Genomic DNA, 118,181 nt, shown 5'->3' on the forward strand with positions numbered 1-118,181 from the left:
GAGTTAGAGGATATGATTACTTCATATGGGTTTATTCAGAGAATCTGAAACATTTGTGATATTATACAGTATTTAAATATTTTGTTTGGAAGGGGAAGCGGAGTTAGAGAAACACTAATCCGAAATTCAAACATTTCTTTTGAGAAAAATATCTATAGTTCAGCCCCCAATTGTGTCAGGGTTGTTGTTGCAGTGGTGGCATCAAGATGGTGGTGGGTGGAAGAAGAGAAAGAAGACAAGGGAGCAAAGGATGATACGTGAGAATGTGAGACAAAGAACGGAGAGAGAAACTGACTTTTATATTAAAAAAATAATTTAATTAAATTACTATTTTGTCCTTAAAATAAAAGTCTTAAAACTTTTGGTAATGGTTGCTAATCCACTCCGACTAAAACAAGAGTAAATATTAGCAAACTCCATATTTATAATTTGACTAAAAAATGCACATTTAACTAAACTATTCTTTATAATAATTATAATATACTATGAACCCATTAACAAAATATTTAAACGCGGACGGAACATCCAGTAATAAGTTAGGCTTCACTAGCTAGCAGAATCGGGCCGGTATGAAGATAAATAGATCCTGATATTTGTACGCCAATTTTATGGAATGAAATTTATCTTTTTATTGTTCATAGAAATCGTTTCAATTCCTGCAAAGATGTTCACTATGTATAGCATGCAAAAAAAAACAATTTATGTAAAGAAAAGAGTAAAAAAAATTGATACAAGAATTGAGGGCGGGAAATTCCAACAAATCCCCGTGCAAAATATAATCGAATAAATATATATAGACCTTGAAACTGCAACTATGAAAGAAAAAAAATATATATATACATACCTAAAACGAATAACCAGCAACATTAACGTAATCAGAGGAAAAAGGATTTTCTTTGTTGATTACGTATTAAAACTGTCAGTCAAGATTTCTTACAGCGCTTCACTTCTGGCCCAGGATAAAATAGATTCAACCACATGGCCAAACTATGTAATAACAGTAAGCTATCACTATGGAAACTTAAAAAAAAAAAAAAAAAAAAAAAAAAGCCTGTAAGTAATTTTTTTTTCCCCTCAAAAAGACGTAGGCGCAAATGAGTACGGCATTTGCAACTGATAGTTCCACTGGATTATCATTGTAAGGCAAAACTTCACCCAAACCTCTTCTAATATTCGGTAATCCTTTACCCAACATTCAGCTCCAACAGTTCTATCAGCCAAAATGCCAAAGAAATAACTCGAAAAAGAATTAACACCCTATGACCCGAGAGAGAATTCAAGAGTGATTAAACCAGGGTCCAACTCCACCACCACCATTCACATGGCCGTTGCTGTGGATCCCTACCCCATTTGGGATGATTGAGGGAGGCAGTCCCACGGCCATTGGGGGCGATGCAGTTGGATATAATCCATGGCTGTGAGGGAGAGCATGAGGACTCACAAGAGGGCTCCCAGCAGGACTCCCTTTACGCTGTTGAAGGGCATGGATCTGCCTAAGCCCATCTTCATGAATTCGTGATAGTGTTTCCAACTCTTTCAATGATAAAGCCTCCAGACCAGCACCATACAGAGGGGCATGCCTTGACATTTCCTCCTGGAGTGAGGCCTCAAGTGTGTGAATATATTGCTGCAAAAGGAAAACACACCCATTTAACCTACTGTATTACATATCACACAACTAGTTCAAAACAGGAAGAGTTCCACCGCCAAAATAGGTTTAACCTCATCATATAAGTTGAAAACGTAAGCATATAAGGTGATAAAACATAACAAATTATAAAAATAGTAAATCAGAAAAGTACAATCTCTATGTCAAGACAAACCTGGCAAGCTTGCAACTTTGATTCCATGCCATCAATATATGCTTCACACCTAGCAACCTGCTCTTCCTTCTCCCGCTTTTCCCCTTCAGTTTGCCCAACTGTTTGAGTCAATCTACGGACTTCATCTTCGAGTGATTGCCGGATTTCTTCCCGGGTCACATTCTCTGTTGCAAATCTTTTCAGTTCTTCATCAAATCTCTTGCGTGCAGCTTCAGCATTCTTCAATCTTTCAGCAAGAGCATTTTTCTCCTTGACTACTTTCTGTATGTAACAAGATTGACATTAATCTTCAATTAGATCCCATTGTACACAAAATGGTAAACTATGGGTCATTTAATTTGAAAAAACTTTCTGTTCTCATATTCTATTTTTACTTTTAATTCAAAAACTGTCACTCTTTTGACTTTCCTTCCTATTTTCAAAAGTTTGTACAAGAAACATCGAAAACAGAAAATGGAAACAAACAAATAAAAGTTTTCACTCAAACAAAAAACATTTCACCAGCCCCAAAATGAAGACAAGGTGATATTTTTTAAATCAAAAGTGAAAAATAATTTTTTTAAAACAATTTCAAACCAAACAGCCCTACTTATCAATTTAGAACCAAAATGAAGGACAGTCTCCTTTCACTGGCCTTCCCTTTTCAAGACTGCCACATCAGAAAATAGATAAATATCTTTTCTACAGATTATATAACTATTTCAAACACCTGTTTGATGCTTCAGATCCACCAATGAGATTGTTGACGAGAATGGATGAGAATCGACACGCAAGTAAAAGAGAATATAAATAATTTATCATGTTATTTTCTTTCGAGTAATTTGATAAATGAAATAAAGGAAGGCTCGAGAAGAGAACTGTATAGCTCATAAGCTAAAATTCAAGTCAAGGACCAACTCTTTTGAAAAACTTAAGCTGTTAACTGGCAAATTGCATCCTCTGCAGCAGGCCAAAAATAGAGAGGCCAGGAGAGAGAATAGCGAAGTGTGGGGTTGAAGTTAGAGAGAGCGAGAGGAAGGGGGAGAAAGATAGAGACGATGGAGTGAGCTGGAGAGTATCCGGACCCGTTAATTGGAAGCCTGGGAATGACTTATACCACTAACGTGCCCCTGCACACAAAAGAACTTTGGCCTTGAAGGTTGGACAAAGCATAAACCCACTCAAACTTTGTACTGAAACTAATATTGAATTAGAAGAATGGCGATAGGTAGGATCGAACTCCTTCCAAACAGAAGAGCATCCCATCAGCTGAAAAACTAGGTAGAACAAAGAGCTGAAAACTATCTTTCAGGAATTGGCAAAAACAATGCATGAATATTACATTCACCCATATCAGAGGTTAAGTGAAGGATGGAGAAAGGGGGAAGATAGAACACATGCATATATGCCAAGTCTGAGTAAAAATTAGCGGTGGTATTTCCTTCAAGACATAGGCTCGTAAAAAAATGTAAGAATAATCATCGTAAGCATAAAAACATATACTGCACAGCACTTAGCATTGGCATAACTGAATGCCTTTTATTTTCAATTATGTAGAAATTCAAACTTTTTTTTAAAAATAATACCTTTAATTCATCACGTTTCCTGGACTTCAATTGAGAAAGTTGTGTCTCTGCATCATGTAAACGGTCATGAAGAGCTTTCTTCTCTGCTGAGAGCTTTGCAATTTCATCATCCCGTTCTGAACGGATCCATTCAAGCTGACTCTCAACTTCTTGAATTTGTTCTGCTAGTTCCTTCTTTTCCCGAGAAAACCGATCCATCTCAGCCCTCATTTCAGACTGTTGAATAATGAAGTGTGTTAGACCTAAATTCTCCATTAGCAATTAAGATGAGGTAACCACAGTATTTTATCAACTAAGACATGAAATACCTTCAATCGATTGCTTGTGGCCTCAGATTCAGTCAGCTTTTGCGATATCATAGATTTTTCCTTAGCCATATTAGAAATCTCAGTTTTGCTTTCTTCACGAACGCGCATAATTTCATCTTCACTAGCACATAACTGGTGCCATAGAGCAGCCCGATCAACATTAGCAAGTTCAGCAACTTCACGCATCATACTCAAAACAGGCCTGATAAACTCCTGCTCCTCACAGACCAAAGTAACCAAGATATCCAAATCAAAATCGACTTCGCGACCATTGTCAGTATTGCTGGTGGCACAGTCAACAAGCCTCTTCAGCATCCTCCCCCGATAAGATTCATTGGCAAACCATCTAAACATTATCATGTAGAGAAGTTTCACAAATTCTTTCACGCAGGGATCTCTAGAGAGTGCCAAATTTTCAGCAAGACCAAGAACAGAAGTGTAATCATCCCTTTGAACTCCCAGTTGCTCGCAGGCATCTCCCTCTGTAGCATCATCTGAATGTTGGCAATTTTCAGAAACATAGCTGCCATTATTGTTCAATCTTTGGGAAAGACGGCTTTGCAATACCAGGGCTACAGACTGAGCACTTATTACACCTCGAGCTACAGCTCTCTCAAATGTTTGAGAAGCTTCAGCAACAAGGCAAGGAATAGATAACATTTCGAACAGGATATAAATATCTGAAAAATGACGACTAGCATGATAAGCCTGCTCATCAATCACATGCAGTCCACTGGGAGCAGTGTCATGTTCACCAAATAAGAAAATCCCACATGGCAGAGCTGAGCAACTGTCACCATAGTCATCGTCACAATCAATGTCCCTAAGTATGGTTTCAGCAACATCCCCCCAACTATTTATAGTCTTACTCAAAAAGTCAAGGACGCAAGGTGACACCTCAAGACCTAGATTTTTCAGCCTGACACGAACAGATCTAACCTGCATAAAGGGGGGGGGGGAAGTATGTTACAAAGGCTTCATAAAACATTTGAGAAAGATGACATAAGTATGAGTTTAGTTTCAATGCATTGTCTGCTTACAACTTTTTTACACTATCATCCAATTTTGGGTTGACACCTTTAATGATTTTGACTATACTAACAATTACATGAGATGTAAAACTCATTAAATGATGTAGCAAAACATAATTGGATGCAAGTGTAGAACACTTTTGCATTGACAGTGCATCAAAATGAATTCTGAGTAAATAATGTAACATGGTGCAATTCCCAACTATCTATCAAGCTTACTGCTTCAGGGAGGTGTTGACATTGAGATGCCGCTTTGAATATAAAATCTATTGTTGCAGTTAGGGGTTCGTCATTTGAGTCTGTCAAAAGCTCAAATGACTGAAACAGAATGCGTTCCCACACTTCACTACCACACTCCAATTGACTAAGAGCTCCGTAAACCTGAGAAATAAAATTTCATCAATAGGAGAAGAAATGCAAACTATATTCAACATCATATCGGTAATGTTGGAAATGCAGAAAAAGTATGTCTAAATTAAGATTGTGTTCCAGGCTGAATGTTAAATGCATGAGATAAAACAATACAAATAAGGCATTTAGGGGAAAAAATATATTAGTCTCACAGGTATTCGTAAAGCAGGTTCTGCATCTGGCTTCTGAAGTCGCTCAAGAAGTGCATAGGCAGCCAATGGGTGTTCTGACTGCTCAACCAATTTGGGCACCAGAGCAACTAGGTCTGCTTGTAAATGCTTAGGAGCCTTGTCCAATACAAGAGAAATTTTTTGTGCAGACTGAGGTCGCCGTCTTGGTTCTGGACAGCCTTGTGGAACAGCCCCGTCCAAAGCTCTTAGTGAGTTTACAATCAAACCTAAGAGCTCCTCAGACTGCTCGGGCCACTTGGTCTGAAGTTTCAAATTCACACAATCAAAACTATAGATATGTGTAACAATAAAAAAATCACCTCTTATGAATATAAATTTGTACCTTTGAACGAAGGGATGCATTTTCTGAAGCAGTGGCAGATGTCTCTGGTGGACAAATGGGCTGTCCAGGAAGCGCTTTCTCCTGAAGACCATTGCCTTTTAAATCAGAGCTCTGCACAGCAGATGCATTACTGCTTTCTTGAACAACAGAATCCAACCTCTCACAAACGGGAACTCGTGCAGACTCCATTGCTCCATTTTCTCTTTCACACTCAAAGGGACTTGCAGCTCCACTTCCATTTGGAGAAGGTTTAGAGCATGCATCAACAGAATCAGCAACAGGACCCACTTCGGAAGGTTGGCAACACTCAACCATTATATCCAATAGTAAATCAATTATTGCTTGCTGCAAGACTTTAACTCCCATCAGCAAATTCATCAAACTTGGGGAAGATTCATCAGCTTTGGAGGCCTTCTTCCCATCACAACTGCCAGAGAGCTTGGTAGGTAGAAGCAGACGCTTAACTTTTGCAGGATCATCAAGATAAACTCGAAGTCCAGTCAGAAACCCCGCAATCGCACCAGCATCCATTAGAAGTTTCTCCCTTAAAGTAACCTGTGGCTGTGAAGGATTATCTCCATATGTTAAATGGAATCCAGCTCTGAAAAGAAGATTTCTGAAAATGTCTTCCTCGTCTCCACTTATCCCTTCACTGTCTTCAGAGTCAATGAGCTCATCAGGATCAGTAGTCAATGCATCCTGATCATCCTCTGATGCTAAAACCTGTATATTAAAGACAAAATTAGAAGAGGCATGTGCAGCCATACGACAAAAGCAGTCAAAATTTAATACAACCAGTAGGCATTATAAAATTCATAACAAAATCCCCTGACTTCACAACATGTGATAAGCTGAGGGGTAAAACATATAATCATTTTATTTTGTTTCATAGAAGACATAATAATAATTATATCATGTGGCTCAGGTATGGGATAGAAATCTGCTTACAAGTTTTATTGTACATTAAGAAGTTCAAGGGATGCAAAATTATGAACTGAAGCATTAATCAACTTCTGTAACTCGTGACTTATCAGCTTGTTCCATGCATCTTATCAGCTAATAATGAGCAAAAGTTCCAAGGAAGAGGCCATATTTCCTAACTGGATTGTTCCAATCTTAGCATACAGAATGAGTCAGATGATGCAAAACCAGATATTATATGTTAAATTAGTGACATGTGTGTGCCAAGGTCAAATCAATAGGTATGCATAGACAGGATTTACAGGTAGTCTTGTATCTAAAATCCAGAACAGGTCACCCTATAGATGGTAAAAGGAAAATAGAAAAAATCAAAAAATGGGGCAAGAGAGAGAATATTTGGCATCTATCAAGTAATAGTTGTACGTACAAGATAACACAGAGACAAGCAATCCCATAAGGACTTACCTCTAAATCTGAAAACTCAAACCAAGGGCAGCAATCCAGTATTTCACATACAAAAACAACAGTGTCACGTACAAGAAATCCTGCATCCGATTCCAACATATCAGACACCTTCATGAATTGCAAAACTGAATTATTCCATGTCTTAGTGCAGATAGAAGATTCTTTCCACACTGTCTTGGCTGGGTTCTTTTGATTCACAACTGCCATTCTGTATCTGACCCAGAAATTTTTATCCGGGTCACTACCAACAGCCTGGTCACTCTCTAAATAAATACATATGGTGTCAAACGACTCGTATACACCTGGGTCATGGGAACATAAGCTTTCAATCAAAGAATAAAAAAAGTAAATGTTCACAACTACTACTGCCTGTGAATAAAAAATACAGGAGATCAAATTTGTGTGATAGAACACCTACCAATCCGAAGTTCACATCCACCAGCCTGAAAGAATTTACTGAAAATTTTTCGAGTCTCCATTATTTCCTTAAAAGAAAGGAAATTCTCCACTTTCCATGAAAATGAACTTCTTTTCCCATTACCATCAACCTGGGAGCCACTGCTGCTTAACTCGGAATCGTTCTCAGTAATATCCTGCATTGTTGATGTCTCTTTCAATATAAGAACTTCAGCAGAGAATATGACAGTGTCCTGGACAAGAAAACCTGAATCTTGATCAAAGAGACTGGTAAGTGTCACAAATTCACGCCAACCCCAATCCTTCGCAGCTTTAGAGTAGCGGTTCTGAGATTCCTTGGTGACAGATTTATCCTCCATCCTTTGGTTCACAACTGACAAACGATGACTTACAAAACAACTCCAATCACTGGAAGTATTTCTTGAATCTGTAACTTCAAGAAACACTGAAAGGTGGCATGGTGGCTGAGACTGCCCTGATAGCACCAAAATCATATAAAATTCATCAGACTCCATCTTTTATCACAACAAAAACATACTCTCAGTGTATTAAAAATAATCTGAGTGTAAGGCACAGACTACTACATTCACACATCAAGGCCCAAGATCTAGATTATCATTTATACTCATGGTGGTATCATCAGTAGATATGCAACAACACGGATGAAATATCAAATTCAATGAAATTTTCAAAAATAGAGAAAGGCCTGTAAAACACAGCAAGCATGCTCCTTCAATTCCATCAATATAGGCAAGAACCGCACCAAAATACATTCAAAAACACCACATCTTAATGAAGTCATAACTCACTGACAACACAGCAAATATCTGACAGCTAACGATAAGCCTAAGCAAGTGGTGCACAGAAAACGATAAAAGATTTGCCGGGAAAGAACATTGCACACCTCTAGGGTAAACAATAAGTCGACAATCCCTATTGCCAATCTGAAACCTCCTGCTCTTGATGCACAAGCCCGTGATTTTCCTCTTCTTCAGCAAATCCTTCAACCTAGTAAAATTCTCAATCCTCCAAGTGAACTTTCCAATATGCCCATCAGACTTCCTAGCACCACTCGCACTCCTCCCGGCAATCACAGCCCCATTCTTGGAGAAGCTGCTAAACTCCTTGATCACATGAAACGAGGTGCTAAAAACCGCAGTGTCATCGACCAAGAACCCTGAATCCGCGCCGATAAAATCCGACATCTTCATATAATCATTCCACCCCAGGCTGGTATTGTCACCACTCTTGTTATCCGCGGCAAACCTCCCATACGAGTCCCTGTGCATGTGATTGGAACCAGGCTTCTGGTTCAACACAGACATCCTAAATAAACACCAGCAACTTCTATCAGACAACACCACAGTCTTATCCGTATCCTTGCTCTCCAAACACATGGACAAATACTCAACCCCATTAACGGAGCTCTGGTACACACTAATCCTCAAATTACACTCCCCCGCAGGGAAAACGGGGCTCATTATCTTCTGCGTCTTGATCATCTCCTTGAACAGACTGAAATTATGCACTTTCCAAGTGAACTTCCCACTGGAAACATCAGAGACGGGACCCGCAACAACAGAGGAAGTCATGGCATTGGAAGAGGAGGAAGACGAGGACTGCACCTCATTGTTGTCGCGCGTGAAATTGACGGACTCGTTGAGGATGAGTATATCGGCGGTGATCAGAACGGAATCGGTGTTGAAGAGGTAACCCAATTTGGGGTCGAAAACAGTGTTGGAGGGCGTGAAATCGCACCAGCCGTGTGATTTCTTCTTGCTAGAGAATCGGTGCCAGGAATCGCGGTGGATGGTTTTGGAATCGTCGGCGAGGTTGACGATTGCCAAGCGATAGCTGGCGAAACAGTCCCATTTGGAGGAAGAGGTGCCGCGGGGGTCCATGATTTGGAGGTAAATGGAGATGTAACCTGGCAGCGCCTGTGAGTCACCCTTGGGGTATATTAGCAACCGACAATCGTAACCGCCTACCTCAAAGTACTTGCTCCAAAGTGCCCTAGCCTTTATCCGAGGGAAATTGTGCACCGTCCATCGGCACAGCGCTGAGTACTCGCCTCGCCGATCCACCGCCACCGTCTCCTGCGCGCCGCCGCCTCCATCCCTCGACCCCACCGTCAGGTCCTCCGCCGCCGCCGCGGACCAAGACGACGATGTCGCCGTCTCCGTGAACGACGGCGCCGAGGATAGCGACGGTACTGCCTCCGAAGAAGCTTGCTTCATTGCTCCGCTCTCCGTTCTCGCTCCTCTTCTTCTTCTTCGTTCGTGTTAGTTGTTGTTGTCTCGCGAGTATTGAAATCTTGGAAGACGCAGAGAGAGATGTGGTGCGCGAGCGCGAGAGAGAGAGAACACACACAGGGTTGGACCATAAGGGCGCAAGGTACTACCTTGCGCCTTTTTCTTTTATTGCCTCGTTACTCTCTGGCGTACGATAGTAATCTTGCGCCTTTCTTTCTTCATTCTGTTTTTATTGGTCAGGTTCACATGCAGGCGAGAGTAGGTTTGTTTCGTAATGCTGGCTCTCTTGAAGCGTTGGATTAATGAAATTGCAGTGATAAGTGGATATCGGGTTGGGGCCTACTGTGAATGCACGCCTCTATTCCATTCCACTGCGGCCACGTCATTCTTCAGCGTTTTGTTTTGATTTTGGAGTCGTGTATACGAATAGCGTGAATCGCATCGCATTGATTTCACGATATTTACGAGCCGGGATACGCATTTTCCACCGTCTATTGTCCTTGATCGATCATGCGTTGAAATTAGGTTTGACATTTTTGCTGGGTGCGGATGCGTGTGATGTCATGTGAATCATGCCATGAGCCCTAAATTATTCTTGCGGGGCAATAGAACATACTTGTAAAAGAAAAATAAAATCTTAAACATAGCATACAAATTATTATTTTTTGCATCATACCACTGAACTCAGTCCATATAATTGGGTACCAAGTTGCCATTTTTATTTCAACTTAGACCTTTTGTTTATTTTGTGTTATTATGATCAATTAATGGTTTATCACGTTTGATAAAGCTAGGATCTTGTGTTTCAAAATTATTAAATTTGGTTAGAGTTATAATTAACCTCGATGGACATAATTTGATGGAGTACTACAAAGTACTACTTGACGATTAGCACGAAAATACATGCGAAAACCATGAATTTGGATTTTCCATCAAATTGACAAATTCTTTCTTTTTTTTAGTATATTATTTGTCCAACAAAATAAAAAATCTCGAATTTGGAAAGGATGATACGATATTTTTAAAATTAATTAGCACGGCTGCTCTAATTGATATGACTCCAGCTGAATTGTGTTAGAAAAAACAATATAAGATAAAAAATAATAATAAAAAACATTTTAGGTGTGTTTCGTAATTATTTGTTGTTAATTAGAACATCGAATAAATGAGAGAATCAAAATTTAGAATAAATGAAAAAATCAGAACAAGGAACATAGTTAAACACTCTTTAAAATTATATGAAATGTGATTTACAAAGTGGCATACAATTTAGTACTGTAGTTAATTTTAGTAAAATTAAAAATTTAATAATTAATATACATGTGCCAAATCATATACCATTACACGATTCTAGATTGATTGATCCAAGCTTATTAAGAAATACAAATAATTTATGGATCAAGAAATCCATACTGATACAAGAACAAATCCATATTATGAAATCCAAAAATATGTTATAATTTTGGATTATTTGATCAAGTATTATTATTAGATCATTCCTGATTGATTGATCCTGATTTGTATGACAACAAATTTGATCCGGATTTGTCTAATCCAAAATCATGTTATTTTCACATATCATTTAATTTTGGATTTGTTGATCTAAACCTATCCTAAAACTTAATTTTCTAAAAAACATTTATGGATAAGTCAATTCGGTTGTAATAATCTAACACAAAACGTATAAACAAGACAATTAATAACTTACTTGTGCAAGTGAACTTGAGCAATGAAAATGCTTACACAAAATGAACAAGTGAATAAAACAATGTTTCAGGCATGGATAAGTGAGGAAAAAAAGCTATGGACAAGTGAGGAAGACAAGGTTACTATGGCCATTTTGAAAATTTGAGAGGTGCAGGAAGCAAAAGCCTTCGCTTTTTATCTGTTGGTGGGTATGGGTATGTGGACTTGGGGTAGATACCACAGGAGCGTGGCGGAGGTGTCAATTTCCTTCCTGCACATGCATGCAACATTGATAAGAAATAAAACAAATTATTATTATTATTATTATTATTATATTAAAAAAAATGTCACCGTGACTTACCACAGGCCTGGAACAGTGGGATTATTTCTTATTCTTTTCTTAAAAGAATTTGAACAACAGGCCACTGGATATTGGTATACCAAAATTACATCATTAACCTATCTTCATTTTTTCCTGCTGTCCATTTTTAAGGTGTTTTGGTCTTTTCACATACTTAAATATTTTAAAAACCCAAAAATTTGGGGCACCCAAGGTTCGATACAGTGACTTAATAGTCAATTAAATAAATACTAACCACCAAGGTACAAAGTCCTATTAGTTATTAGGTGATAAACAAAAACAAATTAATAGTGAATCACAAAAATGACAAAACATAATAAATAATATTAATAAAATAAAAAAATAAATGCATTTCTTAACTACATGTTTTTCTTTAAAAATATATTTTAACAAAAGAATTCTTACCTATTTAATATTTTTTAAAAATGGAAAATTGATTTAAACTCAACAATGTCTATGTATAGAATACATGGGATTCTTGCTACGTACTTGTAGAAAAAGCATAAGACAAAAAACAAGAAAAACAAAGTTTGATAACAAGGGGCTAATATTTGTCACGAAAAAATCATTTTCCGAAGGGGCATGGGGACCCAAGAGTGTAAGGGTTACCGTCAAGGATGGTGACCTCGTTTCGTTATCCAGTGGCCACACACCTGAGTTGTTACCTGCTAACGTGTAAACTGGCGGCAACGAGGCATGTGCATGTGCTTCTGCTGTTCACATTATGATTATTTTATTGACCATTTCTCCCGTGTTTCTTACTTTTCAGATGATTTAATTTAATTGATGAAATAGTAAATAGTGATTTTTTTTATCATATTAGATCTAATTTATTAAATGGTCCCAATATTTAAAAAAAAAAATTCCACAATTCATTTCGCATAGTTTTCTTTTACATGACATGCATTGATCCATGTTTATGTTTGACTGACAACAAAAAAAATTAAGTTTGTAATGTGATATTTTTAAAAATATTATACGGCATCATATTATTAATAATATTCTAGGCGAAGTATTTAAAATAAAAAGTATGTCGTATTATCGTTATATTTGGGTTACAATGACAGTATGACACACAAAAGTCAAAATTTCAATATTGGTTAAGTAAAAAAAAAGACATCAAAACTCTCTAAAATAGTAAAATTAAGAAGCTTTAACAGCAATCACCTATTTTTTATGAATAGTTATATTTAAATATACCACTATTATAAATAACTTATTAATAACATATATTATTTGTCTTTTTTCCCTTTTTATCACATTATATTACACACCATGTCTATATTTTTCTCAATTAATATTTATTTCTCTATCGAAGTATCTACTACTTTCTCAAAAATAGCTTGCCCTGAATGCTGGTTACTTACATGCTGGCTGTTAACCGGAAATATCCCAGTGAAACTCCTTTTATTTTTCTCTGTTTGGAATTTCGTAAAATTTTCCTTCACGTTCATATCGAAGAGGTTGAAACTAATTTAAACCACTTCTAATAAAATTTGGAGTTTGTATCTTTTTAGGGGCATTAATTGAGATATAAATCTATGTTTGGAAAACTTTTTTTCATCAGCTTATTGCACCGATAATTTTGCTTTTAAAACAATGATAAATTGTCCAAGGTTGTTAAAGGGTTGCAAATTGCAATCAAGTGCCGAAAAGAAAATCCAAATAAAAAATTACTCGGTTCAAATTAAAAAAAATAATTGAGATTTTTTTATACTAACTATGAGATGTGCTCAACAATTTCGTTGCAATGCAACTCATTTTACCAATCATATAGCAAAAAAAACCCATTTTACAAAATTTTCAGAGAATTAAATCAACAAATATGGAGAAAATGTATATTAATTGAAGAACTTTTTTTTTTCTCTCCATGGAGTACGCGGTGCTGTTAGCGAAGATCGTGGCATGCAAATGAGTTGTTTTGAACCTTTGACTGCCGTAGAAAGCTGCCATATTTCACGGAGGAAAATGTTGCATGGACCACTACCTATGGAGAGAAATTAAGAGAGAGAAGAGAAAGAAATATATGTTTGCATGACAAGTAATAAGATGTGATAGGAAAAAGAAATAGAAATGTACGTTTGATAGTGTTTGTAAAATAGTGGTGTCCGTGTGTATCACTATTCTTTGATGTAATTGGTGTGTGCAGGTAGACTGAGGTGTGTAGGAGGAAAGGTGCAGAATGGTAATAAGAGAGATAGAGAAGATTCTCAGGAGAAAGAAGGATTACAATGTGATTATGGTGCATGTGCAACGGCCAAAGAGTACATCGTGTACTCTTTCAATTTTGTTTTCTACTCAAATGTAAAAATTAATGAAGCCATTATTTTCCTTTTTTTTTTTTTTTTTACTTATTCTAGAATGCACACAAGCCAAAGGTGCCCTTGTCAACAATGTGTGAAATTTTCAATTTGTGATTCTGTGGCGTTTCTCATGACCAGCCTTGGAAATGTTATCACTTCCCGCGGAATGAGAACCTGTGGTGTGCAAGAAAAATAAACCTAGTCCACATACAAGTATTTACTCTAGCAAAAAAAACATTCCTCCCTAACTTTTTAAATTTCTCACAATGGGTCAGACTTAAAGAGAGATAACATCTAAGACAGCCATAATGAACCAAAATACTACAACCCACACGTTCACAAGCATACAAAAAGATCCAACTGGAAGCGTTATCACACTCTTCACTCGCTTCCACTCAACCATATTTCAATAACACACCCGTCACATATTGTCTTTAAATAGGTCTACGTCCCTTCTTCACCTTCCCATTCAACATCAATCAAACTACACACATTGCCACTTCTTAATTTTCTTATTTTCTATGGCTTCCAACAAACTCCTTGCCACCATTTTGGTGCTTTCTCTCCTCTTTTACTCAACATTCACTCATGCCAATTGCCCACCACCCACTCCAACTCCATCTCCATCTCCGAAGCCCACACCACCCACACCACCAACTCCAAAACCAACACCTCCCACTCCAAAGCCCACGCCACCAACTCCAAAACCAACACCACCCACTCCAAAGCCCACACCACCCACACCCACACCCACACCACCCACACCCAAGGCTGGTTGTCCTCCACCTTCTCCTCCGAAGCCCACACCACCCACACCACCAACTCCAAAACCAACACCACCCACACCCACACCCACACCCACACCACCCACACCACCCACACCCAAGGCTGGTTGTCCTCCACCTTCTCCTCCTTCGCCACCCAAAGCTTCATGCCCCAAGGACACATTAAAGCTAGGTGTTTGTGCTGACATCTTAGGACTTGTTAACGTTACTGTTGGAACTCCTCCTTCGAGCGAATGCTGTGCATTGGTTAAGGGTTTGGCAGATTTGGAAGCTGCACTTTGCCTATGCACCGCAATTAAGGCCAATGTGCTTGGAATAAACTTGAACGTACCTGTCACGCTCAGCGTGATCCTTAGTGCTTGTCAAAAAACTGTTCCTCCTGGTTTCCAATGTCCCTCCTAAGATATTAATCAAATTAGGTCGAGTTATCTCTCATCGTCTCGATCTGCCGTCAGAGAAATGTTTAGATATGCACTTAACATGAAATTGATTGAGTGCCTACGTAAGCATTTCTTTGACAATATATAGATTAATATTGTTGTGTTTTTCATTTTTTTATTTATAGAGGGAGGTTGTTCATGTGCTACTGTACGTGTCTAAATAATGTTGTATTGATTTTGTATTGTGCACCGTCAAATTATGAATTGGGCAAGCTTGTTTGCCTTACTTTGTCTTCTAGCTTGTATGTACCATGAAACATTGTCTTATTTGATCATTATGTCCATATTCGTGGTGAAAATTTGTTTCTATTTTTTTCTTTGGAAAATACTAGAAATTACGTAAGATGATTTTTTTTTATACAAGATAATTGCCGTAATTTCCACCAAATATCTCGTTCTTTATATTTTTTTTATTATTATAACATCTATCCAATTAATGGATTATATATAAACATGTGGGTTTCCAGTGATTGAGTCGTATAATATAGCACGTTTTTATAAAAAAAATAAAAATTGTCAATTGACTTTACGGGTTTATAGTAAGTGCACTTTATTGGTGAGATATTTATTTACGATGAGAAAGACTGTTAATAAGGCATTCTTTCTAACAATCTTTCTTTTTATTAGTTAAAACTTAAAACTTATCAAAAATTATAAAATCATGAAAGAGATTAATTAAATAGGATGTGAGATTTATAAAAAGTACACTAAATAAAAGTGTGTCTCTAACATTTTTTTTTCCTTTAAGATGATTATATTTGCAAATTTAACTAAAAGTGTTCAACAAATAAATTGAAAAATTATGAAATGAGATATTAATTGATGATTTGACAAAATTAATTTAAATTAAGTAATAAAAATGCGCTGTTATGCTGACAAAAAAATATTAGGCAAAAAAATCTAATAAAGCAAGTTAACAGAAAGCAAGTCAATTTTATTGACATTTCACAAAATCGCCAACATAAAAACGAAAACAGAATACAGGAACTATTGAGGAAGTTTAGGCGCTTTTTTTTTTTTTACCAAAATTTTACTTAGGCTTTCATTTCCTATTATTTTATTACAAAACTATCAACCTTGCTTTCAAAGATTTGTACTGATTTTGTTTTGTTTTGTTTGTTTCATGTATAAATCTTTGATATCGCATATAAATTTTTTTAAATAAGAAAAAGATTGAAAATAAAATGATAATTTTGACATTAAGAAATGAAAAAAAAATACTTGCAAAGAAATATATCGAATGGTGGATAAACGTAAATTAAAAAATTAAATCAAATAAATAATATAGAAATTTTATAAAAATTCTGAGAATTAAACCTATAAATTAGTGAGGAAAAAAAGTAAAGATATTAATTCGATAACAAAACAACAATAAAATTCAATGGGTGAGAACATAATATATGTATATATATATATAGTAATTAGATCAAAGTATATTATATGAATTATTAATTAATCCTTATCCTGCAATTGTTATCCTCTCAAAAAAAAAATCTTGCAATTGTTATGTATTAAAATATTAAGTATTGAATATTCTTTTATATTTCTATGTTCCTATATTAATTTCAACTATGTTATAAATAATTAACAATTAATTACTAGATCCCAACAGTTTATTCCATACTAATTTCGGCTATGTTAGCCTGCTTAGCTAAAAGGTTAAAAGATTCCATTTCAATACCAACTTTTGTTGATTCGTGTGTGTGTGTTTTTTACATGATTAAGATATTTTTTTGGGAGAGTTCAATTTTTTGAATTTTGTGTATTTCTTCTTTCTTTTTTATTATCCGACAATCTTCGTTTTTTTGGTTCTTCTTCTTTTGATCATTTGACTCTTTCTTCTTTGGCAATGCTCTTCTTACACGATTTTTTTTTTTATTATCTTTAATCAATATAACTTGCCTACACAAAATCCTTTTTCCTATTACCCTCGACTCGACAATCACATGCAGTGCCAACTGTTATTGGTTGATGCACCATATATTACATGTATTATAAGAAAGAATGCTCAACATGAATATCGATTTCGTGTATGTTTTGTAATTTATAGTTTTATACCATGCTCTTTAATCTCGAATATTATTACTGCTGTGGGCATGTGATTTGTGTAACCACTAGTCCACTACACTAATAAAGATTGCATATAACGATGAGACTATCTGAACAATTTGTTGCAAGGAGAAATCTTTCTGCAATTTGGGAATACATTTAGCGAGTGTTTGGAATCGCTGTGAACGTTATTTTTCACATCAACATTTAGCGTGTGTTGAAATCGTTGTAAACATTATTGCTTAATCCTTAATAAAAAAAGGCATTATGGATTGAGTAATTCAATCCGTAATATAATTATGGTGGTGTGATGCGACGTTGAATTAGGAGCGGTGTGTGTGGTGGTGGTGGTGGTGGTGGTGCTGTGTGGAGGCGTTGGGTGGTTCTGTTTGGGTGCAGCGACAATGGTGGGTTGATTCGTGGAGGTGTTTGGGGCAGTGGAGGTGCAATACTGTTGTCCAGGAGGTTTGGGAGAGAGGAGGCTAGGGTTTTACTCGGGAGAAGAAGGGTAATAAGGGAATATAAGGAAATTTGGAGGTGCAGCAAGGAAAAAATGGAATGTGTTAAATAATTGGCGAGAAACAGTTGTACCAGCCCAGCCCAGCTAAGCCCGGCCATTTACCAATACGGAGTAGTTATCTAGCGTTCCGTTTCGCTTTCCCTGATGCTGTTTTTACAGACGACGATAGTTAGGTGTGGCTGTTTCTTTCTTTCTTTTACTTTCTCTTTTTTCCCCTCAATTGAGTCCCAAAGCAAACGCACTAGTGCACTCTACAGTATAGAGCACAAGAACAAGGACACAACACGAGAAGAGAATTGTTTTTTCATTGGAGTATACACGTGTACACAATACATAAAACACGCGCACTGCACTCGCGGCTTTTCTTAGCCACGTTGCCGCTTCTACTCTTAACGTGCGCCCCTCCGCCGTACCCACCACGCCACAGATTCCACCTTCTCCGATCCGATCGCGGAAACCCTAGTCCTCGGCGGTTCTGTCACTCTCAAAGTTTCGATTCCTACCACTGAGCTCAGATAATCATATTATGATCTTCGAATTGTAGAAAGAGAGGGAATTCTAGGCTGTGATTGTGACTGTGACGACGACGATGCAGAGACGAAGTCCTCCGAAGCACAGGCACGATGGGACTTCGCCGCTGCCTCTCGGCATGGATTGGAGCCCTGCGCCTCGAAAATTGGTTAGTTTCTTATTCTTCTAACGTAATTGTAGTTTTATTCGCGCGATTGAATGACCTGGTTCCATTTTCTTCGATCAATCTCCTCGTCAATACTATTTTCACTGTACGTGACGATCAAAGAGTTAATTGTTGCTCCCTAGGTATCTATTGTCGTGATTTGATTGATGCGCGTGATCATATGAACTGTGTTTTGCGATCGTTAGTGTGATTTTGATTCAGCGTGTAGAGTGTCATTTTAGGTGTTTAAATGCTAAGGAGACCTAGGTTATAGTTACTTTTAACTCTAAGCTGTGGAGATCATTGCTTCTTGATTACTTGGAGGCCATGTTTCTTATGCTATGTTCCTAAGATTGGCAAGAAAGGGGAAGAAATTATTGTATGATCCGTGACCACCACATGTCAATGATCCGCTTAATTTCCACGTGGAACGTGGCTGAGTTTTATCAGCTCTTTCTCGTAAACTGAAAAAATCGATACATGTCACACAGAGATTGGCCAGGACTATGGACACGTGGTGGTCGGTCTTGGACGATACAATAATTTCTTAGAAAAGGGAGGGAAAATTGTCTCAAACTCGTGTTTGGACAGCTGGAATGTCTCATATGCTTGCCTCACTTCTTGGGATGCGGTTTATATGCCTATTGTGGTTTTAAGATGAAATCTAGCATGATATCAAAGCCTATATAACTCATTTTCATTGCCTCTATGGTTTGTGGAGGAAATCTCTATTGTTTCCACAGTTTCCTTTATATATCGCTTGGTTCAGTATGCATATGTGGAGGGATTTATACACCGTTTTTTGTAGTTTCCTTCCATGGAAAGTCCCACATCGTCTGCTTCAGTTACTAGGGTGCAGTTTATATATACCTGTTGTGAAATTTCACTTGATATTAATTGGTTTTATAATAAAATCTAACATGATTTCAAAGCCTATAGTTCTTTCTGTGATTTGTGGAGGGGATCTTTACTTTGTTCGTTGTTTCCTTCATGTATCACCTGGTTTGGCAGGCGTTGAAATCTGAGAGGGTATCAAAGTCTGTAGCCCATTTCTATTGCTTTTGTGGTTTGTGGAGGGGATCTCAATCATTTCCATAGTTTCCTTCGTGTATCGCGTAGTTCGGTAGACATTTATGGAGGGGAGTGTCGGAAAGTCCCACATCCCTGCCTTAGTGGAGTGTGGTTGATATTCTTATTTCTGTTACTTTTCTGGTTTGTGGAGGTGATCTCTACCATTTCTGTAGTTTCCTTTGTGTATCGCCTAGTCCGGCAAGCATCTATGGAGGGGAGTGTTGGAAAGTCTCACATCCTTGCCTTAATTAATGGAGTGAGGTTGACATTCCTATTGTGTAACTTAATGTCAATTGATTTCAAGATGAAATCTAAGAGAGTATCAAGCCTATAGCCCATTTCCATTGCTTTTGTGGTTTGTGAAGGGGATCTCTATGGTTTTCGTAGTTTCCTTTGTGTATCCCTTAGTCCGGCAGCCATCTATGGGGGTTATTGTAAGAAAGCCCCACATTGCCTGTCTCAATTACTGGGATGCAATTTATACACCTTTTGGACAATTTCACTTAATGCCAATTGGTTTAAGATGAAATCTAACATGAAGTTTCTTAATTAGCTAAAGAGAGGGTAAATCTTCCCTTGGATAATGGTTTACATAGTTTATTAGCATTAAATGCAAATTATGGAGTATTTTCAAAGATGAAAACTTCCTGAGAACCTTTGACATTATTCTTCAAGTGAATTAGAGGTGCATAGAGAAAATTTTGTTATACATTTGTATGTTCTTTATCTCACAAGGACGATGCATATTCAGTTGTTTAAAAATCTAAATAAATGGTGGCTCTTTCTCACAGTTTTTTTCTGGCTTGTAATTTTGTCAAGAATTCTCTTCAATCTTAATTCGCTAGTACAACCATATTTCAAGAATATTTTCTGGTATCCTAAGCTAATATTTCCTCCATTTTCCATTTTCAGGTATTATTTGATAGCTCATATTTTTGTTACTTTTATGCATAAAATAATGGTTTCCTTTGTGCAATTATTATTAATATAATTATTATTTTGTATATGACTTTCTTCTAATTCTGAAGTCCCTATTGTACAGAATGGGCGAGATACAGTGTGGCCACACAATCATCGTACTGGTTGGAGTTATTGTGTCACAATACCTTCTTGGGCCTTTGTTCCAAAATCAAGGAATTCAGATCCTATAGTGGTAAAGTTTATTGATATCCCAATTTTTGTTCATGGTCAGATTTAGGAGTAACTTTGTACCACTTTTCTAGTTTGGATTAGAAGTATTATACTCAGTTTGAAGCAAGTGGAAATTATCATATAAGTTTAAAAGTTTTGTTTAAATTTGCGTGATTTGTAAATTGAGATTATAAATTTACAAGGGTGAGGAGAATAGTGCAGAAATTCATCCCATCTTTTCAGAGAAGCAATGAGAGAAATGTATAAATGTTGAAGGAGTTAATTCACATTAATTCAAAAATTATCACCTAATATAATGTTTGACCATTGTGGGAGTTTCCTTTATAATTTAATATAGTTTACATGGCACTGTATCACTGAATTTGAAAGATGCAACTATAGTGTATTTTTATTCTTTGTACTTTTTGTGCATAGTCTAACTACTTGAAGTATCCAGTGGTAAATGACTTTATTCATATCAACCACAACTTTCTAGCATCAATGCCATCCTTGCATTACTGTCTCTCTTTGCCAATATTTAGAATTGTCTAATGTTGCCACCATTATTTTCAGAGTCTCACATGCAACTAATGTCTACAGCATTTGTTGTTATGAATTATGATTATATACTGCATCCCTGACTTCCTTTCTTCTTTATTAAGTTGGGATGCGAGTGTTTAAATTTTAAAATGTATTGTAAACTCAAACCAGGACATATGCCAGTGAATAAGCAAGATGTCTCATTGAAAAGATAAAATGAGGTGACTTAGGAATTAATTGTTTACAGATTTCAACATTTCATTCATTTATATTTTGTTGTGGAATAATAGCTTCTCTGTGAGTGTTCATTTTTAACATCATTAAGGGACAGTTCTACAGGGTTCAAGTTGGTGTACAGTCACCGGAAGGAATTACAAAGGTCCATGGAGTCTTAAGAAGGTTCAATGATTTTCTAAAGTTGTTTGCTGATGTAAGTTTATCCTTTTTAACTGCATCTTGATTTTTTTAATTTCATGTACTTGTACTTCAACCCTGATACTGACAACTGAGTTCTCATTTAAGCATTATCATCTCTCTACACATGTATTGGTCGATACCCATTTTAGTGTTTAACACTTACTCCAATTTTAGCCATTGATTTATTTTCATCCATAAAACCATTCAATTTATAATAGTGTGACAGTAATAAGGGATAGGCAAGATATTTAAGGAAGAAATATTGTAACTTATCTGATACATTCTCAAGGAGGGGTCTCCATGCAGTAAAAACGAGTGGGAAAATACATCAACAGTGGTGAAAGAGTCCACTGGTTTTCTTCATCCTTTAAAACTAGTAAAGGACAAATGACCCTTATTTGTTTTGGTAAACATTGTAGCTGTTTTACCTTGTTAAGTTAATGATGAAACATCCTTTATCAAATCTGAAATGGCTCGCTTTCTAATTTACTTAGACATTATAGGAATGCAAATTGAAAGCTTAACAATATCAAGATTCAAGAGTAGTATATTCTATCCGAAGAAGAAAGAGTATAAGGTATAGTATGGAAGTTTGAAAACAAGAAACTTATCCATTACAAAACTGATAGCAAAGTTCTAAATTTTAAACATTACAAGATCTAAAGAAAATAAGCATTAAATTTTCATGTCAAAATCAGACATGAATGGGGAGTTTTCAAAATATTATGCCTTTCAATTAATAATAGACAGCAATGTGGTGGTCTCACAACCACATGAGAGAAGCCAACCCTGTTTTGCACTGATGGTAGATATGGATAAGGGGTCTTCTTCAGGAAACTGGAAATTCTTTCAAGTATTTATCAATTCTTCAAGAGAGTATAATTTCAGTTATTAGATTAGAATAGAATCAGTGGGTTATAAATGTTTTAAGAAGTATGTTACCTGGGCTATGTGGGCACTTGTGCGTGTATGATATATAGATAAATAATTTGCATCTGTGTCTATGCTTGTTTAGGTTACTCTGATTTTAGACTTTTTCCACATGCTGTCTTTGTAGATTAAAAAGGAGTTTCCCAGGAAAAATATCCCTCCAGCGCCACCCAAGGGACTCTTGCGGTTGAAAAGCCGAGCTTTGTTAGAAGAGGTCAGAAATGTCTTAACTTACTACAGTACCAATTGTTTCATCTATGGCATTATGGATCTGCATAGTGCACCATGCTTGAATTTCCTTATTTTATAAGAACATACTTGGCCTAGATGCTTAGCAACTGTATATTACTAGCACCTAGAAATTTAGGTAAGGTATGTATTTGGTTACTATTGGTCATCATATCCACACAATCTATGTCTAACCGTTCCCCTTTTAGATTTGTGTTAAACAACAGGCCTACAATCCAACTTCCAAATACTCCTCAATACCTACCATTGTTTTGTAAAAATGAGCCCATCAGTGTATTTACCCAAAAAGATGGTAACATTATGTTCTTTTGGATTTCTGCTAGAGCTCCTTATTTTTTTTCACCGAATCCTTTCATTGAATCCATCTCTAACTTCCCAATTGCCATCTTTTCTCTTTTACCTAAAACAGCAAGAATAAGTGCCAATTTTGTATGTGACTGCAACTAGGTCAAGTTTTCAGCATGAATTTCAGTTCAAATAATGCTAAAGAACTTATACAGAGCCAATTTATATCTAAACAGCCTTGTATTTTTAATTGGTTGTTGAACAATTATTTGAATTGGAAAAGGATAAAAAAAAAAAACTTCGTACCCCATCGCCCAGAGGCTCTTCGCTATGCGAAGGTATGGGGAAGGGATATTGTACGCAGCCTTACCCTTGCATATGCAAAGAGGCTGTTTCCGGATTGAAAAGGATACTCGTAGAATTTTTGGGACATAAAAAATGTAGATGAAAATTACCTCCATATTCTCTTTATTTACGTAGAGGTAAAGAGATTATAGATTATTTAGTGATTTTTCTTGAAATATGTGTAGCAGGTTTCTTAATATTCATCCATAGGTTGTTGGGTTACCTAACTGTAACTGAATATCTTTCAATAGCTGTTATCTATATACTACTCTGGACAACTGGACAGGTGACTCCGTCTAATTTTATTACTTACAAATTTCACATCCCTGTTAGATTGAGCTATCTGTGCAGTTGTGAACAATTGTGAATGCAAGAGCTGTAAATTTTAACACATACTTTTGCTACAGAGAAGGTGCTCTTTGGAGGAGTGGATCGCCAAACTATTGTCTGACATTGATATATCAAGATGTACTGCAGTGGCGTCATTTCTCGAACTAGAAGCAGCTGCTAGATCTTGTATGTGATTATCTTTTGCAACTTGTATTTAGTTTCCTCAATGTCAGTTTGGTCTGTTTTATGCTAATTGATTGTTAGCTTTCCCAAATTTTGATATTTTATACCTCATTTAATCACTTCCTAGCATTCCAAGATGCAAACCAGCAGAATTCTGAAACAGACCCAGATTCCAGCAACACAGTTTATTCTGTGCAATCACCTCTCCAGTCGAGCTTATCATTAGTTGCTGGCAGTTCCTCTGTTGCCTCAGATTATGGTAGTGATACTGCATATGAGCCATCTGACCTAGGAACACCAAGAATTGGACGGGACGATAATTCTGAAGTTGGCACAGATGATTTAACATTAGATGAAGATATGACGAATCCAATAGAAAAGCTTGTGAAATATGGCATAACAAATATTGACGAAGGTTTGTTTATGGGTCAGACTATTCTAGAGCAATTGGAAGGCCTTCCTAGGCATAAAGCAAATGCCAGATATGTGAACTATGTTGCAGAAAAGGACAAAAATAATGGTAATTTATATGATTCTTCACTTTTAGCTAATAATAACATGGAGCTTTTCTCTGAGCCTGGGCATGCTAAGGTGTTTGGTCATGTTCGTAAGCTTTCAAATGAGAGTGTTGAAAGCGATGGAAGCTCAATACGAGGTAGTGACATGTCTAATTTTGGGATTCCAAGTTCATCTGGTGATGGCTCTCATGACCTTCCTGGATCTGCTTTGGTTTCAAGAGAGACAGATATTATGGGCCACACAAAGTCGAAGTCTACTGGTGATACTCAATTAGTCCTTCCACTAGATCAACGCAATAAATTGAACAGGATTCTTTCAACCATGCAGCGAAGGCTAGGCACTGCAAAAACTGATATGGAGGACCTTATAGTTAGATTAAATCAAGAAATAGCTGCAAAGGATTTTCTCGCAACAAAGGTACATGACTGGGCATGCATTTCGTTGTAAATTATTTTATATTATATTTTTTAGTTTACCTGTATCTGAGATTGACGAGAGACTACTCAAGTTGAAAAATAAATATATCTATAATCTGTGGATATCTATGGAATTTATGGTTCTATAACAGGCATATTATCTCAATTTTTTTATATAGATATTAATTATGTGTCCATAACTGATTGGATCTGTTCAGCTCAAGGATTTGGAAGTAGAACTTGAAACTACCAAACAGAAAAATAAGGAGAACTTGCAGCAGGCTATTCTAATTGAGAGAGAAAGGTTTACCCAAATGCAGTGGGATATGGAGGAACTTAGAAGAAAATCATTGGAAATGGAGATGAAATTAAAGTCTGAATCGGTATGACATTTTTGCATTTATTTTACATATATTAAACTTTTCTTTTTAGTACCTGTTGATTTTAATAATGGCTCATGACATGATATCCAGGGGAGAAATTCTTATCAGGATTTGACTAAGGAATCAATTGTTCAGCAGAATGATGTACTGTATGAGAATTTAGATGCTACTAAGGAGCAGCTGGAAATTTTGTCAAAACAGTATGGAGAGCTAGAAGCAAAATCCAAAGCAGATGTTAAAGTTCTCGTTAAAGAGGTCAAATCTCTCCGTAATTCCCAAACAAAGTTAAAGAAAGAACTTAGTGAGTCAATAAAGGAACACAGTGAAACTGAGGTAGGTTATAAGTCTGCACACATCATATTTTGCAGGAGGTTCTTCCTCGACAGTTCATATATTTTCCTTGGAAAAATAGCTTTGTCAATTTTCTTGTCTTATTCTAATTAGTAGGACTCTTAACATATATATATGAAACTCACATTCATCATTTGACTATTTTTGCTTTCATATAATGCGCTAGAGTCTCCTTTCTTATTTATTTTTTTCTTATGCTATGCATTTATTTGTTTTCCCTTCCCAAGTTTTTCTGTCTCTATCTCTTCAGTGGGAAGTTAAATGTAATGTAATGAGCAGGACTTCATCTTGAAAGCTTAAATTTTCTAATAGCAATTCCTTCCTCACTGCTCTCCATAATATTCCTCGTTTGATATATGGACTTAAAAGCCCAGAATGTAAGACATATGATGATGCTATGCTTGCATTTCTCGTGTATTTAGAAACTACTTCTGCATGAAAGAGAGAAGAGGGAACAGGCAGAAGCTGCTCGGAGAAAACTGCTGGAGAAATGCAGGGTTCTTTTCAACCAGCTTCAAGAATGCAATGTCAGTCTTCCTTATGAATACGAAGATAGGACAATCGTGAATTCATCATCATCAACTGATGCTTTTAATCAGTTAACGACATCTGATGACCAAATGGACATCCTACTAGCAGAGGTACAAATTTTATCTCTTTGTCTTTCTATTATGTTCTTATCAGTTGTAGAGTTGAGTTGTGACTACTTTTTTAATGCAATGCATTTAGAGAATCCAGCGAACCTTCCTATTCATTTTAAGATAAAGAATTTATTTAAATTTGATCAGGTAGAAAACTTAGAGAAGGACTACGGAAGTGCGGCTTCCAATGTAGATAAAACCACCAATGACATAAAAGATGGTGTAATCTGTGATGATGAAGTGAGAAAGATCATAGCAGATTTGTTCATCGATAATGTTAGATTGAGAAAACAGACAAACCGCGTCACAAGGCAGGCTCTCAAATTGGATATGACAGCAAGTGATGATTCCCCTTCGGTGGAGACTCTAACAAGTATTTAGAAATATATGTTAAGTGCTAATATATATATTGTTCTTCGGCTTTTGACCAAGAGCCCACTGTTTCTTATCCCGGTGGATGATCATTTGCCGTTTCCAATAGGTGAGTTAATATACTGAGTGCCGTAGCTCCCCTAATGTATTTCAACTTGTACTACGAGTTTTTACTTTACACACATACGAGCCTTGCACCACATTTTTTTCTGAACATAAAATAATGAAAAGCCGGAACATATCAAAGGTAAAATTATGTCTGCTCTTGCTTTGTTTTTTTCGTCTCTATTTTTTATTTATAAAACACATTCTATAGCTGTGGTCACGGAGAAGCACTGGCAGTGTGGTGGTGTTGGGGTCAACCGTGATCTTGTCTTACAACCTCATTTCTAAATGAACTTCATACTTGTCATAGTAATAATATACTATGTTGCTTGATATATTTTTTAGACAAAGCAGGAGTAAAATGCTGTTGTTATTACGGAAATAGATTTTTTTTTTTTTTTTTGGCTTTATAGTTATAAAACAGTTAATTTAGCATGTTTAGTTTATGATGAATTTTGAAAACCTTACCTTGTCTTTATGGTTTCAACACTTATTACGAACTAGTTAATGAGATGTGATTCATTTTATGATTATGATTGGTTATTGTATTTATTTAAAATAATTATCAGTACATAATGGGTAGGTGCAAGTTTTAATATATTTTTGCAGAGGGAATTCGTGTTATGACTTTAGGTTTATTTGTCCAGAATGGAGTTGCAAAGAAAAAATCCATGCCATTGCCAAGCCTAATTTCAGTTTTGAAATACTCAAGGAAATTATCATTTTTTTTATTCTGGAAGGGCCGACAAGGAAATTATCACAGCATCAATATAAGGATCCTTAAATTTTGTCCAAGAAACTATTATGTTTCATCTCTCTCGAACCATGCATATACGTCATAGTTAGTTGAAAACTATTTGTTTCAGCAAAAAGAGGTGTTAGTAGATTCGTATAGTTTTATTAGATTATATTTTTATTCAACTTCTTATAAATTAAAACAAAATGAATTAAATTTTTGTAGTTATAAATTTTATAATCTGGCTTTTAAAAATTTATAGCGTTATTTCTTTTTATTAAATTTAAGAATTAACATGTGCTTTGAAGTGTTGCACATGTGCGATGATAGTAAAAACTGGATACAGTATTAGAATGCTAGAAATGATACCCGGAAAGCTACGAGTGAAACATAATTATGTTTAGCAAGTTATTTTAATTTTTTTAATAATTAAAAAATTTGTTTGATTGATTGGTAAATAATTTTTTATAGTTATTTCTAGTGTTTTTTAAAATATTATTTAAAGCATATTTATTTTTGAAATGTTAGTTTCTAACTTTTTATATTTTATTCATTTTTATTCTTAAAATATTTATTTAAATTTTTTATTATCTTTTTTAAATATATCATTATGTTATTTTACATTTTATAATTACTTTAACAAATAATTTTACTAAACACTTATAATTTAATAAGATAACTTAAAAACTTTTAATTTTTAGTTACCAACTAATTTTCTCAATCTTCCCGATATTTAGGGGTAAGAATAGGTCAGGTCAGGCTTTGAAAGGCCTGAGTCTAGCTTACGATGGATTTTTGAGGCCAGAGTCTGACCTATGACCTATCAAAGACTTGTATTTTGGCTCGGTTTGACCTTTTTAAAAGTCTTCTTCACATTAAATATTTAATATCAAGGAAAGCCAATAAAAATAATGAGGAATATAAAGGGGCACATGACTCACACCTAAATTGTAATTAAAGTCTTACTTGATTATAGAAATAGAAATTATGGAGCAGTAATGTGTAATTAAAGTCTGATAGTTTTAAAAAAAATTAATTGTACCCAAAAAATAATATAAGTATATATTAGTATCCAAAAAATAATATAAATATATATATATATATATATATATATATATATAGGCCGGCCTATCAGGCTTATAAGACTTTTTTGAAGCCAAACTTTATGTAGGTCTGGTCGTAGGCTCCTGCACCCCTATCGATACTTTAGTCATACATAGTTGTGATTTAAATAGACTTATAAATATCAAAAATAGAGAAGAGAAAACAAAAGATATGAATAAGACATATTAAAAATAAGAAAGTAAAATTTTAATCACATCAATATATCAAAAAGAAACGGGGGAATTATTTTTTAAAGTTATAATATGAAGGGACCAAAAATCAAATAGTGAACAAAATTGGCTTATTACCATAGAATTCAGATTAAAGAGGTAAAAGCCCTTAAAAGGATGGATAAATAGTAAAGTGGTTGGTCTAAATGGTATTCTCATTTAAGTTTGAAAGTGTGTAGGATAAAAAAACACCATTTAACCTCACTAGGCTATTTAATGTGATACTAATACACAAGATACAAGTAAGATGATTAAATGGAAGTAAAAAAAGAGTTATTTGTGATTGTAAAATACCTATCAAGCTCAAAGGCAAATTTTATTGTATTGCTCATATATTTCATCTCATGCTGGTATAAGACGTTCGTTCCTTGTTGGAATTTCTTCTCGCTCACAGAAAAACATTCACATATAAAAAATATGCTGGAACTTTAATGTACAGATAGATTAGTTGAATTAGCCATTTAGTCTTTTTGAAACTCGTTTCTACCATACGATAGCATTTACATATTAAAAGTATGTTGAAACTTTAATTATACCGATAGATTAGTTGAATTAGCCATTTAGTCTTTTTGGTTTCTTAGAATGTTGAATTTTGACTTTGTATTCAAAGAGGCCTACACATGTAACTATAGATTTTGCGTTTATTTTCAAATCTTTAAATGATCAGAAAAATATATTTATAAATTATTAAATGAATAGTTAATAATAGTAATTTTATAAAATTAACTAAAATTAGACACCAATATATTGAAACATTTGATTAACTCAAACAATGTTTCCGTGTATTACACCAATATTTTAAGTTTAAATGAAATTCTAAACAAATATGCTCAATTAAGTCTTATGCTTTTCTAAAAAATGATTTAATTAGGTCGTAATTTTTTAAGATGAGTTCAATTTGGTTTCATTAACCATTTCAATTCAATCGATAAATTTAATAAATTGTTCATTGAAAAAAAAAAGGATCTTTCTTCTATTTGCTCCAAACATTTTATAGAAAATAAAATTAAGGTTAGTTTTAAATAGAACCAAATTTATTTTTCTCAGACATATTTTTAGACCCTCCTACTGGAAATCCAAACACACCCTTATTCTTACTTTAACTATATTGAAAAAATTTCTTACTAAATAACTGAATTAATAAAACCATAATTAAATTAATCACGTTATTCCAAGTATAGAATTAGTTTTTTTCAATAAAACAATTAATGTATCTTTTTTTATAATTTGCAAAAATAATTCTTTTTCTTTTTTATATTTAAATGGAATAAAATAATTTCCCTATCTACGAATATTCCATACATAATTGAAGAAATGTGACCTTTAAATTGACATTTTATAAAATGCCATAAAATCCATCCCTTCTTTAATGATTGTTATTGTTCTAAACTGCTGGCCACATAACATGATGGCTAACATGTACAAAGAAGATAAAGATATGAAACAGGATGAACATTTCCCAGGATGATATTTGACAATTGCCATGAACACGACTCCATCAGCCTAAAACTTAAGGATCACATTATGGCCTGTGTTTCTCACACCCAGCGTCCTTTAGTATGTCAATCTGCATGAATATGTGCATCACTTTTAGAGAATTCCATGCACACAGAAGGATAATGCCACAAAAGTGGAAAACTAGTGTTAGAAAAAAGAAATTAGATTTCTATAGCCTATAGGACTTTTTCTTTTCCATGTGGTAAAAGCAACCATGTTGCGGCACCCATATTGGCCCCTGGGCTAATCAAGGGACAGAACCAACCACGGGAAGCCTATGAAGATGTCCTTTTTATTTTAGGCTGAGAGGTACATTTCAAAAAATAGTGTAGGGTTATACCACATGACTGAAAACTAGTTAAATTTGTTTCTAGTCCTCACAAATAGGACAATGTTCCTTTTTAGTCTCTTGAAAGTAAATTGTCTCCTTTTGATCCCATATTTATATTTATGAAAATGTGTCCCGAGATCTTTATTTCATAATCACAAGTGAACAAAATGAGACTTTTTTTGTGAAGAACAAAGATCACAACTAACATAATTTCATAAATAAAAGACTAAAATATAGTTTTTTTTTTTTTAAGAACTAAAAATAAATATTGTTCTGTTTGAAGAGACTGAAAACATTAAGTAAAAAAAAAACTGAAAACATATTTAACCCATTGGAAAATCACTGGTGCATGTTTTTTTTTAAGAATACATGGTGCGTGTCTTTTTTTTTAGAATACATGGTGCGTGTCTAGTAACAATTATTTTAAGGGAAAAAAGTGATTATTTTTTTATAAAAAATAAACAAAAAAAAGTATTGAATTTTAATCAATTTATAATTTGTTATAAATATATCTTTTATTATAATCTCATTTGTTTTATTTCAAAAAAATAATTGTAACTTCATGCTTAACCCTAAAAGTGTAATCTCATTTTAGAGGGCTCACTGGCTAACTGTTGAGCCACTTTATGACATTACTATAAAAGGTGCCAGCAAGAGTCTAAAGTCGTTAAGAAAAAGCTAAAGATGTTTGAAATATGTTTACAATATGGTGAGACCACGAAGCAAAACGAATATAGAGTTATTAGCCCAAACGAAACCATTTTTACAAGTGTATTTATCAGAAAGAATCCCCATTTAAGGAATTAGTGTTGGATTGGCGTACCTGGGTAACATTTATCTGCTTTACGCGGCTCAACAAGAACATAAAGTGGCTTTCCAATACGCCTGCACTGCCCCTGAAATTAATAGAAGGCTTAATTTAAAATTTACATTTCATTTACATAATTTTAAGAAAGTAAAAAAATTTAACGGAAGGGAAAAAAATTATTATATAAATATTGTTATCGGAGATCATCTAAATTTTGGGATTGGTTTATGATCACGAGTGAGCACTGACCAGTTTATATAATAATTATATAAATATTTTTAACTTTTGGATTTTACTTTGAACAGCATAGAAATTTCTGAGAGACTAAGTAGCAAAACAAGCTAACTTACAAAAGCTAATAAGCGATTATTACCTTGACATCAGGCACACCAATGACACAGGCACATTCCACCACTTCAGCACCAACACGTTCTACAAAACAAGTTGCAAGAAACCACATATATATAGCAAAGTTGGGACCACATTCATTGAACAATCACAAGTGAAATAAAAGAAGGAAAGAATATATAGACAAAAAGTAACACCCTCCCCCACCCCAAAAAGAGGCTGAAAAAAAATCACCTAGAAGTTTTACTCCTGCTGACATTGTTCCACCTGTGGCCACCAAGTCATCAATGATTATGGCCCGTTCACCGGGCTGGACAGCACCAACATGCAACTCCAAGCAATCAGTTCCATATTCTAGAGCATATTTTTCTGAAATTACTTCACCTAAACATAAAACCACGTCAGGGTTAATTTAGGCAAAAATGTGGAGGGCCCAACAAAAGGCTGAAGTAAAGGTCCAAAACTATATAATAAAAAAAATTCATTTGAAATTAAAAGTAAGGTTTTCTTTCTCCAGCTAAAAGCCATTTAGGGTGTGATTAAGCATATTTACAAGTGTGCCAGCAAGTGTAAGGGGACGGGGACTTGGATTGAAGCCTGATTTATAACTAAGTTTGATTTGATTTCATTCACACCAAAGAGATGAGTATAAAGTTAATTTAATTTGGAGGAACCAATATGAATTATGAAATTGTTACAAAAATGAGAATCTTATAGGTTTGAAGTTAGGCTTTCACTACTCATTCAGTGTGCATTTACAAGGCAATTTAAACACACCATGACAATAATTATTACCTCGTTCTGATAACTGATTTTCAACTCCCATTTCATGTTGTTTGCATTTACTAGGCAATTTAAACACACCAAGACAATAACTAATGATCCCAAATAACTTTAGTTAGATGCATGTGCTTTAAAATTTAGTACTTAAAAGTAGTTGAAAATGAAAAATTCTAATTTTGAACAAGCACCTCAAGATGAATTGTTGTAAAATTCCTACTATAAAGCATACTCTTTATCCAATTTGGGCCTCTGCTAATTAGTAGGTTAAAAATAAATATGGAAGAAAGATGCTGAACAAGACACATTTATCCCCACCTCATGCAACTGTAATTCATGCAATATCGATCAGCATACATAGGGTAGAAGTAAGCCTTTGTTTTAACCCAGTTTTCATAAATTGAATGCAGCCATGACTGAATTAGAAATCTTGATGCACCAAATAGTACAGACTTTGACAAGATTTCTCAATGCAAATCAAGCAATGTAACTCCCACTACTAACACTTCAACAAATTAAGCAGTGAACAACCAAAGTAGGACAAGGTCTTTCCATACCACAGAAACTCAGAAAGTGATCTCCACATTCTGTTGTTTTAGTGTGTGTTTAGGGACATGTTACGTTCCTCGTTTCACACTTTCCCAAGCAATTTCTCACATTTCAAAGCTGTAAACGTGACTGGAGTAAATTCGAGCTTTTACGTTCAACGTAAATGTAACGTAAATACAAACATACTAGTCATAGTTTGGTACTTCCAAGTTTCAACATTGACCAACTGTGTCAAGTTTCAACATTGACCAAGTTTGGACACAATCTCTAGAATCAACATTCAACAAAAACACAAAAATACCTGGCAGCTTCCGTGGTTTGCGTAAAGGAACAAACTTTGCACCAATGCCCAACGCAATTGAGGGACCAAACATGAACCCCCTAGCCTCAATTCCTACATGTAATCCAATTACATTAATAATAAACACAAAAATCAACCAAAGGCAACATCAACAGCAATAGCCCCATTAAATCTATTAAGCCCTCATTAGTTGATGGGTCATTGTTTAAAATGACCACCATGTTTGTTTTCTACAAGAGGCTATCATTACAAGACGTGCATGTGGCCTTAATTAAGGTCCATCATTTTTTATCAGTCAATAATATCAGAATCAGAGACTAAGAAAATACTTTGAATGTTACAAATGGTACCTACCCACAACCTAACTCTCAAGTCCACCACCCCACCCCCAAATAAAAAAAACTTATTGCCGTGAAAATCGAAACAAGAATAAAATAAAATAACAGAAAACGCGGATAGAAAAAAGGGAAAACTGAGTCTGAAACATTTTTTTATCATAAAAAATGTAGAAAAACCCGGAAAAGAAATTGCCTAAAGACAAGCAAGAAGGGAAGCAAAACTTACTCCAAAGAAGACCAAAAATAAAACCCATAAAATATTTAAAGATTTAAGAAATGAAAAACATATATATAATAAACATGAATTAACAGAGACAACTAAGGAACAAGAACAAGCAAGGATCTCTTTCTGCGAAGGAAAAAGGAAACCTTGATGCCAATATAAAGACCCAGTGAAAAAAAAAACAGTTCTCAAAACAAGAACAAAGATGGTACAGAAAAAAAATGTTTTTTTTTTATAAAGAAGAAAAAAAAGGGTAGTAGCGGACAGTAGGGAAGAGAAGGTGATGGTAGAGTACGGTACGGTACCGGCAACAACGGAAATGTGCGTGTCTCTGTAACGATCGACAAAAATGTCGACAGTGTCTTTAAACGCCTTGTGATCCAACAACAATGTCGTTATGTCTTGAAACATTATTCCTGCGAATTTCATCACCCCCCATTAGTTTATTAATCCATCAAAACACACTCTTTATAAAATAAAATAAAACTAAATAAACGGTTGCAGATCTGTTCAGTAAAAAAGAAACTGCAACAAAAAAAAAAGTTCTAATTTTTTTATAAAAAAAATGAAAACAGGAAGAGGAGGAGGGAGCAGAGACAGCAAATGAAGAAAGCTTTGTATTGTTGTAATAATAAAAAAATAAAAAAGAGTGGGAGAGAAACCAAACCATGTATGGGGAAGTGAGGGACGACTCTGATGGCTTGGGAAATGGCTTGGAGTCTAGGGTCTCCCTTGAGTCCATTCTCTTCGGCGAACATTTTTTGAATAACTGAAAGAAAAAAAGGTGATTTGCTTTGGGGGGAGGGGGCTTTTTGTGTTGTGTTTCCCTCCGAAACTGAAACTGTTACTTTTTGGTGTGGAATGGATGAAGAGCAAAAGAAAGGTTTGGGTCTGAGCTTTGTTCAAGTTAACAAAGTGTGGCATTTTGTTTGAGCTTATTTATGTCCAGCGTCACCCCCAACCCAGCACATTCTAACGTAACTCTTCTCACCACGCGATTTTCCCCCACTCTACCTCACACGCTCTCTTTAAATAACCTTGGTCCCTATTTATAGAGTTTTTTTATTATTATTTTATTTCTTTAATGTCAATAGTGTTAATTAGATATATATAAATATTTTTTTTAAAAAAAATACTATATGTAAGTGTACTCTCATACTAGTGACAAGTCTATCCCATCTTTTTATTTTAGTTGATAACAAATATTGAATTTGTAAAAAAAATTTGATTAAATCTCTACGGAATATGTTTTTTTAGAAGAGATGAATAACTTTAAATATAATTAAACTTTGGATCTAAAATTGACTAAAAGAACTTGTATGACACTCTAGGTAGTAATAGAAAGTCAAAAGTCCTAATTATAGTAATTAAAAAAAATACTCATGGCAAGGCAAATCAATGGATTATCAACATTGTTGATTATATAATCGGTTAATATTATTATTAAAACATAATAACTAGAATAAAAATGTTTAAAGAACAAACAAAAAAATGGCTAAAAATAAGTCTTGTGGTGTTGGATTATGATTTCAAATGATTTTAAAAGACTTTCTTTATAAAAAAAAATCATGTGGTATTCAATCAAAATTTTTAAATAATATAAATAAATCATACAATATGCAATTAAGATTTTTTAAATAAGACAATAAAATTCGGTGGTACTCAATTATGATTTTTTTTATAATTTATAAAAAGTTTTTTGGTATTTAAAAATATACAAATTTTGATTAATTATTTTTAAAAAAAATCGATGGATTTCATTAGACATTTTAGTATAAAATATCTATCAAACAATCTTACTTAAATCCTTAAAATTTTGTCATACTTTTTTCTATTGGTTACCAGACTTTTTTTCTCTCATCACACATACCTTTTCTCTCTTTAATATTCTTGAAGATGAGTATGTCATATATATTTCTCCTAAATATACTCCTCCTTATTGCACTTTTTCCTTTGTTTTTAAAAATAAATTAATGTTTGTCTTATGGGCTAAGATCAATTATGTTTTTTTTATACTTATCATACCTATCACTTGCTCAATGCAATATTTTCATCATTGTTACCTTTTATTTTGTTATCTTCATAGTAAACCTTCTATCAATTTTTTATCCTTATTACTCTCTTCTAATATATGTTTATTATTGTACTTCATTTAAATATGTTATTAGATTTATCAATAAATAATTATAGTAATTAAAAAAAATCAAAAAACTAACGTATAATTTTAATTTCATTGTTCAAATTTAAAAGTGAGAATAACATGTTATTACGAGAAAATTTAGTATAGAAGAATATAAAGCTAGAATCGATATAACTATTAAAATATTAAAAAAATTTATTGGTTTTACTTTTTTATTTAAACTTTATCATTTCTTATTATAAATATTACTAACTCTTGTATTTTTTAATACATTTTAAAAAATTCATAGAATCCTTTCAAAATTTATAAATCTATAAAATTATTTTAAATATTTTTAATTTTTATGATATAAATTCATTAAATTCCAAACTATCGTAAAAATTTTGTAAGAAAATTTGATAAATTATAATATTTTTACATAATCTTTAAAATCTACAAATATTTTTTATGCTAAAATAGTCATTTGAAATTCTAATCACACCCCTAAAACATTCCCATAAAGACCAAAAAATTTATTTAAAAAAAACATTTCATACTAATTTCGAACATTACATTATTAATTTAATTATGATTTTTTTATTTCCACTTTTTTTCTTTCCTTTTTCTTTCACATGATCTAATCGCTTTCATAGTTTCAACTTTCATCACCTGTTTCATTTTTTTTTCTATCTCTCTCTTGTTATGAATGTAAACACTTAATTTTAGGAATTTAGGATGTTGAAACATTATTTTCCTTAATTATTCTATGAATCTTTTTTTTTGGTGGAAAATTATTCTATGAATCTGAATCAGATCGGATAAGATTTTACATTATATTTTTAAATGAATAGTGTGTGTTACGGTGCATTTGATATTTAATTAATCGTAATACATGTTTTTGTGCAACCTCAAATTAATGAATTTGTCTATTATTGATATTTTAATTCTATTTTCTTAATTATTATTCTAAAATTGTTGGTTGGCAATTTTTTATTCGGCTAATTTTGGTAAATAATAAAACTATGCATGCTCTTTCAAAAGATTGCGTGTGAAGATGCATTTCATGACTGTACCAGAAAAAAAAAAAAGCTGTACCAAAAAAATGTGCATTTCATGTTTCTATTAAATGTAATAAATATTTTTGTGTAATTTAAAATTACTGAATTTTTCTATTTAATATTTTTTAAAATTTTATTTTCTTAATTGTTGGTCTAAAACTGTTTCCAATACCAGCATTTGAACCCGGTTCATTATGGAAGGGACTTCCATCAACTACATTTGTACCAGGAACGCCAGTGTTGGTCTAAAACTGTAGGTTGACAAGAAATTTGTTAACTTCTGTAATAAGACAATGCATGCATGCCCTTTTAAAAAAAATGCGTTTAGGGGCATTTAATATTTTTTCATTAAATGTAATAATTTTTTTCAATTTTTAATTAATGATTTTTTCTTAAATAAGATTTAAATTTTAAATCTTGTCGATAAAAAAAATTATATTAAGAGAACAAACTTTAAGTTAAAGGTGTTTAATTAAATTTTTCAACAAATTAATTGTTGATATAATCGGTGAATATTTCACACCTATAAATATAACAATACAAAAAATTAAAGACATTTTCTTTATAATGTTTTATAATTTTATTTTCTTAATTATTGGTGTAAAACTGTTGGTTGACATTTTTTTTATTCTAATTCTGTCAGTCGTCATTCTGATGCGTAATAAAATTAAAGATGTTCCTTTTAAAAAAAGAGACTATACATGTTCTTTCTAAAAAAATATTTTTTATGATGCATTTAATATCTCTATTAAATGTAATAAATATTTTTCTACAATTTCAAATTAATGAATTTATTTATTAATATTTTGTATTTTATTTTTGTAATAATTGGTCTAAAATTCTTGGTTAACAATTTTTTATTCAGCTGGTCTTGGTGACTAATAAGATTATGCATGTTCTTTTGAGAAGAAAAAAAAATATACCTAAGGTGAATTTAATATTTCCATTGAATGTAGTAAACATTTTTTGTACAATAATGAAATTCTCCATTAATATTCTGTATTTTTATTTTCTTGGTGTTCTTAAAGAATTTGTTGAAAGCGATATCTTGAACTAGAAGTTTTTTTTTTGGCTATTTTGACTTTCTCTGATGTTGAAAAAAGTAGTAAGCATAGGTGTCGGGCATTAGGATACTTGCCGCTATGCGTACAGGAAAAGAGGGTACTGATTGTAAGGATTTTTTTCTTACATGGAACAAATTTGAATCCACGTAATGTACTTTACAATACAAACTACAAAGTACACACCTTTGCCATTTTCTCTAGGCTTTTACGATGCTCAAGTATACATCAAACGTAAGCAAAAAATTACTTGGAGTAGTACTTTTTTGACATCTTAACAATACAATGATACTAATAATTTCATTCTAAAGTATTTTTTTTTCTTATTACATTTACATTTTTCTTACCGAATTTATCATATATTGCATTACTTTTTTTTTATCTCATTTTTTGTCTGACTCCAACTCAATTTTAACGAGAGAAAAAAATATTCAACTGAGTCCAAGTTTTGACTTTTCTGGTTTTGTATAATTATGATTGGATTCGGGAATATAAATCCTCGCACAGTAAATTGATTTTTATGATAATTAAATAATTTAAACTATAATAACAATTGAACAATAAAATTAAAATTATAGAATATCATTTAGCTCATTGATTTCTCATTTTTAAATTCATATTATTTATTTTCTATTATCATTTGAAATAAACTTAAAATATTATTAATAATTTAAAATAAATTTTACTTAAATTTATATAAATAAATTAAACTTTAAAGAAAGCAATGCAATTTTTCCAACTTAAAAAAATAGAATTAAATTTTAGTTTATCATCTGACAATTTTTAAAGATGATCCCAAATTCACCCTTAATAAAAGATTAAAAACGAGGATGAATGCTAACTAGTCATTGATACAAGTGAAATTAGATTCAATTTTTTAAAGTAATGTCTCGATTTTGATTTTTAATAAATAAAAAATATAATTAGAAAAAAAATTATTAATTATAATCAGTCAAAATATTCAATAAAAATTAATAGATATTTTTACATTAATATCACGGTGAAAAAAGAAAAAAGAAAGTGAAAATGATATTCAAAGGTATCTCCAGTTCTCCACCCTTGTTCCAACCTACACTTACATGCAACTTGTATAGCATAAAATCAAGTGGAACAATATTATGTACATGTGTACATCTCAATATTTGATATCCTTTCATTTATTTGATCATATCATAAGACACATGTGTTTACATCTATTATTTTTCTTTTGTTTTGTTTCTTTCTCTATTGATAGCATTGAGTGCACAGTCTGCACTGGGATACTCACCAAATTCAAATTGCCTGCAGCATCGTATTCATTCAGAGATTTTCTTAAGAGGAAAAGATTTTTTTGGTACAGTTTGGTCAGGTGATTTGAATTCGTTTGTCATTATTTTCTTTCTTTATTATTGGAAATAGAATTATCTTCTCCTTATAATGAAGTCTATTTAAGTTTATTCTTTTGAAATATATATATATATATATATATATATAAGAGTTTAATGTTATTTATTATCATATGATTGATTAATTAAAAATTATTTTAGATATAAATTTTAAAATAATTATTATAAAAGTAATTATTTTATCATAATTTATAATTAAACAACAGTGTAAAAAATATTTGTACTTTTGCTACATTTTAATTAAATTTTGGATAAAAATTATTTTTTAAGACTTTATAAAAGTTAATTTTTTGTTTGATCATAATTATAAAAAGTACTTTTATTTTAAAAATTGTAATACAAAATAACAATTAAATAAGCATAAATTTAAGTTTTTCTAATTCCAAATTTTAAAAGTTTAAGCAAATATACAAAATTATATAAAAATTAAAACAAAATTGTTTTTAATAAAACAAAAAATAAAAATTTAATGTTGAAGTATGCAAATATAAGCCAAATATTTGTTTCGTGTAGTTTAACTTTGATATACTATCAATGATAAAAAAAAAATCAATATCAACTAAACAGTAATCACATTATATATGACCTTTTAAGTAAGCCAGGTTAATTATATTTTTTGTCCTTGATTTTTTTAAAATTTCACTTTTAATCATAAACAAAATTTTTACCATTCTTGTTCGTATATTTATCTTTTATTATATTAGGTTTAGTCATTATTTATAAATAATCATATTAATTAATGATATAGCAATCATGTTGATCATTCAATCACTTATCAACTCATCAATTAGTATGACAAAAACAATCACATAAAAAAATTGTCAAAATTTTCTTCTATTCGAACCAAGTGACTATATAAAAAAATTTAATTACAATAAATGTTTGAACATACTATCCCCGGTAGGATATTGATCTTATTGAAGTTGAATAAGATTATTAAAAATAATAAAATTTTCATTTTTTACACATTAAAAAACAAGATCATATTTTTCGTTTTTTTTTTTCACAAACAAATTTATAGTTTAGTCATCCAAATACATATTAAGATAATAGAATGATCATTTATTTGTGTAAGAGAGGGAGAGAGTTGGAGTAAGAAAGACGCGCAGAAAGAGTGTGTGTGATTGGGTTGGATGGGGGAAGGCACTGTTAATGCGCACGCGATGTAGCATAAAAACATGATAACATGATCATTAATACCTTTAGACCATCTATCACATCCCTCGGATTCAGATTTTATTTCCCTTTTTCCTTTTCCATATTCCGACGCCTCTCTCCCTTCCCTCATCCGTAATCCATATCAATTTCACGTGTGCTAGTTAATTATTGTGTTACACCAGTTTAAGAAATTAATAAATTAATGCTACTAATAAAAATTGTCTTAAGAAATTAAAAATAATGCAATATACTGTAAATGAAGATATTACTAGTTGTATAATTCCTAATTTACATGTACTGAAATAATGGAGGTATTATTTTTTGTTAAATCCAAGGTATCTTTCCATTAAGAGTTAAAGATAAAAATAATTAACTTTTCAAGTATTGAAATCCAAAGTCTATTTTTGTTTCATATATAAGAGCATGAGAAACAAACCTTTCATCATATAGGAATAAGATTATTTAAAAGTTGATAATAATATATTTTGATAAAAATCAAGGTTTTTTTTTGGTAAATATATATTTTTTCACCTGCTTTTTTTCAATTTATCCTACCTTGCAATTTAATTCCTAATATACATTACATGAGACTTTCTTTCTCCTTTTTTTAATTTAAAATATAAATATTATATTATATAATTTTTTTCATTGGTTTTAAAATTACTTATTTATTAAATTAAATTTTATAATTTTTTTTTATTTTTTTAAAGAAAATAATATTATTAAATATAATTATTTTTGTTTTATTATTTAATTTACTTAACATATTTTTTAGATGAATATTTTTATTTAAAATTTGAATTTTCTAATATAATTATTTTTAATGTAATTATATTACTAGATATAATTAGTTTTTTTATTTCATTAGATTTAATTAAAAATGAAAAGACTTTTTGTTTAATAACTTATTTATAGAAGAACATTATATTTCATTATCAATAAAATACTTAAACAATTATATTTGGCTAAGGAAGATTAAGATGAGAATATGTTAGGATAATTGTTTTTGTTATGATCATGTTGTCCACAAATTTCATATTTTCTTTTTTACTTTCGTTTATTTTCTTCTTCGTCTATCTCATAGATTGCGAGTTGTTGAAACGGGATGATCCTTTCTCGTTCTCTTTCTCCTTGGATCACGACCCCACTTGTTTTGTTGATATTCTTGACACACTGAGTCGTCATTGGATGACATCAAAAAATAATTGTTAATTAAATATCTTTAAATATATTTTTATTATAAAAATAGCTTATATTTAGTCGTTATCATATCTTTTGAATATTTTAATATTTTATTTTCATATCTATAAGCCATAAATAATAAAAATATCAATTATTAACACTTAAGCCAAGAATGACGGTTAAATAAATATTTTTAAAGATATTTTCAATATAGCAGTTACTACTATTTGAAATTTTATGTCTATTGTATAAGATAGATGTATCAATTATTTTTTACTGTATTTTTTAGTTTATTTTAATACTACTAACTGAATTTTTTTTTAATTAATGAACATAACAAAAAAATATCAACAACACATAAATCTAACTACAAAAATACATATAAAGTAACTAAAATATTGTACTCTAATTTTATCCAATTTTTTTATTTTTCTTTATTTGTATATTTTTTCTTTAAAAAAATAAAAAATTATAAAATTTAATTTAATAAATAAGTAATTTTAAAACCAAATAAAAATTTATATAATATAATATTTATATTTTATAATATTTTAAATTAAAAAAACAAAAAAGAGAGAAAGTCTCAAATAATATATATTAAGAATTAAATTATAAAGTAATATAAATTGAAAAAAGTAGGAGAAAGAATATGCATTTACAAAAAAAACCTAAAAATCAATCATTAACAAAATAAAATCAAAAAATATTCCACACTAATAACATGATTAATAAAAAAATCTATCAATTATATCACATAGAAAAATTTAATGTTTATAGACTGATAATCATAAATCAATGTTTGATGAATTACTACTAAAAATAAGTAATCTTCTAAAAAAATAAAAAATAAATGATAATAAAACTATAAAGATTATAATAAATGTCACAATATTTAATGCATTGATAACATTATCGGCTTGTTTGTATAAGAGGAAACAGAATCAAGAGATAAAATGCAAAATTGTCTTTTATGCTCTACTTGGATTAAAAATGACAAAAGAAAAGGCAAAATAGAGTATAAAAGTATGTAATCTTGATATATAAAAATAAGAAAGAAAAAGTATCTTTTAAGTATTCGAATGAGTGGAAAAATTGGTGAAAAATAAATAGATTGTATCTAAAAAAATTCTCATGCTAATTACAATAAATTAACTCAAAAAATATTAAAAAAAATTACTGTATTATTTTAACGTAACATAAAGTAATTTATTGTTTTTACGTTATAAAAACTGTTCTTTTTTTTTTTCACAAAGAAAAGCAGAAAAATGTCATACTTCTATCCCCCTGCCACCTTCGTGGCTCAATAAAGAGGAAAAAATTACATGCACGAGACAACAACATCACTTATTTCCTTCCTGTTTTTCTTCTAAAGAAAAACTTAAAATTAGATATTTCTGTCATATTTCCCTCTTCTCGAGTCTTTCTCCCCTAAACACACCCAAGCATATACATTGTTACGGTTACGGTAATGCACAATACTCAATATTATTTACACAAATTATCACGACAGAAATATTTTTCTTTGATAAAATTACCCTAATTAGAAGAGTTGAAATGTAATTGTGAATTCATTTTTATTTAGTAGAGATACCAATAAATAAGTTGTCATTGAAAACAAAATTAATATTTTTTAATTGTTTGAATTGGTAAATATTCGTTATAAATTAAAAATCTAAAAGTCATATAATATGGGGTGGAAGGAAAATATATTTTAGTAGAATTTTCTATTTTAATTTTTAATTCCAACAAAAAATATATTTTGAGAATTTTTTAGTTTTTCTTTTTATTCATGAACTATGCAAGTATCTTTCTTTGGTGACTTGAAGAATTCGAGCTTTATTTCCCACAACAATGAATGACACCCTTACAAGAATTCATTAACTAGTACATGATCTAAAATTAAATGCGCCTATAATTTTAGATTACCTGAATAATTAATTCATGCTTTTTTTTTTAAGAATTCATGCTTTATTTAATCACATGATCTAAAAATTCATTATGATGGCAAGTATCTTTCTTAGATTACCTGAATAATTCAAGCTTTATTTAATGGATCACATCCTTGAGAAATTAGTACATGATCTAACAATAAACGTGCTATTATCTCAACTAATTATTAGTCAACACATAATTAATTTTTCAATTTAAAAAATCAATCATATATATATCATAAAAAATAATATTGTCACAACGCCATACACATATATATCAACAAAATAAATACCTAATCGTATAAGTGAATATGGGTAGGAAGGGGAAAGTGTTAATAATTATGTAATGATACTATTACTGAGGTCACGGCTGTGACTTGTGATGGGAATAGATTTTCTTAGGATTGGAGACCCCACATAGTGTGAGTGCATGATTTTATATATATGCAAGGGGGGACCTCGTACCATGGGACCATCATGAGCTTTTCTCCCTTATCTTGAGAGGGAGGGTAGAAAAAAACAATAACAATCCTATTACACCTAACCCAAACCAAATCTTTTAATTTTACACTTTATCACTAATCATAGCCTGACACATACATCCGTGATGCTTACCATTTGTTTAACACTAATAATTATGCATCACTAACTTAACAGCCTGACAAATCCTATCGTAATCTGAACATTCCTTTTAATAATTTTTAGCTGCTCCCTATTTTGAGTTTTAGTCATTGCATGTGCTTTTTTTAAATCAAAAGGACACGGATCCGATCCTAAATGGAGATCGTGTACTTGCAAGCTTGCATATCAACAAGATACTTTTCTCATTTCATAATACCATAATCAAGCTTTGTAGAACAGAATCTCCCACAATATTGCTTTAGTATGGAAGTTCTACATGTTACAATTTTATATAATTATTATAAATTTTTCTATAGTAAATAATTTAAATTATGATACAAGATTATTCATAATTATTACAATTTTCCTTTAAAAAATATTGAATTATAATTTATAAAAAAAGTAGATCAAAAGGGATATTCAATTAGTAAAATTATATATACAAGTAAAGATAATAATAGTATTTATCTCTCATTTATAAAGTTAAACATCATATTAATTATTCTTTTATCAGTTATATTTTTACTTTTTTAATATTTAATTATTTTACACGTGTATTTATTGTAAAATAAGAAAAAATGAATAAAAAAATCCCATAACTATTTTATTAGAATTGAATCAAGAAAATTTATTATATTTCTTGATTTCTACTTGACAACTTTAAAAGATAGATAAAGAAGAATAGATAGAGTATTCAGTGTATGTATATAAAAATTGCATGCAAGTTCACCCTTCTCTTTATCAACACAAAAGACAACAACACCACCCAAAACAAATCAGTACTCGTTTGTTCAATCTTAATTGTAGGAGAAAATGCTTGTGGCTTTTGAAAAGAGACAAATTTTGGTTGAACTTACAGACCCTGAATCTAACACAGGTGAAATTTGATTGAAGTAAATAATCAATGTTGTTTATAAACAATAAAGAACTAGAAATTTTAAGCCGTGATTTGACTTAGACTTTACCATTTACAATTTCAACTAGTTGTCGGGTAATTCACTATTTCACTTATTGTTTCTAAGTTTGTTTGCTTTTTTCAGATCTTTAACGTGAACTGTCGTCCAATTTGGAAGTGGAAATAGAAGGTCTCATGTGGATTTAGGCTCTTCTATATATTAACGGAAGTGCATACTATTAGTCTATAAAACTTGCCTTAGAGTTAGAAACTTTGGCATAGTCAATCACCATGACGTCCCCTTCAGTAGTGAGACCCCATTCCACCTTGTCATTTGTCTCAACGTACAACATATTCGATGAAAGCACCCTTACCCACATTTTGGCTTTGAGAACTGGCTTGCCATGCACTCCTCCACCTTTAGTGTGTCACCATCTCCTCGCATTATTCTCGTCCTTTATTTTCAACCCAAAATAGAGGCAATCGCAATTGTAAAATTGACAAAATCTCTATTCGCTGCATACAACCATCTTATGTAATTCTAAGCTTTTTTTTTGTGAAGTTGTCATACACAATTTTATGAAGTTGTGTTGTGTGTCCTATAATTCATCGCATACTTATCATAAATTGGCATTTTGTAGATTTTTTTTTAACATTAAACAAAAAATTATACAAGAGCTAGTCTAATACTCCTAACTCATTGTCCATATTTTAATTGTATTTACTGCTTTTAGCTATCAAATTATTAATTAAAGTTTTGTACACAAACACTTTAACTCTATTACCTCGGCAAGTATGGGGCTGTAAAGAATAATGTTTATCACATTTCTTTTAATAAAAAAATGGATTCAAAATAACTTTTTCTATATAATATTGCTCGAAGCTGGAGCTCTCATGATAGGTTGTTTCTTTCGGCGATAGCTTTCGTTTCTGAGTAGTTTACGAATATAATATAATATTAACATGTTGCCCAGTTGGTCATGGAAGATCTTCAACAAGGAAAGAAAAGCACATGAGACAATGGTTAATTACTTCTTATTTATTTATTTATTTATCCTTTTATATCATATTTTTTTCGTATCCTTTAAAAATGATGGAATTTTTATATATAACCAATGTGTTTAATTATATTTTAATTTCTATAATTTCAGTTATGTTTAATTTTTTAATTTTTTTAGTCAATTAAACTTCTAAAATTAAATAAATTAAATTCTTTTGTGATTTTTATTTGAATAAATTATTTTAAATATTTTCCCACTCATTTTAATAACCAAAAATTTAAATAAAAAATCTTGAAATTTCTATTCTTTAAACCCTAATTTCACGTCTTATACTTTTTTTTTTGGAATTTCAACTAAATTTTTACTTTAAAACTTCTTAAATTATTTCACATTTTCAAATTTAATATAAACTCCCTAATATTCAAATAGAAACTAATGTTTTGAGAGTTTTAGATTAAAATAAGAATAATGACAAACCAGATTTACTTAATTTAAAAGTAGAAAAAATTATTGCATGTGTACTTATAGTATAAAATAGTTTTACACTATCATATAATCATAAATCATTATTTAAATTATTTTAAAAGTTAACAAATTTACCATATATGGTGAGTTACGATTGAACGATTGTGTAAAACTTTTTATAACTTTCAATGCATAAACTTTTTTTCTAAAAACATGTGATTAAAACTAAAAGGACAAAAAAAGGGCTTAAATATGCTTATCATACTTGAAAATAGGACATTTTTAAGTTATTACCTAAAATTTACTTTTGGTCATCTACGTATTGAATTTTTTTTAGGTTTCAATGTAATACCTATCATTAGTCTCATTATGTTAAGTGATGATGTGACAAATAGAGTGTCATATCATTAAGCCTAATCATTTGATATGTTAGTAAATTGAGGTCATATAATTATTTATTATTTAATTTATTTTAAAAATCCAATTATTATATTTTATTAACTGTGCCTCTCAGCACACCTACTTCCCTTGCCTTGTCCAACGTCGTCGTCGCTCTCCATCGCGATCGCTGCTGCCATCACTACCAATAATGTTCCCGCCGTCACCTCCCTCCCCTCCTCATCCTCCTTACAATCTAGCCCCTAAGCCACCCGTGGCCCCATTGCCTCACCCAGTTCATCTTCTTCGTCCTTCCACCACCATCCATGCCAGTTCATCTTCTTCGTCCTTCCATTGCCACCCCTCCTTTGGACACAACCACAACCCCACCATGACCCTTTACCATACTAGGTCGGTGTGCGCACGACAACCACCACCAACCTTATCATTGCCATGACAGTGTTCACGATCTCCTTGGCATGTGGAGTGTCGATGTGGACAAGGCAAAAGCCGAGGTCAATGGCGAGGGCAAAGTTGATGATGCAATCAACAAGCCCAAGGCAGAGGATGAGGTGGTTGGAACAAAGGTGGCATTGGGAGGCGCGGGGGAGGTAGGTGAGGGAGTGGAGGAGCATGGCGGTAGACTCGATCTTGCCAAGGGAAGTCATGTTTTTTTAGTTGATAAAACATAATAATTAATTTTTTTAAATAAATTAAATAATAAATAATGATATGACTTCAATTTGTTGACTTGTCAAGTGATTAGGCTTGATAACGTGATATTCCATTTGTCATGTCATCACTTGACAAAATGTGACTAACGACAAATATTACATTGAAACATAAAATTTTTTTAGACACGCAAATGATCAAAAGTAAATTTTAGATAATAACTTAAAAATAACCCATTTTCCAAATATGAAAAACATATTTAAGAAGAAAAAAATACAATAAAACCTAACAAAAACGATACAATTTGATGTTAGTAAGGTGGCCAAGTGGGCATTAAAAAACAATAAACGGGCGTTGTATATTAATTTCTAACAAATATTTGATAACTTCGAAACACTAGCAGATCTTGGGAAGGACAAGTGCTCATATCGCCCTGGCCCATTATTAATTGTTTTTATATTTCCCATTCTTCGTTTCTACTGTAATATCAATACCATTTTCTCTATGTCTACCATAATCTCATCCCCCCTTTAAAAAAATTATTTTCTTTTTGGTTGATAAAAGAAGAAAAAATTGTGAATCCAAACCACCAGCCAATAAAAACTACTCCAAATCGCCCTATAATTATCTTCCAAATCTGCATGTATGTATGTATTAATTGGGTACGCAAGGCAAGAGAGAGTTGAACATGATTCTTCAAAGCAACTTGCCATTGATAACGAAAGAGACATCCTAGCTTCTTTCATATTAGTATGGTCCGTGGTACTAATTATGGTGTTTGTGAAAACATTTTAAAGGAGGCATTGATTGTTAAATTGCGTGCTGAATTCGGTATTAGAAATAGGAACAAAAGAAAAGTGGACCTACCCTTAATTTAGTTTGGGGTTAGGCCCTTCAAAGATGGAACTGTAAAGAAGCAGTTTAGGCCGGTGCATAGCCCATATAAATGGCGACTTTTGGGGCCTTAGCAATCAACAATTATTTGTACTTTCTACATGGTTGAATTAATATAAAGGTTGTTAATAACACGTGTTCAATTAAATGTAAATCCTCAAAATTGAATTGAAAATGAAAAATCAACTAGATTGGATTCGTTTTACATTCCAAACTTTAAAAACGATCTAATTTATGCTGAACTAAGTTTCAAAATATTTGCGTGTAGACACAGAAGATATTCACTTGTCTAATGACTTTTTTTCTTTCTTTCTTGCAGAATATACTAAATGTAATATCACATTAAATTTATCAATTATTTGTACTATCATTTTAAATTATCCTTTTATTCTCTCTCTATCCATTTATTTATTTTTCATTAATATTTGAAGAAAGAAAAATTAAGAGTATGTACGAAAAAAAACATAATTGATGCATCTAGAAATTAGACAATAATCTTATAAAAATAGACAAATAAATTTTAAAAAAGATCTTATTATAATTAAGGATGAAAGGAATATTTACTTATATTTTAAAATATATACTATGTCAAAATGAGATTAACTAATGAAGTATCATTTAATTTTTAACTCATGTCAATTTTTGTAAACTTGACCTCCTTATTGAAAGAACTGTCAATATAACAATTAAACTAATGAAATTTAATTTTCGTAAAAGTTATTGAAATAATTATTTTTTTTTTGGGTTAGCTAGGACTTAAGATATTTCTTGGTCAGGAAGCAAGGACTAATCACTAATATATTAAGATTCATTTAAAGAGAAAAGATGACATCTTTTAACATATATTGATAAAGAATTAAATTTGATACAACATAATTCCCTCCCTATACACAATAAAAGTTAATTATTAGATCAGTTTTGAATTTAAAACCAAAATAATCGAGTAATTGAAAAATCAAATTATTTTTCTCTTCAAAATCCGACAATCCAATTCGCAAGCACATTTTCAATATAGTTAAGCAAAATAAAAGATATAACTACTTTAATGTGATAACTTCTCCTTCACAACCAAATTTAGCAAATTGGTTCTTCAATGAATAAAATGGTAAGTAATGCTGTATTCTACACAACCACAAGAGTCATTCGAAAATACAGGGGCTCGACTTTAAAGCTTTAACAGATATGCGTGTGAGTTGTTACAAGGGCTGTTATTATTGCTGTAACCCAGTACAGGCTGCATTAAACAATGTTAGAAGAGTAGTACATCTTTACTTATTTTCGTGGCCAAACCCAATTGCAGGATTAACCTAGTATCGGTTTCTAGGCGACAGTGTCTTAAGTTTGTCATTGTCATAATGGCCTAATGAAATAGGGTGCCACTGTCAACCCCTTAAAACAATTGTACGGGGATTGTGGCTGCATTATCAATTAATGATCATAGATAGCAAAATTTATCAATGACTTTACTAATTTTGTAATAGCATTCTAAATTTAAAATATTATCACCTTTAAAAATAGCTATCCTAGGAGCAGATGGCTGATGTGAGGATACAATACATTCATACTAATGGAGGAAATGAACAGATTAGGAAGCAACATGGCATTTGAGTGAGAAGATTCTGGTTCAATAAAAAAAATGCTGAATATTGAAAGTGGCATTAGCCCAGAAAATGCTCTGCAAGAATTTATTGTCCTAGAACTAGTAGAAGTTTATCCCAGCTTGCATCACATTAATACTATAATAATTAATAATAACTAATTCAGAACCACAACAAACACTACTTATCACAGAAATGAATCCTGTGAAAACAAACAATGGTCGAAGAATATGCATAAGATATATCTTGATTCATTGCTTATTTAACTCATTACCTTCATGCTATATTATGAAATTTTCTATATGCATTGCATTGGGTAGAAGCCAAGTATGAACAAAGCTAGCTAATCTTGTTTACAAGGCATATGTACAATTTTTACATTCAGAGTTGGCCCCGTTGGCATTTATGTATATTTACAAGAGGGCGAGTCCTGGTGCAGCGGTAAAGTTGTGCCTTGGTGACTTGTTGGTCATGGGTTCGAATCCGGAAACAGCCTCTTTGCATATGCAAGGGTAAGGCTGCGTACAACATCCCTCCCCCATACCTTCGCATAGCGAAGAGCCTCTGAGCAATGGGGTACGAAGTTTTTTTACAAATTTACAATTCTCAAGTGAAATGTTTGTCCCAACAGCAGCAGGACAGAACAGGTTAATATGGAGATAGAAGGGGTAAAACTAGTGACCATTGGGCAAGTTAACACCTTCTCTGAAAAGGATGCTAGCTACTGAAGATGTCCATGTAGGGCTGCTAGTGCTAGCATTCTGGCTATCTGTATAATGACTTTCACTCTCCATTGCAGTAACATTAATGTTCCTCCCAAACTTCTTTCCAATTGACATTCCTAGTTTCACAGCAGTAAGAAGGCCAAATGCAAGTAGCACAGGTCTAACTGCCCAGTGGTGATCCTCTACATGTTGATACTTCTCTATCATCTTTGGACAATTCTTAAAATTAACGACATCAACCTCGGAGGGATCAGCCAAGACGGTGCTTGGTGCATCCAAAAAGTTCAACATGCCTGGAAACTTGACAACTAGACATCCATTTGGTAGGATCCAAGAAATCTTACCAGTAGCCCAGGCACCTTCCCTTTTACGTGGCCATTCAAATCGAGGACTCAAAACATTGGTTTTCAGCCTAATAAACTGGCCCACGCAATAAGGTTCTGCCATTTCAAGTTCTGAAGAGTTACCGTTCCAAAGAGTTTGCAGACCGATAAACCCAACAGTTACTCTGCCATCACGATTGATAGAATGAAGAATACCCACTGGCGAGTGCTTCTCATCTTCTTCCTTCAAGTGTACCCAATCCCCAGCTCCCAAACCATTGGTGACACGTTCAAGAGTTGATGCATGAATCCTTACAGGGTCGTGAACACCATGGAGCCTCACTAAAACAAATCCATGATCTGCATTACGTTCTAAACCAACAACATTTCCTTGCGGGACCTCCATGTTTTGAGGATTGCATGAATTGGAAGGCTTTCTAGAGCGCACTGTATCACCCACCTGAAGATGATCCTTTGAGAGGGACCACTGAGTGTAGCCAGTGCTACTTGATTTTGCTATAGTTTTAGTTCCAAGATATATCCATCCTCCATCATTGGCTACTGCATTCAGTAAGCTGCAAGGTAGGCAGAACAATTAAGAATAAAGTACTATTTAATACCCGACCTTATTTTCTTCATGAAGATAAATATAAATTCACTGAAAAGATAATCACGCTTGGTTGAAAACATTTGCAGGCTTTTCTCAAACATTATTGTTTTAAAACTTTTTGGAATAAAAATTATCTCGGATTATTAAGGAAGCACAAGTGTAGAACACTTTAATTAATTCTCAACTAATTGACTGCCCATTGAATGTTCTAAGTTCATAATAAGCCTTGTAACATTCAAGTTAAAATGAATGAACTTGCTAACTAAAGTGAGTTACGAAATCACCAGCTAGATGATATGCACCAAATGCTTTGTGTTGGTGCCTATTGAACTAAACTAAATATTTCACCATATTATGCAGTCATGCGCGCGCTTGTAATTGATTTTTCTAAATAATGCTATGCTTATTCAGACAATGCATTATGCAAGACACTAATACATCAAGAAATGTAATTCTTAGAATTTAGGCTTAGAGTGGAACTCAACTCGATAAAACCACCTTATAAGGTAAAGACTGTTTGAGCTTTATAAGCTCTATTTAAGTCATATCTCCCATAAATGTGGGACTAAACACCCCCCCTTTTAATGCTGCAATTAAGGGCGACCCAAAGGCGGGTCAGGGGTGACTGAAATTAGGGCAACTTTCCAACACTCCCCCTCACGCCCAGGGCTACTGGCTTGGAGTGTGCCAAATGCAAGTGGCCCAACTATGGATCTAGGATAGGCTCTAAAATTGTCCTAGAATTTGGGCTTAGGGTCTATTGGCCTAACTTCAATGACAATTTTCCAAAATATGAATGTAACTAAGAATATGAAAATAAAAAGATTTGTTTCAAGCGTGGTTTATCATACTACATTCTCAAACGATTGATTTCGAATGCAGTATGAATTTCTTATCTCTGTATATATATATATATATGCTACCTAATTATAGAAACTTCCTTGAAACATTAAAAACTTACAAACCTTCTAAAGACGGCCAGAATATCTACCACAGAAGGGCGATTCCTCAAATCATATTCAAAGCAACCACTGAGGATATTTTCAACTGAAGAAGGAAGGCCACTAGGAATCTGGGGTTTTTCATACTTTTCAACAACCGATTGGTAGATTTCACCAACAGGAGACCCATACAAAGGTTGATTACCAGTCAACATTTCCACAATAGTGCACCCAAATCCCCATGAATCTGTTTCAAAGGATATAGGGCCTCTGACTTCTGGCTGCCATTGTTCTGGAGCCATGTAGTTTGGAGTACCAATCCTGTTAGCCATATCTGAGCTTAGGAATGAGGAACCAAACAGAAGATTTGGAATACCAATATCTCCCAGTATTGCTTGATCAGTATCATCAAGAAGCACATTCGATGGTTTAAGGTTGAGAACTAGGATCCCTTTTGAGTGAAGTTCCAGAATACCTTCAGCCAGATCGATACCATACCTGCAGCCCATAACATGCCCTTAGTATTGACCAATTTTTCCTCTCTACCCCGTGCTATAAAAATAAACAGGTAAACATACTTCAATGAAAACACAAAAATCACATTACCTCAGAACGCCAGGCAATGAAATCCTTCCCTCTCTGAGTCTAGCCATCTTGTCACCGACTGAACCCTCATAAAAATTCATAATGATGCATATCTGTGAGCATAAACAAATATATTAGCTATATCGCGAAGTCTAACAAAGGATGTTAAAGATCTCACATATACTGAATAAAATGCATAATCCATGTCTAACCCTTCCATTTAAAATTGAAATTCCAAGTAGCCAGCACACCCTACCCACTCCTTGGCACCGGAAATATAATTCACAAAATTTCTCTAATGCAGTTTTCATATGTTCCTCTCTGATTGGAGGTAACATCTTGGCAGCTACTTCATGATACTCATCATAATCTTCAGTTGATTGATGATGAGTTGCTAACCAAACATCACCAAAGGGTCCCCGACCAATCCTGTGTCTGAGTTTCAACCTTTCAGGTTCAATCCATGGGTCTGCCCTGCTGCTGCTGGATGAGGCTGAGACAGTTCTAAGGTGATCACCAACCAAGAGTTCGAAATCAAAAGGAACTGGTGGAGTAGCAGTATCTTGTGCCATTCTTCAATCTGATGTTGTAACATTTATAAAATAATTCAGCAAAATGCAGAAAGCACAACACAAAATAAAAGAAGAAAAATCCAATAAATCATCGCCAAGAACCCAAGTTATTTTTTTATTATCACCAGAGCAAAAAGTAAAAAGTTGACTAAAAAGTACCACATACTCAAATTCATCCACGATAATTTTAGGTTGAGAGGGCTAATCCTTAAAAATATTAAAAGGGGTGAAACAGGTCAATCCATGAAAAACATAAAATATATAAATAAAAAAATTATATTAATCCCTAAAAATCACAAACACAGGTCATACGCGTCCTTTCCTTTTTCAGAAGAAGAAAACAAAGATGACACGCATTTGTGATTCTAGGGATTAAAATAAAAAATAAATTATAGTTTTAAGGACGAATATATTTTCCTCTAATTTTTCAGGAATCAAACTGAGTCATTACTCAAAATAATATAACTTGGTATTCTTTTGGATCATTTCCCTTTACTGAATCTCAAAGTTTCAATCTTGCAGTAACTAATGCCCGAGTCAATCCCTCAAAACTCAGCCTCCAAAACTTAACTTTTAACACAGAATAGAAACTTAACGGTTCAGTCACTGAAACACACCAAAGCATGCTAACACATGCAACTGGTTTTCGCTTTCTCAGAACTAAAGAACAGTAAACAAAAAACATGTAAACATATAATTCTTTTTTGGTAACATAAATAATTCAAAATAAAGAGTACCAATAAAAAAAAAAAACAAGAAGAATTAAAAACATGATAATCATAAGCAATAAAGATGACCAAATTCACTGTGCACGTACTCAGAAGAAGAAAGAATGGTCTTGTAGCGTGAGCACTCAGAAATCAACGGCTTGGTTAGCAGAGAAAAGTGATGGGTTAAAACAAATTCAAACAAATTGAGAAGAACAGAAACCTGAACTACCTAAAACCAAGGTCGTGGACTTGTTTATTTATTTAGATGAAAATAAATAATAATACTAGCAAAGGGCAGGAATGGCATTTCAAATGGTGAAGACGAGATGTGATTAATTGTTTTTTGTTGTCGTCGTCGTATATTGATATTTGATAGAGTAAATATGAAATGACACCGTAATTCTTTTTAATAAATTTGTTGATTTTGATAATTATTAATTTAAAAATTATATTTATTATTATTTTTAATTATTTAGCAGTGTGAGTTTTTAAAATTTATATAGATGGAAAAGAAATTTTCATAAAAAAAAGACAGAAATGAAACTATTTGATATGAATAATTATGTACGTATAATATGATTTATTCTTCCTCCCGAGTTTAACGCCATATGATAGATAACACCTACGATTTAACGTGGCTTCCAAGTCGCGGTTATTGATAAAATAAAACAGGGAAAGGGAATCAAACAAATGGATGAAAATTAAGGTCGAAAACTACAAGAAATTGAACGAAGGTTGAAAAAAGTAGTTCTCAAAATTAGTATTTTACGATGCTTCGTGGTTGTACTCTAGGGCAGGTGTATGTCTTGTATGAAATCCATCACACACACACACACAAAAAAAAAACGTTTTAAAACCTAGAAATTTTAGAAAACAAATTGCATTTGATTTATGACTTTAATTTTTTGAATTAAAAATCTCTAAAGCATAATATCCATATTTAGAAATTTTGAAACCAATCACAACTGTACAACAAGCAAGGCACATGCCTCTCAAGAGTACCACAAGGGTAACTTTGGTAAATTTATGTAACAATGTGTTTTTCCCTTGGCCCGAAAGTCATCATACATTCATACTCCCCGCTCCGCTATTCTTTATTAGCTGTTTCCTTTTCACAACATTTCTTCAGTACCAAACATATGCTTATAATTTTTATTTAAAGATGAATCATTTTAATTACATTTATTAGTTTTCAATTTTTTGCATGTTGTGTGTTTTATAATATCATTATATTTCCAAATATACTCTACCAAATTTAAAATAAAAATTTAACCAATGATCATAAATTATTAAGTTGAACAAATATAGAAAACATATAAAAATAGATTGGTAAGTTGAAGAGTCTGTAAGGATGTTTTACAAGGAGGATTTTTGCTCGAATTTTATAAAAAGTATCTTTTTAGAGAGAAAATTTACTTATGTTGCTCTAACTCTTGGGAAGTTCTCCTTCCACAGTTTTTAATCAACAAAATTTTTTTTTGAAGAGTCTACAACTACTAAACTTGGAGCCTTTCATGTACGTTAATAGGGCTTGGAAATTAAACTATGGTTGCTATATCCAAATTAAGCTAAAACATTTTATTGGACTTGTGCTCAATGAGTTCAACCGGCGAACTAGGAGCGATCCCACTAAAGTTTTATATTTTCTGTTAAAATAGAGCCTATTAGACATTTTGTCTAAATTTTAAAAAAGGAAAAAAAAAATAATTTTCTGACTTCTCTCATAATGTATGCAATGATTTCTCAAGGGATAAACACAATTTTTCTCATTTCTGTCACAAAATAAAAAGATATATATATTCAATTTCCTGAAGTCTTATGGCAAGATCAAGTACCATAGGATAGGATAGAAGCCTAACCAGTTCTTTCGGATATCAGGTGAGGAAATTTTTAATATGTTACCTTTTTCTGGCAATGACAGGCTAATATTTAAAGATTTCATACTATACTCAGTATACTGCATGGGATTTGAATACTCTATACTGATTGGTTTTAAGGTGCATTAATTATATTTAACTTCTCTTGTCTCTTTTTCCCCTCTACTCTAACATGCTTTTGACTTTGCCTCTCATGGATTAAGGAATCTCTTAGGTCACATTGAATCTTCATATTAGTGATGCTTTGTTTGGAAACAATGAAATTAACAAAACGGACTTACATAAGTACTTCCTAACGAGCCACTTAAAAAATTATACAAGAATCATAGGTTCTGCAGAATCTCCAGCAGCCTTTCAGAAACACACGTCACATAGCAAATGCATCAACACAAAATGTATAACTCAGTATCTATCTCCTCAGAACCTGTTCATGTTGCCTTGCCCTAAAAAAAACTAGCATATAACGAGAGAAGAGATGCACATAGCTGGGGTGGGGATTTTTCCTACGTTTTCTATATACTTAAAAAAAACAAAAAACAATGGGAGCCCAATTCATAACCTGAATCTCGGATTTTACATTGAAAAGTATTGCGATTACAGAATAGACCCATTCAAAAGTAGAAACTATGAATCCTTTGGTGAGGGGATTGAAATGAAAATTACACAGACATATTAAGCAGTGGGAAGAACCTTATTAACAATCTCCTGGCTAAGGGCTGCGATCTGGGAATCAAGGGACTTGATGGTTTCTTCCTTTTGATTCTCCAAGGCAGCCAGAGCCTCCTGCAGCTCAGCCTCCACTTTCTTCCTCCCCTCAGCAATCTTTTGTTCCACCTCAGCCTGCGTCTCCTTCTTCATCGTGTTCAGCGCCGCCGCTATCTCGGCCCGAGAAGCCGCCATGACAGCATTGGCCTTCTCCTCCAGCTGCTTCACCTCCTCCGACGTGTCCTTCACGCTGCTCAGCTTCTCCCTGATCGCCGCGTCCCTCTCGTCCATGAATTTCCCAAGCGGGGTGAACCATATCTTGTCCAAGGCAACCATCAGCAGCAGAAACTCCACCATTATTATGGGAAGGGTGAGGTTGAAGTCAAAGAGTGCTGCTTTCTCAATTTCTTCTGCGAGGGAGGGTCTGGCCAAGACCAGTGGTGCTATCCCTCCAAGGAGGGACAGCATCTGGGGCTTTGAAATCGGGAGTTTCAGTTTCAAGGTTGGGGCTTTGGGGAGTGAAATTTGGAGAATGGGGACTTTGGGTGTGGGGGAACGGGAACTGGTGCAGACTGGAACCAGAGGTTTGGTGGAAGCCACAATCATGTTTGCCATGGCCAACGCTTTGTGATTAGGATGTGTGTGTGTGTCTCTGCTCAGTCTGAGAGGGTTGGATTTGAGAGCAAGGCTATCTAAATTCTTTGCCACACAAATTGATGAGGTTGTGTTGTGTTGTGTATGTGTGGCAGTGGCTGCCTAATGGAATCTGGAAGTTGGACGCTCATAAACAACTTGGAAGGTTTCATTTCTAAATGGATCAGGCCTTGGCCCAGTTGTTATCTCCCCAGGCCCAAATGAATACAAATAAGACAAGACAAGACAAGAAGAATGTGGACCGAATATATTTTTTTAAAATAAAAAACGTAGCATTACAATCAAATAAGTGTACAAGAATGTCATGATCAAAATCAAAACTGCAATTGAGTTAAACAAACCTACAATTTTTAATGTCTTTCTCTGCCTTGGCACAAATTGGGTGATAAAAGCGGAGTGGGGAAAGTATCCTCAGTAACATATTAAAGCAGCCGAAAAAGCATTCCGTTGCAGGTAATGTTGAGACCCCAATTGCAGCAACTAAGTAACATCAAAGCATGCCATGGATGATATACTTTGTATGATGGACTCAACTACAATTCCCAAGGCATCGTTCTGTACAGGGACATGAAGAAACTCCAACTACAACATGGTACAACCGTACATGCCACTGTTTCGTCCAGCAAAGTTATTATTATTGTCTCTATCTCTAAAGACAATAAAAAAAACCAAAGCACGTGCGGTTGAAAAACTCTTTACAGTGTGTATAAGGAGAAGAGGTTAAAATCATTAAAATGAGAAGTCCATCAATATTCTGCCCATGTGGGTCTCCGAGAGTAATGCTGCCTCCTGCAATAGCGTAAAATTCTTCTAATTTTCCTAAAACTGCTCACTATAAATCTAGCCATCATTGAGCAGCAAATCCTGCTCTCAATTCTAGCTCTGCTCACAACTGCCAACCGACTGTGTGAGAACAACCCTGCTAAAATGCCAGCTAAGCTTCGCTTTCCTCCTCCATTTTCTTCTGCATTATTGCAATGCTGGATCCTCGCATTCTCTATGACTATATCATCCAAATCAATGTCTTTGTCATCGTTATGTTCTTTCTGTTGATATCTATTCACTTTTGATGATGACCTGCGCCTCCATTTATATCATCCAGGTATTAGTGTCAGGACTTGATTGAGAATATCATAGCAACGTGCATGAAATTCAACTAAAGGAAGTTCCCATCTTAGTGGTTCCACACCCTTTCAAAGAAAATCATTAAGTTCTAATAACATAGTCATGATGATAATTTTCTAGGCAGATTTATATATTTAAGACCTCTCTAGCTAAGGTGCCTTCTATGGTTTTTAATTTTATACCTTCAACAAAGCAACACGTGATACAAGTCTGCAACAGCTACTTATGTCAATATTTGGCATGTAACTGTAAAGCAGTAAGGTAAAGTAAAACAGATCGTGTATTATTTCGTGAATTTATTTGGAAGACACCGCATTGCATCAATACAGTTTAATTTAAAATGAGATAAAAGTCATAAGGTTGATACAGATGATAGAGCTGATTTTCTACAAATGCCAGAACAAAGGTCAAAGCTCATCTAATGCAACATACATGGCAAACAGAATGCAGGCAAACCAGAATATTTTGCATGGTTATAGAAAACTTGGTACCTCATGTGCTGTTTCAAATTGACAACTCGTTTCTTGGACTGCTTTCTCTCGAAACTGCAAGTGTCAGATACATGGTACACAAAATGAAGCTGCAAAGACCAAAACAAAATTATTACCATGAGTCAAGAGACCAATGAACTTAGAACTACACAGCACATTTTATAAGAAAGAAACTACAGCTAAAGTAAAATAACGAACAAGTTGAGAATTAAATGTTCTTTTGAAATATTAGGGACATTGTGTTATAGCCACTTGAAAGTCACAGAAATCATATAATCATAATCTGAGTAAATTAAGCACTACAGGGAGACACAAACTTGGTCACCATCCTTGATGCCATAATCTCTAATATAATCCATTTCTGATACTAATTTCTGTCCTTGATAGCATAAGCAAAATTGCCGCCAAACAAGTGGCCTACAAATAAAGGAATTATAATTATTAAATAACTTAGGCAGGTAGCAGATTATGATAATTAAGTAAATAGAAACTGCAGAATTTTAAAATAACAATAATCAATCACGTTCCCCTGTTATACCTATCATCAAAACCTAGAGGCTTTCCAAAATCAAATTAGTGAAATTACATATATATTCAGAAACATTTGTAACATAATTGATGAATACCAACCATAATATTTTCCCCGGGCCCTTCTGAGGCACGTGAGAGAAAACTGCCTCCACCGCCTGCTTAAGTTCTGCAACAGTTGCTGCATTTGCAACTTCAACATCTGCTAAGAACAAAATCATGCATCAATCAATGCAATATATATACATATATCCAGGAACGTTTCTTGATCACAAAGAAAAAAAGAGAAACGAGTTATATATTACGGAAGGAAGAGGCATCCAATTTGAGGATGGAGAGGATGAGCGTTTGGGAAGGAAGCCTGTCGTAGGAAAAACTGCTGAGAGATCGTTGAGGGATTTCGTGAGAAACAATCATCAAACTTCTCTCACCCATAACAACGTAGCCTAGCTCGATTCTCATCAATCAATCCATGATGAGTATTATTAAAGGAATAAGAGAAGGAGATTGTTGAAGCGGAACCAAAGGCAGAGTTCAAATCGAGTTAGGGTTCCGTTGTGGTGGTGAATGGTGCGGGTTTTGCAGACGTTGATGACGGTTACGCTCCGATCGTTTTTTTAACCGCCAACTATCTCAACCCCTCTTTCCCTTTCTTCTCTTTTCCCTATCAATATTTTAGAAAATAAAAAAAAACGATGTTATTTTTTTGTTAAAGTAAAACACATTTCTAATTTCTTAGTATAACCACATGCCGTAGAAATATTGTTTATTATTTTTAAAAATATCAGGTTGAAAAAAAAATGAAAATGAAGCAATTAAGTAAAAAACAAATTGACTAAGAACATATTATGACGCTAATTTATTTGTGTTATGAAAAGATTATATTATGACAACTACTGCTACTATTTTAAGCTTTTAATAGAAGATTATTTATTATTTTCATACAGTAAAAAGTTAATAAATCTCTGTCAAGATTTACTGTGTTTTAACTTTTAAGGATGGTCGATGAATAAATCAAAATAGTAAAAAGTACTCGTTTATTTAAAATCTAATAATATTTCTTATCATTTTAACAGATAAACTTTAAATGTCTGGGATTTTTCACACTAAATTAAGAAGAAACCAAACACCAAAAATCATATATTTAGTAAATAGAAATATTTTTGTGCTAACATAGTCTTTCACAAAGTGAGGTGTGTGTGAAAGTTCCTTAAAAGTAAAATTAAAATTAAAATTAAAATGGACTAACTTAGTTTAAACTTTAAATGATCTGTTAGTGAGTGAGACAGAGAATACATACAAACTTAAAAAACTAGCTTAAAGAATCAGTTCCTCAGTTAGTGACTTTGAGACACAAGATACCTAATTACTATTGTTATTTAAATTAATGTATTACAATTCTATAACATCGTGATGATAACTCTTCTTGATTAATATGATGAGTTTAATTTCTACATATGGTTAAGATAAGATATAAATTTTAAAGTTATTATTATAAAAGTTAATAAATTTATTAATATATTTAAATTCATATAAAATTATTTCGATAAAAGGAATTTAACTTTTTAAATATTTATTCCTAACTGCATTTTAAAATTCCTAAGTTTTTTTGTCAATTTCCACGACTAGACTATTAAATTTAAATTTTTAAAAACTCTAAAATTGTATTTATGTTGTCAAAGAATAGAGATATCAATTTCATCCAAAAGTAATTGGTGACATTAATGACATCAGGCCAACTTCACTATCCATGTCAAGAGTTTGAATATTGGAGTCACAACTTTAGACAAGACTTAACCAAATCAACACCCTTAGACCAAGGATTAACATTATGGTTTTACCAGTATTAATCAAAGACTGTAAAACTATACAAATAATTAAAATAAAATAATAATTACATGACCAAGAGTCGTGTATATTTATCTCACTTTTAACTATTCATATAAAATCCAATAGTTAAATATTCATTGATCATTTCTAACTTTCTTTTTCCTTAGTACCACAGTTTATATTTTGGGATTTTACAACTCTTCCTCCTGACTCTTTCTGACTCTGAATCAAATTTTGTGATCATTTTCTACTTTCTCTAGCACCCAATGGCTCCATTCAAAAGAAATACTACATACTAGTTGACAGGAATACAGAAAGAGATATCTTTATCCTAAAATCGAACCGCAAAAACTGTTGAGCTTGCCCTCTCTCCCTTCCTTGTCACGTCTTCAAACTCCCAAAAGTAAAATGAATAAATACATGGAAAGTCCAGAAACCTCTATCCCCAAGATAGGGAGAGGGGTGCAATGGATTCATCGAATACGCTAGGTGAACTCATTGCTAGATCAAAAGCAGGTTGAATATACTAAAGCCACGAGATTATGTATTAATGTCAACTTCTGACTCATCAAAATATACTAATAAATTAGATTAGCTTGATCACTTGTTCGACATTATGGTCAATTCAGATTCTTCTCCTTGATGTAGTGAAGGTCAGATGACCGAAGCAATGGTAGTCCGAAATCCATAAAGACATCAAACGCAGTGAGTTATCTGCCGATGAGCTTATAGTAGGCATATAAACCAGAGCCCGCAAAACCCAGAAGTTGTCCTACTACATTCCACTGCAACCAAAACACAACGCATTCTATCAACAAGGAAAATACCCTCAAATGATAAAAGTCAGTCGAGACAAGAATACTCACAAAATCAAATGGTAGCCCACCAAAAATTATCCAGCCAAAGCCAATAGTAAATAGATCCTAGACATTTAATCAGAATATTTAGAGTCCATGCATGAAAACCACATACAACCGTCAATTATGACAATGATCTAAAATGAATGTAAAAAGGATTGTATAAACGAGTTTACATAGGAGTCCATTACAATTAAAGGTTTCCAATGTCAATCAAAGATCATAATTATGCCTCCTCAATCAGAAACAAGTATTCTGCACTAAAATACCAAGTTATATTTCTTTTTCCCCAACTTTTCACTCCCTTCATGAGTCAAATTCGACTGTAACTTTAGACCAGAAAGATGATTTCCCAAGAGAATCGACAGTTTCACATTTTTTATCTTCCAAAAATGTTTACAAGTGAAACTGCTTCTATATTTAAATGATTTAGCTCTTTTAAAGTGACGAAGGTGCAATTTAGAGAATAAAGTATACTTATGACGTTTGATTAAAAAAATGGTTAAGATTTTAACAAATTTATAATGTTATATATGAGCATGTTTTTATCACGATTTAAACAATTATTTTTTAATTAACAATTATAATTGCACTTAATCCTCTCTAGTGCATCTCCTTACTTTACAAGAGCCAAATTCATATTTAAATTCCCCTCTCAATTCAGAGTGTACAGTTTGAAATTGCCTCATTCCCAAGTTACTTGTCTGATTAATTGAGTGTACTGTGTACCCCACCCTCTTAAAATGAACCAATGTCGATAAGCAAATTAATAGTTCCTTATAATTGCTCTCTCTCTCTCCACACCAAAATGTACTAGGAGATTTTCTTAAATTCCATGTTTTAATAGGCAACAAGAAGGGTACCAATGCACCCCTGTTTCTACCCCAATATTGGTCAAATTTTGAATTAACAGAAAATATCCACTCTACCTACATAGATCTTGCAGTAATTAGCTACTATGATAACACTATGAAAGAGAAAGCTTATACATTATCAGTGTCAACCTGGAAAAATAGGTGCATGTGCATCACACATTTAAGGCAAAACAACTAGCAAGTGAGCAAACCTTAAGATTACCACATATTGTCTGTGCCAGAGCTGAATTGAGAGTTGTGTTCAGAAAAATACTGTAATTCAGGAAGAAAGCAAGGATGCAGGAAAAAAGCAAAACAACCTGCACCCCAAAAACACATAAAAATTACAACTAGTCAAAATATCAAAATTAAGAGAAATCTGGGTTTAAAATTGATGCAGATTTCTATAAGCCATTCGGCAGTTGTTTCTCTATGAACTAAGGTAATGGACCTTTAAATTGCTGGAAACATAATACTTGTGCATGACAAGTGTGTGAGAGCTTGCCCCCATTAAAGCAGAAGAAAAAAAAAAGTGCAAGACACATGTGGAAGCAGTGATAGTTTCCACAATATACTAGGCGAAAGAGAGGCACTCCGTGCTGCTCTATATGTATATTTTTTTAAATAAATAAAATAAAAGAGGAGAGAGGAGGTTATATAAAAGTGGGAGTAGACAGTTATTTTTTTGTAGTTACTGAATAAAGATTAAGGGTAAAACCAAAATGAGTTATTCCCATTATAATAGTTATTGATTATAGATAATATACATTTTAACTAGTACAAGACAGGATAGACTAAGAACCTGTAAGATCAACAAATATACTATGAAAACTGAAAGTTGAAATTTATTTGGATTTGACTTCTAAGAATGAAAAAAATAAAAATAAAATAAAACAATTGGATTACTAAAAATAATCATCAACCAAGCCTGAACAAAACATTTAGCCTATGTTATATCATGGTATGAAATACCCCCCTGCAATTTGGCCCATTTATACTATGGTCACATGGTTAAAATGCGGCAAAATGACCCAGTAGTTTGTTACATATTAACATCCCAAAAATTTACATCATGTCAACTGAATAGACATGTGGAACATGTGATAACAATTAGGCTTGGCCTGTTTGCACTTTTTCCTGTGTACTTTATTACATAAGCATATAACTCTCTTTCCATCAAAATGTGGCAGAAAATAGCTCAGGCTGGCAAAGTGCAAAAGAGGAGATTATATGATTTATGCTAGACAGACTTCTAGAATCCTACTTAACTTTTAAGGATAGAAAAAAAATCTTTTGGCAAGTAACTGAGGATAAAAACTGCTAATTAGTAATAGGAGAAAGCCAAAGCATAACATACAATAAAACCAGGTGAAAGAAGGTAAGGAGAATTGATTGTCATCTTCACGTCACCCCGAACTAATGTCCAGATAAACAAAAAGGGCCCACATGTGACACCTATAACACAATAAAAAAATTATTTCATACCACATTTAGATTAAAAAGAAAACAAGCATGCTTTCTTTTACAAAAAAAAAAAGTTTGATAGGCCATTTGATACAATCTATCAGCTTACCATTGCACCACATAAGGCCAAAGCTATTAAGGCCACTAGTTTTGCCTGAAAAAAGACATAATGCCAAATAAGTAAGAAACTGAACTCTACAAGGAAAAAAGGTATAGAATTTCCACTGTGTGTGGATAAGAGAGAACAGGAATACGACCAACACGGGCTATGGTTGCAAGATATATAGCTGTGGTGATGTTTGACAGGAAAACAATGGCATAGCCATGGGCATCAAAGGATAAATCCCGTGCTCCCGCAACAAATGCACCGAAGACAATCAAGCCAACACTGATAACAACCTTACAAATTTCAGTTAAATGAAGGAATCAGGGAGATGTTCATTCAAAGAACAATTTGAACTTTAACTTCATTCAGTTATAGTGGAAAAAAGGGAGACAAATAACAAAAAGAACAAAGAACCAGTTTTCTTTTCTTTTTTCTTTTGAGTAAACATTCATTTAGCCCTCCAAAGTTATATGAGTCATCACATCACATTAGTACTCCAAAAATTTTGGACCAAATTTATCCCCCAAAGATTCTTTTTATCACTACTTTAGTCCTCAAGATTTTGTCACCCAATTAGTCCCTCAAAGATCTACAATGGAGGATTAAAATGAAAAAAAAAAAAACACTTCGAGGGACTAATTTATTGCACAATATTTTTGGAAGACTAATGTGATGGCACTTGTATTTTAGAGGATCAAATTGCAGGTTTAATCTTTTATTTTTTAATAAAATGCACATCAACTTCCCCATCCCCATGTGAAAGGGCATGTAGGAGGAGTATTTCTAAATATTTTAAAGGTTTAATTACTCATTTAATTTCTATAATTATATAAACTTAACATTTTAGTCCTTATACTTAAAAATGGTCTACTTTAGCCCCTCATATCCTTTTTAGTCCCTATATATATCATTTTTTATCCCTTTTAGTCCCGACAATCTAAATTTATATAGACTAAAAGGAATTAAAAATAGTATGTATAAGGACTAAAATGGTTGGTTTTTAAATATAAGAACTAAAAGGTAAAGTTTGAACAACTATAGGGACCAAATGAATAATTAATTATTTTAAATTAAATGTTCAATATACCATATTTACAACGCACATATTAAGTTTGTAAGTACAATAAGTACAGTCAATATAATAATAAACAAGTTAACATTCAATTTTTATTGCTGTAAAATAAGCGTAACTCACAAAATTAAGGGAGATGAATGCACACTTTTTTATTGAATGATCATCTATTTAAATACAGATTTGTTGTAATAGAAAGAAGTAATAGTAACTGACTTCCTAAATAATAACCAACCACTAACAACAATAACAAACCACTAACATAACAATAATCAACCACTAACATAACAGCTACTAAGTAACAAAAAACAAAACAACTAATCCTAAAAACTTGGTCAAACAATTAATAGAAAATAACAAACTAAGAGGCAACTGATACACATTCAACACTCCTCCTTGGATCAGTGGTTGACAAGTCCAAGTTTCTCTCTCAATAGCTCAAGTTTTAATGTAGTCGTATCCATGTTTATCTGAATGCTCTCTTTTTCAACACACAGTGACTTTGCTTCAGTAGCTATTCTTGGAGAAATAGAAATTTCTTGCAGCAGTAGCAACTTTCTTTTTCGCTTCTAGTTCCGTGACTCTTTTATCTATGAAAATAATCCTCTGTTTGAAGAATGTTATACCTTGCTAGATGCTTGACTGCATCTCTTTAAATCCAGAGATAACTTTATTTATCTTATTTTCTATAGCTTCTAAATTAAAGTCATTGTCTATTATCTCCATTTCTTTCTGTTTAACTAAAGAAAGAAGTTGTTCCAATTCATCCATTAACACATCCTTTCTTTTACAAAGGATCTCCTTTTCTTTTTTCTCATTCTGGATTGAATGCTAAATGGTATTATTCAATTCTAAACGAGCTTCATTCATAAATTGTGATTCAATCTCCAATTCCATCCTTTTAACCTTTAAGGCTTCAAAGGATGAAAGTAATTGGTCCATTTCTTTATAATACACTGACGATGCTCTCTTCATGGAAAAATCTACATTATTTAAAGCATTCGTTGCATAACGGTCAAGTGAGATTGTGCATTGTTCCTCAACAGTTGCATGATGAAAATGGCCTAATCTTTTGTACAAGACTTATGTATTGTTTACATTAACTGGATAGGCTGTTTGCTCCTCCTTCAAAGGATTAAATGAGAAACCTTTGCCTCTCATTTTGATATTAAAAATTTCCCTATCATTGACATTTGTAATCAAACAGTGCTTATTTTCAAAGATGACTTTAAACCCCTCCTCAATCAATTGCCCCACACTTACCAAGTTTTGATGAATCCCATGTACATACAAAACATCATAAATTAATTTTGTACTTGCACAACTTTCAATGGCTACAGTTTCCTTTCCTTCAACAATAATAAGATCACCATTGTCAATTTTAACTTTTGATACTTGTGATTTGTCTAACTCTTTGAAAAGCTCTTGATCCTGGGTCATGTGGTTGGTACAACCACTATCCATTAGCCAACATTCACTTGAACTGCTGCTTGTAAAATATGTTGCTTTAAACAATTGCTCTTCTTCTTGTTGACTTGCAACTTGAGCCACATTCTTTTGTTGAAAATTGTTTTTGCAAATTCTCACATGATGCCCTAACTTGTTGCATTTTTCACACTTAACATCAGGTCTTCTCCACCATTTGAAAGGAGGATGACCCATTCTGCCATAGTGCTTGCAAGAAGGAAAACCTTTGTTGTCTCCATTATTGTTGCTAGTGTTAGCTGCTGCTTCTTGGGTGTTGAAATTTTTCTTCTTGTATTTGTTCCACTTGTTTTTCTCTCCTTGGTTAGTTTGCAATTTAGGTTGCAATGCTCCTTCCACATAACCCTCCGTCCTCATTTTTCTTCTTTGCTCCTGGGACTGTAAAGCATTTACAAGTTTTGCCAAGGTAAGTTTTGACAGATCTTTAGTATTCTCCAAAGATGTAATAGTAGCCTCAAATCTTTCAGGGACAGTCACCATTATTTTCTACTCTATTCTTGAGTTGGAAAAATTAGAACCAAACAATCTTACTTTGTCTAAGAAGCTTGTTAGCATACTCTTTAATTGTTTCAGACTCCTTTATTTTCTGCATCTCAAATTCTTTAACCAAATTTAGGACTTGCATTCCTTTAATTCTTTCATCTCCTTCATATTCATTCTAGAGGAAACTTCAGATTTCATATGTTGATTTAATGGTCATGATTCTAATGAAAATTTCTTTTGAAACAACAGCAAACAAAGTAGCTCTTGCCTTTGCCTTTCTTGTTTTCCTTTCTTTTTTATTTTTTATCTGAGTCATTGTTGGATTAGTTGGTAAGGGAAGAACTTCGTAGTCTTCCTCAATAACTTCCCAGATATCATTTGCCTTCAGATGTGCCTCTGCTGCCCGGATTTGATAATTGTCACCATCAAACACAGGTGATACTAGTGCTGTGTATGATGTTTCAAAATCCATTTATCAAATGAATTGAAACAAGGTGCTTAGGCTTTTTTGTGATGAGTTTCATTCAGTTCACTCACAGGTCGATCCTTCTTAAGATGAAGGCCCTGATAGCCCTGATACTAATCTGTTGTAAAATAAGCATAACTCACAAAATTAAGATAAATAAATGCATACTTTTTTATTGAATGATCATCTATTTAAAACAAATTTATTGTAACAGAAAGAAACAATAATAACTTACTTCTTAAATAATAACCAACCATTAACATAACAGTAAGAAACCACTGCTGATACACGTTCAACATTTATTAAGAATGGGACTAGTAAAAATCAAAGTTCTAACCATTTGGTTGTAGAGCGTCTAATTCTATGTTATGTTAAGCTATAAGGGGAACGCACATAAATGGTTTTATTATATTTCTAAGACTATGGAGCATTTTCCAGTCTACCTAAATTATACATTTCACATATGTCACCAAAATTTCACATGCATTAAGTCATCAAAGATTTATTTGAATACGATATGGATCTGTATGTCACATCAAGCAATTGAAACAAAGTAATCTACCTGAAAATGACAGAAGGTGAGTACCTCTGCCCCACCAGCATATATTCTACAAGCATTGTAAATACCACCGTGGTCCTCCTAAGGGTGGTGTACATAGGAACATTTACTCCACGAACAGACTCCATGGTAACTAGCTTTTGACAGGAAAAACAGGAGTGAATGAAAAATAGAAATAGAAAATAAATCACAATTGAAAATATGTCCTATAAATAAAGGAAGGGCGTACCATGTAAAGTAAATATGCTCCTGCCAGAGGAAGGGTATGCTTCAAAGTCTTCAGTGGCACAAATCCTTTTGAGTTATCTGACATAATTACTGATTCGCCTGCTATGAAAGAAATTATCCTCCAGCGCCTCAATACATAAAGAAAACAACATGAGCATACCATCTGCAGTGGTAAGAAGCATAGAATTATGTTTAAAAATGTGAAAAAAATCTAATGGAGATCCAGGACGATTTGATTGGTACTCAAGTTGCAAGGCCAAAGTGGTCAACAAAGGCATAGACACCACACACACTTTACTATACATTTTATTTTACATTCAATATATCATTGCTTTCTATGGCAAATGTATGAAATATAACTTTTGCATTATTGCTTTAACTAATTTGGATAATCCCTAATAACGTTTGAAAACTTCAACTCTTACAAGGATTCTATTTGATTGTAAGAACACCCAAGTTTCAGTTGAGAAAGATGCTCAAGAGCATTGGAAGAGCAAAACAGGAGGAAGATAAGGAGGAGTAGCAGACAGGGAAAGAGAGAGAATTAGCAAAAAAAATTGAAAATTCAAGTTTACTGTAGCTCTATCAATTTATAGATATAACCTCTATTTTAATCCTCTAAAGGTATATTTAGTAGTTGGGTTTTAAGGGGAAGGGAGGACATTTTTCATTTTTAACAAATTTTCACTAATTTTATAAATTTTGAAAATTATGTTCGTGTAAAACATTTTGCATTGTCCACTGATTATAAATCATTGTTGATATAACTTTTAAAATTATTGTAAAACTCAATAAATTATCATATATAATAATTTGTAATATAATAATTTGTAATTGAAAGACAGTATACAAATTTTTTACACAGTGCATATATTATTTACTCATAAACATGAGAGTTTGATTTTCATGCACTATCACGGTAGACTCTTATATTGTTAGTCAATCAGAAATAATCTTAAAGATGACTTTTAAAATAGTTATTGAAAAAGTTAAAAAAAATTTCTTACATGATAATCTATGATTGAATTACAGTGTATAAAAATATGTGATTGAATTACTATCTAAAAAACATTTACATTGTCCATGCATTCTAATTAAATTAAAAAAATTTCCTCCTCTCTTCCCTTTTCCCTCTAAAGATCACTACCAAATATACCCTAAACTAAAGCCACAACAGTCATTATTTTGGTCCTCCAAAGAATTTTGACATCAATTCTATCCGTTAAAAGATATTTATCATCCGTATTCTTGCTTTTAAGAACGGTGAAGAACGAAGTTATTTTGGTTTACAATTTTGAGTGAGTGGTGCCTGAAATTCTTACAAGGTAGTTGCACGTGTAGGCTTGTCTTATTAGAACCATGTTAATAACATGAAAGAACCTGTTTGAATACCAAATAAATTTGGAGAGCAATAATTTTCACCTAAATAATAATAATAATAATAATAAGCATGAAAATGTAGATGAACCTGAAGAAGCGTGATGACGCTTGCAGATGGGAAGTGATAAGACGAAAGAGCGGCTTTATTGAACAGCACCAAGAGCACTACAAGACAAAAAAAAAAAAAACAGATTAACAAGTGATTTATGAAAGCCTAAACACGCGCAGTGAATTAAAAAGTTTCAAGAATTAGTTTAAACGAAGCAAAAAATGGAGTGGAACTGGAACCTGCACATGACATATAAGAGATGGCAGCATAAATCCTTCGTGTTTGGAAGGTCTTGTAATTATCGGCTTTCAAAAGCCACTCTCGGTCTTCGTCGTTCGGAGGATCCGACACCGGAAGCATCAGATTCTCCGACGAATACGATGGCTTCAGAGGCATTCCGCGATTCTCAACGTCTCAGTCTCACTGCCCAAACCCGCAGGCGTCTCTCTCTGCTCCGATTCAGATCCTTAAACTTACTAATTGGTGAAACCGTGAAAGAAAGATAACAAATTACTTTTTTACGACAATGTTTTGTACAGTTAACTTTTTTACATTAAGGAAATTAATAAGAGATGAGAGAATTGTGAGATGGAATAAATGATTTAAGGAAGAAAATAAAAAGCAGAGAAACAATCATGTTTAAAAAATAATGAAAAATAGATTTAATTACTTTTTATTTGTTTCTATAACTGCAAAATGTTTTTATTCTTTTTAGTTCTTCTTGTTAGGTGTCAATTAACGTGGTTTGAAAAAAAATATGATGTGTCTTATAAGATTAAAAAAAATGGTTATAAAAATTAAAATATGATGCTTTAAACTGTAAGAATAAAAAAAGATCATTAAATCAAATGAATAATTAAATCTAAAAAATATTACATCATAAGTATAAATAAAAAGAGTTTACAATTATAATATCTTTTCTATAATTAATTCATAGAAATTTAATTGTTTACTTTGATAATAATAACCCACGAACTAGTATGTAGGATATAAACTTTGAAAATAATCATCCTGGTTTTTATTAGTTGACAATACTTTATACTATGTGTATCCATTAAACCTTTTTACAGAATAAAAAATGTATATGCATGAATAATATATAAAAAATCATCGTCAAGCACAATATAAGTTAAGTTTATTGAGACTTGGATAATAGTCACTCATTAATTCTAAAAGATACACTCAACTTAATTTCTATTGGGTTCACCCATTAAACTTTTTTTTACAAAAAGAAAAGATTTTAAGAATTCAATAAATATATTAAGCACCAGAAGTGGAGTTTTTTTTTGTTCGGATACCCGAATTAGAACACGAGAAGAGGAGAAACCCGGTAGTGGTCACTTGCATAAACTTCAAACAAAACTTAAGTAAGTTTTCTATAAGAAACGAGTTGTTAGAGATCATTTCCATAACTAAGGGATAGAGATGGCAAAAAACACCCTATCCATGCAAACATCTACAGATAAAATCTGTCTGGATAATTGATTGATACTTTAAATGGATATCCATTATTTATAGGCATGAATATTTTTTTTATCCGTTCATTAATAAATAGGAGAGTATCATATTATCCTACTTATGAATACCTGTTACTCGTAAAATTATAAAAATGTCATTTTATCAAAGAAAAAATCCTATTTTTTAAATCTAACTTTGATATTGTTTCGTCTTTAAGTTTATGTTCACTTTTATATATATTAATGTATTTTAATTTATTTGTTAAACTTATTATTTGAGATAATGTAATTTTATTTGTATTTTGAATTTATGTTTATTTATGTTAAAAAGATACTTATTTCATGTTTAATTCCATTGTATTAACATTTTTTTATTTTTGGTTTTTAATTCATTAGTTTTATTTGATGTTGTAAATCACTTTTTTTAAAATATTTTTTTTTAAATTGAAGTATCCTTAAATATCCATGGAGAGTCGTATGTATAAAAAAAAAGTCCATAAAATATTTTTCAAATGGATACTGGATGGATAATCAACAGGAGTTTTCTCTAATGGACGCATAACGGATAATTCATAATTATGTCCGATCATGCCCATTGTTATTTCTACTAAAGGTTGAGTTGGCTGTATATAGTGTCAATTATAGTATAAAATTTCATCGAACGGTTACAATACACGTATGACATGAGTGAAGTGACAAGGTCGTTACTTAACGCGAAATGTATAATTAAACTTTTGAGGTCAACTGGATGATCGAAGTGGATCTTCATGTAAGTCAATCATAGGATCACTTGTTCTTTAAGGTGAGTGAAATTATGAACACTATCCAAGGTTCCTACTTATAAAGAATATCTTTACTAAATCATCTTTCGATATCTGCCTATAAGTAGAACAATAAAGGCTAATAAGTCTAGAATACTATTGTTATAAGATCACAAACGATTATATTTGTTTTTTTATATGATACTTATATAAAAACTTATATAAGAAAATATTTATGCTAATTGAGGCAATAAAATTTAGAATAAATGGTTTATATATTAACGATGTTTTTTTTTACACCGACAATATAAAATAAAATAAACTCTAAAAAAATCAACTATACATACCTATTAAACTCTAATAAAAAAAATAATAAGATATAGCCAACAGCATGTAATGTAATGAATTAATAACTATTATATTTATACAGCTATTTTTTTCATCTTTTTCCTAACTTTATTTTTTTTCTCATTTCTCTTTCTTTTCTATCATGTTACTTACCATGCATATTTTACTTCTTCTTCCTTCCACTTGCTTTCACTCCAAACAAAATAGATGGTATACCTACCATTTTCCATGAATCAATTTTTTGGTGTAGGATAAACCGAACCGATTTGATCCGTCACCACCTTTTTTTTTTCAAACAGAAAATATGTTGGCGTGCGGCTCGGTGTATCCCAGAAATCAAAATATCCTTATATATTGATCTTTTTATGTGCATTTTTTTCTAATTTATAAATTTTACGCAAGGCTGCAGTTCTTACCTTTTTATATAAAATATAATATTTATATAAGTAATTTCTTCCACACTCTGCTATTTTTTTGTTCTGAATAAGAAACCGCCTTTAAAACTTAAGTGTTCTTACTACCTTTTATTTTGAAGAACTTCCGGTGTCTCCCTTCAATTTCCACCTGCATTAATGATAAGAGAGAGCTCTAACATTGCCACATTTTGTAGCAGTTTAGTTGGACAACGCGTAAAAGAAAGATCAGGAATGTCTTGACTATTGTTTATGAGAAATTAAACCAGGTAATCATGATTTGCACATAATAATTACGGTCTACATATAAAGAATTTGATTTTACATAAACATAGTCAATGCTCTTGGCAACTTGACAATCAGTGGGGATTTCAATTTATGCTTCGGCTCACTGAACTTTCACAATATCAATTTGTTAAATATGTAATTATATCGAATATGGCAATTTATATTATTACACTATATATTTATTCATTATTAAATTTTAATAAACATTTGATCTAACAATAAAAAAATTAAAAAAACTTATTAATATTAATTGAAAAACAAAACATAATACCTAAAAACAGATCTTTTCGTCTATAAAATAATTTATAAAAAAAAGTTATATAAATATATCTTTTATATAATTTTTTATGTATTAATTAGTTTAACAAATAATGTTAATGTTATCAAACACTATTAATTCAAAATATTAATTTTAACAATTTTTAATGAAGAAATATTTTGAACTTTTTTACGTAATTTGTCATCAAACCTCAAAACTAATTACGATGGGTTAAGGACTATAAAATAGGAATTTAATATATTTTGCTTGTCAACTGAGATGGTGAAAATTTTCCAAAAGACTTGTGCATACATGCATGATACATCTTTTTGGTGCCCGCAACGGATCCCTATTTAGTAATTTCAAATGTTTGTATTTTGTAATTAATCATGCTTCATAGATTAAAGACAATGGAAGACATTGATAAATTGCATAATTAAAGTCATACACATGATTTCAATAATACATTTTAAACTTGAGTTAAAGATGATAGTACATTATTACTCTTCAAACAGTTATGAGTTTATTGTACTTAAAGTCTTAAACTAACATGGTTAATAAGCCTAAGTTTTGAGGTATATAACTAATGATGTGTATGTAGGTATGGATATGGTTATAAACTATTTATGACCCTCTCATCATAAATAGATAATACACTACAACAAATTTGATATTTAGTAATATTTTTTAATTTTAACATTTAATAAAAATGTTATTAAAAATCTTTCTTCACATTCAAAAAATATTGTTAAATTATAAATAAATATTTTTAATATTTTTGTTAATATTTTATCAATTATATATAATTCATGTTACTAAAGTCTAAAAATATCACAAAAAAATTTTAACAACATGAATTATTCACAATATTTGATAAATATTATAAAAACATATTAATAATATTTATTTAAGAAATTTTTAAAATATTATTAAAAGTTTTCAATAACATTTTTATCAAATGTTAAATAAAAAAATATTATTAAACATCACATTTGTAAGAATGATAACAACGTGATGTTGCTGCGAGCAAATTAGATTTCAAGCACTTGTATTTGGTACTTCTAGTACCCACCCTTTATATATATATATATATATGTATGTATATATTATTGGCTGAAAAAAACAGCACTTTTAAGTTTTAACATATAAGACCAAAGTTTTCTTATCCTCGAATCCAAGGTTAAGTTAGCCAAGCTTTCTCTGAGAACTCAAACCATAGTGCGTTGATGCATATCGCTTCCTTGAAGTGGGCCATCCATTAAACTAGAGAACAGAACCTTGCCACGCTTTGCTTTGCATATCTTTCCACCATCAAGATTCGAGAGTGACATCGTATCCATCAATTTACATTTTTACTCAGATTAAGTAAAAATTATCTATCAAACTTTAATTTAGCCATTAAGAAGAGGATAAGTAGCCGAGAGTGAATCATATCACTTTTTCTTTTCTTGACATAAACTCTACTGATTATAAAAATTTATATTAAGGACTCAAAAATTACTCAAGTTTAACTTTTTTGGGTGAATCCACACTTCAGCATATGCTTGAAGATAAACTCAAAGCTTAAATGCATGTTTAGATATCAATTACGATCGATTTTAATTAGAATATGTGAGTATTTTAAATTTCTAATATTGTATTTAATTTCTCTTTATCAAAATAAAAATTAACTTAAAAAATCACGATGAATAACTAAAAAAAATTAAAAGCAACAAAAAATTGCTAGTACCGTGAAAAAATAAATGAGGTGCGATGGTCACCTCACCACTCAATCAAACACATGCTAATGCATGTAGTGTGATCCATTTAAGAGGTTGAATTGTCACGGTAAATATACTTTTATACACAGATTTGAAGATTGGAGCTCACAAGATGTGTATGAGTTAAAGTGTCTTTATGAATTAATTATGTTATCCTCCAAAGTAGTAAATTTGAGAATATATAGACAAGCATGGCACTTGTCAAGACTGATGCTAAAACCAAGTGTTGGATGTGGTGAGTTGTAGGGTGTGGGTGCAGTAATCAATGCCAGGAAAAGGGCAAGCAATGAATTGGACCTATCATATTTTTGGGGTCCTACTAGTTGAGTTTGCAACCTTCACCGCACGAGAACTAGATAGACCCTGGTTCCAGTGGTCGTGCGGGGTTCAGTGAATAGCATAATTTCCCATTTCCCCTGCATCATCACGTGGCCTTCACAAGGTCTACACCTCTGGACCAGCACTCCATTTTGCTCTATTGATAACCCAACACTACCATTTTGGAGCATATACCTAACCATACTCTATGTCGAGCACAACAACCTTTCACTATACATGGACTAGAATCAATAGTGTGGAATAGAAAACACACATTATTAATTTATTGTTTAATTTCTAAGAGGAACATGTTACAAGGTAGCTAGGGGGATTAATTAATTGAAAGTGTTACTATAATCAAATAATCAACTAAGGTGAAGCGAATATTTCCTAGCTAAGTGCATCAGTGGAAACATGGAAGTTGTGTGAGTTCTAAAATCATGATACGTTTGACGGGCATCGGCCGACACATTGGACATATTAGCAAACAATATCAACAGGTGCATGAACTCCTAGTTTCTTTTTTGGAAGCTAGCTAGCTCTTTCATAATCAACTAGGTTAAACTAATACTAGTCTTTTGCTTGCTATATGGTCAAGCGGGGTATTTATGATTAGCAGCTCAATATTTGACACAAGCTCAACATGATTGATCAGATTCAGAAGCAACTCTGGTGGCGACACAAAATTTGACACACGATGTTTGGCTATAAAGAGATTCCATTAAAAAAGGAAAAAGGGGAAAAAAAAAAGAAAAGTAGATGGCCAATCGTATCGTATCATAAACAAATACTAGTTGTTCCGCTTGATAAATAAACATTACATATATTATTATATCTCCATCTGCATCTGCTTATCTGTCCGTGTCTTATTTATCTTTAAATGGATCAACACATTGTTTTCAAGATTAGATTCTTCCCGCAGTTGATGAACCTAATCCGTAGTCTTTTCAGAATGATCATCTTCACCAAATTATGGTGTTAATGAATATGACAGTCCCCCAAAACATTAATACATTATACTAAGTATGTATATAATAAATAAAACCATGTAATGAAAAAATATAGAGAGTTAATAAAAGATGATTTAGTTGGTAAAAAACTCACTTGTATCTTAAAAGAACTTAAGTAGTTCAACTCTCACTGTTAATGTAAAAATCTTGTTGATGGATAATTAAGTCTTAAGACCTGTTCAATGTGATGAACTTTTGAGATCCAACTCACTTACTAAATTAGTAAAAAAAATCAAGAGAGAGAATAAATGTATAGGTGGGGACACATGGCAGGAAAATTGAGACAACTAAAAGAAAGCGGGTAAAGTGGCTACGGCACGTTGGTGCTCTCATTCCTCAACTGGCTTATAATGCTGCTTATCTTTTAGCCGACCCAACTTCCATGCTGTCTCTAACTATTCTTGTTCCACAAGACAATAGTCCTTTTCATTCCTATGCCTCTCACTCACACATGCACGCGCGCATATATATATATATATATATATATATATATATATATATATATATATATATATATATTACAAGTCCCAAAGGTCAAATAATCCCAATAACTTTGAGAAAGCTAGCTAGTGAGCTATATCTAACTTTGAAAATTGCCCAATATACATGTTCTACTTTGCCTACTGCAACATATCCTAGTTAGTTAGCTTCTTGGTTCTTAATTACACTACATACATGGAACTTGAGTCGGGTCTTGCTCTCCCCACTCACAATTCCGTTGAGGAATTCAAGCTTAACAAGTCGAAACAGATAGTGAGTTTAGAGTTATGGAGACCCAGTTGCGGTTCAGATAGCGAAAAGCGTGTCAAACACAATAAGCGCAGCTTCGAAGAGTCCTTTGGACAATTTTTGAAACCTTTTCCTTTACTAGTATGGAGTGGACAGCCAAATGAAGAAGAAGACCGTAATGAAAAGGTGCAAAGAAACATTCACACACCAAACAAGTAAGTTGTGTTGTGTCTCCACTTCTATGTCCTCCATATATGTTTGCTTACCCTTCTAAAACTAGCTAGTAAAGTAGTAATTAACATTTTGATCATATATATGTGCATTTTTTGTGTTATTCTTTTATCGTAATTAGAGTTTTATCTCGTTAATCTACATAATAAAGGTTTCTATAAAATATTAATTTAGATGACCGAAGTAAAACTTTAATTCTGATTGACTGATTCAATACCAGTATAGGAAGTAGAATTCTACACATAAGTTTTGTTCTTAGTAAAGGACAACTAAAAATTCTGTAATGAGAAGCTATTAAAAGAAGGTTATCTTATAACTTACTTTTATGGTGTTCATACAGGAACGGTGATGAAGAAAACCATTTGGTGGGGTGGCCACCAGTTAAATCATGGAGGAGGAAAGAGCTCCATCGGCAGCAGTATCCTGCGAGAGGCCAAATTAGGAACGATAGGATTCAAGCTAATGAGAATCAAAGTAGAAGACCAAACTCTTTATATGTAAAGGTTAACATGGAAGGGGTAGCCATAGGAAGGAAAATCAATTTGAGGCTTTTCAATTCTTATCAGACACTTACAAGCAGCTTGATCAGCATGTTTGCTAAATGTAAGTGAATGGTTCTAAATTTTCTTTTTCTTTTGAGTTTGTTGTGAGATGTATGCAGTGGATTTGATTTTTGAGTCGGTCTATACATTTTATGTTTGCGCAGACCAAAAATTTGAGGAAGTTGGAGAAAGTTACACACTCAACTTTCAAAACGAACAAGGGGATTGGCTGCAAGTAGGACATGTTCCATGGCAGTATGTGCATATTTTATATATAAATAGATTACATACTTTCATTGACTACTTTATGACACAGAAACTTAAGGACAATTAAATACTTGGAGAAAAAAAGAAGAGAAAGTTTAGGAATATAATTATTATAAAATGCTAAGGTATCTAAAGAAAAACATTTTCTTGATTTGCAGATCCTTCATTGGTACTGTGCGGCGTTTGGTGATACTGAGGAATGGAAGTGAAACTATTTGACACAGATTTTAATTTGTGCTCTAATGTTGTTTATGGTGTCGGTTCGGGAAAAAGAGTATTTGCTTGAATAGGTTGTAGAGAGCAAAAGCAAAGTATGAAAAGTCGAATTACAAGTGACTTGCTTCAGCTTTGATTCTTTTTAATAATTTTGTATTGTTTCAATCACAAGTAACCTGATCGAACTTTCAAATTTCAACATCTGCCAAATAATCAGCAAAATTTACCCATGATCGTGAAATTGAGAGCAATGGTTTAATATTAAAACTTGTACTTGTTAAGTAATCTGCAAGGCAATTTTATAGCTATAATTAAGCAGTTGGTGGGGACTTATAAGGATGTGGCTGTACATGAAGAAAGCATGAACTAATCAAAGTCTTACTTTGACTTTGTAATATTAGAATCTCTGGATTAATAATTTATACCAACCTTGTCAGAATTTCATTGGTCCCGACTCCTCTCTGACCAAGTTCAAAGCTTACCAAAGAACTAACCAGTCATGCTTTCACTCACAATTCAAAGGAGTTGACTGTGTATATTTGTTAACTAAATTAAATCCTTTGTGTCAAGGACAAATCCCACCCTAAACTAATTTTTCAGAAGCAAGGGTCAAATTCCTGGTCAATTAGTTAATAATACTCTAATATCATGTGAAATACCAACTTTCCTGAAAGCTCATGCTCTTGGGTAAAAGTTCTTGCTCTATATCGAATTTCATGTCTAAACCTTAACTTCCCCTAAAAAGAAGTACTACTATGAAATTTTACTTTGTTGCAGTTCTTGTTTCTGTCTGCTATTGGTTTCTCTTTATGTCCACGAAACTGAGTAATGATAGCCTTAAAATCACCTCAAATTTAGTTGCAATAAATTCTTCTCTGACTTGTCATCCAGAGCATATAACTACCGTTGATCTGTAGATATCTGACTTTTTATCCACCTTTTCAGTTCTCATCCATTAGTCTATGCCTCTATGGTTCCTTATGCTCGCTAGCCTCATTGAATACATTCATCTACTCTAAGACTCTGCTTGACTTCTTCACTCTCGCATTTTCATGAAAAGTAGAACTCAATGAAAATTTATTCAAGATAATTAATAATGTATCAGAATTCCCAAGTTCATTTAATTATAAATGTACAAACTTGACATTGGCGCTAACGGATCTTGAAAAACAGTTTTCCCTATATGTTCAAAACTACTATTGTAGCCTTCTTAACAGGATAAATGCAATATAACCGATGAGAATACGGGTCTCTTCTTGTGATAAATAATATAGGATCTGTTGTTAGGATGTGAATGAATGGGAGAAACAAGTGAATAAGTTTTTGCCAAGTTCTCAAACAAGGTGTGAATCACATTAAATGTCATAAAGATCAAATTCATTTACTTCATATTCTAGTGAGCCAAAACATCCTTAACCTCAAGTCAAGAACTAATTTCTTGAGGCAGCAAGATTTATTTAAAAAATGGATCTTTTTTAATAAATTTTTTTCAAACACATGCACTGAAGAATCAAACCCTTAATCATATATTTAAAAAACAAAATTATTTATTAATCATGTCTCCCTATATTAGTTTCATATTTAACACTAGCTAAGGAACCAATAAATTAAAGGTTATTATTAAAAATTATGGCGGGAGTGGTATCGGTAACATTATTAGCAAGCTGAACTATAATGTATCACCATTTCTGAAATCTGAAATAACTCCAGTAGTATATAATCCTCCACGATATCATGACCATATTATGATACTTTCAGCTTCCATTGTCTTGATTGAGGAGATTTGGATACCCATTCATTTATTTTTCAGGACCCACTTCATAGTATGGTTGAAGTTACAGCCGTTCACTGACCTAAGAAATTAGAGTCTTGCTCACTGGTATATAAATCTACAGCTGATCGACTATGGCATTACACTATTACGTGTTAGAGTAGTTGAATTGCTTTTGAAGTTGGAAGTGAGCTAAATGATTAATAATTGTTAGTTGAAGTTAATTGATAGGTGTTGACACATTGTTTGATTAAATTGTTTTCCTCATTTTTCAATCAATCAATATAATTTTTTTTCTTATTTTTCTGAAATTTTCTTCTCTCTTTGATTCTAAAATGTTTCTCGACAAACTGTGAAACTTTTTTTTTGTTCAAATAGGAATTTAATAGAGGAAACAAGAAAAACTAATATAAAATACTTAACACACTGATACTTTCATCTGATTACTACTTGATTATTGGTCAAGTGTTGAATAATGTTGTTTTAGTTGACTGCGACTTTGTTCCTTAACGGCCCTGTCTAAGTTCAAAAGTTTGGTGAAAAACAAGTACTATTCAAAATTCTTTTGATGATGTATTCAGTTGAAATTTCGATGTTAGTAAATTAAAAAACAATAAAAAATTTGTTCATTTAAATTCCCTATTTTAGTTTCATCAGTGAACATTTGGAAACTTGTCGAATTAAATTTTTGCGATTAATCAAAATGAAAACATCATCACATATTAACGATCACGGTGGGACTCGAACCCACAATCTCCCGCTCCGGAGGCGAGCGCCTTATCCATTAGGCCACGCGACCAATGTTTGCTATTGACTAGGATTTTTATTTATTTATATACTAAAAAATTAAAATGAAGCGTAAAACCTATTATAAATTGGAAAAACATCTACAAATACCAAGACTAATAGCATCACACATGAAAATTTCTTAATTGAAGAAAATATTTCATACGGTTTTTTTTTTTTTATATAGAAAATATATGATAATAAAAAATTCTTAAAAATAAAATTTGTATCTTCTCAAGAAGTTATTTCTTAACAATAAGAATATTTATTTGACACATAACAATATTATAATTAAATCATAACTATGTGAAAATAACATATATATTGAAATTTTTTAGAGTTTTTTTATCATTAAAACAAATTTATGTGGATTAAAAAAAATATTATGAGGGCCAAAAAAATAACTTAAAAACCTATCTAAAATTTTTCCATTAAAGTAGATTACCTTGAAATTTTGTTTAATACATAAAGGTCGAGTTTTAAATATTGCTGTAAAAGTTATTTTCGACTTAACACTTAACATCCAAGTGTTAAAGTAAATACATAAAGGCTTGTTAAAAATTAAATCTTCTTTAAAGACATACTATTATTTTTCGCATAAGGTCAAACTTTAAAAAAAAACTCAAACCTTTGAAATAAAAAATTTATTTCAAATATATAAATCTAAAGCCTTATATTAAACAAAAAATAATATGTTTGTTTACACAAAGTATTTTAATTTTTACTGATAATTATAAAAACTAATTTATTTTTGTACAGTTTTTTATTTCCAAAAAATTATTTGTATAAATAAGTAAATATGAAACAATAAAAAAAAAAAGTATTTTCAAACTAAAAAGTCTTTGAATCTGGTGAGGCTTGGAAGCTTCGGTTGATTGTTTCCACTTCATATCCGCAGCATACATGGATCTAGGACAGGAACGAAGTCATGGTTGAAAAAGAACCAACCAAATTTGAAGTCTACATATTTAAAATAACTTGTTGAATCAATTTTAACTCAGACGACGAAATAGATGGGTTTAAAGGGTCAAAATAGAATTCAAAGCTGCGCTGGATTAGTGATTCAACAGCTAATTAGTAATTCAGAGTCAGCTGTAGATGCACTTCTTCTCACCACCTGTTTTTCACTAGTTACAACTATTATACCAAATAAAAATATTCGTTCCTCTCGTTTTTGAGCTGGCAAGTCAGCAGTTTTAAAATATTTATATTTTACATCATTCATTTGATGAGAAATATTAAGAAATACTGATGAATTTTAAAAATAACAAGTCATTCAAACGCAATATTAGGTACATAAATCAAATCAATTTCTTTAGATTAAACTAGTGAAACATGTAAAACCATAGTTTAATTGGCTGAAGTACAAAATTTCTAATGAAAATGGAAATGGAAGTACAACATCCCATCGAAACGCCAATAAGGAGTAGAAAAATAAAGAGAAAAATAAGCAGAAAAGGCAAACACAGTTGCTTTCCATAAATCCAAAGCATTTCAATCTTAACCCTCCCACCGACGCGTATGGGGATTCAACTTCAACTTCAAAGTTCAAAAACCATCTGTCTCCACGTGTCGACATCAAGAAGGCTTAAGCGTCGTATTGCACTGGAATAAACCCGCGACACATCCAATCATAGCCTCCCTCTCTCTCTTTCTTATCGCCAGCCATTGCCATAGATCTGAAACAGAGATCACAGTGTTAGCGCTTTTATTCTCCATTGGACGTTCCCCCGAACACCCCGCACCTATAATCCAGCACCAATCCAACCCGTTTTCGCTCGGATCTAGGACCTCAGGTATTCCCCCACGAATTTTCAATTATTATCAATTCTTTTTCAAATTTAGTTTATTAATTCGGCTAGGGTTTAGTGTCTAAGTGAATAAGGTTGGGGTTTGCGATGGCTCCGACGACGATCCGGAAGGCGATTGGGGTGGTGAAGGACCAGACCAGCATAGGAATAGCCAAGGTCGCAAGCAACATGGCGCCGGAGATGGAGGTCGCGATTGTGAAGGCGACGAGCCACGATGACGACCCTGCCAGCGACAAGTACATAAGGGAGATCTTGAACCTCATGTCTCACTCTCGCGGCTACGTCCACGCGTGTGTCACCGCCGTGTCCAAGCGGTTGGGTAAGACGCGCGACTGGATTGTGGCCCTCAAGGCGCTGATGCTCGTGCACAGGCTCATGAACGATGGTCCGCCGCTCTTCCAGGAGGAGATCCTCTACGCCACCCGCAGGGGAACCAGGCTCCTCAACATGTCTGATTTCAGAGACGAGGCTCACTCTAGCTCCTGGGATCACTCCGCTTTTGTCAGGACCTATGCTTTGTATCTCGATCAGAGGCTTGAATTGATGCTGTTCGATAGAAAAGGCACAGTCTCCGCCGCCAATGGTGGCGGTGATGATAGGTTTGGCGGAAGAGACAATTTCCAGTCACCGCCGTATGAGTACGGCGGTGGTGAATTTAGAGGGGAAGGCGCTTATGGGAATGGGATGAGGAAGACAAGATCGTATGGGGACATGAGTGAATCGGTGGGGAGAGGGGAAGAAAAGAGGGTTGTGAGTGTGACTCCGTTGAGGGATATGACGCCGGAGAGGGTATTCGGGAAGATGGGTCATTTGCAGAGGCTGTTGGATCGGTTTTTGGCTTGTAGGCCTACTGGGTTGGCTAAGAATAGTAGGATGGTTTTGATTGCGTTGTATCCTGTTGTCAAGGAGAGTTTTCAGTTGTATGCTGATATATGTGAGGTTTTGGCTGTGTTGCTTGACAAGTTCTTTGATATGGAGTATGCTGATTGTGTGAAGGCTTTTGATGCTTACGCCAGTGCAGCAAAGCAGATTGATGAGCTGGTTGCTTTTTACAATTGGTGTAAGGATACTGGTGTGGCGAGGTCCTCAGAGTATCCTGAGGTTCAGAAGATTACCAGCAAGTTGCTTGAGACGTTGGAGGAATTTGTGAGGGATAGGGCCAAGAGGCCAAAGAGTCCCGAGAGAAAAGAGGAGGCTCCACCAGTGGAGAAGGTAGAGGAGGAGCCAGCACCAGATATGAATGAAATCAAGGCACTGCCTCCGCCGGAGAATTATACTCCGCCTCCTCCGCCTGAGCCGGAGCCCAAGCCACAGCCACAGGTTACGGAGGATTTGGTGAATCTGAGAGACGACGCAGTCACTGCAGATGATCAGGGAAATAAATTTGCTTTAGCACTCTTTGCTGGTGCACCTGCTAATAATGCAAATGGATCATGGGAAGCCTTCCCGTCAAATGGACAGCCAGAAGTGACTTCAGCCTGGCAAACCCCGGCAGCAGAGCCTGGGAAAGCTGATTGGGAATTGGCATTGGTAGAGACTGCTAGCAATTTGTCAAAGCAGAAGGCAGCTTTAGGTGGTGGGTTGGATCCTCTATTGTTGACTGGTATGTATGATCAAGGAATGGTGAGGCAGCATGTCAGCACTACCCAACTGAGTGGTGGGAGTGCAAGCAGTGTGGCATTGCCGGGACCAGGGAAGACTCCGGTTTTGGCTCTCCCCGCCCCAGATGGATCTGTGCAGCCGGTTAATCAGGATCCATTTGCTGCATCGCTGAGTGTTCCACCACCATCCTATGTGCAAATGGCTGATATGGAGAAGAAGCAGCACTTGCTTGTGCAGGAGCAGCAGGTGTGGCATCAGTATGCAAGGGATGGGATGCAAGGTCAATCTAGCTTGGCCAAACTGAATGGCGCTGGATACTATGCCGGAGGTCCTATGCCCATGATGCCTTATGGGATGCCCCCAGTTAATGGAATGGGACCTCCAACCGGGTATTATCACACTCCTTACTGATACCCCTTTTCACTTTTTTCTTTGTGTCATATCTATAGGTTGTTTCGTTTATTTTTTACTATGACATAGTGTTTTCCTTGGTTTCAAATGATGTCATCTTATTCTTGGGATCTGCACATTAGTACAACGGGGATGCTAAGGAGACTGGGTTGAAGAGACAAATTCTTGTTGGGTTTTGATGCTGGGAGATGTGAAACTCATCCGTGATGTCTCTCTGTATTTTGTAATAGTAGCATTTTCTTCTCGATTTTGTACTTCCAAGTGATTCTTGCACCTTAAAAACAAACTATTAACTACTGTAAATTTTATTAAATGCTGGTGCTGATGAACACGATTGGTTATACCAAATGATATTTCCTTCTTGTGGGAGCAGCCTTGACTGCCTATTCTTAAACTTTACTATAGGTACTCGGGAAGTGGTTCCCTTAGGGTGGAGTTAGATATATTAGTAAGTTGCTGGGTTTTTAATCTGGCCATTTTCCCTTTTCTTACCTTTGGTCACTTAATACTTAATTTAATTACATCATCACTAATATTATCTAATATAATGGACCATAATTAGATGTCAAGTAACATATCTTCTTACCTTTTCAGCATTAACAATATGGTTGTCAAAATGGGGAGTGAACACAGGTAAACCGTCTGTCATTGTAAGCTGTAGGTGATATATGTGTTTTGGATACAGTAATATAGTTTCTCTTCAAGCTTTTGGGTTTGGATTAGGAAACGTAAAGTTTTCCCGTGTTAGCTCGTGGCGTTGTCGCCTGTGGGGGCTTTTCTTTGCTATATATAGTTTGTCTGCTTATGCACTCATGCATAAAGTTGAGATTGATTGTTACTGTAATATGATCGTTCAATTATCTGCTCATATATTATTGAGTAATTTATTTTTAAATAATGTGAATTATGTGACAATTCATGATTCAGCAGTAGTATTAAGAATATATTATAATTTTTCCCTTATTTTAGAAAATTCACCATTTTGATTCAATCTTCAATTTTAAATGTTTATTTCTTTTATTTTTATATTTCAATTTATTAAATTATTTTTTATGGTACTTTAAGTGAATATATTAGGTCTAGAGTTAAATTGGACCAAAATAAAAAAAATGAAACATAGGCCAAATTGAGAATTGAACTAAAATTGCATACTAGTTAACTTAGGGGACCAAAATCTCAAAAATAAAATAAATTAAAAAAAGGCCGAAGTTGCAATTTAGTAAAAGTATCAGCTCGCCTGTTAGTCATTAGAGTCGATGTGGTGACAGTGTTAGATAGGTAAAAGTCTTATTAAGAGAAGCATTTTGGAAGAGCATATTTGACCCAAGGAAAGTACTTTATGATTTCCTAAGTTCTTTTTACAAATTTGTTGTTTAATAAGTTCATAAAAAAACAAGAAAAAAAACAAATTTTTAAATCTGTGATATAATATTATCTATAGTTATTGGCAATTTTTAAAAAATAACAGCGAAATCTAATGTAGAGTTAAAAGAGTAAGTTGAAAGGAATAGATGGTTTAGAAAATAAAATTTATAGACAGATAAAATGAGGGTACTTTGACATAAGGATACTTGTTTAAAAGGAAAAGAAGACGACGACATAAGGATAAGGGTACATTAACATGATTGAGAAAAACAAATATAGTTGCATGGGTAAAGTATTAACGACTTAACTCAAATGAATGATTGATCGTGTAAAATCTTGATGTGTTTATGGGAGTAATTTATTTAGTAAAAAAATTCGTATTAGATTCTTACCATGTGTAAAAAAAGTTTAAACTAACAGTAGTTGCGTGAGATTAGTTTCTAACCATGTAAATTAAGAGACACACGTGGAACCTAAGAAAAAAAATATTAAGTAATTGTCAAAGTTGCAATGTGGATATTATATAAGGATACTTTTATGTGGAAAAAAAAGACAAGGATAATTTGAAGTAAAAATAATTTTGTCAACAAATTAATACCTATTTTTTGTGTTTATTTTGTTTTTATCTATTGTATTTGCATTGAAACGTGGATCACTTAGTATTTTCAAGTACAAACAATCATGTAGTTAACTAGTTGCAAAAGTATGTGAAATGTATCATCGCAAAGTGATAAGAGTGGGAAGAGTGAAATGTGAGAATTTCATTTTCGAAAATTATGTAGCATCGCAATTAATATTTGAGAAATGGTTGAAAGCTTGGTTTTAGTTTTATAATTCAATTCAATTTTGTGGACTTGTCCGTCGTCTTGTTTGTTTTTTTATTGCTCCCATTTCCCAATTAGATTTCTTTGGTTCTGTACAAGACGGCCTGGGGATGAAGCCAAGAAAATAATTATATCTTTTTCCACGATACTCATAGGATTCTCATGCATTGAACTTTTCCGGTAAGTTACAGATATACCTCTTTATATATCTCTCTCTTAAATTATGATGATTTTAAGCACAATGGTGATGGTGATACCAGTTGCCAAACACTATTAAATTAAGATATTCATGCAATCATGCCCCACTAACGAAGAAACCAAAAGGAGTTTCTGCTTCGATTTGATAAGTTGGCATTTCGAATGGAAAGATCATACTTGTCATGCACAAACTGTGCAAAGCACTGGTTCGATGTTTCGCGAAAATTCAAAGCTTTTGGCATCATCACCCCACCATTTTCCTTCCTTTACACCCATGACCACATAAATTAAAAACAAGAGCTTGACCTCTCTCGATGCTTTCGTGCTCGTGCTTTTCTTTTCCATGGCTACCTTTTGGTTTCTTTTTTGAAGAAAGAATAATAACATTTTAATAGCTTTTATATTCATATCTTGAAGTCACTAAATGGTAAATAATAAATTATATTACAGACACAAAACTTTACTCCTTACTAACTACACTAATTTAGTTGGCATTACTTTTTCCTTTTATGTAATGGTGAGGCTACTTGCTATAACTTTAACAAGGCATCTTCAACATTGTTAATTATCCTTAATTATTTCTTATAACGCAAATAAGTGACAGAAATAGGGTCAGCCCCAACTTTTTATTCCACGTTAATTTCGTTAATATTATTTAAACTTAAAAAAATAACTTTAAAATAAGTGTTTTTTAACTAGTAAATCGGATTTATTTCTTAAAATAAGTAGAAAAATATTTTTTAAGACAAAAATAATTTAGACAAACACACTAAAAAATTAATTATTGTATTAAAATAAATATTTATTTCAACAAATAAATTTAAATAAACTGTCGTATCTGTCTGGCCAAATGAAAAAATTATTTCCTATCTATCTATTTTTTTTTTCGGAAGGATCGTATCTCACCAGACTTACTAAGAACCGTTAAATCAAATATTAATTTATTTAAGTAAGGTACTTGAATTATCTTTACCAGTTCAAGAGAGGAATAATGCTATACTTTGTACAGAAATGACTAAATATAATTCTATGTACTTTGACAAGAATTTGAAACTAATTACTCCTTGTAAAGGGAAACATCCTTTTAAAACATCCATCATGCTTCGCAGCCCGTGTCAAATGGAGGTGGTGGACCGCATTGAAAATTTCTTTTAAATTCTTCAATGGTACGCATTCTTTCATATGCATAATTATTTTTTAAAATTTTAAATCAAGAAAATGAGAGAAAACTACATAATTAAGGGTAATATTGCTAAGGAAGTATGTAATAGGATTATAGGAGTATAAAAAAATTGTACAATCAAGTTGCACGTGTCTTCGTCGCATAATTAAGGGTAATATTGCTAAGGAAATATGTAAAAGCACAACAGATAGTCTTCATAACAGAAACATATTTCTATAGATATTTTTGAAAAAAAGCTATAAAAGATGTAAGGGGTGAACTTAGCAAATCATGGAGTTGAAGTAGCAAAGGCCCTGAAAGAAATTAGAAAATAAAGAGTGGAGTCCAAATTCAAAGCCGGTGGACCTAAGACTTGCATGGTTTAACTAATCTAGTTATGGTGCCAGCTGATGATAGATAAGCACTGAAAAATCAACTGCAACTTTCTTTGTTAGGTCATCTGTCCCACCCTTATCTCTTCTACTTCTCGGAAACTGTTCTCTATTTTAATTTGGGTCCAGAGGAAAATAAAATGGTTCGTTGAATGCTTATGTCCTCCAAAATTTTCAAAATGGCCATATTCACCCGTCTTCCTCACTTGTCTATACCTTTTCTTCCTCACTTCTTCATGCCTGAAATATTGTCTTCTTCACTTGCTCATTTCATATAAGCATTTTTGTTGCCCAGATTCACGTGCACAGCTGAATTGTTTTTAGTTTTGTGTATACTTATTGTATTAGTTTAAGATGCTCCACTTATAACGGAATTGACTTATCTAGAAATGATTTTTAGAAAATCAAATTTTAGGATAGGTCTGGATCAATAAATCTGAATTGTATAATAACAATTCCAGATTAAATGATTTGGAAAAATAACATTATTTTTTAATAAGATAATCCAGATTTGTTCTTATATAAATCTGGATTTTTTATCCCAATTTTTTTTATTTCCTAATAAGTTTGGATTAATCAATCTGAAACTATGTAATAACAATATTGGAATAAATGATTCAAAAAAATAACATAATTCCAAATAAGACAATCCATATTTGTTCTTATATCAATCCAAATTTGTTGATCCATTTTTTTTATATTTCCTAATAAGCCAAGATCAATACATCCATAATTGTATAATAACAATTCCAAATTAAACGATCCAAAAAAATAACATAAATCTAGATCAGACAATCTAGATTTTTTCTTATACAAATCAAATAATATGGAATAATGTAAGTAAATTCAAAAATGTATTATGGATTGACCGATCCGTAATATTATTATAGTTTACGAATCAGTCAATCCAAAACACATTTTTGGATTGACTTACATTATTCTGGATCATTTGATCCGTAATTGAACAAGGCAATTCAGAAATGTAGTTCAAATTGCATGATTTGTAATGCATTCTAGAAATGTACATGGTGATGGTGAGGGACATATTTGTTTGTTTGCCTATTTTTTCAAATAATAGGAGCTGCATGAAGCAACGGGGGAAGCAGCTCCTTTCGTTGTTGAATCGCACTTCTCATGCTTGAAGCTCGTGGGGATGAGCTTTCACTTCTAGAGAACACCAAGAAGAATTTGGGCTTTGTGTAAATTCAAGTTTGGGCAAATGTTAAATGAACCTCCCTAAAATATTAAGTATATCCCACCTTTCATTCCCCCCTCCCCCTAAAAGTTACCCTTTCCCTTTTTCGGAATGTGTAAGCCACCCCCCCCCTCCCCCTTCTGCTTGTGTTCTCCCATGAACATCACACCCATAATTTTTCTCTTACTGTGTGTTTGCATGGAGCAATTTAACAGATGAATTCATTTTTTCAAGGAATTTAAAATGATTCATGATAAAACAGATTATTTGGATAGAGTATTTGAAAGGAGATTTAATTTTTGGTATTTTTATGAATCATTTTGATTGACTAAAACAGTGAGATTTCAAATTCTCTCAAAAAATATAGAATTTGAAATTCTTTTTTCGGAGATGATAACTCTAACTTAAGTTCTTGCCCACGACTTTTTTTCGCTCAACACTCACAACTACGGGTGATCAAAGTTTTTACGATCGATATCGACATAAGTTGTTTTTCACTGGTGTTGACCGAGGTTTTTTCGATCATAATTTTTTTTGTATGATGTCAACCAAAGTTATTTTAGCCGATATCGGCTAAGATTTTTTAAATGATGTTGGTTAGAGTTATTTTCTCACTGACGTCAGTCATGGGAAATTTTTGTTAACGTCGGCAAAGGATTTTTTTTGTCATTGTCATCCACGTTTTTTCAGTTGATGTTGACCAATGATTTTTTTTTTGTCGACGTTGACTAGATTTTTTCTACTAACATTGGTCATGACTAACTTTTGAGAAGACACTTATTAGGATTTTTCAACCGACGTTAGCTAAGTTTTTTCAGCCAACATCAGCCAAAGCTATTTTTTAGCCAATATCGGCTAAGGTTATTTTTTAGCCGATTTTAGCTAGGGTGTTTTGGCTGATATCAACTAGATTTTCTTAGCCGACATCAGTTAGGATTTTTTTGTTGACATCGACTAGGGTTTTCTGACTGACATCAGTCAGAGCTATTTCTTAACCACATTAGCTAGGTTTTTTAGTTGATGTTGGCTAGGATTTTTTCTACTAACACCAGCTAGGGATTTTTGACCAACATCGGGCATGACTATTTTTAGTCGACATCGACTAGGTTCTTACAGTCAACATCCACTAGAGTTTTTTCAGTCGACATCGGTTAAAGCTATTTTTTAGCCAACATCAGCCAAGGCTATTTTATAGCCGATGTTGGGTAGGGTTTTTTGTTCGACATTGGTCAAGGCTATTTTTTAGCCAACTTCGACTAGGGATTTTTTGACCAATGTTGATCAATGATGTTTTTCAGCCAACATCGGGTAGATTCTATTGGTCGGCATCGACCAAGCTATTTTTTAGTTGATATTGGGTATATTTTTTTGTCAATGCCTGCTAGGATTTTCTAGACCGACGTTGACTAAAAATAGCCTTGGTCAATATGTTAGTTGTCATTTACGACTAACTTTTGTGTTGAAAAGCTTTATGAAAATCATGTCTTTTCCTCAATTTATGGTTCTTTTTGTAGGTTCGTACATATTTTTAGGTTTAGTCTGATTTTTATGCAGTAGATATGCCCTTCAATGTGAATTAATGAGTTTTCAACTTCAGTTTCAGGTGAAAAGATGAAGAACTAGAAGGTTGTTGCAGTTAATGTCTTGCTAAGCGAGACATATACCCTTGGCGAGCAACATCCGCTAAGCAAGATATTATCCTGCTTAGCGAGTGAGGAGAATCTGGAAGAGAATCTACCACGCATGCACGCGCTCAGTGCACCATCAACTCGCCCAGTGAGTAGTTTGTCTCTTCAGGCGCTCAGCGCATCTGACGCGCTAAGCCATAATTCACTTACTCGCGCTTAGCGCGAAAATGGCGCTAAGCGAGCCTTCAAGGACAGAAAGCCCTTAAAAGCTGAAGTTGGCAAAAAAGGAGAGGGCTTTTGCAGAAAACACAGAGAATTACTGTGTGAGAGACGTAACAGAACAAGGAAGCACCAAAAACCTCAGCTTTCAAGAGGATTTTAGGTTTTAGAGTGATCTTTAGGTTCCTAGAGGTGGAGAAGACATTTCTACCACTGTGTAATATGAATTTTGCTTCCAAAACCTCCTATTGTAGCTGAAAGGTGATAACTTGCCATGAAAGGCTAAAGCTTTTGTTGGGAATTTCTGCTGAGTCTTGATGTAAATATTCTTTAATATCTATTTAATGTTGTTTTGATGTGTTCACTGTTTCCATATGCACTTAATTCTTGCATGCTTTTGGTCTGATCATCTACTTGTGTGTAAAATTAGGATTTTTAGTATTGGGAAATGTTTTGAGTCCTTAGAAATGGATAGAGCAGGGCTAGATAACTGTATTGTCTGAACACGGAGTGCAGGGACTCTGGTTTTTAATATGTTGTGATCTTAATGATGTTCGGTTAGGCTAAGTTTGACGAGGGATCCGAGAACGAAGTTTAATTAGAATTAGTCTATTTGCGCGAGACATCGGTGTTTGGGATAATTGTCCTCGACATAGAACATAGAAACAACATTAGGTAGAGAAAAACCTTTAATTGTATCACGTCATTCAGTAGAAAGGCCCAACATTCTAATCATCTGCTATTTTTCACATTCACTTAGTTAATTTTAGAATTATCCTTAGCATTGCAATTATACCCTATTTTTTTATTTATATTTCATGATGTTACACAAATGTCTACTTATTGAATGAACGCTTTTTTGAATGAAACAAATTCCCTGTGATTCGATACTCAGTTCTTACCGTTTTATATTACTTGTGACTCAGTACACTTGTTGATAAATTTCACAGTTGTCAAAGAGCGGAACATAATGTTGTTCAAAAAGATCCTAGTCAGTGTCGGCCAAACAAACCCTAGTCGACATTGGTAAAAAAATCTAGCTAACATCGGTTGAAAAATAGACTCAACCAACGTTAGTAAAAAATAACCTCGAATGACGTCAGTTGATAAATATTCCCGACATACTTTGACAAAAAAAACCCTATTTGATGTCGACCGAAAAATAGCCTTGGTTGATGTCGGTTTGAAAACATCATTGGTCATGGTCAGACAAAACAACCTTAGTTAAAATTATCAATATTTTGTATTTATAAATTATTAAAAATTGAAAATATTTTTAATTAATATTTCAAAATTAGATTGTGTTTATTTTCTATAAAGTTTAATATTAAAATTCCATCTATTTAAAATATAAAATTGAAATTTTGCATATGAAAGAAATTGAATTACCCTATTCAAACAAAAAATTTAAAATGGAAGAAATTTAAATTGATTTATGCAAACAAAACATTTAAAAAATAAAAAAAATTAAAATTAAAGTAATTCAAATTCTAACCACTTCAAATTTTGTATTAGTAGTGGGCTTTTAAAAATTGGAATGGCGGCCTAGCTAAAACTGGTAGTGGGCTCCTAGCAAGGAGAGGAATAACTTTTTTTTTTAATTAAAAGGCTGAAAATAGTCAAAATACAATGCATTATCTCGAAAACCCTTTTTTTTATACTTGTACACTGCGAATTGAACAGTAAAATATTGGGATGGAACGCAATGGCAGCAGTAATAACTAACTATATGGAAGAAAACGCCCAAAAAACTCTTCCAAATTTGTAGCCAAAAAGGTTAATTAGGTAACTATCCCCCTAATATATATATATATATATATATATATATATATATATATATATATATATATATATATTTGAAAATTTGCCTTTGTTGTTTATTCTTATTACAGGTTTTAGGCCGCATTGCAAGGGAAACTAACATGTTTTATTGGCCGTTACAACACACCCTGCACACGTATGTTTAATTTGTGTTCTTTACCATATTTGTTAGAATCTTTTAATGGTAGTGTTCTTCTGTGTGCCCTTTCAGAATTTTTTTTTTATTTCGGTTTGCCATGTCCAAATAGTATTGTTTGGTTTTGTACTAGGCCGTAACTTTATTGGTACATCGTCAGTTTTGGCAAACTCTTGAGGTTTAATTCAATAGGTTTTTTTTTGGTGAAAATTTAATTCAACAGGTTAATACATTGCCCAAAAGAAAATCAATCCGTTAATGCTCTCATAGTCAAGGGATGAGATGTTTTAGCCCATCACTCACAGGATCGTGTCTGTTAGGTGGTTTATATGGCACAAAATTAAGAGTTAGTATTATTAATTATTTTATAAATGAGAAAACTTAAATATATGATACAAAGATATCAATTGAGACCATGGGCACGGGATAATCTTAAGTACCTAATAATTTTTCATTCTGCCTACTCAAGATGAGTGCGTATCATGTCTTAGCACTGCTATCATTTTGGCTCCTCAACAACATAAGATTACAACCTATGGCATTCCCGTTACATTCTGTCTAAAATATAACTATGTGGCAATACCCATTAATGCATTGTTTAGTTAAGGTGAAGAAGAGAGGAGGAAGAGAAAAAGGAAGGGAAAAGTGTCCTTGCTTTTTACGTATATGTTTTTTTTTAACTTGAGATATTTAAGTCTATATATATATATATATATATATATATATATATATATATATATATATATATATATATATATATATATATATATATATATATATATATATTATCTTCTTCTAGTTTTTACAATTAAACAACCTATAAAATATTTTCTCACATTCTACAATTTTTTTTCTGTTAATTTTCTTTTCCTCACTTTATAAACCAAATACTATCACAATGAGCATTCCAAGTGAGAATCTAAACATACTTTAAGAGGCACATAAAAAATGTATTAAGAACCAAAAATTGAATCTCTAGTTTTTTTTACTACTAAACCAACCCTAATAATTTTTCTTGGTGAGATGAGTGTTTGGCATATATCAATCCTCCAACTAGGTTGTTCATAAACCGATTCAATCCATTATAAATTAAAAAAATCCATCCAACAAATAGAAAATCGAACGGATAAAAAAAATTAAATTTTTTATTGTATCAGATCAAATTTCAAATTCAATTTTAGAAATTAATTCAAACTGAACTCATATATATTCATAAATTTATAATATTTATTTATTTATTTATTATATATTTATAAAATTATCATATAACTTAAATCTATTTATGAATAATTGAAGATATTTTTACAAAATTATTTGAGTTAAAAAATATTCTATTATTATTTATATAATGACATAAATAAAATATTTGATAAATACAATTATTTATTATTATATAACTTACATTTTATTTAGTATTTTTTTAAAAAAATTAAAATAAAAATTGATCAAATTCAAGTCACTTTAAATTGAATTGATCAGATCCGATTAAAAATTTAAATTAAATTAATTAAATAATAAATTAATAAAATAAAAATAGATGATTTTTTTTTTATCAATTAATATGTGAATACCTCTACGTGAAATGGAGTCAACGTTCATCATTAAAGAAACTAGGTCCTGTGTGTCGTGCGAATTCTTGGACTTGGAGCGTAGATTATTATGTCCCATCCATGAGAGTTCGAAACGTGGCTATCTTGCTAATATCATCACTCTCATTGGATGACACGTCCCGCATGTTGTCCAGCTACTTCTTTTTTCTCGATTTTAAGATCCTATTCATAATCAATTTTTTGAGAGGGGTGAGTTTGGGTTGTTTGATAAATTTGAAAGATAGTCAAAATAATTTTAAAAATAGTGGAGTCATTATATTATTTTTTCACTTATCTTTTCTTTATTTTTCTTCAATTAAACAATTTTAAATTCTGCTTTATTTTTCACCAATTTTTATGTACTCTTTTTTATTTTCATTTATCATACTTCTTTCCTTATCTTTTTTCTGTTTTTATAATCAAACACTTTTTATTTTTACTTTCATTTATTATATTTTTTTTCCATCTTTACCAAACAGGACACAAAAAAAATGAATAAAAATAATTCAGAAATAAAAGTACTTAGTTAAAGAGAAATAAAGAAATAAAAAATAATGACCTCCCATTTGTGCTCATGCTTATTATAAAAAAATCATGAATGTGATTGTTATTATCATTTAAATTAAAATAGACGTTGTGCCGTTTTGATCTATTGGTTGATAGAGGTTGGGGTTGCTTTGGGGTCACCGACAGTGATAATATGATGAAATGTCAATATTTATGACTCAATATTTATGACTTTAGAGATAGAAGAAGACAAAAGGCCATGGCCAATACTTCCCAATGGAGAAATAGACTCTTGGGGCTACGGGAAGCAAGCATGTGGATTAGTAGGGTACATATCCTAACCAAACTCTTCCATTTCGCCCAGTCCTTAAACTTTCCTTCATGACCACTGATTTTTTTTATATCATTTAATTTAAAGTGCCTTAGTATAGAGAATTTTAACTTAAAAAACTAATTTATGAGAGAATCTAAATTTTTTTTATATCATTGAATTTAAAGTGCCTTCATAACCGTTGTTGATTAAATGTTGTGATGGTGTACGACGTCGTGTCCCGATTCTTATGTGACTTTTTATCGGTATTTTTCTTTTTGGAAGTACACCAATCATATCTTTTTTTCTCTTTGCATTCATTTTCTTTTACCTTCACAATTATTTTTATCCAAACACAAAATTTTAAAAATAAAAGAATTTCAATTGAAGTATTTGAAATTCTTAGAATTTAAAATTTTAATAAATTTTAAATTCTCTCATCCAAACACACTCTTAGGTAAATGATGATAACCATAATCATAATAAGCATGCATTTGTTGATTAATATTTTATTAAAATACTTTTTAATAGAAACATCTTTATTAAACTATATATAATACCATTTGAATTAATTAAACCTTTGAGTTATATTGTAAAATAAATTGTTTTTTATATTTCTTAACATAACAAAAATTTGAAAATAATTAATATTTTAAAAGTAATACATAATTTTAAATGAAGGAATGATTTTTAATAAAAATATTTAAATTAATATATCATTTTTTATTTTATTTTATCAAAGACTATCTTTATCTTTCTAACTTATTAGATAAAAATTAATTTTACTTACAATATATAATTACAGTTGATCTAAGAAAATTTTAGATTTATCAAAATAACACTAACTATATACCACTAAAAAAATATTTTTTTATTTAATATTAAATAATATTTCTTGTTATTATTTGAATTTCTTCACGAGTGATAGTACTAGAAAGAAAAGAGAGAAAAAAAGGTAAAATAGATTTGATGGTATCCCATTGTGATGGCAGTGTTCAGCAATTTTGGAAGTCGAGAAGTAATTAACAAAAAGCAAAAACTAGAGTACAAGTTAAGTTACCCCCTTTTTTTACTTACCCACCCACAAATAATTAATAAGAATAATGTGAGGCACATGTGGGGTTTGTCTCTCTTCATGAAACAAACAGAACAGAGCACTCTGCTTCTCTTTCTCTCCACTTCCCACCATGCCCCGCCCCGGTTCCAAACCTTACGATTGCGTCAAAAGAGCTTGGCACAGTGAAATACACCAACCCATCAGAGGAACTCTCATTCAAGAAATTTTCAGGTCAACCCTCTCTTACCAACACACACACACAAAAAAAGAAGATACATGGGTCTTACTTCACTTTGCTCTTTTTTTTTTTTTTTTTATTTCTTACTTCACTTTAATCTTCTTCTTTTTTTTATTATTGTTGAATAATAATAGGGTTGTCAACGAGATACATGGGTCTTCTACTAAGAAGAACAAAGAGTACCAAGAGAAGCTACCCGTTGTTGTGCTCAGGGCAGAGGAAATTATTTACTCTAAAGCCAATTCCGAGGTTACCTTCCCCTTGCTTTCTTGCTTGTCTGTGTACTCAACTATTTTATTTTATATTGTGTAAAAAAAAATGATTTGTGGGTTATTTTATTTCTTGAGGAGGTGGAAAGAGAAATATCATATGAGGATAATTTTTTTTTTAATGTTGAATAAATAATAGTAATAATAATCTTCATTTTTCTTTTGTCTTGGATAGGCTGAATACATGGATCTTAAAACACTTTTGGAGAGAACAAATGATGCTATTGATACAATAATTCGACGTGATGAGCACACAGAAACTGGAGAGTATTTGTGCCCTTGCATCGAAGGTAGTATTTTTACTTTACTCAACTCTTACATCAAGTTGCGCCATTTCTTCTGTTTAGTCTCTTTCCTCAATCAAAGGAGTAGCAACTCAAGAATAAAATATCAAAGTTTGGAACTTTTGTTCATTCATATCAAGTATTCCAGTATTAACAAATAAAAAGGAAAAAGAATGTTTTAACACACTTCATTTTATACGATCTCCGTACATCCATTATTCCATGGTGAAAAGAGATCAGAAAAATATCCATGAGTTTATCTCTTTTCTTTTACAGCACTGACTGGTGGATGTGCACTTTGTAGTCGGTAGTACTATAAAAATTAAGTAGTGTTAAAGATTGCTTTCTTTAACACCTTTTGTTTGGTATGAAAAAAATTAGAAGGAAATTTAAAAGAAAATTAGAGAAAAAGCACTTTTGCCTTGTTTGGTTCTCTGATTAGAGAGGAAAGAGTGTTTATTTTTTAGTCCTGAATTAAAATGTAATTCTCCCCATATGGGACAAAAAGAGAAGGAGACTTGGCATTTTTAGATTAAAAGAACTAGAATCATATATGCAGAGATGGTAAAAATGTGAAATACTAAAATGTTCTGCTCTACACCCCAGTTGGTCTAATGCAGGTTGGGGACTATAGAAGGTTGGGTGAAAAAACCTTGAATTTAATTTTGCCCTCTAAAATGAAGTTCAAGTTTTAAAAGTCTGAATTTTTAAAGCTTTTAGCAAGTTTGCTAAAAAAAAAATTGAGCAATAATCAGATCGGCTAAAAAGGTCCGGGTTTAATTTGGCATTAAAATTTTAAAAATTAAAATTGAAATCCTACATTTTGCCAGACAGGTCCGGATTGGGATATATATATATATATATATATATATATATATATATATATATATATATATATATATATATATATATATATATATATATATGAGAATGCTAATGCTAATGCTAATGAACACATTATTTTTTTTATGAGTGTATTAGCAATTAACACCATAAATATTTTTTTAAAAAATTATTAAACTTCTTTCTCTCATTAAGTTTAATATAAGGATATTATAGTAATTTATAATTTAATTTTAAAATAATCATTTCTTTCATCTCTTTCATTTCTATCTACATTAAATTTTCAGCCATCCTCATCTTTCCTTTCAAATAAAAATTAAATTATCAATCATTTTTTTCTCATAAACATTAAATTAGATTATATATTTATTTAAAATAATTAATGTGACTGATTCAGATTTATTTAAAAAAATAATATTATTCATTCTATTTAAACGAATTTGAAAAAATAACAAAATTTCCAAAAACTATTTATACTAAAAAATGATGACAAATTATGTTGTTTTTTATGTTAACAAAATAATTTATAAAGTTCTCTCATAATGATTTTTTTTATGAAGAACTTTTTTGTAACGTTAATGAAACTAATTTTTTATTACTTTATTAAAAAAAGTTATCATTTCTTTAAAAAAAATTACGTTATCATTTTTTTACATTCATTTTATTGTATATTATATAAAAATGAACCATTTCATATTAATTTGATTTATTTATGCTTATTATGTTCCTGAAATTATTAAAAATACTATAAACTAATATATATATATATATATATATATATATATATATATATATATATATATATAATACAAAATTTTCATAATATATTTATATCATGATGGAGAGAGGAGAGAGATTGATAATTTAATGTTTATGAGAGAAGAAAGAGGAGAGAAAAATAATTATTTTAAAATTCAATCATAAATTATTATAATATTCTTATATTAAACTTAATGACACAAAGGATTTAATAGTTTTTTTTCCAAATATTTATGGTATTGATGGTTAATATGCTCATAAAAAAAAATGGTGTGTGTGCTAGTATGCTCCATATATATTAGAGTGATTATATTATTTTATAAATATTTATTTTATCCAATCAAATAGGGGGATAATTTTTTATTTTTATTTTTATTTCTTTTCACTTTCTCCCGTCTCAAACATGTAAAAAAATGTTTTATTTTTTTAATTTCTCTTCTACTTTATTTTTGGGAACCAAAAGTAAGAGAACGAAAATGCTGTTTGGTACAATTTTTTCAGACGAAATTATGTAAGAAAACAGTGTTCCATGATTTACACATGCATTTGGTCAAGACTTCGTACGAAAAAATATCGTGTACTCTAGCAGTGTTCTAAAATATGAAAATAAGTAATCATAAGAAAACGGAAAAAACAAAACATTTTATTTAACGAAAGTATAAGTTTTCCACTTTCCAATTCTAATTTATAAAATGCACTAATTGGTTAGAAATGTTTGACACATATGCTGTGGGTGTTTGATATGGTTCAGCTGCTCTGAGTTTGGGTTGCTCCCTAACAAAAGCCACAAGGAGTCAACGCAACAACCAACGATGCTACCTAAGTCGCAGTACCGAAGAGGTTCCAAAACTTTCTCATGGCACGTTGCTTAATAACCCAAATACAAAGGATCATAATAACACAAAGTCTCAATATGTGTCCGAGAATGTACCTTCAGCTAGTAAAAAGCAATGCGTGGAACATCAAGCTCCACCAAAATTGTGTTCAGTTTATCCTCTGTACTATGGGAACAACAATAACAACATCCAACATGACAATTCACAACATCATCATCATGGATTCAAAGTATCACATGTATCTGTTTCTCACACTGGTGGACCTGCCCTTGTTGGTGGTGGTGGTGCTAGGAATCTACTAGCCAATAACTTAAAAAATTCTTCAAGTGGGGGATCCCAATTATTCATTATTAAAGGGGATTTTGTGAATCCATGCACACAAAAATGTGATCTATCATTGAGGTTAGGACCCCCTTAGTGTACCATCATCCCCTAGTTTTGAAAAATGGTCAGATTCAGGAAACTGAAGTTTGAAACAGGCAATTGTTCGAACCTCCCAGAAGGGTAAAAAGTTGGAGCTTCAAAGGACAATTATGTGAGAATGCAACCAACAACGGTACAATTAACTGAACGCATATTTTAGATGTTTTGTTTGAAGCCAAAGATAGTGTGTACTAACTTTGAGAATTTGTGGTCTCTAGTGTGTGATTTGCTATGCTTCTTGGAAAGCCTAGGCATTATTGTACTTGAGATGTTGATCTCAGTTATGTGTTAGTGTTAGTACTAATGGGTTATGTAAATAATAACTTCAATCAGAATTGTAACGGTGGATTAGTAGCATGTGTTCGGTTTTGTGTAAAATTATGCACGTTTTTGTAGTGTGTTTGGTTTTGTATAAATTACTATGCACGATTTCTAACGAAATTGGTTTTGCATATACCAGACACTCAATTAAAATGGTGGGTCCTCTACCGTAGTAAAATGCGTCATTTCCACGTTACCAACTAGATGAACATGGTTTCCCCTGTGAATGCAATGTAGTGACTAGTGACAGTGGAAATTATATGGCGACCTCGCAATGAAACTATGGACTATTTGAAGGTACTCTTGAATTGGATGATGTAGACGTTGATATTTTTTTAAAAAAAAAAGTTATCTTAACTTTTCTTGGTTGGACCTCGTCAATTATATTTTTTTTTAACTGATGACATATCATGATTTTAAATTCGGGTATCGTAGGGTCTTAAAATTTCAATTGATCATGCCTTGAACCATTCATGACGTTATCTGTGGCACCAGTTGAGAAAGGTTTCATAGATTGAACATAGAAGTAACACTCACCTGTCATTGAGTAAACATCCGTTTATGTTGAGGGAAACTTTTTCAAACACAATTGATAGGGAAAGAAAAATGATATAATTGAAAATAATTAGTTAACAAGAGAAAGAAGAATAAAAAACATTCTCTCAAAATTGATTTCTGCAATTCAAGTTTTTTGAAGAGAAAGTTTCATTCATCTTATTTTCATCCGCATAAGTATATTTAAGATAAAAAAAAATAAGTGAAAGATAACAATCATGATATACGGTTGACCAATGATAAACATATACTGTACTTTTGGATGTATGAGTAGAAATAACTAATAAGAGAGATAGAGAGAAAAAATATTAATTAATGTAGCAAATGATAGAATGAGAAACGAAGAGGATGGAAGATACAAGGGAAAAAAAAATGAAAGTATAAGTGGGATAAAATGGTGTTAATTTTTTTACCTTTAAAATTTGATCGAAGAAAAAGGAAATATTTTGGACAAGAACAAGTACATAGCATCTATACAAACACTCCTTTCGTTTTTCGTCCAAATCTACTTTACCAAATAAGGATCAATCCCGAAAGAATACCTATTGTATGAACTAATGATGCTCATATAATGTTCTTGATCATCAATTTCAGTAACAAAAATCAATCACATGGTCAGAAGTTGTCACCAAATAACGGGCACAGCCGCAAAAAACTGAATTTCTTGTGAATTAGCATTTTCTGGTTGTAACAATTGCTCAAGGTCAACCAGCAGAAAACATTCCTGGCACCAATTTGATGCGGAGAGGCAATTTTTCTCTGTTCCAGCATATCTACCTAAGATTGCGACAGGACACATAATTCGATACCCCCAAGTTTTAAAGCATTGATCCTACACATGTTCAAACTTCAAAGATTCTTTCTGCACATGTTCATTGGGTGACAATTCACAAGGCCCTGATGAATGTGCCTGCCTAACTTGGCTCCGTAGTTGGACTTCTAAAGGATCACTTGTTAAGACCACAAAGAATCAGCTGAAGCAGATGATGATGATGAAGAGCTATAATGGAAATCAATCTGCAATTGCCGGTGAAGATAGGGACTGGAAACACTCCATTTCTTCTCCTCCTTCTCTAGTTGCCAAAGTGGTATAGCAGCTAGAAACCGTTTGATGAACTCTTTACAACACTCTTTTCCGCGGCAAATTTTCTCACGGCTTTCCCCACTTCTTGCACGATTAATTGGAACCTCTTTTGCTTTGTCTGTTTTCCCATACATCACACTCAAATCATCAAACTTGAGTATGAATGCTTGTTGACACCCCTCATAAAGTCTCTCCCCCAATGAGTCAATGATGTAGTAAGCATCTGCTTCTACCTTCAACACAAAGAAATGATCGTTCCAACTCACTATGTAAACTCTTGGCTCCTTATCACCCACATTGCTCTTTATCTCGTCCCAAATTTCATCAAAGGACATGGCTCCTTTCAAGCATTGGAACTTCTCAGGGGAGAAAAAACCTGTGTATGATTTCTGAGGGAGAACAACAAGAGGTCTCAGATTGGCTTCTATGATTGTCTCTAGATCAAAATGCTTATCCGGGAAGAGCTTTGAGTAGTAATCACCGTTGCATAGCTTTCTCCATTCAGATGAACCTTGTGTGATGAGTCTTTCGAATTGTGCTCTTGTTGGCATGCCATGGTTGGTGTGGAGCCAGTGTGCTATGAGTGCAACTAAAACCGTGCACGCACTCTCACCAGAGGCTCGTTCACTCATTTGGTCAAAGGAAGCAAAAAACACATTGGTTTTCAGCTTTGTTTGTCCATCTCTACTTGAAAAGTCCTTGTATTCCCAGCTTCTTGCACTGCCTTTATGGCATAATTGTGGAGAAAGTTTATCTGATTTCTGCAATAATTTAAAAATAATATTTATAAAATTGTCTAATTAGTCTACAAATTTTTTTTGAAGGGGCAACATAAAAGACGATGTAACACTAACTAACATAATATTTTGTCGATAAAAAAAAAAAAACAATGTAACTTACCGTGATTGGACCAGGATACGAGGTTTGAGTTCGTTGTTCGTTTGTGGGTGTCTTATAGTTCCAACCATTGAGGCTTATATTCCGTGGCAAGTGGGACAAACGAGTCTTTGCTGTGTCCGAGGTTGTAAACCTCTCAGACCCGTTTGAGAGTGTTGACCGTGGGTTGTGAATTCCACCGCTGTTGCTACTGCTGCCACTGCTTGTGGTGGAATCGTACGAGTCATCCGAGTCAAACACGGGGGATCTATCCGAGTCATAAGGACTCGTTTGTTCCAATTCATCTAACTTGGCATTGTTTTTCTTTCCCAAGCTAGTCAAATGCTTCACTTTCTCTATAATACCGCGTTTCTTCTCTGGCTCTGACTGGACCAAGTTTTCAGAGGGTCCTGATGAGTCACCACCATTAGAATCCCTCAACTTCAATAATCTCAGAGAGACCTGTTAAAAAACTTTCGTTACCCACTGAGAAATTGTATTTTCTTTGTTTGCACATTTGTGTAATTTTCTTTGCTAGATGAGGCTGTCAAAGGTTTCACACATATTTTTCAACATTTTAATTCTTATTAGTTGAATTCATATACTAATCACATTAATACAGAGTTGATACATGGTACAAGTTATTCAGTGCGTTTTACTTGAGAATTCTCTAAATTGTGGCAAAAGAATTCAATTTAAATGCATTTTGACTGTGAATCACAAAATATACCATAAGTTTATTCATTTTTATATGAATTATTTTAAAAATTATACTTAAGAAAATTTGTAATTACTTGACTGTCATAGTTTATAGAAATTAAATGCATAATAAAAATTATTTATTTAAAAAAATATAAATGTACTTATATTAGTAATATTTCTTACACATACATATTACTACTCCCCAGAAGGAATTTAAAAAGTAAAGACAAAAAGACGAGTTTCTCCTTAATCACGGTCAAATTACGTTATTTTGAAAGTGAATTGCCACAGAAATGACCGAGTGATAGACGAGAGTCATGAATTCAAACAACAAAATATGACATTAGCAATTTGTTTGATGAGTTTGTATCCACACATGCATAGAAAATTTCAACAAAATAGCCAAGTGTTTGTTACTTTCCACTTCTGCTATTATGTGCTTATGAAATGGGTTTGACTAACTAAGGCCAAAAGGCACATATAATTAATTAAAGTAAAAAAAAAATTAACAAAGAAAAGGAACTTGGAACGTACCAAAAGGGTAGCTTCTATGCATAAACCATTGACCCTCAACTTGATTGGAAGCCTTCTTTGAAATTGATGATGAGAATTGGACTGCGTCTTCTTCTCCTCTCTCACAATCAACTCCGCAACCGCAACGCTCATTTCGACTTTTCCGACCGCCGTCATTTTCGCTTTCGATTCTCCCTCTCCCTGCATTTCATTTTTAAACATTTTTTTATATATGAAAATATAATAAACAAATAAAGAAAATTATAATAAAAAAAAAAAGTTGGAGACAGAGAACAAGTAGATATTGTTGTTCTTACATATAAGACATGAAATGCGATGTCGCAAACATCGAGGGAGTGGTCTTTGAGGAGGAGATGAAAACCGCAGAGGTCGCGTGCGTCCCATACGAGAGAGGGTGATTTGGAACTGAGGAATCTACGGGAGCATGTGGTGTGACAGTGAGTGTGTCGTCGTTTTGAGAAGGGAACGAGTGGGAGAGGTGTCGTTTTTGGCTTTGATTTTTCTTTCTTGGTTGCAATCCCTGTTATTTCAAATGCGACCTTGTCGTTTGCGGCGCCGAGCCTGGCTCCGAAGAGGCCTAATTCGAGCTTCAATTGGGTCAGCTTCACGGCGTGTTGTTTGTTGGGCTGCGTAACCCAGAACTTCATCGGCGACATGGTTCCGTCTTAATTAGCTCAATAGTGTGTTTGGTCGGAGGAAGAAACCATGGATTTAAGAAATTAAGGAATAGTAGTTGATTTGGGGGGTTCAATAGGTTATAGTAGTTTGTTTTTTTAATATATATGTGGTAGTATGGTTTAAGGTTTTGAAAAGACGAATGATTAAAGAAAAGAGGAAGGGAGAGTGTAACACAAGGAAAATGCAATGCGGAATCGGAGTCAAAGAGGAATGAGTCACAGTTTCTGAGTTTTCATATTTCCGTGTTATTTAATCTCAACACACGCTTGCTTATTATAAATTCCCCCTCTTATACTGTTAGGTTGTCATGAAAGAAAGTTTGAGTAAAGAAAATGAATGAAAAGGAAAAAAATAAAATATGAAAGACAATCGAAAGTGAGATTATTTATTAAAGATCAAATAAGAGGAAAAAAGTGATATAATAAATATTAAAATATAATTAAAATATTTGTCTAATTACGTTTCTATTCATGTATTTTTTTCTGCTTTATTGTTTTTTTTTAAACAAACTAAATCTGAACCGGAGAATTTATTTGAGAGACGGAGGAACTTAACTTCATTTTTTAGTTAATACATTTTAATCATATTACCTAATATTTGATTATATATATATATACATATACATATACATATATATATATATGTATGTATATAATTTGGAAAACTTAACATTTTTGTTTTAGGTGGAGTTGTCTTGGTCTAAATATTCAAATATAAATGGTGCATATTCGAATATGTGGAGTTCTCTTGGTTTCCCGTATTCGAATATGTTTGGGGGAGAACTCTTTTGGTGTTTAACGTTATCCATACACCCAGATAATTTTGTAAACATATCAGTTTCTATCATCTTTCTACCCAAATTTGCTAGGTTTTGGGTGGAAAGTTTTTGGAGGGGATCCCACATCTTTCTTCACAAATTTATTGTTACTTCAGACCCAAATGAACAGTCGAATTACATTTTGTGTGTTTTTCATCTCAATTTTTATTTTATTTGTCTTTCTTTGAATGAAAACAATCAAATTCTTAATCATTAGAGTACGTATGATAGACACAATAAGAAATGATATAACAGAATAATTATACATCATATTGTAATTTGTTGTTTGTTGTGTGGCTTATAATATGCATAAAAAAAATATTGTAACTTAATAGTTTACATCTAATTATTTAATTATTAAATATTATATCAGATTAAAGTTTATTATGTTCTTATAATATAATGCTGGGAAATCCAAATTCTAGTAGCTCTATATCACTTTATTTATACTTTTCATTTTACAAAGTTTTAGCTTTAATTTTATAGATCTGTCAAATAAAAAAGCCTTAATTTTATAGTTTAAAATATCAGTTGTCCTTTTAATAAATTTTTCATTAAAATAAAATTTATTTAATATTTTAATGTCAGTAAAAAATTAATTTTAAGAATTGAAGATTAAAGTAATAAATATTTTTAATTTTAAGAATTATATTGAGAATTTCCTCGTTATTTTCAAAGAATTTTTTCGCAATGAGAATTACATTGCAAGAATATATATTCTGCCACTTTTAACTATTAGATAGTCCCTGACAAAAAAAAAACTATTAGATAGTCGATAAGTAATTTTATTAAGTACTTTTAATTTAATGTTATTTTAATAATTTTTAATTAAAAATATTTTACATCTTTTAGTTAAGTTATCAATTATTTATTATGAGGATCTAATTTAATTAATTGAATAGATATATAGTGTTGTAAATCATCCATGACACCATATTCTTATGAATAAAAAAAAAATATTGACTAGATTAATAAAATTGCAATCTAAGAGAAGGAATTAATTCTCATAAAATGGGCGGAGAACCGGCCACAGGTGGAATGACGTTTATATTTAGCATATGATCATGATTGAGGTGAAATTGTCGCCTTGAGAATACCTAAAACTAATAAAAGAACTCTGAAGTAAAATAAAGTAACATAATTAGCTTCAAGAGCTGTAGCTGCAGTTATATGAATACGATTTCTTAATTAATAACTTGAAATCCAAGCCTTACACTTGGAAGAACAAATGAACACGGCAACTTTAGATTACGTTTATGCACTATTTTCTCATACAGTTTGAATGAGACTATTCGCTTTCGTAAAACCAAGGGGTAATCAAACCCCCCCCAAAAAAAAAGAAGCAAGGCTTAAAAGGAACGTTCTGGACTTAAATAGTGTGAAATTGTCGATGAAAACGAAATTGAGTTTGAGCGGGTCGGTAGTGCGTGTTCATACTTGGCACAGTGATGTGACAGCAGCTTATAGGACATGGATAATTTGCAAAGCAAAGACTCGGTTGGTGAAGAGCCAGACACGTCAACACTTTACCTTTCAAATTAAAATTTTACACAAATTCACCTGCTTCCACCCTACTTCTCAGCTTTCAAGAGAAACAATAAGTGTGCGTGTGTGTTTGGATTCTAAACATAACCCATTTTCGGCCAAAAAAATCATGCTATCACTATAAATTTTGACAAGCAATTATGTGTTTACATGGCTTCACCGTGCGATTGGTCACCATTTTTTCCCCCATATCGTCACCCCAAACACGCATTAAATTGCTTTTAATAATTATTTTCTCATTTCCTGATGGAAATATGAAAAGTTTATGATTTTTTTGTTTCATATTAATTATAAGGAAAGCCACTTTGATGGATTAAGCTTGCTATAATAAAATGTCTATACCATTGGTAACATATTATTATTTTTTGTTATCTTAGTTGTGTGATTTTTTATAATTTTTTTTATTGTATTACCTATTTTTATCACATTTTCTTAATTTCTCTCGTGTGAAAAAATTCTGTGCAAAAATAAAGCGTAACTAGTATTTTTTACCTCTTGCTAAAAAAAATTATTACGTGAAATAATGATATGCCTTTTCGTCATCTGAATTGGGTTTTGTTGGGTTTATTTTAAAAGGTATGGGGTCTAACACACCATTGGGCTGTGAATTGCAAATGGACCCATACGGTGTAACAATCTATGGACGAAAATCGATAGCAAGTCCACACCATGCCAACAACAACAACGTGTGTCAACGTTACATTACAAGCTACAATCACATTAAAGAAAAGGACTCAATTTGCTGCACACGTACACTGTAAACAGAGAGTGTTACTAATTGGATCACAATATAATTCACACACATGCATGTATTAGCATAACAAATTATGATGGTTACGTTTGAGCAATGTTAATATATTATTATTCGCGGCAAATTAAATAATGTGCTATTCTTCTTAAAACGTAGAGCAATAACAGTAAGGGGTAGCATTCAATTGGACATGTTGGACTGGCTATGTATTTTGGAATCCCGAAGAGCTAACGAAACGTTTAAGACAATACATACGTGTATATGGCTTTGTGCATAAAAAGAGTCACCATTCTAAATGCTTCACTCCTCAGACCTATATATAGATTTTTTTTCTTCAATTTTGCTGTCAAATTTAGCTGTACTATATTTTCTCTCCATGACAGTGATACTCCGTCCATATTCCACAACCAAAGAATGTTTGAGAATATAGTATTTTTTATTATCTTAAACGTTTCAAAAGTCATTCAGATTCGTAATAGAAGAATGGACTACCTCAATTGCCTAGCAAAATGAAGCATTAAAATTCATTCAGCATGTTAATTGATATATGCTTCGAATACAATGTATATATATTAGAGCATATATACTTGATTAGGTTATATTTAAATTGATGACAATGAATATATTAAAATGATATGTAATGAAATCACATTAACACTGTTTGAAAAAATGGTTAAGGAATAAAGGAAAAGAAACCAAAAGTAATTATTTCCACAACAAAATTGTGTTCCTTTCAATTTGGATGGAAGAAGGAAAGAAACACCACTCTTTTACATAAAATAACAAAATTGTCCACTGGGCTTGTAAGGATGGGCTTAAGAAGACCCAAATATATCATGAAATTAAACTGTATTTTTTAAAAGAATAAATTAAAGAGGTTAAAGGATTATATTGAGAGGAATTAAATATTTATATTATAGTTTTATTTTTATTTTTGTTAAATAACATGATGTTGATGTTTGGATAAATATTATCTATGGATTAAAATTATTTAGGATTATATAAATATATTTCTTTTTATTTATTATTATCAATGAAAAATATCTGAATTGTTATTTTATCTTCTTCATAGTCTTATCTAGTCTTTAATCATATGTTTTTAGGAGTAAAAATACAGTAGTTTTTCTGCTTCTGCTATTTAACCGGGCTACTTTTCTGTTTCATTTGTTGCAACATGTACATCTTCATTTACTGCAAACAACGACCACTATTTGTTACAACTTTACTTTATACTTTTTGTATTATATGAGAAAAATCCATTCTATTAAAAATATACATTTATTTGTTACAACTTTACTTTATACATTTCATTTATTATTTAGGATATTCATGTCATTTTATATACATTTATTTTATTTTCCTTTACTAACCAAACAAGAAGAAGAAAAATATTTCAACTTTTCTTTCCTTTCATTTTCTCTCTTATCAAACAGCTAAAATATCATCTCACTTTTTACTTATTTTCTTTTCTTTCTTTTCTTTCACTTTTCCTCTTAAACTAAGAATACCTAAATTTTATTTGAAAGGAATTGGGAATATGCATTTTGTTAGAATACTGGGTGAACTATTTTCATTGAATAATAATACACTTTTAGTGTAATATACACTCCAAACACCAAAATAACAAAACAAAAGTGTGATTGTATGCGCAAAACCTTTATTAATGTCTAGAAGGGCTATCTATCAATTTGCCTTGTGGAATACTCGACGGCTGTAATTGAAATGGGCACACAAATGTCTAGCCAATTTTGACCATTTGGGTTTTTTTGCTCTCTTTTTTCTATCCTGTGTGCGTGGGCAAATAAAGAATCTAGATTATCTCATATGACTAGTTTAGATTTTTATTCTATCATATTATGAGAAAAAAGGACAAAAAACATTAATAAGTTTTACATAAATAATAAAAAAACGTAAAAGCATGAGACCAAAGATGAGATAAATTAATCAAGAGGACATAAATAATAATTATGAGTTATTTTATAATTTTTTTTCTTTGATAACATGAGAGGAATTCACATTTAATTGGATATTGTTAAGATCTCTAAGTTGGCGCGAAGTTTTACCTAACGCATTCTTTAAAGTAAAAAAGGTTATTAATGCCTTTTGAAACATACCCCATTCATTACTGCTGGTGTTTGAAATTTAAATACTATAGCACGAAAGAAAATCCCCTACCATGTCTATTTTCAACACCTAAAATGCACAAGTAGTAATAAATTTACATTCTTCGCACACACTAGCATAATCATGTCAGACGGCCTAATAGTGCACTACCATTTAACGTTCTTTTAATGAGAGATTTATAATGTACTACTAATATCTCATTAGGAGAATAAAAAAGGATAAATGAATAGAAAAAAAAAAGAGTAAAACAAAAACTGAACTTACATGTTTATAATTCATGCCCCATTATTTTATTAATCGAATGACTAGATGAAGTACCATAGTTTGGCCAAATTTAATTGTTAATGAAAGCAGTTCATTTTCAAGTCATGACTTTTTTTCTTTTGAAGTACAGGGCATGACTTTCATATATTATGATATTGTTATAATTAATGATTGTGAGTGGTGACTATTGGAATTTGGCATATAGAAATGCATGTAGTGCAGTATACTCACGGCTCTGGGCTAAGAATCTCGATGTTTACTTCTCAAATGAATTTCATGTGATTGTTTCCCCCTGTCCCAGTCTGATGCAATGATGACTTCACAGCACAATAGTTTTTTTTTCTTTCTTGTTTAAACACACTTCTGTGCATTTGATTCTTTATATATTTTTTCACAATGATTTCTTTTCATTTTTTTATACACATAACTCAAACACATATCTTGTTTAAGAAAAATAAAACACATACCACTTAAATCAATCGCTTTTACATTTTCTCTTTTTCATATTATATGTCTCTATGTATTTTAATCTGTCTCAAAATATTTATCAATTTAGAAAATTAAGAAAAAATTCTTTTGTTTTTTAATAATACCCTCATTTATAGGTTTATCGCCTAAAATAAATTTACAAGTATATATGTTATAACTCTTTTAATAATGGTAGTTTTGGCAAAGAAGTTACTATTTTAGTAACTGTTTTATATAATTTTTTAAAAATGTGTATCATTAAAAAAAAATACAAAATTAAAGAGTGTATATATGCACTTTGATCAAGTACTCACGCATTTAATGTCGAGGCTTGTGAAAAGATCCGATCGATATAAAAACATTCAATTGTTTTCGGTTAACAAAATTATAACATATGTGCCCTTTAGATCTTTTTATTTTGGGATGGTGTACGTAAAAGTGATCGATATTCATTTATGTTCATTAAAATCTTTTAATATTCTCACCGAAAAGTATATTTTCGCTGTGGTTGCTCCTCCAAAGATTAGTTATTTCTCTAGCTACTAGCTAGTCATATTAGGTTAGACTAAACTATTGTATAAGAGAAATATTATTACATGACCAAGTTTTTCCTGACCGCTCCAACGAATATCGTAGTCCAAATTAAGAATGTGCTCTTTTTGCTTTCTTATTGTTTAAGGCAGCAATAACTTTTAACTGATGCCAGAGTGCTAAATTTTACGACTAATGAGTGCTTAAGCATGCACTAATTAAATGCTCAAGGGATGAACAACCATAGTGTTTTTGTTCCTTCTAGATTCCACGATCTTTTCCTTCCCTTAAACCACATTGATTAGTTGCTTTTAAGATTAATACCAACGCTAAAACAAATGACAATTTGGTTAAGAAGGAAAAATACATGTAAAAACATCTTAAATTTATCAAAGCTGCTCAAAAGACCGGCTAAAATTAAGAAACCATTAAACATGTGCAGCTATAAGCACAATACACCTAGAAAACACAAATCATATCCCAGGATATAATTTAGAGTTTTGGCCCCCGATTAATCTAGAGAAATTGTTACATGACACAATTAATAAAAAGTATAAGTAATAAACAAAAAATAAAAATGCCAACCAGTCAAATAAGATAAAAAAACATTTGAAATAAAAAGGAAGCATATTATCCTTCCCTCCATATACCAACCATACCATTTTTTTGTATTCTGTTGAATATATGTTACCCAAAGTCTATGCTGAAAGTATAAATATGTATATATAACATTATTATAATGTAATTTTAGATTATTTAATATTTGTTCAAAGAGAATAATATAATAAAAATCATTTATCATATTTAACATGATCTAATAAGAGACTAAATAAAAATGTTGAATTATTTTTATTCTATTCCAATAAATAAAACAATAAAGTAAACTTGAAAAATTATGTAATTAACTTCCATTGATTCAATCAATAAAACACCATCAATACTCAAAATATTATTATAAAATATACTAATTAATAGTACTATATTATTTTAAAATTATAAACAAACAAATAAACACGTATAAATAAAAGTGAAAGAAATTATTAATGTAGCTATGGGATCGAGTGAATTACTACTCCTACTATCCAGAAAGGCCTTCTGTCGCTTTGCATTTTTAGTTGTACGAAGAAATATTGGGAATTGGGATGCCACGTTACTTTGTGTGAACTTTTAATGTTATTATGGTTATGATCGAGGTATCGCTATTGTTGGTAGCAAATGCGAATGAGGAGAATCAGTTGTGGAGTGTAGCATTAGCATATCAATAAGTTCAAGCATGCATGAAAAGTTGTCACCTAGCTGGATGCCCTTCAGAGAAAATAAAATCGAAAATTATTTGGTTAGTTTACTTTACAATTAAAAACAGTTTTTGATGAACGAAAATTAAACCGAATTGATGTCCATTCAAGATTAAAAATAGTTGCTTCGAGATATCATGTTAGACACCAAGTCTTAGATTGTATTTCCACTTGCATTGAATCTCTTGTTTTTAATAAAATGAGATAAATTGATTTTTCTTTTAAAAAAATTAAAATAATTTTAGTGATTCATATTTAATAGTAAGTTCAAGTAAGTTTTTAGTTCTTATTTTTTTTAAAAAAAATTAGTCTCTCAATAAAAATAAAAATTTGACTGATTAATTATCCTTAAGTTTTTTTTTATCTAAGAAATATATGAGATTTATTATTTTGACACTCAACTTTAGAATAAAATGATACTTTTGGTTGTAATTACATATCCAAGTTGGAGATTAAACTATTGAATCTTAGACATTGATAAAGAAATTCATAACCACTTAAGAAATTCATAACCACTTGTGTCAATAATTTTTGGTACCCACATGTTAAGGTTTCAGGTTTTAAAAGTTGAGTTTTTAGGTCTTGATTAGTCAAACTTTTAGGATTACAAACCTTAATAAAAAAAAGTTAAAAAATCTTAACCAATTAAATTTTTATTTAAAAATTAAAAATTTAATTTTAAAAAAGCGTAGAAACTAAAAAATTTAGTTTAACTTAACCCTTAATTGCATGATTAATATTAACTTCTTTCACCGCTTATACTTTAACAAAACATACTAAATATAAAGAGCAAATATGTAAATGGTGAAAATCAAAACACACAAACCATATGAACTTTTTTAAATCCAATATGGTTTATTTAAGGAATCATGTTATATTAAATCTTTACTTTTTATGTATGATTGCATGATTGATATTTCTTATACGTGCGCAAATCTCTCTCTCTATATTTTTTTTTCATTAGGAATAGTCTTCTTATTATTTGATCTGTTTTTTACATTATTATTCGGTCCTTTCGGGAGAGATCACATTTGGAAATAGGAAAAGTTGTTACTTTGTTATTAATGATTGGTAATTAGTACTTAATTGTTCTATTTCACTGGAAAAAATTATATATGAGATAACACTAAATATATTGTAAACATACAATTGAGTGGGTGTAATTGTCGTTCACTACTTTGCTTAAACCAAAAGAGACTTATTATTGTTATTTTATTATTATCAATTTATAAATAGTAAAAAATAGTACTAGTAGTTTGTCATAACAACGTATATCTAATCATTTTAATGTATTATAGTCACCATCCTCGAAAATTACATGAGCTAAATGTCTAATTAGTAATATACTACGATACCAGTCAAAATAATAATAACAATTACTTATTTAGAAGTATTGTGGTAGAAATATGATCCATAATTCTACCGACCGCAGAAGAAAAGGTCTGAATTTTACTATGAATGTTAATAAATTGTTTTCGCGACTTTAGAAATGTGTTTGAATCATGGCGTAAAGAAAACTATTTTGTTGGCCTTTTGAAAACTTGCACACACTATTGTCAGAAGTCAGAACCCTTACGTTTTTCCTTTCCCCTGCTTGCATTAAATTAATAGATCAAGTAATGGTGGTATCACACAGCTAATTATAGTCTATGAACTTAACCACTCGCTCTCTTTGTGGGTTATTTGGTTCATTTTTTATGTGCTCAATACCAAATCAATCAATTAACTAACTTTCCGCACAAATTTACTACGGAGCCAAATTAAGGATCTTTCTAACCAACTACATAACCCAAAACCAGGATTTGAACACCAGATTACAGAAGCTAGTTCTAAACCAAATTCTCGTGATTGGAGTTTGAGTTTTAAAAGTAGATTTTCATACGAGCTAAGAAGAAAAAAAAAATACTAGATGTGTAAATATATATGCAGAGCAGTATTTCCGAACATATAACTAAGATTTTTAAGTATTTTATTGCAAAAATTTGTAGCTTTAAATAAGAGCTATTTTTAATTTAACTTTAATTTTACGGAAGAGTCAAGTGTATCTTAAGTTAGTTCATTTGGATGATAAAAAATGTTGTTTAATATAGTTTTTAAAATCAAATAAATTTACAATGAATTTTATTTATATATGTTATTGATATAAAATTTCTTATATTATCAACTAATTAAAACTCTTGTTATGTATTATTAAAAAAGAAACAAATTACACTCGTGAACTTTTTTTAAAATTACACACACGACTCTTTTTTTCTATTCATATATTAATCTCTTTAATGTTTAAAAATACTATACTAATATTATCTTATATATTATACTAACTCTTCTTAATTATTAAAAATATTATACTATATTATATTGATACTCTTATAAGGAAAATTATTGTAAACATTTAACAATAAGAAGTATTCATCTAGTTGACTTTGAAAAACAATAAATGTTAAATGTAATTTGTTGTTTTTTAAAATATATTTTTTTGAAAGACAAATATTTTTAAAATAATTATTATAAAAATTAATTAATGAACTCATCATACGTGATCATCTTTGTTAATGATTTTTTGTTTCATTATCAGTGTATTTAAATTATATTCATTTATAATATCTATATAAAAAACATTTACAGGCTAATTTCCCCTATCATTTGAATTAACATTTATTCTTTAGTGAAATCTTTAAAACAAAACCAGGTCAAATCCTTTAAAAGCTTAAGCTTATTAGATCATCATAAATTCATGACAATCAAATCTTAAAAGTTTAAGTTGAATTACAAAGTTACAACAGGAAAAAAGGGACCTACTTGACATTTCCACTTGCATTTGTCGCACAATCTTGGACGTTTTCCTCACGTTTGTCCAACTTTGCATTAATATAAACCAGACAAGTAAGCCAATCCGCTTATTAAGTTTTATTTATTTTACGTTAGGTTTTAATAATTTTGTTATAACTTTGGTTAAAGAATAAAAAAATATTTGTTTAAAGACCAATTAAAATACTACTAAAAATATAAAATCAATTGAACACTTTACAGTACTTCTTTAAATATTGATTTTTAAACTAATACCATTAAAACAATTACATCTTTCGGGTCCCGCCGTCCTCCAATACAAGCCACCAGCTAGCAATCAAATGCTATTAAAATTTAAAACAGAGGAAGGAGAGAAGAAAACAAAAAGTTATAAGCCAGGTTACACTATTAAAATCACACTCCTATTCATTATACTCTGTCTAAGCAGTGCATGTTTTCTGGCTGCATTTGCATTGACAGTAAAAAATACAAGAACTGATTATTGCGAACGCTTTTATTGGCTAATGCATACGTACGATTGTTGAATCTAATATCGGCGTTTCTAACGTGTGACTTTTGTTTTTAATACCATGACATTAGTATTAATCATCTGCCTTGACTAATTTTTATCTAAATTTTGATTTATCACTTGATAAAATATTTTTTTAATCATAATTT

The 118,181-nt window shown here is 32.1% G+C and overlaps 12 protein-coding genes and 1 non-coding gene across 20 annotated transcripts; 5 read left to right on the forward strand and 8 right to left on the reverse strand.

The window, feature by feature from the left end:
- Positions 1 to 815: 815 nt before the first annotated feature.
- Positions 816 to 9,848, reverse strand: LOC114414964. The gene is made up of 10 exons (XM_028379432.1): positions 8,359 to 9,848; positions 7,456 to 7,929; positions 7,038 to 7,339; positions 5,652 to 6,374; positions 5,291 to 5,569; positions 4,947 to 5,108; positions 3,697 to 4,635; positions 3,389 to 3,604; positions 1,824 to 2,084; positions 816 to 1,627 (listed from the first exon to the last, which is right to left on the reverse strand). Exons 1-10 carry the CDS (start codon positions 9,689 to 9,691, stop codon positions 1,277 to 1,279), a joined length of 5,040 nt encoding a protein of 1,679 aa, XP_028235233.1. The 5' UTR covers positions 9,692 to 9,848; the 3' UTR covers positions 816 to 1,276.
- A 4,657-nt stretch (positions 9,849 to 14,505) lies between these two features.
- LOC114414965 (lipid transfer protein EARLI 1-like) lies at positions 14,506 to 15,580 on the forward strand. The gene has a single exon (XM_028379433.1). It carries the CDS (start codon positions 14,578 to 14,580, stop codon positions 15,241 to 15,243), a length of 666 nt encoding a protein of 221 aa, XP_028235234.1. The 5' UTR covers positions 14,506 to 14,577; the 3' UTR covers positions 15,244 to 15,580.
- Positions 15,581 to 17,991: 2,411 nt separating this feature from the next.
- LOC114414966 (PX domain-containing protein EREL1-like) lies at positions 17,992 to 26,950 on the forward strand. Its single transcript, XM_028379434.1, has 10 exons — positions 17,992 to 18,529; positions 20,640 to 20,750; positions 21,600 to 21,698; positions 22,743 to 22,829; positions 23,902 to 24,010; positions 24,135 to 24,943; positions 25,161 to 25,325; positions 25,416 to 25,658; positions 26,099 to 26,317; positions 26,465 to 26,950. Exons 1-10 carry the CDS (start codon positions 18,440 to 18,442, stop codon positions 26,696 to 26,698), a joined length of 2,166 nt encoding a protein of 721 aa, XP_028235235.1. The 5' UTR covers positions 17,992 to 18,439; the 3' UTR covers positions 26,699 to 26,950.
- A 3,220-nt stretch (positions 26,951 to 30,170) lies between these two features.
- On the reverse strand, positions 30,171 to 35,052 carry LOC114414967 (adenine phosphoribosyltransferase 5-like). Its single transcript, XM_028379435.1, has 7 exons — positions 34,707 to 35,052; positions 34,345 to 34,455; positions 33,479 to 33,571; positions 32,083 to 32,232; positions 31,874 to 31,932; positions 31,516 to 31,588; positions 30,171 to 30,431 (listed from the first exon to the last, which is right to left on the reverse strand). Exons 1-7 carry the CDS (start codon positions 34,795 to 34,797, stop codon positions 30,427 to 30,429), a joined length of 582 nt encoding a protein of 193 aa, XP_028235236.1. The 5' UTR covers positions 34,798 to 35,052; the 3' UTR covers positions 30,171 to 30,426.
- A 15,647-nt stretch (positions 35,053 to 50,699) lies between these two features.
- Positions 50,700 to 55,182, reverse strand: LOC114414968 (E3 ubiquitin-protein ligase KEG-like). Of its 4 annotated transcripts, XR_003667295.1 has the most exons (6): positions 55,031 to 55,182; positions 53,854 to 54,221; positions 53,663 to 53,754; positions 53,081 to 53,554; positions 51,053 to 52,080; positions 50,700 to 50,876 (listed from the first exon to the last, which is right to left on the reverse strand). XR_003667295.1 is itself a non-coding variant. In XM_028379436.1 (5 exons), the coding sequence occupies exons 2-5, from the start codon at positions 54,211 to 54,213 to the stop codon at positions 51,132 to 51,134; spliced, it is 1,875 nt and encodes a 624-aa protein (XP_028235237.1). In that variant the 5' UTR covers positions 54,214 to 54,221; positions 55,031 to 55,182; the 3' UTR covers positions 50,742 to 51,131. The 4 variants fall into 4 exon arrangements, 3 of the variants coding, with proteins under 3 accessions (XP_028235237.1, XP_028235238.1, XP_028235239.1); XM_028379436.1 differs by having other exon boundaries at positions 50,742 to 52,080; XM_028379437.1 differs by having other exon boundaries at positions 50,742 to 52,080; positions 55,011 to 55,173.
- A 2,145-nt stretch (positions 55,183 to 57,327) lies between these two features.
- Positions 57,328 to 58,256, reverse strand: LOC114414971 (ATP synthase subunit b', chloroplastic-like). Its single transcript, XM_028379441.1, has one exon. The coding sequence runs from the start codon at positions 58,118 to 58,120 to the stop codon at positions 57,473 to 57,475; it is 648 nt and encodes a 215-aa protein (XP_028235242.1). The 5' UTR covers positions 58,121 to 58,256; the 3' UTR covers positions 57,328 to 57,472.
- A 137-nt stretch (positions 58,257 to 58,393) lies between these two features.
- Positions 58,394 to 60,968, reverse strand: LOC114414970. 2 transcript variants are annotated; one of them, XM_028379440.1, is made up of 5 exons: positions 60,609 to 60,968; positions 60,406 to 60,505; positions 60,093 to 60,192; positions 59,776 to 59,864; positions 58,394 to 59,236 (listed from the first exon to the last, which is right to left on the reverse strand). In XM_028379440.1, exons 1-5 carry the CDS (start codon positions 60,763 to 60,765, stop codon positions 58,906 to 58,908), a joined length of 777 nt encoding a protein of 258 aa, XP_028235241.1. In that variant the 5' UTR covers positions 60,766 to 60,968; the 3' UTR covers positions 58,394 to 58,905. The 2 variants fall into 2 exon arrangements, with proteins under 2 accessions (XP_028235241.1, XP_028235240.1); XM_028379439.1 differs by having other exon boundaries at positions 58,394 to 59,242.
- A 1,212-nt stretch (positions 60,969 to 62,180) lies between these two features.
- LOC114414972 (UDP-N-acetylglucosamine transporter UGNT1-like) lies at positions 62,181 to 71,683 on the reverse strand. 3 transcript variants are annotated; one of them, XM_028379444.1, is made up of 10 exons: positions 71,376 to 71,683; positions 71,176 to 71,252; positions 69,709 to 69,870; positions 69,483 to 69,616; positions 65,566 to 65,696; positions 65,418 to 65,462; positions 65,202 to 65,299; positions 64,068 to 64,164; positions 63,000 to 63,056; positions 62,181 to 62,918 (listed from the first exon to the last, which is right to left on the reverse strand). In XM_028379444.1, exons 1-9 carry the CDS (start codon positions 71,530 to 71,532, stop codon positions 63,004 to 63,006), a joined length of 954 nt encoding a protein of 317 aa, XP_028235245.1. In that variant the 5' UTR covers positions 71,533 to 71,683; the 3' UTR covers positions 62,181 to 62,918; positions 63,000 to 63,003. The 3 variants fall into 3 exon arrangements, with proteins under 3 accessions (XP_028235245.1, XP_028235244.1, XP_028235246.1); XM_028379443.1 differs by having other exon boundaries at positions 64,057 to 64,164; positions 71,376 to 71,678; XM_028379445.1 differs by having other exon boundaries at positions 64,057 to 64,164; positions 69,709 to 69,835; positions 71,376 to 71,539.
- Positions 71,684 to 78,284: 6,601 nt separating this feature from the next.
- LOC114414973 (auxin-responsive protein IAA28-like) lies at positions 78,285 to 79,969 on the forward strand. Its single transcript, XM_028379446.1, has 4 exons — positions 78,285 to 78,694; positions 79,051 to 79,313; positions 79,417 to 79,507; positions 79,678 to 79,969. Exons 1-4 carry the CDS (start codon positions 78,426 to 78,428, stop codon positions 79,736 to 79,738), a joined length of 684 nt encoding a protein of 227 aa, XP_028235247.1. The 5' UTR covers positions 78,285 to 78,425; the 3' UTR covers positions 79,739 to 79,969.
- A 2,263-nt stretch (positions 79,970 to 82,232) lies between these two features.
- Positions 82,233 to 82,305, reverse strand: TRNAR-CCG. The gene has a single exon. It is a non-coding gene; the product is annotated as a tRNA-Arg (tRNA).
- A 1,448-nt stretch (positions 82,306 to 83,753) lies between these two features.
- LOC114414974 (putative clathrin assembly protein At2g25430) lies at positions 83,754 to 86,488 on the forward strand. Of its 2 annotated transcripts, none has more exons than XM_028379448.1 (2): positions 83,754 to 84,088; positions 84,170 to 86,488. In XM_028379448.1, the coding sequence occupies exon 2, from the start codon at positions 84,191 to 84,193 to the stop codon at positions 86,114 to 86,116; it is 1,926 nt and encodes a 641-aa protein (XP_028235249.1). In that variant the 5' UTR covers positions 83,754 to 84,088; positions 84,170 to 84,190; the 3' UTR covers positions 86,117 to 86,488. The 2 variants fall into 2 exon arrangements, with proteins under 2 accessions (XP_028235249.1, XP_028235248.1); XM_028379447.1 differs by having other exon boundaries at positions 83,757 to 84,088; positions 84,162 to 86,488.
- Positions 86,489 to 98,553: 12,065 nt separating this feature from the next.
- Positions 98,554 to 102,625, forward strand: LOC114414975. Its single transcript, XM_028379449.1, has 4 exons — positions 98,554 to 98,750; positions 98,892 to 99,006; positions 99,202 to 99,316; positions 101,664 to 102,625. Exons 1-4 carry the CDS (start codon positions 98,650 to 98,652, stop codon positions 102,164 to 102,166), a joined length of 834 nt encoding a protein of 277 aa, XP_028235250.1. The 5' UTR covers positions 98,554 to 98,649; the 3' UTR covers positions 102,167 to 102,625.
- Positions 102,626 to 103,420: 795 nt separating this feature from the next.
- Positions 103,421 to 107,181, reverse strand: LOC114414976. The gene is made up of 4 exons (XM_028379450.1): positions 106,540 to 107,181; positions 106,244 to 106,423; positions 105,032 to 105,469; positions 103,421 to 104,892 (listed from the first exon to the last, which is right to left on the reverse strand). Exons 1-4 carry the CDS (start codon positions 106,897 to 106,899, stop codon positions 104,002 to 104,004), a joined length of 1,869 nt encoding a protein of 622 aa, XP_028235251.1. The 5' UTR covers positions 106,900 to 107,181; the 3' UTR covers positions 103,421 to 104,001.
- Between the last annotated feature and the right edge of the window lie 11,000 nt (positions 107,182 to 118,181).

Source organism: Glycine soja, chromosome 6, assembly GCF_004193775.1.
Source record: "Glycine soja cultivar W05 chromosome 6, ASM419377v2, whole genome shotgun sequence".
NCBI classification, from domain to species: Eukaryota; Viridiplantae; Streptophyta; class Magnoliopsida; order Fabales; family Fabaceae; genus Glycine; species Glycine soja.

Excerpts from the sequence above, each read along its gene's own strand:
- LOC114414966 (XM_028379434.1), top strand. The coding sequence starts at position 18,440 with ATGCAGAGACGAAGTCCTCCGAAGCACAGGCACGATGGGACTTCGCCG. Across the intron at positions 24,944-25,160 it reads AGGATTTTCTCGCAACAAAG|CTCAAGGATTTGGAAGTAGA; the intron begins GTACATGACTGG and ends GGATCTGTTCAG. Across the intron at positions 26,318-26,464 it reads TGGACATCCTACTAGCAGAG|GTAGAAAACTTAGAGAAGGA; the intron begins GTACAAATTTTA and ends AAATTTGATCAG.
- LOC114414975 (XM_028379449.1), top strand. The coding sequence starts at position 98,650 with ATGCCCCGCCCCGGTTCCAAACCTTACGATTGCGTCAAAAGAGCTTGG. Across the intron at positions 98,751-98,891 it reads CTCATTCAAGAAATTTTCAG|GGTTGTCAACGAGATACATG; the intron begins GTCAACCCTCTC and ends GAATAATAATAG. Across the intron at positions 99,317-101,663 it reads TTTGTGCCCTTGCATCGAAG|CTGCTCTGAGTTTGGGTTGC; the intron begins GTAGTATTTTTA and ends GATATGGTTCAG.
- LOC114414976 (XM_028379450.1), bottom strand. The coding sequence starts at position 106,899 with ATGTCGCCGATGAAGTTCTGGGTTACGCAGCCCAACAAACAACACGCC. Across the intron at positions 106,424-106,539 it reads TCGCATTTCATGTCTTATAT|GGAGAGGGAGAATCGAAAGC; the intron begins GTAAGAACAACA and ends AATGAAATGCAG. Across the intron at positions 105,470-106,243 it reads GCATAGAAGCTACCCTTTTG|GTCTCTCTGAGATTATTGAA; the intron begins GTACGTTCCAAG and ends GTTTTTTAACAG.
- LOC114414973 (XM_028379446.1), top strand. The coding sequence starts at position 78,426 with ATGGAACTTGAGTCGGGTCTTGCTCTCCCCACTCACAATTCCGTTGAG. Across the intron at positions 79,314-79,416 it reads GATCAGCATGTTTGCTAAAT|ACCAAAAATTTGAGGAAGTT; the intron begins GTAAGTGAATGG and ends ATGTTTGCGCAG. Across the intron at positions 79,508-79,677 it reads GTAGGACATGTTCCATGGCA|ATCCTTCATTGGTACTGTGC; the intron begins GTATGTGCATAT and ends CTTGATTTGCAG.
- LOC114414970 (XM_028379439.1), bottom strand. The coding sequence starts at position 60,765 with ATGAGAATCGAGCTAGGCTACGTTGTTATGGGTGAGAGAAGTTTGATG. Across the intron at positions 60,193-60,405 it reads GGCCCGGGGAAAATATTATG|GCCACTTGTTTGGCGGCAAT; the intron begins GTTGGTATTCAT and ends CTTTATTTGTAG. Across the intron at positions 59,243-59,775 it reads AATTTGAAACAGCACATGAG|GCGCAGGTCATCATCAAAAG; the intron begins GTACCAAGTTTT and ends ATATAAATGGAG.
- LOC114414974 (XM_028379448.1), top strand. The coding sequence starts at position 84,191 with ATGGCTCCGACGACGATCCGGAAGGCGATTGGGGTGGTGAAGGACCAG.
- LOC114414971 (XM_028379441.1), bottom strand. The coding sequence starts at position 58,120 with ATGGCAAACATGATTGTGGCTTCCACCAAACCTCTGGTTCCAGTCTGC.
- LOC114414968 (XM_028379436.1), bottom strand. The coding sequence starts at position 54,213 with ATGGCACAAGATACTGCTACTCCACCAGTTCCTTTTGATTTCGAACTC. Across the intron at positions 53,555-53,662 it reads TCATTGCCTGGCGTTCTGAG|GTATGGTATCGATCTGGCTG; the intron begins GTAATGTGATTT and ends TATGGGCTGCAG. Across the intron at positions 52,081-53,080 it reads ATTCTGGCCGTCTTTAGAAG|CTTACTGAATGCAGTAGCCA; the intron begins GTTTGTAAGTTT and ends CCTACCTTGCAG.
- LOC114414967 (XM_028379435.1), bottom strand. The coding sequence starts at position 34,797 with ATGTTCGCCGAAGAGAATGGACTCAAGGGAGACCCTAGACTCCAAGCC. Across the intron at positions 34,456-34,706 it reads CCCTCACTTCCCCATACATG|GAATAATGTTTCAAGACATA; the intron begins GTTTGGTTTCTC and ends TGAAATTCGCAG. Across the intron at positions 31,933-32,082 it reads AGCAGGAGTAAAACTTCTAG|AACGTGTTGGTGCTGAAGTG; the intron begins GTGATTTTTTTT and ends CTTGTTTTGTAG.
- LOC114414972 (XM_028379443.1), bottom strand. The coding sequence starts at position 71,532 with ATGCCTCTGAAGCCATCGTATTCGTCGGAGAATCTGATGCTTCCGGTG. Across the intron at positions 71,253-71,375 it reads CTCTTATATGTCATGTGCAG|TGCTCTTGGTGCTGTTCAAT; the intron begins GTTCCAGTTCCA and ends TTTGTCTTGTAG. Across the intron at positions 62,919-62,999 it reads GTGGGCTACCATTTGATTTT|TGGAATGTAGTAGGACAACT; the intron begins GTGAGTATTCTT and ends TTTTGGTTGCAG.
- LOC114414965 (XM_028379433.1), top strand. The coding sequence starts at position 14,578 with ATGGCTTCCAACAAACTCCTTGCCACCATTTTGGTGCTTTCTCTCCTC.
- LOC114414964 (XM_028379432.1), bottom strand. The coding sequence starts at position 9,691 with ATGAAGCAAGCTTCTTCGGAGGCAGTACCGTCGCTATCCTCGGCGCCG. Across the intron at positions 7,930-8,358 it reads ACTTATTGTTTACCCTAGAG|GGCAGTCTCAGCCACCATGC; the intron begins GTGTGCAATGTT and ends TGGTGCTATCAG. Across the intron at positions 5,109-5,290 it reads AACCTGCTTTACGAATACCT|GTTTACGGAGCTCTTAGTCA; the intron begins GTGAGACTAATA and ends TTTATTTCTCAG.